The following is a 108,833-nucleotide window of genomic DNA, read 5'->3' as shown; positions in this document are numbered from 1 at the left end:
CAGGCTCTATATGGTGGAGTTGGCCAGGTTTTAGTTACACTTTACCACTGCGCTCCTCCCGATGAAGAAAACTCTGAAAAGAGTCATTTTTTAGTAGTCTGATGTGTCCGAAGAGAACTAGCTTTTTGCTGATGGCCGGGCATTTCACTTAAATTATTATTTAATCACTCTCCTAATTAGTTTTCCTCTGACATCCTTGAAGCCTAGTCTCTCGTAAAGAGTTACGCCGAAGTCTGTTGTTTCTCCCTCTGCTGAGAATCAGACTCACTTCCCTGTGTTCTAGGGAGCCTTTACCATTGCCGGAACACTTACAGACTCTTGAGACTTGAGAGCTGCCCGTTAGTGCTACATGCCCCCTGATATACACAGCGGGACCACTGACCCTTGTCCCCTTGGTAGACGCTGTGGACACTCTCCTCTTCCTCCCACAGCATTAGGAAAAGGCGCACTTAATAAATTTCATAATATAATTGACTCATTAAAATTAGGAACATGCAAGGCCAACCGAACCATGCGTACAAACAACGAGCATAAACCAGAATCGCGCTAGCTCAGACGGTCGCTGGCTTTGTGGTGCCTGATGCTTGCTTCTGTCCACAAATATTCATGCAAATATATAAACTTTTTGTTACTTGCATATTTTGTGGTTATTATGGTCTCTGATCATCAATGAGAGCTCTCTTTATAAGCAATAAATTTATTGCATTATTTTGTACAATTTTGTGGTAGGATAACCCATATCAGTCAGTACGACAGCCCCATTGTAACCTATGTACATATATCAGGCAATACGGCATCCCTGGTATATATAAACAATCTATAAATGAACGGCCTACCAGAGAAATACCGAGTATATCTCCATTTGTGTATGCTCTCGATCTCTTTGGGAACCATCGATACAATACGATTCAGACGAACGGTAGATCTTGTCAACTACAACATATAAAATCTCTATATATTGTATATTTCTGTCTTTTCTTCAGTAACTAATCAACTGACTCCCATTGATCAGTGAGTCCCAGAATTTTACAGATTGAAGGTTGCATCAGAATATATTTTCAAAATACTCTTATATTCAATTTTTTCATTTTTCAGAGTTGCTTAAAGATAACTTTTTCAATAGTGGATGATTTCTCGGGAGTTCTGGATGTAAGTTCCCGCTTAACCTTCGAGCTGGTTGATCACGCGGCGCTGGTTCTGGATCCGGTTGCGGAGCCTCTGGGTCTGGCGCTGCCTCTGGCGCTCACGGCGCTGGCGCTGACGAGCCAGACGACGACGTCTGCGACGCCTGGCCGCTGCCGATCCCGAGGAGGAGGACGACGCCGTGGTCGTGTCCGAGGTCGAGGAGGCCACGGTGGTGGTGGCGGTGGAGGGAGCGACTGTTGTGGTGGCAGTGGACGTCGCGGCGGTGGTGGTGGTGGCCGAGGAGCTGGTGGTGGTGGTGGGGCTGGTGGAGGCCACGGTGGTGGAGGTGCCTGTGGCACCACCCTCCCGGGCCAGCAGGAAGCAACCGAGGACCGCGAGGAGGAGAACGAATGAGAAGCGCATGGTGGGGTGCTGTGCTTGATTCTGTCCCGGCTAGGGCTTTTATACCAAAAATAATCTGCGTTAGTCTTTGTAATTGTTGTAATTAACAGATATTTCCACTGTCTTAATATTAGAATTCGGCAATGTTGACACAGCTTGTCGTTCGACATTGGTTTCATTATATAGCCAAATACAATGCTTTGAATGTTAGCATAGGTGGAGATCACATTGAACAATTGTAACCGTTGAAATAGTTGGAAAAATGTGCTTTGGGAAGAGGAAGAATGCGGCAGCGATCTTTAAGCAGTCTCTTTTCACTAGTCAGCAAAATATGCGCAGCATTGTGGAAAAGTCTTTGACTTCGTGGTTTTCTTTACTTCTATAAAATATATATCTATAGCCTTTGACGATAGACAAATACATCACGAGAAAGGTTTTGACAAAAACTTTATTGCAGATATAAACAGGAGAAAACGCTAGCCTAGTTGTACTTACGGAATTGTATTTTTTTATATCCGGTACTCGAAGACTGGCAGAGTCTGTCTATCCGTCCCGATGAGCACCTAGATCTCAGAGACTTTAAAGGCTAGATCAGCCAAATTCTGTGTCCAGACTCCTGTGATATTGCACTGCTACAAGTGTAAATTTACACTTATGACCTTATGACAGCCAGAAGGATAAAATTAAGTTGCAGTGGCTACGCTGCCCCTTCCATGCGCTTTCTCAATCTCCCTATCACTCTATCTCACTCTTCCTCATGCAATGTGTGAGAAGAGCAACAAAAAATAAAGATCTTAAAAAAACAACGGTCAACGTTGAGAGCTGTACATTTATATCCGATACTCACTCGCTGTTCACAAAAATAAACAAATTGATATTTCAACAAAAAAATAAAAATTTTATAAAAGTCTCTTTAATTGTTTGGAAGATCTATATACATTAGATTTGATCTGTTTCCATTCTTTTTTAGTCTCTCCTCTTTCTATTTTTTTTTTCTGTTCTCACTTTAACATTATCCGCTTTATCTCGCTACCTTCCGCCAGAGGGCGCACACTGCATGAAAAAGAGTGAGATAGAGCGATGGGGACAGTGAGAAAACGCGTGGAAGGGGTATAAGGGGTAAGTTTTTCGAAGCAGATCTTTCACGCTGTTGTGGTGGAGTCGATTTCCCCTTGCAGTGGTTGTGGTAAGATTTTAATCTTTATGGCCAAAAAACAACTCAAGCGACAAATTAGCAATGAAAGTCACAACAAGCTGATGGAAAGGGGAAAGAGAAAATAGGAAGTGTGTAGCACATAGATTACTTGATGGTACTTATGGTGAAATACACTTTTATGTTGGTCATGTATTTATTCAATATGAAAATAATTAATTATCTGCCAGAGAGGGCCTGGTGGAGAGTCAGTATTCAATTCCGCCTCGTGTTGCTCAGCTTTTCAAACAATTTAAGTGCATCATACAGGCATAAACATGTGCACTCATATGGCCATGGTGAATACTGGCAGCTGCTACTCCTTCTAGTCCTCCCACGTCTTCTCCCGCGTTGCACCTCCACAATATGTAATGACTTGAGTCAACTATGTCAATCATTGTTGTCATATTCGTTTAATCAATAATATACACGTGTTTGTATGGCTCTGTCTGTGTGCCTGCCTCTCTCAGTGTGCGTGTGCAGTCTACTGCTTAAGCCATTGCATCTGCTGCTGCTGAAGCTGCTAGAGGCTCAACTCTGACTCGACTGAAAGCATTGTGAACACCGAGCGGTAGAGCGGGAGAAAGCTGGCCCAAGGTCTGGCCTGTCATCCAAGTAAGCCTGAGGACAGCATATCCTATTACATCCCTCCCACGATCAAAGGGGCGCCCTACCGTGTCATTGACGTTCGCATTTGTATGCTCTCCCCGTATTTAAGAGCTAATTAAATACACATCTAATGGAGGCCAAAAAATTCGACATCAATGATTTTTGGACATCAAAAGTCATACTTTAACAAATATACATTCATACTGATGTAAACAAGAGCTAAATATGTTAAGGGAGGAAGTTTATAAGTTTTCCACCGAAAAAAACCGAAGGTACCAGGAAGTTCATTACGCCGACGCAATTCCTATTCAATTCTCGTAGAACATGTCCTGTGAATGCCAAATGTCTGTTCGAAAATAGTCCATTATATTACGCTGCGAACCTTTTGCTAATAGTGTGAATACATAAATCGACAGTAAAGAACCGTCGTCACAAAAACTACTGTGTACCAGCAGCTTAAGAAATATCAAGAGAAAGAGCAGCTGAAAGTCTATGGAAATGAAAAATGCTTGGGCTGTATGCACTCATGCTGGCACAATTCGAGAATAATTAATGTATTGCTCATACGCAGCGTGAGACGTACATTTATTGAAGCTGTTCTGGGTGAGAATAGCGTGGCCGGACCAGGCCAATCCACAGGAGAATACAAGTCAAAGACATAAATCTTCAAACAATAAAGCACACAAAAGTGAGAACCTGAACGAGCAGGGCTTCTATGATTTACGGCTCCTGGGGTTCATCGTAATGCCTCTTAATAGCATCGACCCCCAGATTCGCCTCTGGCTCCGACCGCCCGTATGAAATGTGATCACACATCGACGTCACTTTGGTGTTTGGCCTTTTGCATTTAGGTTCCTTTTGATGGTCCCATCTCCCTTTACAGAACTGTCTCCCCACATCAATTGCCCCTTCGATTTCAGGGCCTAAGCCAACAATTTATCTGGTTAAATATATATGGGGAAATCTAGTTTGGGGAGCGGCGAATGAGAGCCAGGTAAGCGGTTGAATTTATGCATTCTGAATATCACTTTACACAGCCAAATTAGTCGCTAAACATATATTTATTGCCAAATATTTCTGTTGTTAGATTAACAAACAAGTTTGTGCATAAGCGGAAAGTTAGTTTATTGATTTCATTTAAAATCTGCATAAGTATTCGATTTCGTGTCTGTGTACCTTTGTGGCTTTTGTGGACGAACCGAGATTGCAGCTGGTTTTTCGTGAATTATTGCGGGAATTGTGCATTGACAAGAGATATGATGTGTAGTAGACCATTTTATAGTTTGTGGCGAAATATATAAGTGCAGGCAAAGTCTACACAAACAAGTCTTTGGTCCTTAAAGATGGCTAAACATTTCGCACTCGAAGCTGATTTTGATTTAAAAGTTCCGATTTACTTAACGGTCTAGTCCAATTTTATTGTATTTTTCGCTTTCAAGTTACAGCCCCTGTCACAGCTATTTCTCTCTTATTGTTAGAGTCGCCTTTCTCTTACAGTTCTACCACCATCTCTCCTTTGTTTTTATCATTTTCTTAGTTACATTTTTTTCTGCTAAAACCAGATTTTGATTTCCACACGAATAAGCTAAGAAAGTGTTCATAATTAATATTGGGCTGAAAATGAAATTCTCTATTACGTCTCTATTTAGATCAGTGAAGTGATAACAAATCTACGCACTAATAAAGACTGTTGAAGTTCCGTCTAGGGAATCCAATATTCGTTATGTCTGGCCATATACTCGTATAAAAGACGCTCCCTTTAATGGAAGGGCATGGCCGATTGCGAGGCATAGCCAATGCAAAAATATTGCCAACATTCCGCAAAACAACGCAAACTGCCACTGCCGGCTATTTAGTCTACTTCCCGCAGCCGAAGGGAAAAGTAAGTGGAAGTGGAATTGATGAGAACGGTGGTCCGGAGAGGTAAGCTGACTGAGTTATAACTGTTTACGTTTGCTGTCATATTTGGTTTACGTATTCACTTAAAAGAGCGACAGCAGAGTTCCTGATCCGACGACTGTCATGCTTCTGTGGGATATGTGAAGTGTTCTCCTCGAAACAGAATGCCCGTCTGGGGGTGCCTTTGCGTGCATCCCACTGATTGCCAGTACTGCCAGGGGGTTTCTGTTTCTACTAAGGGAATGTTTTTACTGTGCTTCAGAAACGCTAATGTGTATGTGTGTACGCATTTGGAATGCTTTTAAGCAATTAATTTTGAGAGCACACAATAAATCAGAGAGAAATTAGCTCAAGGTGAAGCGGTTCTTACCCTATTGTTGCCATTTTCCACATGAGTTGAGTGATTCTTTTTGTGTTAACATATTTTAAAGACAGTTTCCTTTCAAAAAATCACCATCACCCTGTGTTCAACATGTTCTCAACTCTTAACTTTGCCCTTCAAATGGTGTGATGATTCTGATAACGAAAACTTGACCTTCTCCGCAGTCATACGAGCGAATGCACGAGTCGGGGTCCAGCTCCTTTATGGTGTCGCGCTACATGCTGCATCTGTAAAAACCTTTTTGCCAAAAGAAAAAACAAAAAAGGACTTAGCCACAATTACCCCTCTTTTCAAAATAACAAGGACGAACAGCAAGGTTTTTTATCCTCTCTTTCTCCACTTGTGCCCGCTCAGCTCTCATCCGGCTGTCGCCGACACAAAATCATGTGCACTGCAATCAGTCGTCATATACACATTGCCCCTGCGGCACTTGGTCTCTCTACTCCCAGGGTTCTTGACTCCCGGTTCTGACCCACACGAATGGAGCATTGGGTATGCGGCTAAGGGCGGGGGTAGTTTGCCTAAAGGGTAAAGCTAAACTCTGGAGTCCAACAACTTTGAACTTGCATACAACCAGAGCCGGGGAGAGAGTATGTTCGAGTGGGTGGGTTTCACAGAGAAAACGAAAAACACAATCAAGTAAACTCAGGTCCTTTTTTCGGAGCGTATGTATTTTAGCAGGGAGGAGAGGTGAAGCAGGCTTATTATAGGTAAATGGGGTATAGGATGTATAGAGCCTATACTTTTGAGTGGAAATATGTCTTATGTACTCAGGTGGTACTCTGGACTTCTTTTACAAGGTTATGTTCCATCATTCTATATGTAATGCAATCTAGTGTGAGAATGCCTCTGAATAAAAGTAAGTACAAATATTATTACAGGGTTCAAGCTTGGAGTATATCTTATCTAATATATGAACTACATTGAGAGGTCGGTAAGAACACATAAATCTAAAAAAAAAGTACAACTTTCGGGGAAATATGAGTATGTGGTAGCTTTCATAGGATAGGATTCATAGCTTTCACTGTTGTTGTATCTTTGCCTGTTGGTTTCGTTGTTAAATAGTTGCAATTTCATGTAATACTAACGAGTATCGAGTAGTGAGGGACCGAAGCAACATTCAGTACCACATATAGTGACAGAGGTGAGCGACAGTCCTTCCTGTTATTAGGGGCAGTCGTATTTCCGTTATTCCACTTCACAATACCACCTCTAACACCTGCCACTGACCCCCATAGCTATAGCCTGAATGAGTTTCATGTTTACGTTCCTGTTTTCGCCGTTGCTGTTGTTGTCTTTTGCGGATCTATTGTATTAACTGGACTTTTATTTCATCATTGCAATTGTAGTTGTGGCATTGTTACTGTAAACACCCAGCACAGTCGAGCTCTCTATACAAGTCTTTATTTTTCCCCCTTCCATACCCATTTTAATTGTTGTTTTAGCCCTCGAAGCAATGGATTCGGTACGGGGTCTGGCAATGCGAATATGCTCGAAAGAACGGTTATAGAGGGAACAGGAAAGTAGAGAGTGCCAGTGCCAGGGTTAGACTTATGCTTTTTCCTAGTCCAAGTTTACAATGTTAATTATAATTCCGATTTGTAGCGAGGTGAAGGACTCGATAGCAGAGCCTGGACTGAACATTTCGATTTCGTATTTCCGATAAAACCAAACTGACGACAACAATTTACATTAGACGGGAGTGTGGAGAAATAAGAGAGACCTGAGAACACGGAGAATATGCATACTGCATGAGTGACAGGCAGAGTTCCAGCTACAAGTTTACACTTATGTTTATTGCGCTAGTCACCTTACAAAATCATTAACAGATAATCGATAGGAGACTCCTTCTGTTCGTGAGCAAGGTAGGATACTCGGCGAAGTATTCACAAGTTGAGCCGGAATCTAATTTAAGGCCAACTGGGCTGAGAGGGAGAGAGATATATCAAGTGAGATGGCAAAGGTTGAAGCCTACGCAAAATTCTGAGCTTGAGTTTGACAAACTTGTGAACAAAAAAATTTAAAAAAACTTGTTTTTCTATAAAAATCTCTCTCTTGATTTTGCTTTCTCCATTCGAATTTTGGAACCCTTCTCCAAATTACTTTTGTCAAAAGATGGGAAAAGTATTGATGGTCAAAACCAAAATGTGATAAATTTCTGATTTGGAGGTATATGTCCGAATCCTTTAAGTCCCCACTTAAGTTCTTTTTGGTGACAGATTTAAATTTGGCCTTCTCTAGCTGCGAGAACTTATTATCATTGCCATTTGAACGCTAAGCCTGTGAAAACGTTAGTCCTGACTGGATTTACGTCCTCTACGCTGGGTGGCTGGTTGGCTATATGGCTGACTGGAGGCTTAGGCACTTGAGTTATGCGTGGGTATAGAGCAGGACCCACACACAACCTCGCAGACACACACCATGCTCCTGGCCTCTGGTTTAAGCCCCGTCAGAGAGCAATCCCCAAAATCGAAGCTTACTTTTCTTTTTCTGAGTTCAACATTAATTTGAAAGTTATTGCACATTTCTTCCAATGTTGGTTGTTTTCTCTCATTTTCTGTTTCTTCCGTTGTTTCCCTCTGTTGTGTACCATCCCACCTCAGACCTCACCTTTCAGTCTTTCTACTTTTCTGGTATTTTCATTTCCTATATATGCTGCACCCACGTCTGACGTCCTCTTTTTGGAAATGAGATTCTTGGCACCAATTCAACACTAAATTGATTTTGAACAATGGACCCCACCCTCAATCACCATGATCGGAGGCGAGGGCGTTTTATAGGCGGTACCTCGGCATTGCCTTCCACTCTGCTATCTTTGGCAATTTATCTCGCCATAATTTTTGGAGCGATGCTTCCGCTTTCCCCTCTTTCTAGCTTCACCCGCAAAAAAGTTTTTACATAGAGCAAAATAACAACAGCGAAAATTTGGTAACGAATTTGGTATGTACTACGATTTACATTAAAATTTTCCATCAGCTGTCCCAATGTATTGGTTTCATACACATTCAGTTACTTCACGAGTTTAAAAAGGTCTTTGGATGCTGAAATCGAACACGAAGAGCACACACAGAGTAGTCAAGGGAACCCTAATACCCTTTTCACGGACAAAGGATCGTCGCCTGCAATTAAAGTTGCAAATAAAAGCCATCAAATTCAATTTCCCAGAGCCATTACCACCCATGCACCCATCTCTCGACTGCATGCAAAAATTGTATTTGTGTGCGAAGGCTCGTTTGGATGACACTTTTGGAAGCGCTATCATAATTTTTCCGCTCCTCGCACACACAAAACCATTTTTAGCTGTTCTTCCCCACTCTCAGTAGAGAACCTTCGCCTGGAAACGCATCCCTTCAGTGGCTGCCGACATAATCAATAGTTGTGACTTCCTTTAATGGTTTTCCGGTGATTCAGCACTTCCCGTGAAGCCCCAGACCCCACCCCAACTTACTCCGCCAATCCAGCGTCCCGATTTTCTATTATTTTATTTTCCAATTTTTCGCCTCTTTTGTCACTTGTTGGACTTTGACTCTCTCCTCGTCTCCGACTGCTTTAATTTCTAGTTTGGCTGCCAACAAATTTTAGCTCGTTGGCTTTTTTATTTTTTTAAAGCATATTTTTCCAGCCGTATCAAGTGGTAAATAAAAAGGCTGTCTGGAGCCAGCATTACATTGCTTATGACCTTTAAAAATTATTCATTTTTCCGTGTGAAATTTATCTTATTTTTGTTGGTCACACATGGTGGCGGGCTCGAACGTCTGCTAAAAATGTGGAAGGAGGAGGAGAGGAGTGTGGCTCTCATTTTTCACGCTCCGTAGATTTTAGTCATTTCATTTATGTTGTTTGTTGCGGTCTAACATGCCCTGTAATCGGGGGGCTCGGCCGGGTGTATTGGTCTCCTGGAAGTGATATTAAAATAAACATATATTAGCTGAGGAAGAATCTTAAATATTGAATGAGTCTTTCTCTTTAGTAGAACGTTCTTTCGTTCTCCCATTTATGTCGAAATATTTCGCCGGTATGACTCTTATTTTGTGTTTTCATTTTGCATTTTCTCCCCTATTTTATTATTTCCTTTTCCTGTTTTAAGCTAAAACACATGTTACGTGTTGGCCAAGCACAAAGAAAAAATATTTAAAAAACAGAACAGTATTATGGCAGGACAGAAATTGGACCATTATCATATTTTACAGCGGAAAGTGGGGATAAAAAACTATAAAAGTTGCCCCGGGGCAGCGCAGCGGAGTCATTAATCACTCCAGGATCTTTCTTCTATTTGTGATATATTCCGATATTTGCATGTACATTCTCATGCAATGTCAGATCGTTAAAATTCTGATTGAAAGATTAAACAGATTAGTTTTTCTCTGCCTTTTTGGGCCTTCGTCCACGCCGAGGTTAGGTGTTCCAACATACGCGTTTTATTTAAGCGGAGAGTCGAGGCAGCTTTATGTCAGTGCCTGTTAGTAGTTGGACAAGTTCAAGCTGAACAACTCCAATTTGTATGGCTTTGAATTTTTGAACTTTTGTATAGTTTCGCAAAAAAAACCCAAATGGTGCACCCTAAATACCCTGCTGGAAAGGAGTGTCTGAAAAATGGAATGATTCAAATGTGTAGATAATTCGTTGTGAGTCACATAGGCATACAAATCGAATAAATAATTTGAAAAATATGACGTATAAGACTTCTGGTTTTTCAGGATGGCTTTTTAATTTCCACCCATAGCTGAATCCAACCTTATAAAGTATTATTCAATCCGTTTTTACAGCTGTACAAGATAAAAGGGTTTAAAATTTTAATCTGATAATAATCTCAGCATTGGGCAACAGCTTCTGATCAAGAATCTTTTGCTTCCCCAAGACTCCAAAGGCGACCAATGAACCTATGCATAGCCCCTCTACCATAGCCCCTTTGTGCTCTGCTTTTGCGCTTATTAATAAAGGAATAAAATTTAAATTCACATTTTACATTTTGTCAGCGTCGACCACGTGGCGTATGATGAACGTCTGTGTGGACAGTTAACTATTCTCACCGGGGAAAGGGACTCACGCCATCTTTTTTGGGTGTTTGCTGAAAAATCTTCTGCAATTTATATTCATGAAAGTTGAAAAGTGTTTTGGTAGCAACTCCATCGATAATCTGCGACAAAAATGGTATCGTCGACGGAATACATGTGTGCATATATTTAAATCATCACGGGTAAATTTTTTTGTTAATGAATAAATAAATAAATAATTCATGACAATCATTTGGTACTTACTAACGGGGCTGAGCGAAAAGGATCTGTAAAAGTTTTAATCGAATTTCATTTAAACTTCTTACTGAAATGTGTTTTCTACTCCTCCTCTTTTTGGCGACATTAAATGGTAATTTCAAAGTTTAGTTTATGCGTTTTTCATTCATAAATGAGAGAAGAAAATGTAAAAAATGCACTGCTTTAGGGACTATTTCCCCGCATTACTCGAATTCGTGTAACAAAAATGCACCGAAATTGTTAAAATTGTGGCCAGAAAAAAGTTTATAAGCGGTCTCTGCTTGTCATAGCCAAATTATGTCGAGTATTGTTTGACAATTAACTTGGAGAAGAAGTGGAAAAACAAGATTCGTATATTATGCCAGCAAACAGATATCCAAATGTTCCTCTTCTGCTGATGCCGCTCGATCTTTTAGATAGTTAATATAATCAAAATTAAAGATAAGATAGAGCAAGTAAGAGCAATTTCTTCGATTTTTGCCAGTGGAAGGTATAGAGAAATAGTACAGGCTATACAGAATAGCCCACGAGTAAAAGTAAGTTGCTGATAATAAAGCGCTGAATATTTTCTTCAATGAGTAGGATATTGGAAAATCAAGCCAAAAAAAGGCAAAAGAGACCACGAAATTAGGAACAAATTGCAGTAATGGTGCTGATTCTGAATAAATAACTAGATGAAGACGATGTAGACGAAAATGAAGGAGCTCTTCTGACGAACCGACTATTTTAGTCAAATGAGGGGTGAGGATGTTGAGGTCGTTATTAAGCTTCTCGCCATACGAGAGCGAACGCTAGAGCAAGGCGTTTTTGCCAATTTCCTGCCCCGACAATGATTAAGCTGAAATATATTTTTCAGTGCTTGAAGAGAGATGATTCACAAGTAAATTTGTTACATGAAACAAAACAATCAATCAAAAGAGGTTAAAAAAGAATGAAATAGAGGACTAGAGAGAAAAAACCGCCAATTCCCAGTGAGGATAGGTTTCTTTGTCGCTGTCTAGAGAGTGGAAAAGAGAGTGAGAAAGAGGGAGAGACATTGAGAGCTGGAAATGGAAAAAGCTCGCTTCTTCCGGAACAAACAGCTGATGGATGGGCCCAGCACAATTTTCCTGTGGCCATCCCACCCTTCAGTGGGTCCTTCTTCTTCTAGTTATTTTTACTGGCACGCAGCCAAGCAGCGGAATAGCAGTATCAATCAGAATCAGCCTGGGAAATGGGTCAGCTAATTTCAGGCGCCAGTCCTCAATTATATCGTTTCTATACCAGACAATTGTACTCCTTCATCTGACTCTGCCCCTGATTGTCGTAAATTTACTTCCTCTGTTTTCCACTTGCTTTGCACACAAGGCACAGCTCGGGTCTGTTCACGGTTTTTCACTATTCCGCCTTCCACTTCCCTGTGAAATTGACTTATATTTAAATAAAATTACTTACGAGTACATAAACAATAATTGACTTCAATTGGCTTTTGTGTTTGCATAAAATTCAATTTTCATTTCCGCCATTGAATCGAGTAACGAATAACACTGAATGCGGATGCGCGGACAGGACATTGGATGGTGGGGTGGTGCCGCTGGGTGGGTGAGTGGGTGGTTAAAGCCCTGTCAATGCCATTTGTTCATCCTTTACGAAAAGGCTCTTTGCTTGAACGTAGTACCCGTGCTACTGACAAATCTGGAAATGGTCTTAAAGTCATTTTTGCATTCTGCGGTCTTTTGTGTGCGAACAAAATTGCAGGGAAATGGATTATACTTCGACCACCGCAGTTACCCTGTGCTCCTTAGGATGTGTCTGACTATTCAGGACAAATGATGGAAATACAACAACAAATTCAGTTTCATCTATGTATAGCTGTCTATCTGAGAGTGTATATCTGTATCTTTAATTTGAGAGTGTGTCTGGTCTGGTCCTAAGGCACACATCAAAACAAAACAATTATTGGAAATTACAATTGAAAGTTGTTCCTTTCCGTTCGTGCCGCTTGGCTTGAGCTTTGCCCGGCGTCACGTACACACGAAAAGCAACAGGAAGAATGCCAGACACAAAATGTTTACATTTTGCACTATGTTGGTACTTCCCCTCCCTCTAACCAACTCGCAAATTCCAAATTCCGAGCTCCATCTCCATATTTTGTGTGAATATTTTTTTAATATATACTAGTAGGTATGCAATATTTTTGTGACACGCAAAGCTTCCTGATCCGGAGCTTAAATAAATAACGCTGCACCCAAAAATATAAAAAATATAAAGCAAAACATAAATAATATGCTCAAAAATAATATTATAATATTTATGATGGTTCCAGAGAATGGAGTTGAAAAGAATTCGCACAGAGTTCAGCTCTTGGAAAGTGATTCTTTAAAAAATTACACACGAATTGATTTACTTTTGTTATTATTACTTTGGGGTAGGGCATTTCATGTGTCGGAGTGTTTACTTTTCTCTGTTTGTTGACATCAAATATTGACGACCATCAATTAATTATGTGGCTTTTCGACTGACAATCGCCCTGAAAGGTGAGCGTCCTTTTTGTATGGTATTAGGCTTTGCTTTTGTTTTGTTTTTACTGGCCACGTCGATAAAACATTCAAAACTTAATTTTCATTGCATTGACATATTTGAATAAAAACAATTATCACAAATTACAGAGCCGCCACAATTGTTGACATTTTTTGTTTGCCATCATTGGATGTACTCTGTCTGTCTGTCGCTGGAGTAAGTGCATATAATATTTAAATTAAAACTTCATTGTTAGAGCATACTGTGGTGGATAATGGTATGGGGGTGGCGCTAAAATTGGGAGATCAGGGAAAGGACTGATTTTAGTGGAATTTAAAGAGCGGAGTAGAGTATTGTCGGAAGAGTCGGAAGAGCACGGAGTGTCTGACAGTTTCCGACATTCTCAACTTCTTAAGGTGGTATATCTGTTCTGCAAGAGATACAGTTCAATCTCATAGAAATATCAATTATACTAATTGCGAGCGGAGAAAAGTGAAAATTAAATATAAAAACCAAAAAATTGCGAGCCCGCACAAAGTCTTACAATAAGTTTTTGCCTATGTAAGATATTTCCACTGATAGTTTGACAAGTTCTTCTTAACACACGACAGTTACCAGGATTCCTGAATCGCTGGCGCTTTAAGCAGCTCTTTAAACCTTTCCAGTCAACGTCAATGCTGCCAATTTGGTAATTAGGCCGAAAGCCGTAATGTTAAGAAAGTTGTTCGAGGGTGGTCCTAGAGATGGGTGGCACTGGCCCATATAATAAATGCAGTTTACATAGTTAGTAAGTTTGTATGTGTATCTGAAAGAGCAGCCTGGCATTCAATTGAGGTCAGGTCTTGACGGATAACTACAAACTGCACTCGAGCATACACGAAAAGCAATCAGAGGAGCTCGTTAGGGCCCGGGATTCTAATTGAAAAGCGAAAGCGTTACTAATTTCATTTTCGATTTTAATATTAATGTCAAGTCTTGGCCAAAATATCTTTGCGGGAGGGGAATGGTCCCAGGGACGTCTTACGACTGTGGCAGTGGGCCTATTTCTCAGTTATGGTAGTTCCTGGAGGGAGGTGTTTGGAAAATTATATATAAAGTAGAGTTCTGGATTGGGGGAAAGAGCGTTAAGAATATCTTAAGCATTTCACTACCTGACTAAATGATTGGTGGACTGAGTGAACGTGTATTATTTCCCACTCCTTTTGGTTGCTTTTGGTGCCTGTCGTCTCTCGTATTTTTGTCATTTAGTTTTGATTGTTTGAACGCTTGTCCGGGCCCGTCCCTAACTATGGGTTCCCTGCACTCTGAGCAGTCACTTCCTTGCTTCGTACTGAGCTAGAAACGGAAGCGAAGAAATTCACTTCCGCAGCATGTTCTTCCGCTTGGGTGCTTGTGCGCTTCATTGAGCCGCCACTGCCGCCACCGCCTGGCATCGGAGTAGTAGCTCCCGCCTGGATACAAAGGGCTCTGGCAAGTGCCCATCCTGCTGCACAATGCAATTTTCATGTTTCTGTTCGTTGTTTACTGGGATTCAGCGCCACTTAAAAGTTACTTCCTAAAGCTAATGGTTATGGTCTTAATTTTTTGGGAAGCCCGAAGGAAGAGGGCCAGGAATCCCGAATTGAAGTCTGGAGCCGTTAAATCATCAGCTATCACTGAGCAATACATTTTTGAGCACGGCTCCCGAGGAATCGAATGGAAAGTAGATAAAAGTGTCATAGAAATGAGCAGAAATAATGAAGGATATAGAATTAGGGTTATACAAATGCCATAATCGATGACTTTTTAAACACCATTTTAAAAAAAGAATTTATTCCATTTGGACCATTTATTCTAATGCAGATATAATTCACTTCATGCTATAAACTATAAATAGTGTTTAATTAATATTTTTTTTCACTCTTTTTTCAGGCACTGACAGCGATTATATATTTGAAATTCACGGCAGAATTCGAAAACAGGATCGGAAGAGAAGAAAACACTTCGTGCTACAACGGGATAAGCCGCATACAAAACATATATTTGCAACGACGAGCACATTGCAAGTGAGTACAAAACTAAAGGGCAGGGCCCTTTAGCTAGGGCGACGCTTTAAGGCTTAACTCCGGGGTTGGTATAAGGCTGGACCATGGTGTAGCGGCATATATACAAATATAGTAATACTTTTAAAAGCAGCATGCAGGCTTCTGCTAGTCCGCCCATTCTGCGCTCGGTAAAAATTGCAGAAACTCGTTCACATTACAAACACTTGGGACACGGAAATTACAGTTAAAAGGCAACTAGCGCCATTAAGCAATGGCGCTCCGGGAGCTGACTTCCACAGCTGCTCATATGGGGAGCGGAGCCCTCGACGGCCAGGATGCGGCTAGGGAATGGAATCCCAGAAATGGAGATGAGGAAGCTCTTTGCCTTTTTGCAAGCTAAAAACCGAAGAGCGAGTACGAAAGACGCCGCCTGGCCCATTATTTTATGACTAAAAAAAAAACAAAAAGGCTACCCAGAGAATACGTAAAGAGAAACTGAGAAGAAATTCCAGAAAGCCTAAAATCGGTCGTTTTGGTCATTTTTGAAAATACTCATATGAGCGAACACTCGAAGGGGACAAAACTTAAAGGTTTTCCCAGTAATTCTACTAATCTGGTTTTTGGTTCAGTTGATATTCAAGTATGCAATGAAACTTTAGTCGAACGCAATTTAACTTCAGGGGCCAAAGTACAGACCTCAAAGCCGTAAACCACTCAAGGCATAAGCTGCTACTGAGACTGTCTTAGCATACATTTATATCAGCAGCAATTAACTTTCATTCCAGGATGATGTAGTTGCGAAATGAGATTTAATCAGAGCCAGAAGGCGAAAAAAGGGTTCAGAAAGACTTAACTGCTTACGAGGCCACAAACTAATCAATTATTAAGGGAGCAGCGTTTAAAATTGAAGGTTTTTTCTACTTGTAACTCTGGGAGAACAGAGTCGAGTAAAGAAAAGCCGTTAAGCATAACAATTTCCTGTGTTCCTCTGGTGAAGGAAGCAGGAGAAAAGTTAAAGTAACTTAATGCTGCACCTTAGATGTTGCAGAGGATCCAGCACAGAAGTTTGAGAGTGTGGGAATGTTAGCCCTGCCAATAAACAATAAAAGCCAGAGAGCGAGTTCCTGGAGAAGACCTTGATATTGTATTGTGTGAGGTTTAAACACATAATAACTTAATGAATAACTTATAAGTACTTTCCTTCATCTCAACCTTAAATTATTTAACTAGACGCCTGTGGCATATTAGATAATAACAGCCTTGTAGTGGTGTTTCTCTTTCTCTCAACTGTAGGTGCATAATTCATGGAAGACTAATAAGGCGGCAATTTCGTGGGCTTTGCCCCGTTTTCATGTTTGGCTTCCTTTTTTTCTGATTATTTTTTCGCATTCTCTCAGCCAAATGACCACCTCTTCAGGTCATGTTCTTTGGCCAGATTTAGCTTAAGTGTCACATTTTTCAGAGCTCTGATTATTCTGATTTATTCTATGTATCTAATACTACTTCATTTATTATTATTAAAAATATGTATTTTTAAGAGTGTCTAAAGTTTCGGTCCTAGATTCTATGTACTCTTTCTTTCCTGTTTCCTTGGCTCCTTTTCTCCCCTTTTTGCCTGTTGCGGTTTGGCTTCGACCTTTGCCTGTCTGTGTGCCCCACCATACTCCCCTCTGAAATGTATGTTTTTTTTTTGCTTAGTATTTCATAAAGCAAAGTTCAGCGGCCATTATCATCGTGCCACCATCGAGTCAGACTTTTTTGCCCCGAAAAGTGTGCTTACACTTTTACAGACACTGTGCGAGTGTGGGTTGCCGTTGCCACCTTCGTGTTGCTGCATTCTGTTCTAAATGGTTATTGTTGCTACTCTTCTGTCTGGCTGACAGCTAATTAAATATTCAATTGAATTTAATATATTCGACCGACTGAGTGATTAATCTCTGCTCTGTTCTGAATCGGAGATAGAGTTCCAGTGGCAGTCAACTGCCAGCTGCAACGCCAAGCCACAAATTAAACTCATCAAAGAGTTTTTTGGTCAGCTCGTGAGCTCAATTTACCCCAAAGCTGCTGCTTCCGTTTTCCTTTGCCCTGGTCCTTGGCAGCCGTCTAACAGGTTCGAACGAATGTACCGAAAAATGTCGAGGGTCCAACAAAATTATAGTTCGGAGGCACATAACGAAACCCGCATTAGCCAACATTTGTGCCAGTGAAAGTGGTCAATAGATTTGGACAGAGATGAATCTTCAGTGGCATACACGTAGATGGAGATCTCGTGTGTAGGGGGGGACCCACGACTAACTAATTGCTTTGACCATTAGTGTAGAATTATTCAGGATTGAATGTAGGGCAACCTTTTAATCGATGCCAATTTAAAAGCACTCAACGAACAAGGCCAGAACTACTGCCACTCAAGTGTCTTGCTAGAGAAGGTCAGAGGAAAATACGCACATGTTGAAAATGATTGCGACTAAAAAAAGGGCAAAACAAAGCAGTTCACACACTAACTAATAGAAAGACCGAGGTGCACTGAGAAAAGTTATAGAATTCAGCAGAAATTAGTTCAATAAATTATATATAAGGGTCTACACGTTTATCTATGTATTTGCGAGTCAATTGGGTTATATGGGAAGTTGTAAAATTGTATTTGAAATGTCATTAGCAGCTTTGGTCCATGTTATTCATGAAGAAGCCAATTTCCCTATATAAGAGAGACATATAGTCACGCACATGGTTTCTGCTCTGTCCCCTGAGTGGCCGGTGTGGAACACAATGGAATTGTTTGGAACACATTTTATAGATTATTATTATATTGCTCTTTTGCCACTTGCCTTTCCAAATCGTGGAGTATCAGTATGTGATGCCGAGTGCCATTTTTTTTTAAATCTTGTTCTTGTCACTGTCCTTCATATGTGTTAAACATTTCAATTACCGGTAGGTGGTCGCCCTGCCTCTCTTTAAAGGTTTTTCTGTTATAATTTCCTGGAATTTCAACAATGTGCCGACAACTTTAGACGGCGCTGACAGTCGCCATCCGCCACATGACGTTCCACTTTTGGCGTGTTGCGGGGACCCAGTAACAGTAACAGACTCAAAAGCGAAAAGCGACCAGGCCTGTCCTAAGCGTGCCTAAAAATTAAATATAATTGCTGTTACACCTGTAGGGGGAGAACCTGAAGGCAATTGGTTGAAGGGGCAGGATTGGAACGTTTGGAACCACATATCATAGATGTGGTTTTGTGTTTGGCTGACTACATGTAGGCAAATTGGTCTGGGTCCTTTTTGTTTCGTAGCCTTCTGGTTTGCAGGGCAGTGGCAGAGGAGCTAATGAGGAAGGGTACAGAGAACTACCCGACACCTGACAGTCACCGCAGCTCGACAGTAAAGCAGACAGGAGGAAATATTAAACGGCTTTATGAAAATTGCCACAAAACTGTGCTAAACACGTTGACGCGCTCGACACGCAAAGCGTGGAAAGCTTTGAAATTATATGCGGTTCTGCGGAAAACACACCACATCGTACCACATCCCCTCTGTATAACCCTCCAGATCGTCTGTACAAGCAAGACCACAAAGCAAAGCTTTAATTGTGCAAAACAACGAAACAGGGATAAACACGACAAGGAGGGCAGACTCTAATAGATACCAGGACTGGTGGGGAAACAACATACTCGAAATTAAAAAGATTTTTTGGTTTTATAATCCAAACTCTAATTAAGGATACGTTTTACTTCCACATTTTTTTGAAGGCTGTGCTTTCCTGCACCGCCGCGGCGGTTTATGCATAAATCGTCCCAGCCAATGTATCTGATATCTAATCTTTTGGCCCCGAAGCATGTCTTATATTTTTATTTTCTCTATTTATGGATTCTAGATTTTTGCGACTACCCCCATTGAATTATATTTCTTCCTGCATGTTTATAGTAAATGGACACTTCGAGTAATTTTGTAGTTATTTTGATAGATCGTCTTTCTAAAAATGTTCATCTATATATGCATCTAACTGTGTTAATTTGGGTTGGGGCAGGCTGGGCGGTTGGAATTTGTAGCAAATTTATAACAATTTTCTTTGTTTATAAATGAAGTGATTATTTTTTTAAGAGCTGTGGGGTATTTGTGATTCTGGTTCCTGTCTAAAATTCATAAGCAAAAATAAGTTTTTAATAAGACAAAAAACAAAACAACGGAGAGTAAAATCAAACTGGAAGCAAAAGACAAGAAGAAACAACTTTATTGAATATTCAAAATGCTGTGTGCATTCTTGTTCTCTTCTCTCGGAGAAGAGAAAAAGAACCTTTCACCCCATAGATAAATAGATAGGCTGAATGGCTGTCTAGCCTCTCCCAGACTCCTACTCAACCTTTTCCTTTCTTTTGTTTTCGTATTTTCTTTGTGTACTCTTCGAAAGTGAGGGAGAAAAGGAAATTTGTGGTCGTTTTTGTATAGAAATTTATTACATTTTCTTAGCTCTAGCCTGAGACAAAGATGGGTATAGAGTTTTTCTGCTTTCCTGCGTTCTTACAGAACTTTTTGGTTCTTGTGCAACTTGTCTCTCTATAGTATTTATGTTTGCTTGGCAAAAACTTTTTTAGGGCAGCTCTTATACACATTTTCTAAGAGAGGGAAGTTGTGCCTTTGTTCTGCTGTCGCTGCTGGAGAAGAATGGCGGATAGGGGATATCCTGTTGCAAGGCTAGTGTTAGACAGTGTGCCATCTTGGAACAACTATTTTCCGAGAGGTAATGAGCAAATCGAGAATGACTAAATCAGTAAGATATCGTTCAGCTCAAGGATTTAAAGTCGCCTCTTCCATGCAATCTGAATTTCTACGAGAAAAACAAGCAGAAGCGGGAGCACGAGCATAAGGAATCGTAACTGGAACAGATCCGTAGCTGGAGGATCAGACCAGCGGGAATATTGACCAGGCAATAATTGCATAGGTTTCCATGTCCATCGAACACAAAAGTTGAGCCGGGTGAAAAAAATCTCTGAAAACTAGGTAACCAGATGGAAGGACGGTCGGGAAGGGACAAAGCTATGAATATCGGCTTGGCTATTGATGCTGATCAAGAATATAAATATTTTATAGGCTCGACAACGCTTCCTTCATCTGAATTTACCTCAAAACTAATGTATCCCCAAACTCTACGAATACAAGGTATCAAAAAGGTTTAACCAGAGTTTGAAATTAATCAAGCACGCCCCTTCATGTTGCGCGCTGCGGAATTTGCGGAAATCGAGGAGTGAGAAATGCCTTGCAGTCGACCTAAAAGTAGACCCTAAAGAATGGGATAAAAGCTTAAAGTTTATAATGAATGAAATTTATGATAGGATGAAATATGTTAATATGTTACTAGTCCTTTCAAAGTATGTTTCCCATAAAACATATTTTGAATATTTTGAAATATGTTATGATAACTCATAACTTGCGACATTTTCAGCTGCAGAGTATCTATGAATCCGCTTTCCGATTTCATACCTTTCCAATTGTTTTGTCCGTTGTTTTGTCTTGTTGTGGCGTAGCTAGAAAAAACAAAAATGTTTGGCCATTCTAAAACCAAACCAGACCAGGCCTCAATCGAGGCGGACCGAAGACCGAATTGGCCAATTTATCTGGCCCCATCTGCATTTTTGTATTTTTTGTATTGTGCTGGCAACTGGTCCGCAGTGTATGCTATTGTCCCTTTTTGCATAAAAGCTAACGAACTAGATTTTGCATTGGTCTGGTTTGGGCTCTACATCCATGGTGTGGTCTCTCCCTGTCTGGATGTACATAGGTCTAGGCTTGCAGCTCTCCATCGTGGATCTCGGCATTCGCTTCGTTGGCATATCAATCAAAGGCCAAAAACGGCAAATGAATTCGCTTACTCACACCACACGAAGTAGCAGGGGGAAAGGATTGGTGTGATGCAGAGGAGGACCAGTGTGCAGATGCGGGATTTTTTCTGCTGCCTCGGCCGGATGCCATTTTAATTAAGTGTTGGCGGCGTTGGCATCCGCGGCAAGGACGAAGCCTAGCAGGACTCCATGTCTCCGTGTGTGCCACCGTGTCTTCTGACCAAGAGGAATTTAACATTTAGAAGGGAGAAAATATCTTTGTCCGTACTCGAGCAGGGAGTGACAGCTCGAAACGAGAGAGGAGAGGGAGAGTGTGGCTTGGGGTCGGTTACTGGTATTGCGACTGGTTCATTGCGACTGACAGTTTAATTATTATTTTTGCAAATCTGTTAATTAATTAAGATACCTTAGAACCTTCTGCCAAAATTGGTTCTTTCGGGTGTGGATGAGGAATATAAAAGTTATTTTCCGAGGACAAATAATTAATGAATCCTTAAATCCGACCACATTCCGACCTCACAAATCCATTTTGAGGAACATTATGAGCTTGTACAGCAATAATCTCTATAAGAAGATTAGACTTGTAATGAGTTATATATATGAATATATGCTAAATTCTTTATTTTTTCGGGCTTTGCTAGCAATTAAATCCGCTGGAAAAACCACAAACTGCCAACCAATTGCTCTTTGCGGCTTCATGATTGGAGCAAGAAATATACAAAATCTGTCTATTCTTTTGCAGTTCGGCCTTTTTGGGAATCTCTCCTAAATTCCTTCTGGGATTAACTGCGGCACAGTGTTACCTTCTGTTTAATTTCAAAGTGGTTCCTGTTGCTGTTTCTCTGCATCCTCAGCGTTACATGGGAGGAACAATTAAGCATAGATCGCAAAGATAAAAAGCCAAAGAAAAAGCAAAGCGTAGGCCACAACAAAATTACAGAAAACACGCCGAAAAGGAAGATTAAAAATGCGACGGAGATGAAAGTGGGATGCCCCTAAAAAAGTGGAGTACCCAACCGTTGAAAATGGCTTTTGCAAATAAGATAATGAAATTGATTAATTTGGGAAAAGGCATTCTCTGAAAAATATATATATTTTTTTCACGTCATTCTGTTAGCAAACGGACAACCATTGGCCTCTGCTTTAAGGCACACAAACAGCGAGATGAATATGATTAAATTCGTATTCGTTTATGACCAGAAATGACCAACAATAGAGGAAGGACAATGACAATTCCATTAAAAAGGCAGCTTCAGCCACATAGCCGCGCTTTAGATATTTTATTTAGTAATTTATTGAATTTTTAAATATTTTTTACACGCCCTGTCCGGAATGCACAAAAGACCAAGCTCCGTTTATCGTTTGCGGACGTTTCGCTTTGTGGTTTTTCCATAAAGCTTTTCGCTGTTCTGTTTGACCATTTACACACATTACGAATTTTTTGCAGCGCCTTTTTATACCCGATACTCAAAAAGAGTATTGGGGTATATTAGATTTGTGGTGAAAGTGTATGTGTGTAACGTCCAGAAGGAAGCGTTTCCGACCCCATAAAGAATATATATTCTTGATCAGCATCAATAGCCGAGTCGATTGAGCCCTGTCTGTCTGTCCGTCCCTATGAGCGCCTAGTGCTCAAAGACTATAGGAGCTAGAGCAACGACATTTTGTATTCAGACTTCCGTGATATGTCACTGATACAAGTGTATTTCAAAACTTCGCTTCACTTCCTTCCGCCCCCACAAATGACGAAAATCTGTGGCATCCATGATAGTAAAGAAGAAACCAGTAACGCAGAATTTTTGAAGAATGACCTTATCTTCTAGACTGCAGATTTTTAACCAGATCGTATCATTATTATATCCAGAATGATGACAACAATTTAGTTTTCTCTCGCTCTGTCTCACTCTAACACACACGTTTCATGGTCGGCTTTGCATATCGCAAAAAGAGAGTGCCTAGATCTCAGAGACTATAAAAGCTGAAGTAAACAAATTTGGTATCTACCCTCCTGTGATATCAAACCTGCACAAGTGTATTTTAAAATTTCACCCTACCCCTTTCCACCCACGCAAAGAACGAAAATCTGTGGCATCCACAATATTAAAGATACGAGAAAATTAAAAACGCACAATTATTGAAAATGACCATGCCTACCGTATTGCTGAATCTGAAGCAGATCGGATCATTTTTATAGCCAAAAGAAACAAATCAATTTGCAGTGGCTACGCAGCGCCCGACGACACGTTCAGACGCGTTTCATGTCTCTCCCGCACCCACTATTGGTGCTCGATGTAGCCACACTGACTATGTATCGGGTATTAATGTAGAGTTGCAGTCGCAGCAGCAACTCACAACGTTCCCCCTCGTTTTGGGATGAATTATTTTTTGGAGTCACTCGTCACTTGCCAGTTTCCCATTTTGTTCGTGTTTGAATTTGCCGGTTTTGTTTTTTGTTTGGCATGAAACGGAAATTCCCGTTTATAGAGCGTCCGCTTAAAGAGCAGATGTTTGTTAGGGTTTGGCATGTAATTGTAATATTTTCGTTCATTCATGGCCCATTCCGAACTACGCAAAGTGATTAAAAGTGCCCGTAAAGCAGAGTCGTTCTTTGGGTTTCTGTATGGGTTGCTCTTGGAATAGTAGCCATCTAGATGTATTTTGATCTATCTGTGAAAATTATAACTGCAAGGTGACACCCACAACAGTCAAGTCGTCAAGCTTTATCTAAGGAATGGGTTTTTAAGTTTAGGAATATTAAGTTATTCTGAAATAATTCTCAAAAATCTCAATGAAATCTTAATTTGATAAATGTAGAACATACATATTAACACGAAGCTCTCATTAAATTCTAAACCATTTAAACATAAGTAAGCAACTGTGTTTGATCTTACCAAAAAATGTTTCATGCAGCTTGCGCACACGATGGAATGCAATCATTTAATGGCTTCAGTCGCCTCTTCGCAATCGGCCCAATCTTTGAGCTCATTTCGGTGCTCAGTGGGTGTGTGTGCTCTGCTCTCGTTATCATTTCCATCAAGCTGAATGGCTTTTCAAATGCCAAATTTATGCAAATTTCGTCAGAGCCACGTCGTCTAGAAAAGAGACGAAAGCACACGGCATTTTGTGGACACTGGCCCAGGTTCCTGAGTGCCAGGACACGCACCCACTCCCATACTCACTTTCGCTCTCTCCTTACGTGTAGGAGTATTTTCTGCAGTTCCGAGTTATTGCATTGGAATTTTTCATTTTTGGTGCAGAGCGGGGTACACCTGTACCCCTGTTCACGACCCACACTCGCGATGCCGGTGGCATGCCGTGTGTGACACACGTCGCTTTTTGTATTGCCTTCAATCATCAATCAATTTTTTCAGCACTTTTGTAGTTCTGTGCCGTTATTTTGACATACTTTTTGGCCCGTTGCCGTCACACGTCCCACGTCTGGCCGAGACTGAGAAGACAGGAGCCATATGCCAGGGTGGATGAGGCAGGCGCTTCTACATTAAGCTCGCCTACAGTTAGGCCAGCCAATTTAGCAAAGTTTTCGCTATTCCGTCCATCTGTACTCCTCAATCCACCTCCATGGAGGCATAATTCATGTTTTTCAGTCGCGTTTAAATGCGGATCACGTCCATCACAAGGCCCTGACGTCGTCCTCCCCCTTGAGGTCCGCGTGATTGTTAGTCACCACACACATACTGTGTACCCTTGAAGCGGGAAGGAAAATTTAAATGTTCCCGAGGCTCTGGACATGTCAAACTGCATTCCCTTTAAGTACTTTGGACTCCTCTCTGACTCGTGCTCGTCTTATACTTTCATTTAATGGAGAGAGAAGAAGCAAGGAAAATCCAAGAGCCAAGACAAAAAATTAGCTGAAAGGATAATTTCTCTCCCCAGAATCCTGTCTCTGTACTGCATCCGTGTCCTGTGCAAGTTTCGGGCAAGTTGTTGACTGCAAATTAAAGTTAATTACCAAAACGAGAGTGTCGCCAAAAGGCTGGAGTCGGAACTTGGAATAGTAATAGGAACAGGATCTGATACCCGCCGGAGGCGTTATATCGTATGTTCTACTTTATATATCTCTTATGGTTGGTTTTGAGGATTTAACCTTGATTTCTCTTGGCTTCCCGGTGAACGTTAGCCATGGTCACTGGTCCAAATTAAGCCGGAAAGCTGCTCCATTACCTTTTTTTCATTAAGCTTAATTATAGTTTAATTGCTTTACGTGATGTCAGCGAAGAGACGCGTTCGGCCTTAAATTTTCCAATCTCACATCCTCCTCGTATAACCGTATCCTTGTCCGAGAATCGAGGTGGAGAAAAGTTACTCGGACGACAATTTCAGAGTCCATTAATGAGCCGACCCAGCATTGTCAGCACTTTTAACAGGCAATATGTATTTCGGGAAAATAAATATAGAAATTTAAAGGTTAACTTAAGCAAAGCATTTATCGGTTTTTCAAAAGTGCAGAGTTTATTACAGTCAGATTTAAGATACTTAAGTTATGGGGAAAATTCTCTACCTCTAAGAAAAAAGCTTTAAGAAAGCAATTGGAATAAGCCGGTTTAGTTTGTTAAGTAAAAATTCTATTGCATAGTGTTATGAACTCTCGTAGCTGGGTGCATCTGTTGGTAGACAAATTCAAAATCGCCAGAGTTCAAGTTATAAGAGTGAAGAGGGAGTGGGAGTATAGTATCTGTGTGGAGTGAGAGCATTTGGGTGCAGAGTGTCAGTGTATGAGAGTGAGTGCGTTAATGGCCAAACTTTTGCATATAAATCCTTAATTATGACATTATTTGCATATTATAAAGTTGCCTTCCTTATATGCAACAGTATTGGTAGGTGGCGGGACCACAACCCATTCACGGTCGTACCCTGTCATATTCGATGCCCCAACCACCACACAAAAATTGTGTCCGATGCCACAACGAATTGCACTTTCGACAAATGCTGCTCACGTTCAGAAGTAAGCCTTAAATGGTGGATCAGCTGCAGCCATAAGGGGAGCAGCAGTTTCTATGAGGTTGTATCTACGGCCAGGGAACAGGTCGCCAACAGTCTGGCAGTTGAAAATATTTAGTATTTTGTGCCTACAAAATTCTGCTGGCCAAAAGCCAAGTTTGCCACCAATGCTGCCACACTGCTTTCTCTCTCTCTGCCTCTCTAAGTCTGAGCATCTGCACCAAGGACGTCGTCCTAGCATCCATGAGTGGGAGGCTGTAGACCGACCACAGCATATAGGGACAGAGGCGGAGAGGTGGCATGTCGTTTTTGGGCTTAACACGGTGTCCGGGCGAGGAGTTCAGCTCGTTGGGAAACCATCTCTAAGCCTAAGCAGCATCCCGGCCTGGCATTAAAGAAATGCAAAAATGCTCCGCACGACCCCATGCCAAAAAGGGCGTCTGCATCCGCCTTTGCTCCTTTTTTCGGGGATCCACAGGCGTGGCTGGAAAATTTTTGTGGCTCAACGCCCAAAATCTCATGTGTCGCCCACAGAAACGATGGTATCCAAAGAAGGAACACAAATAAAATAAAGATAAATATCAGCCCGAAATCCCAAATCTGTGCATACTCTTTAAGGATCACCCGGAGCAGACCACCTGATCATATTCATCCTCTATTGCTATCAATATGAGTCAGGAGATAATGGAGCCTCGGGAAACCGATACGGAAACCGGTTAGAACAAGAACCGTGGAATGGGTGCGATATCTCCCTTTAAGAGGATGATAATCTAGAATATTTTAAATTTAAAGACGTGTAAATGCTTCCGGATTCTCCAGTTATAGTATTGTCTCTCAAAAAAATGTAAATACAAAGGGTAAGAAAACGAAATTACTCCAAAAGACGGACAAAAAAAGAAAGGGTGACAACTTAAAGCGAAATTGGTTCAAGGGCTGAACACTTTTTCAATTAATTGCGGAGGCTGGAGGCACTAAGGGTTGAGGCTACATGTGGCATGGGAAAAAAATGTATTTATGCGCTTTCCTTATTGAACCAAAAGGGATATCAACTCGTGCGGCAAATTGAAAACGGTAAAATAATAATTTAAAAGAGACAGTCACGAACAAAATTATTATTATAGCCACGGTGCTCAAATGGAAGCCAAGAGCCAACGAATGAAATCAGCCAAGCTTGAAAATTACTTAACCCTCATGATACCCTGACCCACTCTTTGAGCCTTAGCATGTATCTCTGTCTAGGGAGTGCACCTGTATCTTTGTGTGCCCGCATGACCAATTCAGCTCCCGTTTCTTGATGCCTGCCTGCCATCATGTGTGTGTCGGTTTAGCCAGGTTTGCTTAGTCGCTTAGGCTGGAAAGTTGATCCAAAACTTTTGACCTTGAAAGCCGCACACAGCCGAACATACTCTTCCATTGCGTTGAGTGGTGTTTGGGTGAGGGTCTGTCATACCCTGTAGCCCTGGTACAGCTAGACGAAGGCCTGGTTTGTTATTTTGCAGCATAGACTTTCAGACTTCAAACAAGAAAAATAACTCCTCAATGCAAACACACCCACGAACTAAAGGGATTCCACACACATAGACTCACACACAAAGGAGGGGGGCATACCCACATTTACTGTTGGCTTAAGTCAACAATAGTCGAAATTTGAAATTGTAAATGTTTGCACTCAGTTCTCCAGAAGCCAGACTGGGGGGCAGGCAGGGCTGCACCTTGGACTGGAGCTGCGACAGGTAGAGACCCTTTGGAAAGGGTATCGGGTAGGTTGGGGGTCCTGAAGTCGAGGGCCTTGCGCTATACGCCGCTATGTTTAACTAAAGTTTCGTGCTCTTGTGCAAATAGCAAAAGGATTCGCATTCGGCCTCGGATGCTCGACCTCTTCCTGAGTTTTTGGCCGTCGACAAAAGCGGATTACAATCATAAGCGAAAATTAATTAATTATTTACCAGCAGCTTAGTTAGGCGAACGAACACCACCCTGCGTCAACCCGAAGAACTAAGCCCCAACCCCAACCCCAACCCCAACCCCAACCTCAACACCGAAACAAATGAGTAAGAGCAAATTGTTGCCACCATCCCCGAACCTAGCTTGTGTCTGCCACTGCGGTGTCCCCTACATCAATGTCGTAAGTTTCCCCAAAGTTAAATGCCTACTACTCGTTGGGAAGAATGGGAAGGGTGTGTGATTCACGGGCTCTGTACCTCCCATCTGGTAATTAATTAGGCAAGTCATTTGTCAATATTATCTGCGACTGTTGTAAATTGCAGCAAATTCTACAACATTTTTCGGGCGCAACACCTCAGGCCAATTGCTTTTCTTTATTATTTTGATTTATGTCAAGGATACGCCGGGAACCCATCGAATGGAGTCATTCATCTGAAGCCTCAGGATGCTCAAAAATCTTAAATCTTTTAAGAAAATCTTTCAATACTTTATTAGAACTTCTGAGAAATTTCCATTTCCATATCCAACCTTTTCCTGTGAAGCCTAAACCGCAGGGCTTTCCCGGACACTCCTAGTGTCTTCGCTTACCATCATGTGTAATTGGTAATCAATTTCAAATGTCGACGTTTCAATTAGCATAATTAAATGGCAATTTTTCACAGAACTTCGCCTTAAAGGACAGAAACTTTTGCCGATGCAACGGAAAAAACTGGCACGAAATGCATTAGGAGTTTGGTAAAGATGGATTTTTGGACGAAAAGCAGCTTGCGAAGGCACACCGATGAATATCCTTTTCCGTAAGCAACCACTCAGATATAACCATTGTAGACGTGCGTTTCCACCTCAAGGAAGTTCTGGAATTGCTGCACTGCCGCTGGGACTGAGAGTCAGTAGAGAGTATTGGGGTATAGTAACTATTTTCAAAGCACAGAGTTCAGAAGCTCTTCCTTTGGCAGAACTCGTTGTACACTAGAAAACATCAAAAGTAAGTTCTGGAATTGGAGGAACTGGTGCAGTGGTCTGATCGAAACGGATTGTAAGGCATATACATATATTTGTATGGTATCCAGAACTCGCTCATTGAGATAATTAATATCGATTACAGCTCATTAAAGAACAAAGGGAGACAGTGCATGCTGCATGCTGTGCATTCCAGAATTCGACACCCATACTTTCCATCGTTAAAATGACAAGGTGAGGCTCTGGCCATGTCTTTGCCGCAAGCGGCTTGCAATTGTGGCCAATGCAACAACAGGAGCAGCAGGAACAGCTGGAACAGGAGGAGTAGCAGTAGTCTTTGTGCCTTGGCTACCATCCAAGGGCAAGCAACAGCGAAGCAGCCGCCAAAGATATTATCCTTCCTTTCCCCGGACCAGGGCCGCTTTTTGCTGCTGCCATAATGCCGCGCAAATTGTTTTTTTTACACATGTGCGCCCAACATATTAAATTGTTTATTGGGACAAGCCATAAACAAAGAAGGACGTCAGCTCACGGGAAGAAATACACTGAGAGAGCTTCTGGGAGAAGTAAAATAGCATTCTTCAGGCCTTAGATATTGTTTCTTTCAGTGAAGTGCTCGAGGACGCCTTCGGCACACTTTTGGCATCCACTTCGAAGGGCTGTCATCCACTTCCCGAAAAAAGCGACAATTCGCAACGTGCCAAAAACAATTTCATGATATTTGATGACAATTTGAATAGCATCCCCAGGAAGTAGGGAACTCTGCTCTTTGAGGCTTAGCGAAAGTGTATCCTGTCAAGGGATATTATGCACCGAAATTATTGTAGTTGGCACCAAACAAACAACTTTTTGCCAAAGAAACACACAACACAAACAGGACCCCAGAGACGCTGCCAAAAGTCCTACTAAACCAAGTGGCATGTTTGTCGCGAGGGGGTGCGGCGACACAAGGGGAGCAATGACGACAAATGAGTGGACTATACTAAATGATATTGATTTAAAGCTATGATTTTAACAGACTTTAATCTGGATCCATCTATCCTGGCAAAGGACCACCGCAACGTTCAAGAATTTCGTATTATGCAATGAGAAGCCAAAAGAAAAATCAGCTTTTAATAGTTTTTTTACATTTTGGGGTAAGAGGGAGACAATACGTAAATAAAACTCTGACGCCATTAAACACATTTTTTCTGGTAGAATTGGGTCTCTAAAATTGAATGAATTTCAGTTCAGTTTTTATTTTTATTTTTAAAAAATATTTGTTTTACAATTTTTCTCGGTTTTAAAGTAACTTGATGGAAGTATTTTACTTGTATTTTAAAGTGGCATTAATTAAAAAGATATATACGGTTAGCCCTTTATTAATATTTGTATCTGTTACGGAGCCAACCAGAAATTGGTTTTCATTATTTTAGTTATTTTTTTGCGACAACTCACTCTTAAATCTACAAAATATAACTACTAAGTTTTATTTGCTGCCGCGAGCAGTGTGGCTGTGTAGATATGTATGTGTGTGTGTGTGTGTGAGTGTCTGGGAAGGTGTCTGTTAGTGCCTCTGGGGCGACCTCAAACAGAGAACTATGCAAAATATATAAAATAAACAAAATATATAAGATTTTTCAAGGCTCTAAGCGTGGTGCCAGAGGGCAGTATTGCCGCTTTCAAACGATTATTTGGTCTCATCTTTTTTGTTCTTTTCCGCCTTGGCACTAGCGCGTGTTGCCTTCTTTTCCTCGTACTTCTTAATCAGTTCGTTCTTGGTGGGAATCGGCTTGATGAGGCCCCATTGCACCAGATACCTGATGGACACCGTGGTGCCGCCCAAGGTGAGAGCGTATCGTAAGGGAGTGGCCACTTTATAACACAGAAAAGCGATGGCATAGTGTCCCATATCGGATGACTGGGCCCTTTCAATAATGGTCTCGCTAAGATGCATGTACTGCAGCAGCGATGGCACATCCACTCCGCTAAGACGAGACAAGACACAAACCATCACTGAGAATCCAGAGTTTGGGGAAGTCTTTAAAGCTTACCACTTCGACAGATAGTAAAAGCCGCCGAACCAGCCGACCGAGGTTACGCAATGCACCGGGATCAGCACATACCAATACTGCTTGTACATGTGCTTGAACCTTGCGAACAGCCCCATGTTGGCTGCATCCCCAAAGAAGTCGGTCGCCATTGTGGAAGAAGCCTTGATATCTGAGTTGTTGGTGGCAACTGGTGCTGGGGTCGGCTGAGCGGACTTGTGGCTAAGGCATCTTTTTCTTGTGAACAGCCACGGGCTTGGAAGATATCGTGCGGCTGCCGTTGTCGTCCACTGGGAAGGTGCCAGGTCGCGGTTTCTCCGGCTCCAGATGATACCATCGAAAAGGCATCTTGCGTTGGATTTCGTAGTAAAGCTATGCGACAGAAATCGAGCAACTGGGCGCTGCTGTGCACCATGCCCAATGAGCCTCGTGAGCTGGGACATGGTTGACACGATGGGGCGCTTGTCTTTCGGTCAGGTTTGGAGGCCTAAAGCTAGATGTTGTTCTATTGACTGTTGAGCTGATGAATATTTCTAGTTCGCTTGAACAAGAACGAAGTTTTTGATGTTTTCGACGTTCGCCTGCTGCCTCTATATTTCACACAGACACTTCCATGACCGGCACAATATACTCAAGGAGGTCACTAATTGTATAACCTCTCAGCACTTGCTAATATAATTTGACTTTAGGTCTGCTCAGCTCAAGTTGTATTACCCTCTTTCAGAATAATGGTACTGGGTATTGGTAGGGGTAGGTAGGGGTAAGGCTGGCGGTCTGACAGCCTCAACAATAATGGTAATAGCAGCAAAAATAACCATAACTCTCACAGCAACAGCAAAAACACACTAGCAACAACAAGTTAAATTAACAAAAGCAACAAAAAGCCGACGGGGAAACTTATGTGCAACTTTTTCCACAGACAAACACAAACAAACATGTACTATATGTAGGTATGCGAATATGTATGTGTGCGTGTAAGAATTAAAAATGCCACGTGCTTTGCTATGCCTCTCTTTCGCACTGTTCTTCACTCACTTTTTTCCGGTTTTACGAGCTTCCAATGAATAATTTGGACCTGAATAGGGGAACCTAAAAAATATTATTTCCTTGATTCGGGACTTACTACATTTATTATATACATGTTTCTTGGGGTTAGATGTATTTGCCTTCGCAATGAGTAAAATGAATTGATCATATTAGGTTAGGTTATAGCCTACAATGACGTTCACAGTATAATAGAGTCATGGTCGGTAGAGCCATGTCCGTCTGTATTGCCTATGTCTGACTATTAGTTTGAACAATCGGTATTCAAGTGTCTGCAATTGTATCAACCCCATTGGCCCGCGGTACTCCAGCATCTTTCGTTCTTTCTATATAAGTGGGAAGCTTTCTTCTACTTTTCCTGCTCTTCCTGTGGCAAGTTTCAACAATTTTCACATTGTTAACATTTGTTTGTCATTGTCGCAAACATTTAAATTTTGGGTGTAGGCGGTCATGAAGATATGGAGAGCCCTTCCGAGTTTGCCTTGTTTTATCTTGTAATTATCTCTGGCACTCCAGCAGCCTCTAACAGCGCCTCTATGAACATTTTTGTCATCAGTTTGCGTCGAGTTTCATCAAACAGCTATAGACAACAAAGTTTTTATTTTATGGAATGACAACTGTGTGAGAGGGGTTAAATAAGTGGCGAGGAGAACGGGTGTACAAATTGGGAAATCAACATCCACAAGCTCGGTGTTTCTTTTTCCCACCATCTACCATTTCCTTACATCGCACAACAGCTTGCACCAAAACATTATTGCAATATTCCTACAGATGCGTTCAACCAAATAGGAGCACACTTTGGTTCTTTTGGAAGGTGGGAAGCCCTGTTTCTTCGCACGAAGTAGTCCCAGAAGTTGTCTTTGACTCGATCTTGTTCACAATCCAAAGGCGATCTGGAATCAAAGCTCGGTCCAAGACCCTCCATTATGCCTTCTTTAAATGATAATAGCCTCTACAGAGACCTACACAATTCTATCGCACCTTAACCCTGGAATCCAGAAATCATCCAGAGTAAGTACTATACATTCAGAATGTTCTGCGAGGCCCCACATAAGAGTATATTTTTGTGAGCACAATAGTACACGTTCAAGTCCGTGCATGTCTTAGTTCCCTCTGGATGTGTGGCTATGTGTGCAATTTTGCTATTTATTTATCAAACAATATGCAGCTGTTGCATTTCCCATACGCATTTCCTACGTATTTTGAACTCAATGCTAAACCTAATGGAGTCTCTCTCTGCCCTTCTCTATCTCTCTATATCAAAACGAGTATGCGTGCGTCTGTCTTAAGTAAAAAAAATGGCAGTTCACTCGGCGGCAGAAACTAGGACTTACCTCGTATCGGATAGTTCGAATTGCTGGGGTGCTGATTGTCATTCTCAATCTGGGCTCTGGTTTTCTTTGTTTTCTTTTTTATCTGTGTTTTCTTTTATTTTTGGGATTTGTGAGAATGCATACATAAATCACATGTTATCGACAGCCTCAAGGGAAGCGAGAAACCTTGATTAGAGAGACAATAAAACGACAGTGCGTCCTGTCCATGCCCATATTTATCTTGACCAAGTAAAAATTGGCCAAAAATAATGACCAAGAACACCAGATGCAGCAATGACTTCTGTAAGCGCAGCTGTGATGTGAGATGGGTTGCTACAGCAGCAGCTGTTGCTACCTTCGAAGACTTAAAGCGTCCTCTGGAATACCACCCATGAGTGGGTAATCCTCCGACCCGCACCTAAGCGCATTTGTATTAAATCGAACGTGTTCGCTGTCAGCCGGCGTCTTTGCCTCTTTCAAGAATGTTACACTGAAAAAAATAGGAAATAGGATATATATCCAGAAATTCTAAGCATGATTGTGACGTCATTCAAAAATAATTATAGAAAAGAGTATAAAAGTATTTATAGGCTATGCCTGATACAAAAAAGATACAAATAGTACCATTTCATGAAATTTTTATTGATTTCCGATTGACAGAACGTCAAGAACCGTTTAAGATATTTGGAAACTGGTTGTTGTGAGGTTTCCTCTCAGTGTGAAGACTGTGCTGCTCCTGGAGTTACTGCTCCCTACTGCAAAAACTGTTTTATTTATTGACTGCACGTAGCATATATCCTTATAATTTTTGTATGTGAGCTCTACATATGTCTGAGCAGCCAAGGGAAGGAGCGATTTCCTGCGTCTGTCTTCCTTTCGCTCAACTGCAGGTCCAAATATCTACAACAATTTCTTCGTCAAATGGCATGCCCTCTTCCCTCTGTCTCAGTCTCTTTCTGTGTATGCAATCTACTGAAATTGAAACCTGCAACAAATGGCAATGTTTGACTTTTTGCCGAGTCCAGCTCCGGTGCCGTTCTGGTTCCGTACTCTCCTGGTGCGCCGTACATTTTCAGTACATTTTAACGGCTCTTGAGCAAATAAACGATTTTTGAATTTAAGATTTTAAGCGACATCCGGCGGCAGCCCTGCAACGTATATCGTATATGGTGTTTAGGAAGATACAATTTTATTTTAACCCAACCTCAAATTTGGATCGGAAAAAATTGGCAAGTTTATCTACTCTTTATCTACTACTCTTGATCTACTGCTTTAAACTTTCGATTATTTGTATTTCCAGAGCTAGCTCCCGGATATTCAATGAATTTCTGCTGAAAGTTCCCCCAATTATGAGTCTAATATGAACTCCCAACCTCATGGCATTCAAAGTCAAACTATTTAATTGACTATTTCCTCGGCAATGGCAGATGTAGAAATAGTTTCCTGCTTGCCTCCTCAACCTACTCTACCACCAAAATGGGTTGGAATTTTAGGAACATTTTTCAAATCTTCAGAGACTTTCAGAAGTGGTAGCACAGAGAATGAACATATACATCATATTTCTCTACAGGCTCCAGAGCAGGGAAAACAGACAAATTAAATATACACAGCTTGGCAAGAGGCTGGAAAAATAACTCAGTCAGGTACTTTAGCTTGGCACTAGGAGCGCCCCTCTTCCCCTTTTTCCACTCAGGTCCGCACAAAAGGATAATTTCATATTCGCGTCGCCTAACTTACGTAAATTGCTGAATAATACAATAAATAAAATGCAATGAATGTGCAAAATTTTCCTGAAAGAAAAGTGCAGACCTTGCGGTTTGCCCACCTCTCATTTTCCACCCTTCTCTTATTGTTGGTGCTCGCCATTCTCCGAGCGCAGTAAATAAATTAATGTCAACCGCACAACGTCATCGTCTTTGTCGTTATTATTATTATGTTCCGCGTATGCAGTTGCATGGCACGCATTTTTATGGCCGCCTCTTTTCCAGGACCTCGTCCTTTCCCTATCCCAGGCCCTGGCCCTGCCCCAAGTGCGGGAGAACACCAAGAAAACAAGCGTAAAGACTAAGAGTTACCCGCTAATCAGTTTGACTAAGTATAAAGCATAAAAAGTTCGGGTACCGTTTAAAAAGTGGTATACACCAGGTTGTTCTCGGTTTCCAGAGGGATTTTAAGTCGAATACCATTTAAGAAGATTGTCGTAGGTTTCCAGAGGCAGTAAAAAGCGAACGACCAACAATAACAATTAATTATTGAAATGCAAATGCAAGGCAGGCCGAGCCAAGGAGCAGGTAAAGTGCAGAATCAGAGCCAGAATCGGAATCAGAAAGCCACGTACTTTTCATAAAGAGCCTTACAAAGGACTAGGTCCGCTTGCGGCGGGACGGGACGGAGTGAAGTACAACATTGCACTTTGTAGTCTGCACATTGCAACCTCTTCCAAGGTTGCGTGTCAGAGGCAAATATTACGTGGTTCTGCAGGCGCTGCTATAAATTGATTTGCATTTAACGTAAAACTCTGTATTGTCAAGTACAAATATTGTAAGTGCATAAATGTTCGGGAAAATTGCACACAAATTTCTACGCCGCGGCGTGATAGAAACAACCATTCAAACAAATCAACGATCCTCCTTTCATCAACGAAATGAGAGTTCTGTTTTCTTATCAGCTTTTATCTCTTCTTAAAGAATTATTTTCTCGAGCACCTGTTTAGACTTTCTTTAAGGTCGCTGTTCAAACGAGCTTGTTGATCATTTAGCCCTGAAATGGCATGGTTGTATTGTCACGCGTTTAGAACTACTGATTTCCGGTGATAAGGAGGACCCTATTTCCACCATTTCTACTAGCCAGCGCATTGCGTTGTAGGCATTCGGCTGCCAACAAACTATCGAAACCAATACTGGAGACTTAGTAATTTTTCTGTTCCTTTCCTCAGTCCGTCTTTTGTCCGCTTTTTGTATAAATGATTCCTGCCCAGAAATGGAGTTGTGTGTATCTCTGCCTCGACTTGGCCCCGTGCCAGAAAATGTTCTTATTCTTTTCTATATTTTAGTTTTTCAATAACTTGTTCTGTTCTTCGGTTTTTGTTTTCGTTTGAAAGTTGAGTGGCTATAGAAATAGGTATTGATTTCAATTTAGGCATTTTAGCATATGGTTATGAATTAGTGGACTGTATAATCGTTTATATCTTGAGCTTATTTATTTGATTGATTATTTAATATTGGTGGTTATTTTACAAGTACATATGTTACAAGAACAGCGGGGGGATCGTTTCTGCGGCGGTACAAAGTATGCGTGCGGGCGGTTTCGTCTAGAAATTTCTACTGCATCAACTCCGCGAAAAGAAGTCGAGCAAAAGGGAATTGAAAGATCACGCGATAAGACTCGACGCGACGCTTTCAATGCAAAACAACGGAACGCATCGCTGTGTGCGTGTGCAGCTGCGGGTCTGGCCATGCGTGTGAGAACATTACAGCTATGTTCTGGACCCGAGTAAACAACAACACAGCTATGCGCGTAAAAATAGTTACTTAGGCGGTGTACGACAATCATGAGCGTGTAAATAGGTCAATCGCAATATACATGTAAAAACTACGAGGCTCATTTCTCACCATACCGGCCCCCCTGAACGACTGTTCAGAACAAGGGAAGCACAGCAAGTTTGGTAATAGGCCTCTTGTACACTCCTCGGGCGGTTTTGACGGTGACCACTCGAACCCTCTCGTCTTGGCCAGGATGAACTTCGGTGATTCGCCCAAGCAGCCACTTGCTAGGTGGTTGATTTGGCTCCTTCAGTACCACAAGAGTGTCCACGGTTATGTCGTTGGACTCCTGCTGCCATTTCGTGCGAGGTTGCAAGGAAGTAAGGTATTCCAGATTCCAACGTTTCCAGAATCCTTGAACCTTGGCTTGCAGTTGTCTCCAACGCTGCAGTCTGTTAATGTTGACGTCTAACAAGGACGGCTCCGGCACCGACATGTGAGGTTGACCTGTAAGAAAATGAGCGGGGGTAAGGGGATCCAAGCTGTGATCGCTGGGCGCGCACAGTGGGCGAGAGTTGAGTAACCCTTCAATCTGAGTTAAAATTGTTGAATATTCCTCGAAGGTTAACGCACTGCTACCAATTACTCGGCGAAGGTGGAGTTTGATAGATCGTACGCCTGTTTCCCAAAGACCTCCAAAGTGCGGGGCAGATGGCGGAATGAAGTGCCAGTTGATGTCCTGACTCGTCAGAAAATTAGCAATTTCCTCGTCTTGACTTTGAGATACAGCTATCCGTTGCATCTCCGTTAGTTCCTTTCTGGCTCCATGGAATGTTGTGCCATTGTCCGAGTACAAGTCGGATATAGGGCCACGTCGAGACCAAAAACGTTTGAAAGCGGCGATAAATGCAGGAGTCGTCAAATCACTGACGAGCTCGATATGAATTGCTTTGGTGGACAGACAAATAAAGATGGCAAACCAAGCTTTGCCAAACTTCGGTGTCCGACCTGCTGATGTCTTGATGGTAACTGGTCCAGCGTAATCCAATCCAGAATGTAGAAAGCAGCGGGTGGGCTGAACGCGAAAGGCGGGAAGATCAGCCATGAGTTGTGTACTCGTTCCTTTGCGCTGGAGGAAGCATATCTTGCAGTTGAATACAATTTTGCGGACTATGTTACGGGCTCCCAGGATCCAATACTTCTGTCTCAACGTGTGAAACATAAATTCGACTCCAGCGTGTAACGATGTGACGTGCTGGTGTCTAGCTATTAAAACAGCGACTGGTGATTCCTTTGGAAGAAGTATGGGATGTTTTGCGTCATAGGTTGTCATCGAGTTTCCAATGCGTCCTCCTACGCGCAGAATTCCTTGGTCGTCAACAAATGGAGTGTAGTGAATCAACTTGGATTTTTGAGAAAGGGCTTGTCCAGTGCTCAGCTGTCTGTACTCCACTTGGAAGAACTCCATCTGGACATGTTTGATTACCCTAGAGCGGACATATTGAAGCTCCCATGACGATAAAAATGATGACAGGCGGTCCTTGCAACGAAGACGATGTACGAACCGAAAGCAATAGCTAAGTGTCCGCAAGAGATGTGACCAGGAGGACGCTTTGTTGATCATACAGTTAAGATCATTTCCTTCATTGGAAATGTGTAGATTAACTTGGGGCTTGACCGTTACTTCCATCCGCTCAGCGTCCTCAGTCGACAGTGCGAACTTGGCCTTAGCAGGTGGCCAATTGCGATGTGATTGGGAAAGCCACGGTGGTCCATTCCACCACAGTTGATGTTCCACCAGATCCTTTGGTAGAAGTCCGCGTGATGCACAGTCCGCGGGATTGTCCTCAGTGCGAATGTGGGCAGCTACGTGGCAGCAGCTACGTGGGCAAGCTTCTAGAATCTCAGCCGTGCGATTACAAACATAAGTGTTCCAAGTCCGTGGGGGTGATGAGAGCCAATGTAGTACAATTTCGGAGTCTGACCAACACGAAGTATCGAGCCGTGGGATGGAGATAGGTTTGATGGGTGCCACCCGGGTTTTTGCGGCGATCAGTGTTACAGCGTAATCATTATTGACTCTCACGCGACTGTAGATAACAGCGGCGTATGCATGAGATGACGCATCGGCGAATCCATGCAGCTCCGTTGCTTGAAGTGGCGAGGATAGGTAGCGGGGTATGCGACAGCTTTCCAGTAAATGAACTTCGGCTGCAAACTGTTGCCACCGTGCGCATAGCTGCGCGAGTAGTGGTTCGTTCCAGTCGACCGAGCTCAGCCAACTATAAATGTCCTGTGGCAGTGTGGACCCCATCGGAGGGGCAGATTCCTTGAACGGGTATTGGACGATGTACACGCCATCGTTTCTGCGGGCGTGCGTATGAACGAAGTGTTGCTCAGCGGGATCACTAGCATCAATGGTAGCGTCACTTGGTTGAACTCGTTCCATGTCCATGAACGATCGAACCAAAGTGTCCAGATCCTCGTGCGCGTGATGTGCTAGTGCGTGGTTGTGAGCATCACTACTGAGATGGTAGCTGCCTGTAATGACCCAACCAAAATTAGTATGAAGTGCAATAGGATATTCAGAACCAAACTCTTTGCGTTGTCCAGTGTACAAGTTCCAAAGCTGATCAGCTCCTAAGATCACGTCGATTTCGCCTGGTTTACCAAATGTAGGGTCCGCTAAGGGTAGATCACGAATCCTTTTCCACATCGGTGTGTTAGACTCGATCCTCTGGGCTGGAATCGAGGAGGTTAAAGTGTTCATAATCAGACCTGTTACCACCACTGAGGCCGAGCTTGTGCGGGAGAGCAGCGTGAATGTGGCGCGACCTCTAGTAACCCCAGCAGGATTTGCGCCTAGACCAACCACTGGTATACGAGCGTGGGTGTGCGGCAAACCAATTCGTTGAATAAATGATTCGGCGACCATCGTTATAGTCGAACCAGTATCCAACAGTATCCTGCAGGTGGTCTCGTTGCCCCAGGAGTCGACTATAGTGGCCAAAATCGTTGGCAATATGGCCTGACTCTTGGCCACGAATTTCCTCTCCAATGTATGATGGCTGACCACGGCAGGATCAGCGTCAGCAGGGAAACTGGACGAGCGGAAGGGTGAGTCAGCGGAGTTGTTGACATCAGCGGAAGCCGTGACAGAGCGTATGTCCTCTGGATGAACAAGAGTGTGGTGCCTCAGCTTACACAGACGGCACGTGTTTGTGGAATTACACTTCTTGACTTGATGAGATCGGCTTAGACAATTGAAGCACAAATGACCATCCCTTGCGAACTTGCGGCGGTCCACAACATCCAGAGCCTTGAATTGAGTGCACGCATAAAGACTGTGTTGCTCGTGACAATATACACAATCACGAGCAGACGTATTTGGCACGTCCACATGATGAGAAATTGCACGACGTTTATTCAGCACCGTGTGTGTATCCTGGATTAGCTTTGGATCTTGACAAGACTCAAGTGCATCGCAACGGGCGAAGACAAAGCCGAACAGGTCATTTATGGTCACATTTTCCTTGCACGATTCACTGGAGGTGGCCCACGCTTCCTTGCATTCCGGGTCTAACTTTGAGAGCAAGATATGGATTAGCCACACATCGCGGCTGTCGCAGCTCAGCGCATGTAGACCACGTATACTTTCGTCAGCGGTGTCGACTATCTTACGCAACTCGGCGATGTTTGAACCCTTTGCGGTTGGCAACGAAAGAAAGTTTTGAATGAACGAACGAGCAATCAGTGACTTCTTGTTGTAGCGATTTTCGAGCCTCTCCCATGCGTCCTGGTAATTGGCATCCGATACGGGAATATGTTTTATCAGAGACAACGCTTCACCATCCAGATAGGATTTCAAATAATGAAACTTTTGGCACTTGGACAGACTACTCTTCTTGTCGACTGAGCCTAAGAACAAGTCACTAAACTGACACCAATCCTCGTATCTGCCCGAAAACGTCGGAATGCGTATTTTCTCGAACTGCAGCTCTGTGGTTCCCGATGAGTCCCGAATCCTCTCCAGAAGTTGAGTTTGTCCCTCAAATAAGCGTTCCACAGTGGTCGATAGCAGTAGATTTGAGTTGTCGTGCTCATTCTCGTGACTGCTCCGGTCACGTATGGCTTCAGTGAAGATACTATGCGCACTAAAGAACCTTTTCTCATATTCGGGGATGTCCAAATCCGGATCCACGTATTCCTCTTCATCATTATATTGGACCAGCTCTTCAGACAGCTCCATAAAGCGGTTGAAAGTTGCAACAAGTCGGTCCAACTTGTGCTGTAATGTTTGCACAGAAGTACATGACTGTACAAACTCTTGAGCCTCCGCAGCCACGCGAGTTAATTGGGATTTGCAGGCCCCACGTTGCTGAATTAGACGATGCACTAGGGCCTTCATGGCAAACAGCGGGTAACGGTATCACTCAATATGTATACATATGTATGTATAAATAAACTCAAACGCGGAGATCCGGCTCGAAGGACCAAAATTTGTTATGGTTATGAATTAGTGGACTGTATAATCGTTTATATCTTGAGCTTATTTATTTGATTGATTATTTAATATTGGTGGTTATTTTACAAGTACATATGTTACAAGAACAGCGGGGGGATCGTTTCTGCGGCGGTACAAAGTATGCGTGCGGGCGGTTTCGTCTAGAAATTTCTACTGCATCAACTCCGCGAAAAGAAGTCGAGCAAAAGGGAATTGAAAGATCACGCGATAAGACTCGACGCGACGCTTTCAATGCAAAACAACGGAACGCATCGCTGTGTGCGTGTGCAGCTGCGGGTCTGGCCATGCGTGTGAGAACATTACAGCTATGTTCTGGACCCGAGTAAACAACAACACAGCTATGCGCGTAAAAATAGTTACTTAGGCGGTGTACGACAATCATGAGCGTGTAAATAGGTCAATCGCAATATACATGTAAAAACTACGAGGCTCATTTCTCACCATACCGGCCCCCCTGAACGACTGTTCAGAACAAGGGAAGCACAGCAAGTTTGGTAATAGGCCTCTTGTACACTCCTCGGGCGGTTTTGACGGTGACCACTCGAACCCTCTCGTCTTGGCCAGGATGAACTTCGGTGATTCGCCCAAGCAGCCACTTGCTAGGTGGTTGATTTGGCTCCTTCAGTACCACAAGAGTGTCCACGGTTATGTCGTTGGACTCCTGCTGCCATTTCGTGCGAGGTTGCAAGGAAGTAAGGTATTCCAGATTCCAACGTTTCCAGAATCCTTGAACCTTGGCTTGCAGTTGTCTCCAACGCTGCAGTCTGTTAATGTTGACGTCTAACAAGGACGGCTCCGGCACCGACATGTGAGGTTGACCTGTAAGAAAATGAGCGGGGGTAAGGGGATCCAAGCTGTGATCGCTGGGCGCGCACAGTGGGCGAGAGTTGAGTAACCCTTCAATCTGAGTTAAAATTGTTGAATATTCCTCGAAGGTTAACGCACTGCTACCAATTACTCGGCGAAGGTGGAGTTTGATAGATCGTACGCCTGTTTCCCAAAGACCTCCAAAGTGCGGGGCAGATGGCGGAATGAAGTGCCAGTTGATGTCCTGACTCGTCAGAAAATTAGCAATTTCCTCGTCTTGACTTTGAGATACAGCTATCCGTTGCATCTCCGTTAGTTCCTTTCTGGCTCCATGGAATGTTGTGCCATTGTCCGAGTACAAGTCGGATATAGGGCCACGTCGAGACCAAAAACGTTTGAAAGCGGCGATAAATGCAGGAGTCGTCAAATCACTGACGAGCTCGATATGAAGGTTGTTCTCGGTTTCCAGAGGGATTTTAAGTCGAATACCATTTAAGAAGATTGTCGTAGGTTTCCAGAGGCAGTAAAAAGCGAACGACCAACAATAACAATTAATTATTGAAATGCAAATGCAAGGCAGGCCGAGCCAAGGAGCAGGTAAAGTGCAGAATCAGAGCCAGAATCGGAATCAGAAAGCCACGTACTTTTCATAAAGAGCCTTACAAAGGACTAGGTCCGCTTGCGGCGGGACGGGACGGAGTGAAGTACAACATTGCACTTTGTAGTCTGCACATTGCAACCTCTTCCAAGGTTGCGTGTCAGAGGCAAATATTACGTGGTTCTGCAGGCGCTGCTATAAATTGATTTGCATTTAACGTAAAACTCTGTATTGTCAAGTACAAATATTGTAAGTGCATAAATGTTCGGGAAAATTGCACACAAATTTCTACGCCGCGGCGTGATAGAAACAACCATTCAAACAAATCAACGATCCTCCTTTCATCAACGAAATGAGAGTTCTGTTTTCTTATCAGCTTTTATCTCTTCTTAAAGAATTATTTTCTCGAGCACCTGTTTAGACTTTCTTTAAGGTCGCTGTTCAAACGAGCTTGTTGATCATTTAGCCCTGAAATGGCATGGTTGTATTGTCACGCGTTTAGAACTACTGATTTCCGGTGATAAGGAGGACCCTATTTCCACCATTTCTACTAGCCAGCGCATTGCGTTGTAGGCATTCGGCTGCCAACAAACTATCGAAACCAATACTGGAGACTTAGTAATTTTTCTGTTCCTTTCCTCAGTCCGTCTTTTGTCCGCTTTTTGTATAAATGATTCCTGCCCAGAAATGGAGTTGTGTGTATCTCTGCCTCGACTTGGCCCCGTGCCAGAAAATGTTCTTATTCTTTTCTATATTTTAGTTTTTCAATAACTTGTTCTGTTCTTCGGTTTTTGTTTTCGTTTGAAAGTTGAGTGGCTATAGAAATAGGTATTGATTTCAATTTAGGCATTTTAGCATATGGTTATGAATTAGTGGACTGTATAATCGTTTATATCTTGAGCTTATTTATTTGATTGATTATTTAATATTGGTGGTTATTTTACAAGTACATATGTTACAAGAACAGCGGGGGGATCGTTTCTGCGGCGGTACAAAGTATGCGTGCGGGCGGTTTCGTCTAGAAATTTCTACTGCATCAACTCCGCGAAAAGAAGTCGAGCAAAAGGGAATTGAAAGATCACGCGATAAGACTCGACGCGACGCTTTCAATGCAAAACAACGGAACGCATCGCTGTGTGCGTGTGCAGCTGCGGGTCTGGCCATGCGTGTGAGAACATTACAGCTATGTTCTGGACCCGAGTAAACAACAACACAGCTATGCGCGTAAAAATAGTTACTTAGGCGGTGTACGACAATCATGAGCGTGTAAATAGGTCAATCGCAATATACATGTAAAAACTACGAGGCTCATTTCTCACCAGCATACATATTTTACATTCAAAGGTGGCACTAGTCGGAGTATTCCGTTCCCGAATGGAATATCTTCCGAAAACTTACCTCATGTCCTGTCAATTTATAATAATGTGGGCATGAGGTTTTGGAACAAAGTGATTCAAATCAGGTTGAGGAAAACGAATGATAATGATAGATGTATAAATTTAGTCCTGATTTATATAATTCCATTCTGAAAATACTAATCTTCCCCATCACTGAACTAAAACAATATGAGTAGGATCTGTGGTGGGTTAATTGACAATTCCCTAGTACATTGCTGATTCATTCCAGTATTAATTTAATTTGCAGTTGCCTTTTCAGATCGCAGATCCTCGCTCTATTAAATAGTGCCCCAAAAAATTGGTAAGCTTCAAGCAGCCAATCAGCATATACGACATTGATTTTGTGAAGCTGCAGAGGGACTTCAAGTCAGTAGGTGGATACCCGGAGTCATCGTAATAAATCAATCAATATCCTTCCTGAATATATGTCTGCCAGTCTAGGGCTTCGGCTCGGCCCTCCATATGCCACTGTCACTGCGTCATCATCAACTTAAAGCCGGGGAAATTTCGTTTTCTGGCTTTATTTTTTGACTTGGGGCCTCTGCTTTTGTGTTTACTTATTGTCAAGGACATTGATAAACATACATATGTCCCCAACAACTTTTGCAGTTGTCTTTTGGTTGTGCTGGGGACCTTCATTTGTTGAGCTCCAGGCACTGGTCCTGCTCCTCTCCTATCATTTGGTACTGCACCAGTTCCTGATTCATTTGATCCTTTCAGAATAGATATTATGTGTGTGGAGCTATCCGTCAGGTGCTGTGCAACAATTCGTACTAAATCAAATGTCAGATAAAGTGCATTGGCAGAGACAGAGACAAAAATGCAGGGTATATTGCTTTGGAAGGATTTATTTTTACCAGAGAGAAGTCTTTCCATAAATTGCACGACTGTTCCTGAAATGGCGCTCTGATCTCATTACTGTGACTCTTCCCGTCCAGCTCATCAACATGTTTGCAAAATTATATGGTTATGCCGCAAACGCGTAATTTATTTAAATTGTACACGCACACGAGGGAGAAAAACAATGGTCTCCGGTCCTATTTCCGATTCCAGTGGCGAGATCTGCTGATATGGTGGCAGATAATGCAGTTGTGGGCCATTCGGCCTCTTCCGTCCAACTGTTGATTAGCCCACACATGGCTATGCATGTGACAGGCGCCATAGAAGAAAATACAGACAGGGAAAGGCTATATTTATGCCAGGGAAGTGTTTGGAAATTTTGTATGGAGAAAAAAAAACGAACATAGATATAATGTCAGAGCCATTGGCAACAACTTGGCAAAGAAGGGGCAAATGGCCGATTTTCAGCTTAATGGCTGCCATGCTTTCCACCTCCAGCCTTTCTATCCCTCTCGGCCACGACCGAAACGTCAGCTAAGAAGGCATGCTAAATAGCAAAACGGGAGAATATGCCGCCATCAGTGGCCTGTGGTGCTGAAGACAGCGACTGCCTCGCCTTGTATGCCATATAAATTTTAATTTCCCCCCTGCCTGGCGGCAAGCCAAGACCCAGCCAAACCCTCAACCCAAACAAAACCTTCCTTTTTCAACAATTGTTGCTGAGTTAACACTAAATGCAGGCAATCTCCATTGGCCAAGTCTATTCTGGTTATGACCATGGCTATGGCTAGGGCTGTGGCTCTACTCTGGTGCCTTGGATATTTGTCAATGTCCTCTGGCCAAAACTGTTTGGGCCTTGGCAGTGCCCCTGCCAACAATGGAGAGCGTTTGTCGGTTTCCTTATGAGTTTATTAGTGATTCGGATTCTGAGTCTGCCAGCAAAATGTACATTATATTCCAGCGTATACTTAATGCAGCTCTTGGCTAGGATGGCATAGAGAGTGTCTCTGCTTTCCCAGCGGGTTGTTGTACAGAGTGAGTGTGTCCGACAATATATGAAGTCTATATTTATATGGGGTTTAATTTGGATCGTCATTTCATATGAACACTTTAACTGCTCGACTAAATTTGTTTGCTTGATAAATTTATTTCCAAATAAAAGCTCTAGCTCTCTATTCCTTGATATCTTAATTTCCACCATAGGCAACTTGACGGATGCTTTATATGTTGTTTACGTTGTCTCAGGACAAGACTTTAACCTTTTTTTGCACTCCCAGCTTCGCTATTTTCGTATGTATCCCCACTCCATTTCTCTAAATTTCTCCCCTTTTCTGGCTTGGCTTGTATCCATAGCGCACATTAAACAAACTTTGCGGTCACTTAATGAAGCTGAAAAATTGCATTGGTTTTCCGCATTTTATTTGCACTTGATTTCGCTCTAACTCTTCTTGTTGCAGTTTCCTCGTTTTTTCTTGTACTTGTCCACCTTTTCCCCTGGCTTCGCTTTCTTTTTTACGGATTGTAAACGCTGGTTAGGCTTGGGCTGAGAGTGAGAGAATTAGTAGAAGATCTCCTGCAGTCAACGATTTAGCCTCTTGCCTTTATTTATGTTGAGTGGCTTTCTGGCTGAAACCGGGCTGGGAAGAGCCTTGAGTCCCACCATAAACCCAGCAGGGAAAAACTTAATGCAAGTCTTGCAGCCCAGGCCCCAGAAAATGGAGCCACTTTCACAGACTTTCGCCCAGTCATAACCGCAGTCTTTCTTCTGACTGATATTTTCGACTTCATCATATCCCATTTTCAATGAAATTTACTTGCAACACTTTATTTTTAACTGCTGAACTTTGCATAATATTTCTCGCCAGCAACTTTTTCTGCTTATTAAGTGTCTGTTTTGGCTGGAGTCCTTCCTCCGCTCACTCTCACGCTCCTTAAACTGCCGATGACACACATTCGAGCAATTGTTCATTTCTTATGGAACAAACAGTCCAGAAATTTAAGGGTTCTGATATGCAAAACTTTGGTAAAATCAATTAAAATCATCGCAGGATTGGGTCCAATCCCTGTTCTGTTCTACGCTGCTGCGTCCGGTCGGAGCCTCATAAATAATTACTGATGATTTGTAAATGTCGGCGGCAAGTCGACGCCTCTGAGCTGGACTCTCGGGCCTCGGACTCGCACTCGCACTGACTGTGGCACTGGAGCTGTCCGCCGTGTTTGCCACTTCATTCATCTGTCTTAAGTGCTTACCACGCTGACGTTGTCGTGGTTGTCCCATCGTACTCCTGGCGGCGGCCTGGCGCCATGCAAAGAGCATGTGAACTATTGTGTATGCTTTGCTAATTGGACACCGACCCCGCCACGACTCGACCTCGTAGTACAGGAAGCTCCAATTCCCCATGCCACAACTCCGGTGATTGATTTGTATGGCTTAAGCTACATATATGCGCGCGAAACGCAACGATAAACGGTGTAAAATTAATAAGTCAGCTGAGGGACGTGAATATATAGCCAACTGATCTTCTCGATACCTCCGACTGTCTGTCTAGCGCCAGATATGTGATTTGCGTTTGTGCTACCTACTGTGGCCGATTTTTGAAGCCTCTCAAATGTGGTCTCTTTCGACTCTTTCAGCCACCCGTTCAGAGAATATTTTCCAATAAATGTACAACTTTTCACACGGTAACAATTTATTATGGATCTTCACCAAAAATTCTGTCGTACAAGAACTAGCAAATCCCGATCCCGCATCTATTTCTTGATGGCCTTCCATGCGCTTACCTCCATTTGGAGCACCAGAAGACGTTGCCTCAGGCCGTTTGACACATTCTGGCCCGGGCTCGACCAGGCCTGCAACTGCGGCTGCGGCTGCGACTGCGACTGGATGTGGTGCATCATCATTGGACTGGTGTTTCTTCCCTTCGTGGGGCGCTCGATTGTGGTGATGTGAGGGGCCTTGGGCGGCGGAGACTTCCTGCTGCGGGTCGGATATTTAAGCATAATTTTGCTTTGATTTGCACTAATCAAACGGAACCCAAAGTATAAATCGAATAGAGCAATAGTTTGATCGAGAGAAAGATGATGTTACTTCGATTCAATTTTTGACTGTAACAATAGGAAGAGGGGTCTGTCATGTTTGGGGAAGCACTGTACAGAGCCTTCTGTGATTCCTGTCTACTTTCCTGTAATTTCATTAGCTACACACACAATTCCTGGTCTGTGTCGAGGGCACATTTCCCCAACGCGGCCACAAATGGAATTTTTAATTGTCTGTCTGCTTATAGAATTTATGGACCTGCACATGATTTCTTGAATGCTGCAAAGCCGCTGCTCATCTGGCTGCCAGCACCGTGGACAACCCTTTACAAAAGCTCTCATTGCTCAGCAAGCACTCGAGTCACTTTATTATGTCAGCATCCTTTGTGGTATCCCTCTACAGTGCCTCCGCTCAAGCCGAGGAGCTACTGCTGTTGCTGCTGAACTTTGTCCCTCCGGTGGGGACAACTTAAGTTATGTTTATGCCTCAAAAGGCCTACAACTGACTACCGTCTGCTCAGGGGTGTGGCTCAGTCTGGGTCTCTGTCTGTCTGACAAGCTGTTGAATAAGATCTGAGGATGAACTGTCCTACCCTTGAAGAAACTGTGTGGCACTTGTCACTTCAAAGAGAGTTGCAAGGGCTGCGACACTTGAGATGTTTTTAGGAGTGAGTGAGTGAAGGTGGGATTCGGACCTGCACCAGCTTTAATATTTCCATAGGAATGCAAAGCATCACAATTAAAGGTCAAGTCAAGTCAAGTGTTTAGAAATGTAGCGACATAAATGGAAAAGTTTTGGCTGGTTGTCAGTCTCAAGTTGAGGGGATCTGGAATCCATATCATCGCCTGGCCGCTTCCTGCTCCTGATTTTGGCTCTTTTTACTGTCGGCCTATGAATCCGTTGGCTGCAATTATTTATTTTGTTTTCTCTGAAATGGTCATAGCGGAGCAATATCTTGGCATTCCGTTTTACTCCCTGTCTTAGTATTTTGGTTGTTAGTGGGACCACCTCTCTTCTGCATTGTGCTTTGCTGGAGGAAGTGCATAATCCAGCATTCACAAAAGCACAGTTGTAACAAATTTCTACAAACAAATGGCAATTAAAAGCTGAACCGAAATACCAAAAGAAATTATGAATTTAAATGGGTAATTAACATAAATGACTTTATTTCGAGTGGTTTCAAAATATACTAGACGATTGTTAGCTCTTTATTAAACTAAATTAATAATCATATGCCAAGGCGTACATCCGTATTCCTCCAAAGACCTCTCAAAAATTGACAGCTGGAGCAGTAAATGAAAATGGGCTGTCGAGGAAAGAATCAGAATAGAATAATCGGAATTCCCTGCCTGTAGCTGAATTTTTGCAGCTGCAAGTTTCATTCGGTTCCTTTCCCCATCCCCCTGGCATCTGTCGAATCAGTGAAGCGTGTTTTTGGCATTTAGCAAGCCAGTTGTCAAGCAATAGTTTCAACATCAGCCCAACTCTAAAGCCGACTCTCTGGGAATACCAAGAAGAAATGCCTTTAATTAAAAAATATTTGCACTCAAAGCTGCATAATTTCATCCCGATAGATTTGGTACGCAACTGTTTTTGACAAAGACGTGCACAGACACGGACAGGCCCCAAGGCAGAAGTTGGAGAGATAAAGAGTGAGGATACAGAATTGCCGGATTGCTGGATTGCAGGCGTAGACAGGTGACAACTCATCAGGCCACGCACGCAAGGGGAAAAGCTTTGGTCACCTGCGTGTCTGTATCCATGTGTCCCTGAGAGTGTGTCTGTGCGTCCCAGAGTCACTGGCTGCCGATGTGTGGTGCGAATTAGTGTCCAGCTGTGGGAGAGAGTGTCCTGTTCGGCCATTGTGAAAATTTTGCACGTCCTGCCGCCTGCAGTCCGTTCCTCTGCGATGTGCTAATGGTTTTGGCAAATCAAATGCGAGATGTGCCAATTGGCACCGAAATTGAGTGACAAGATCTCCCCTTCAGCTCTTTTGTATTCCTAGCTGGTTCATAAATTTGATAAGCTGAAGGAAATATACACAGCAAATAAAATGTAGGAATGCTTAGTATAATAAGGTTGGTTTGCCGTACCCAATGACAGAATCTTGTAATAAAATAGATTTCCCTGGTGCTCTGTTGGATCCGTATGCTGCTTCAGCCTATGCCGTTCTTTCTCTGAAACTATCGACTGTAGAGGAAAAAAATCTAACAATTACTGCACTTTGGAATAAAGGGGTGAAAGAAGGACAGACCGAGGGATGTACAGGGAAAAGCATATGCATATTTATGATGCTGAAAAATATTTGCAAATAAATTGCCAATGACAGAGCGGGCAGCAGTTTCAGAGGCAACTCCGAAAACTGGCCAGCAAACGCAGTTGCAATTGCAGTTTGCTAAAACCCTTCACCACACACTGCACCTCCTTCCATCCATCTAGCGAACCCCTGCCGACGCGTCGGCTGGCAGTGACGTAAATCTATTTCAGTTGAGGGATTTGTGCATCAAACATGCCGGACAGTTTAACACTGCAAAGCTCCAGCTCGTCCCCATCTCCCTTTGTAGGGATGCTCCTTCTCAGCTACTGCGCTGTTGGTGGCCTGTCCCCCCACAGAAACAGTGCGTATGAATAATCTTTGTTCCAAAACTTTTCGCTTTTATTTTGTAACCTCCTCCTTTTTGATTCAAACTGTACTGAAAAATTATTATATTTAATTTCACGTTATTTGAATTTTGATTTGCTGTGGCCATATCAAGGGTAGAGCCATTTAGATTCTGACAGTGCCCACTGCAGTTTAGAAAATTCAATTGGTTTTCATTGTCCAGTTGGTTAGTTATTGGCTACTGGGGCAACGATCTGCAGGAATATCAAAATATTCGGTCTCCAAAGAAATCTTTCCTGTTATTAACCATAACATTTCATGTCGCTGCTATTGCTGTTGTTGACTGTTTGCGTTGGCTGCGGTTTTAATCTGGAATAGCTTAAAATATGCAATTAATGGCAATTGTCGCCCTGTATACTCGAGCAATCGTGTGTTTACCTTTGTCAGGGAAAAAAGGAGAAACACGGCGGGAAAGCATCATAACTGTTCCATATAAATATAATTAAATTGTTTAATTTCTCGCGCATCAGGGAGTTGTGATGGAATGCGGCGTTGAGCTGAAAATTTCAGACAAAATTGTTCTGCAGGTATGTTTTAGGTGTGATATCTATAGAAAAAAAATAATAAGCTCACTCACTTAACGTCAGATCCAACGTTTTTTTCCCATCCTGAGGATATTCCCACTAAATTTATTCCCGTTTTACGATTTATGACAGAAAATATTGTTCATTTTAAAGGTCATAGGGGAGATTACTCGTCTCAGATTAAGATAGTTGTATCCCTTTACAGTTTAGAGTTCTCTGTAAGGTATATGTATATTCATACTAACAATCAACTCCTCCAGGGATAGCAGGATTCTTCATCGAATGGAGGGTTTTCAATTAGAGGTCTAGATCCATATATTCAGTGTGTATCCATTTCTGATCTTTATGTATATTTAATGCATTATCGGACCTAACTGTTAACCCTATAAATTGCTTTAGATTCCAACATTCGTCCCCTTTGCTGACGTCACGTACAACAATGCCAGCACAAGAGGACCTGCGAGAGGACATGCCACGCCCCGATCGGCTGCCGTTTAGCAGAGATATAAGAAAAAAACAGTATATTAATGATACGAAAATCCGAATCTTCGGAAAGCTATATCTCAGACAAATAGGGACAGTGCGGAGAAGGACCCACTCTCCCAGGATCGCGAGGATCCAGACTGCCGAGCGGCATCAAAATCTCGACTACGAAAATGAGGCCGATTTTTGCTAACTTTAATGATGTAACCATCATGATTTTTTGCGAAAATCGTGAAAAAGTGGATGTCCCTTTTTCTGGTGCCAATCGGTTGGCAGGACTCTCTCGGTCGCGAGAGAACTTACCACGCCCCGATCGGCTGCCGTTTAGCAGAGATATGAGAAAAAAACAATATCTTAATAATACGCAAATCCGAATCTTCGGAAGGCTATATCTCAGACAGCACTATTACTGAACGCAGTTAGCGGATCAGCTTCCCGAAGTAAGGAAGGAAGGTCCAAAATAGGGGACAGATGAAGAGAATGGGACATCTCCCATACCATGCGGTACCATGTATTCGACTCTCAAGTCCTCTTCCTGCTCCCGATTCCGATGCCAGCCCTTGATAACACTCTCGGTATGGAATGCGCCCGGAATTCTCAATTAATTGTAATTTACAGCCAAAACTTTGACACGACGCAAATGGAGATGTAGGAGCAGCAGGCAGGGAAGATGCAGGATACATTACCTAGGAGAGTGTATATGTCCTTGCATATAATTTTATGTGGTTTCTCTTGGACTGTCACAGCTTTCTCTCTCTCTCTCTCTCTCTCTCTCTTTCGCTCTTAATTCAGCCAAAGTGTCAAAGTCCTTACAGAGAATGCAGTTGGACAAGTCTAGAGCTTAGGGGGAATTTACCTTTCCGGCTACAACGGTACAACTCTCGTACACGTCAACGCCGAAAGCGTCTAGTTGAAAATTTATGTAATACGCGTTTAAGCGAGAATGAACATCATGAATATGGATTTTGCATGGGGCGGATTTTCGGAAATGTTGCTTAATTGGCAGCGAAAACTGAGGGCGAGCGAAGGCGAGCTCCACTGACGAGCGCCTACCTCCTCTTGTCGCAACGATCTTTCCCAATCATATGACTGCAGGGGCCTTAAAGAATGCAAAAGTAAGTGCAGGGAACTTCACACGTGCTGAAAAAATTGATTGATGATTGAAGGCTATACAAAAAAACGACATGTGCCCCCACGCCATGCCACCGCCACTTCCAATAGGAGTCCTGGAGTGGAGTGGGGTCTTGGCTAACGGAAAATAGCAATTCAAAAACTCGGCACAGAAAAATATCCCACAAGGAGTGAGAGAAAAGGGTGCCAGGACCCCAGGATCCTGAGCCAGAGAACTGGCACAGAAATAGTCATGTGCAAAATGGCGTGTGCTCTCGTCTCTCGCCTTCTCGGCTCCGACGGAATTTGCATAAATTTGGCATTTGAAAAGCTATTCAGCCTGATGGAAATGATGAGGAGAGCAGAGCACACAAACCCACACCCCCGCACTGAACACCGAAACGACCCTGATGATGACGACGATGATGAAGAGGCGGCTCTAGCCGATTCCGGCGTGTTGTATGAAGCCATTAAATGCTTGCCCCACACAACTGAGAGCAGAATGACCAATATCGGTGGCGCCTCCACAGAAAAGTGAGCTGCAATCCTCGGCCCAATCCATGTTAATGAAAGCCTAGTGAGACAACTGGTTAAGATAGGGAGTGATTCACACTACGGGTAACTTGTTACATACAGATACAACAGACAAATAGATTTAAATTAGTTGCTAATTGATGATTGCTTGGTTTCCAATTTCAAGAGCTTCGGATTCTATGCCAAATTTCATTGTGCGCCTTGCACTCACTCTATGCAAATGAATTCGAGTTTACTATTTTTTTATTTTACATACATATGTACAAATATATTAGGTGCTGCTTCCTGGGTTTTGAAAACAAACTTGTAAATTGTCTCTATCTGAGTTTATTGAAAAGCTATTTAACAACTGAAACGTGGTTAGATATTATTAGAAGTTTCACGACTATCAACAAAGCAGATATAAAAGTGAGGAACATGAAAAGCATGAAAAATGTCAAAATCCATCTTAAATAGTTATTCTACAAAATTATTTTTCCCAAAGAGTCACGCATCAAATTGGTGCATCATCCAACATCAGACAAGTTTACAGTGAACCATATATATAATCGAAAATATTTATATTAAATACCAACCACTATCGGGAATTTCAGTTTCAAACCAATGAAAGTACAAAATATAAAACCCTCATGGGAAAAATTCAGCTTGAACAAAAGAAAATAGGAAAACGGCAAGTGGCGAATAGAAACTCTAAAACAGAATTGAAATTAAAATGGCATTTGGCCCTGGTTGCGGACCAAAAGCATTTTGAACGAAACCAACAAAAAAGGCGTTAAAAAAAATATGTAATGTGGGTAAATGGAAAAGCACCAAAAATTGTATGACGTTATCAAAGGGAGAGGTCGCCAGCAAAATTGCTCTATACACAACAAATTATACGAATTGCGTAAGCCAGTTGAATTGCTTTCCTTCATAGATTATAATTACCAAGCGAATCATCTGCAAATGTTAACCGGAGAATGGTCAATAAACTACTAAATTAATTTATCCGAAGCGTGGATATGCGTAGAAAATTCATCCCGGTTAAATTTTATTCCTAATATGCAGCACTTCATTAGTTTTACAATTTTAAACTCAATCCAAAGTATTCCTTTCTTTAAATCAGGGTGGTGATTTTTCAACAGCCTCTTATTTCCTCGTATGGGCGGGACATGATAAGGCGTTGTCTGCTCAGCCCTTAAACTCCTTTAGGTGCAACAACAATTAAGTATATTTAATTCTTAGGCACGTTTAGGAGGCATGAATGCTTTCGAGTTCATTCTTGGTGGCCTTTTGTCTGGCAACATACCTCTCACAGGCCACAGCATGCAACACGTCAAAAGTTGAACGACAAGCCTCGGCTGTTGACTGTCAGCGCCGTCTAAAAACACAAAAATTGTCGGCACATTGCTAAAATTCCAGGAAATTATTAGGAGCTCTCTAGCAGGAAAGGCGGAGAAGAGAGGCAGGGCCAGTAATTAAAATTATTAAAACATAAGAGAAACAGTAACCAGAGCAAAAAAGCGTCGAACGTCCGGTCTGGTCTGCCTTATGAGGCTGTTGATTAAAAATCACTCCAATACTCGCACGGAATTTCTCAAGAATGGCACTCGGCGCCACACACTAATTAAAGGTCGCCCAGGTGCAATCCAGGCTTTGGCTTGGCGAAGGGAATAAGCTAAATAATAATGTTACAGGAGAGATGGCATATACGATAGAGTGCATTCACTCTCGATTGGAATTCCTAAATAGGTGTATATACAGTATATACAGGTGTATATAGGTGTATCTATTTGTGAGCCCGCACGTCCATTGCTTTCAGGGGGAGAGCCATAACAGGCCAGCAGCGCTGGTAGCACCCCTGGTTCTTCGTCGACTACGTCTTGAGAGCCACTACCTCAACAAACTGCCAATGACAGTGCCGATTATTAGTAATTTTCATGCATAAGATCATCCAGCATATCGATATAAGCCAAAAGCACTGCATCATATGGAGTGTTTTATATTAAGTACAAATCTTTTATGCATGAAAATCACTATTGTGCCAACTAATATCGTTCGCAATTCATCACTGAGCGCTGATCAACCTGTGCCGTTCAGTGCGACTCTCTTTTTCTGTTACTCTTGTTTTAAAAGCGGCTTATTGTCGCCGAAAAAAGCGTTAATTGGATTCTTATGCCCCCATCATTCATCATTTATCTCTCCCTAGCAATTAAGTTCTACAGCTGACCCACACCTTGCTGTTAATATGTATCTTTTAGACTACTTCTTCTACTTCCCATTCGGTTCCTCTAGAGCTGAGTTCATAAATTTATGGCTCAGTCGATAGCTGCTATGATTTACAGGGTTTCGGGCCTCACAAAAAACGAGGACCATATCCATTAGTTTTGGGATAACTTTAAAGGAAAGGCGAATTCCAGTAAACAATGAAACACAGACACATAAAAGTTGCAATGTGCAGCGGAGGGCGCACTTGGCAGAACCCTTGGCCTCCAGGGGGGAACTACTAGCGGCTCAACGAAGCGTACAAGCAACCAAACGGAAGCCCACGCTGCGGAAGTGAATTTCTTCGTTTCCGCTTCTAGCACCGTACGAAGAGTGGAAGGAGGACGACTGGATGACTAGGTGGAGTCGCGGCACAGACTGCATGAAACAGTTAGATTAGGAGGAGGACAGGCGTTTAACCGATCAAAACTAAATGACAAACATAAACAGTAAATGACAGAAAAATCAATTTAGCCTATCAACCCAGAAGTCCACAAAAACTGCCATAAAAATACATGTACCATTGTAAAAATAAGCAACTCACTTAGCGGAAATTTACTTCACATTCGAGTCTGTCGGACTGCGTAGAACTTCCGATTCCGCAACGGAAGCTATTGAGCGTAGCCAGGAGGCACGCATGGGAGAAAATTACTTGCAACTGCAAGAAAATTCCTCGGTAAATCTTAAATTTAGGACACGAAATTTGGGTTTATCTGTGTTACCTGGCGTTAATGTGACTTTAATTTAAATAAGGTTTTGCTCTGATACCATATTCCAGAAGCTACAATAACTGGGAAATATGCTAGATATTTCTGGCGTTGAAGAAGTTTTTGTAACTGCGAAAGTGCATAGAAGGTCACTGGCAAAGTCATCAGCCGCAGTCCTACCACAAGCTCACGTCCTAGCACCCATTCCCCTCCCAAAAGAATATTTTGGCCAGGACTTGGCATTCAAATTTGAGTCGAAAATTATATTTGGACCACTTTCGCTCTTCAATTAGACGCTGGGTTCCCGACGTCTATTCTGATTGCTTTTCGTGTATGCTTGAGTGCAGTTTGTAGTTATCTGTCAAGGGCAGACCTCAGTTGAGCCTGCCTGTTTTCTCAAAAGTATACTTACTTTATATCTACTGTATACGTTTATATATAGTAAGCAGGCTAGTGCCACCCATATATAATGCCACCCTCGAACAACTTTTTCTACTTTGTGTATTTTGGCTTAATTATCAAATTGACAACATGACGTTGAGTGGAAAGCATTCAGGGGGTGCTATACCCCCACCGATTCAGAAAAACGCGCTCCACGTTTGGGCTGAGAAAAACTTGCCACAAACTATGGGCGGAACTGTGCCCTCACTTCTTAGTCCCCCTTATTGAGGACATCGAAACTTTAACTTTAATGAGACCTAAACGCATTCCATGTGAATATCGATTTTATTTTAAATTGAATTTCTTGCTAATTCTTGCTTCTGTTGCTATTGTTTCCCCTCCTACGTCATCCTCCATTGATACAGACAACACGCATGCAACAATGTGAAGTTGTTCCTTTTCGTTGCACAAGCCAAAAGCACACAACTTTCGGGCTACTCTCCAACCCTTACTCTCACTCCTACGTGGGTGTTTTCTGCAACTTTTCTGACCATTCAACTATAATAGTCCGGAACCTTGTAGCAAAAACAAAGGGCGAGCCACTACGAGGTCTATAAGGAGGAGGAAGATGATGATGACGATGACGATGACGACAGACCACCTGACTTGACGAGTTTCCTGTCACAGCCTGGTGTTTTAGCAGAACGCTACTGGGAGCTCGTAGTGTTTATACAAAACGGTAAGCCCTGAATAAACTTAAACATCGTATTTATTGGGAAACACTAGATCTGAGTTTCTCTGATTTGCGGGATACTTTAAGAATAATTTTGTTTGGAAACGGTACCAGTGGGCAGCATTCTCACTGTATTTGGCTTGTCGTTGGGTTTTTCGCAGCCTCGGTTCTGGGTTTCGCCCTTGCCGTTGCCCAGCTACAAATGATGCTCCCTCGACTGGTGGTCTGGGGATCTGTGGAGATTCATGGGGCAGGGAGTCTAAATATTCTTAAAACCCTTAATGACCAGGACGATGATGAGGAATTTGATGATGCTGTTAAAGGTAGTTTTTCTCCATTCTCCATCCTAACTGGTGTTAAAGGTAGGTTTTCTCCATTCTCCATCCGAACTGGTGTCGACAATGTGATTTTCTTGTTGGCTCTGTTGTTGCCATTGGGCTAACTGCTGTTGACTTATATTACATGAAGTTTTCATTGCTGTGAGTCTGCTTCTGTAACCAGCTACTGCAGATGTGCTGGGTAAGTCGTTAGCCATGGGTTACCATGTTTGGGTCTTGTCTAGCCTTGATATCATACTACCTCCCTCTCTACTTCGGAAAACATAATGGAATTTTCATGTAAGCAATTTGCATGGCTTTTGTTTTTCTTCGCTTTTCAGGCTGGAAAAACCTTTGCGAGAGACATGGCACATGCAATCATATATCATTAATTAACACATCATCCAATCTTTGGCTCTTTCGGCATAGTTTTCTGTTGTAATTGGATGGAGATGTTCTCTCCGGTTGCAGATTAAACCTTTTGGCTTATATATCCCATTCCCTTACTCTTATTAATTCTTGATATGTATATTTAGCATACTAGTTGAGTTGTTGAGGGCGTTTCTAAGTATGAAAATAGGAATTTTATATGTTATATGTTATATGACCCCATCCAAGCGTAGCTACGATAAGAAGAGCTGAGTGTCCACACAGACGTTCCTCGTACAAAACATGTACAAAAAATGTACATTTCAAATAACTTCGCGAGAGCGCCCACAACAGTGCCATAGGAGCAGTGCATAGGGCCACATGAAGCAGAAGGTGTTGTCCATTGCGACGACGACTTTCAAGCGTACCCAGGATTTCGCAAAGGGGAGGCCGGATTTTATGTAATGAATTTGAAGTGAAGATTACAGGGCATGTTAGACCACAACATAACCAAAATCAACGGAGTGCAAAACAATATTGTAAAAGATTACGAAAGCCTTCCTATGTTACACCCCTCTCCTCTCCTCCTCTTTATTTTGATAGAAGTTTAAGCCCACCGACCGGCCAAAAAATCAGATTATAGTGCACACGGAAAAATATATATTTTTTTTAAAAGCCCGAAGGAATGCAAATTTGTCTCTCCGTAGTCTATGCCTATATCCTTCGCTACAATCCCTTGAGTGTATATCAAATTTGCACATTATTCATCTCGGGAGATCTGAAGCATAAAAAACTAATAAGAAGCCAACGGGACCATAAACTTCATCCAAGCAAAACTATAAATTAAATTAAAATTAAAATTAAAGTCTGCCAGAGACGGGTACAAGCCCAAGCTCAAGAACCAAAAGAAAAGCAACAAAATAGTTAGTAAAATGTCGTTCGAGGGAGCCTTGGCAGAAAAAAACAGTGATGCATTTGGTCGACAGATGACCGGTATTGGTGTTTGGAAATTTAGTTTATTGGTTTTTATTTTGAACTTTAATTGCGGGCAACGATCCTTTGAAAGAGAGGAAGCGTATCAGGGTTTTGTCGACTACTCTGAGTGGGTGCTCAAGAGGGTTATATCACATCTCATGTGCAGAATCGTTCAGCTCCTGGATCTTAGCGTTCGATAACAGCACGGGGACCGTCAATGGACTGATTTTATAATGGGGACCAAGCTGTTGCTGTTTTGATATGTGTAAAATCATTTTTTGGGGTGAGGTAAAAAAAGAAGAATAGCATCGCTCCAAAATCATGGGAGATAAATTACTAAAAGTAGCACAATAGAAAGCAATGCCGATGGAACGCCTATGCAATGCCCTCGCCTCCGTCCATGGAGATGGAATTGGGATCCATTGTTCAAAATCAATTTAGTATTGAAATGACTTCAGTCATAGAGTCACTGAAAGGTGAGGGTGTGGAGGTAGACAAAAGAGGGAAACAAAGGGCCAAATACAGAGGGAGAGCCAACATTGGAAAAAACTTTATAATAACTTTCAACTAATGTTGAACTCAAAAAATGAAAAGTAAGCTTAAACTTAGGGGATTGCACCCTCACTGGGCTTAAACCAGAGGCCAGGAGCATGGTGTATGTCTGCGAGGTTGTGTGTGGGTCTTACTCAATTGCCACACATAACTCAAGTGCCTAAGCCTCCAGCCAGCCATTCGGCCAACCAGATCATACCAGCCAGCCAACGAAAAGGACGTAAATTTAGTCAGGAGTCGCGTTTTCACTGGCTTAGCGTTCAAATGGTAGAGAGTATAAGTTGCGCCGCAGGAGGACACCAATTTTAAAGCTGTCACCAAAAAGATCTTAAAGGATTTTCTCCAGTAATTAGGGGACTCGTACGAGTATACCTCCAAACAGTACATCTTTCGGAGAAGTTATTTAATTTGATTGCACTTTTGTTTTACCAAAAAAATTGTACAGACTTTTTCTCACATAACTTTTTTGGTAACATAGAAAACTCAGATTAGGAGAAGGTCAAGTAAAAAGTGCAAGAGTTAGATGAGACTAGAAAAGAAGAAGGGGGAGTGAAATATGTTTGTCTCAGAACACTTTCGTTACAATCTGTTAGTCCACAATTTGAAAAACTCGTATTCAGAACTTAACCTCGTGCTTCTGAGTGGCTTATGAGTAATGCACAATAGGGAAACAAGAAATACATTCTAGGAAGCGGCTTGTCTACAATGTTACATATAATTGTATAGCTTTATATTTTCTCTCTTTTCGGATAAGGAATTCCTTACAAGACACAACAGAAAAATTACATTATATGGAAAATCTTACTTTGATACCAGAGCGTTAGCGGCAGAGACCAGACTGGGATCTAGCGATTCAAAGGAGGGCCAGTCCTGGTTAGCTCCTGGAATCATTAATTCAAAATGCCTTAATTTGCTTTCTGCCCAGCAGCGAGGTAAGGCACCAGACCCGAATACCAGACCAACTCTTTGCAATTTTCCCTTCAAAATAGAAGCAGACAGCAAATGGGGCGGAGTTAGGATAGAATAACGACCATAAGGACCATGTTTTGCTTCTCACAAAAAACCCAAAACACATATATGCGGTTTCCCAGTGAGCCCCGAACTGATGATGGCTGTATGCAAAATTTTCTTGACAGAAGAAGAGAAGCAGAGAAGTGGACAAACTGAAGGCGTCTCCTTTCGATTATCTGTAAATGATTTTGACATAGCACAATGACAAAGCAAAGGATTGTCCCAGCTCGCACTCTCTTACTCTGTGGCTCTGTGGCACAGTTTCTCTGCCTGTCACTCATGTAGTATGCATCTTCTCTTTGTTCTCAGGTCTCTCTTATTTCTCCACACTCCCTTCTAATGTAAATTGTTGTCGTCAGTTTGGTTTTATCGGAGATACGAAACCGAAATGTTCAGTCCAGGCTCTGGTATCGAGTCCTGCACCTCGCTACAAATCGGAATTATAATTAACATTGTAAACTTGGACTAGGAAAAAGCATAAGTCTAACCCTGGCACTGGCACTCTCTACTTTCCTGTTCCCTCCATAACCGTTCTTTCGAGCATATTCGCATTGCCAGACACCATACCGAATCCACTGCTTCGAGGGCTAAAACAACAATTAAAATGGGTATGGAAGGGGGACAAGTAAAGACTTGTATAGAGAGCTCGACTGTGCTGAGTGTTTACAGTAACAATGCCACAACTACAATTGCAATGATGAAATAAAAGTCCAGTTAATACAATAGATCCGCAAAAAACAACAACAGCAACGGCAAAAACAGGAACGTAAACATGAAACTCATTCATGCTATGGTTATGGGGGTCGGTGGCAGGTGTTAGGGGTGGTATTGTGAAGTGGAATAACGGAAATACGACTGCCCCTATTAACAGGAAGGACTGTCGCTCACCTCTGTCACTATAGTGACTACTATGTGACTCACTACTCGATACTCGTTAGTATTACATGAAATTGCAACTATTTAACAACGAAACCAACAGGCAAAGATACAACAACAGTGAAAGCTATGAATCCTATCCTATGAAAGCTACTAACATACTCATATTTCCCCGAAAGTTTTACTTTTTTTTTAGACTATGTGCTCCTACCGACCCTTCGATGTAGTTCATATATTAGATAATATATACTCCCAGCTTGAATCCTGTAATAATATTTGTACTTATTTTTATTCAGAGGCATTCTCACACTAGATTGCATTACATATAGAATGATGGAACATAACCTTGTAAAAGAAGACCACAATACCACCTGAATACTTCTTTAAGACATATTTCCACTCAAAAGTATAGGCTCTATACCTCCTATACCCCATTTACCTATAATAAGCCTGCTTCACCTCTCCTCCCTGCTAAAATAAACACGCTTAGAAAAAAGGACCTGAGTTTACTTGATTGTGTGTTTTCGTTTTCTCTGTGAAACCCACCCACTCGAACATACTCTCTCTCACCGTCTCCGTAGTCCCCGGCTCTGGTTGTATGCAAGTTCAAAGTTGTTGGACTCCAGAGTTTAGCTTTACCCTTAAGGCAAACTACCCCCGCCCTTAGCCGCATACATAATGCTCCATTCGTGTGGGTCAGAGCTGGGAGCCAAGAACCCTGGGAGTAGAGAGACCAAGTGCCGCAGGGGCAATGTGTATATGACGACTGATTGCAGTGCACATGATTTTGTGTCGGCGACAGGCGGATGAGAGCTGAGCGGGGAGAAGAGGAAAAAGAGAGGATAAAAAACCTTGCTGTTCGTCCTTGTTATTTTGAAAAGAGGGGTAATTGTGGCTAAGTCCTTTTTTGTTTTTTCTTTTGGCAAAAAGGTTTTTACAGATGCAGCATGTAGCGCGACACCATAAAGGAGCTGGACCCCGACTCGTGCATTCGCTCGTATGACTGCGGAGAAGGTCAAGTTTTCGTTATCAGAATCATCACACCATTTGAAGGGCAAAGTTAAGAGTTGAGAACATGTTGAACACAGGGTGATGGTGATTTTTTGAAAGGAAACTGTCTTTAAAATATGTTAACACAAAAAGAATCACTCAACTCATGTGGAAAATGGCAACAATAGGGTAAGAACCGCTTCACCTTGAGCTAATTTCTCTCTGATTTATTGTGTGCTCTCAAAATTAATTGCTTAAAAGCATTCCAAATGCGTACACACATACACATTAGCGTTTCTGAAGCACAGTAAAAACATTCCCTTAGTAGAAACAGAAACCCCCTGGCAGTACTGGCAATCAGTGGGATGCACGCAAAGGCACCCCCAGACGGGCATTCTGTTTCGAGGAGAACACTTCACATATCCCACAGAAGCATGACAGTCGTCGGATCAGGAACTCTGCTGTCGCTCTTTTAAGTGAATACGTAAACCAAATATGACAGCAAACGTAAACAGTTATAACTCAGTCAGCTTACCTCTCCGGACCACCGTTCTCATCAATTCCACTTCCACTTACTTTTCCCTTCGGCTGCGGGAAGTAGACTAAATAGCCGGCAGTGGCAGTTTGCGTTGTTTTGCGGAATGTTGGCAATATTTTTGCATTGGCTATGCCTCGCAATCGGCCATGCCCTTCCATTAAAGGGAGCGTCTTTTATACGAGTATATGGCCAGACATAACGAATATTGGATTCCCTAGACGGAACTTCAACAGTCTTTATTAGTGCGTAGATTTGTTATCACTTCACTGATCCAAATAGAGACGTAATAGAGACGAATTTCATTTTCAGCCCAATATTAATTATGAAAAGCAGACAGCAAAGAGGTTTGGCCTAAAGCTTAGGAGCTTCAAAGAGGCATATAGTTAGCTCGACACGTTCGACTTGTTAAAATTAAAATTCAAATTTTTGCAGCCATAGACCAAAAGCCAGGCGAGAACACTTTCCTAGCTTGTTGTGACAGCTGTGACAGGGGCTGTAGCTTGAAAGCGAAAAATACAATAAAATTGGACTATACCGTTAAGTAAATCGGAACTTTTAAATCAAAATCAGCTTCGAGTGCGAAATGTTTAGCCATCTTTAAGGACCAAGGACTTGTTTGTGTGGAGTTTGCCTGCACTTATATATTTCGCCACAAGCTATAAAATGGTCTACTACACATCATATATCCTGGCAATGCACAATTCCCGCAATAATTCACGAAAAACCAGCTGCAATCTCGGTTCGTCCACAAAAGCCACAAAGGTACACAGACATGAAATCGAATACTTATGCAGATTTTAAATGAAATCAATAAACTAACTTTCCGCTTATGCACAAACTTGTTTGTTAATCTAACAACAGAAATATTTGGCAATAAATATATGTTTAGCGACTAATTTGGCTGTGTAAAGTGATTTTCAGAATGCATAAATTCAACCGCTTACCTGGCTCTCATTCGCCGCTCCCCAAACTAGATTTCCCCATATATATTTAACCAGATAAATTGGCTTAGGCCCTGAAATCGAAGGGGCAATTGATGTGGGGAGACAGTTCTGTGAAGGGTGATGGGACCAGCAAACGGAACCTAAATGCAAAAGGCCAAACACCAAAGTGACGTCGATGTGTGATCACATTTCATACGGGCGGTCGGAGCCAGAGGCGAATCTGGGGGTCGATGCTATTAAAAGGCATTACGATGAACCCCAGGAGCCGTAAATCATAGAAGCCCTGCTCGTTCAGGTTCTCACTTTTATGTGCTTTATTGTTTGAAGATTTATGTCTTTGACTTGTATTCTCCTGTGGATTGGCCTGGTCCGGCCACGCTATTCTCACCCAGAACAGCTTCAATAAAAGTACGTCTCACGCTGCGTATGAGCAATACATTAATTATTCTCGAATTGTGCCAGCATGAGTGCATACAGCCCAAGCATTTTTCATTTCCATAGACTTTCAGCTGCTCTTTCTCTTGATATTTCTTAAGCTGCTGGTACACAGTAGTTTTTGTGTCGACGGTATTTTACTGTCGATTTATGTATTCACACTATTAGCAAGAGGTTCGCAGCGAAATATAATGGACTATTTTCGAACAGACATTTGGCATTCACAGGACATGTTCTACGAGAATTTAATAGGAATTGCGTCGGTGTGATGAACTTCCCGGTACCTTCGGGTTTTTCGGTGAAGGTATATTTAGCTCTTGTATTCATCAGTATGAATGTATATTTGTTAAAGTAAGACTTTTAATGTCCAAAAATCATTGATGTCGAATTTTTTGGCCTCCAATAGATGTGTATTTAATTAGCTCTTAAATACGGGGAGAGCTATAACAAATGCACACAGATGCGAACGTCAATGACTCGGTAGGGCGCCCCTTTGATCGTGGGAGGGATGTAATAGGATATGCTGTCCTTAGGCTTACTTGGATGACAGGCCAGACCTTGGGCCAGCTTTCTCCCGCTCTACCGCTCGGTGTTCACAATGCTTTCAGTCGAGTCAGAGTTGAGCCTCTAGCAGCTTCAGCAGCAGCAGATGCAATGGCTTAAGCAGTAGACTGCACACGCACACTGAGAAAGGCAGGCACACAGACAGAGCCATACAAACACGTGTATATTATTGATTAAACGAAGATGACGACAATGATTGACATCGTTGACTCAAGTCATTACATATTGTGGAGGACCAGAAGGAGCAGCAGCTGCCAGTATTCACCATGGTCATATGAGTGCACATGTTTATGCCTGTGTGATGCACTTAAATTTTTTTGAATTGCTCAGCAAGACTAGGCGGAGTTGAATACTGATCTTACATTCGCTAGAATTTCATTGAATTTCTTTAAGAAATATTTAGTAGAATTCAGGTATTTTTTAAATTTTTTCCTTCACTTGATATACATTTTTTTGTTTTTAATATTCAACTATTTGATATATTTTATAAATCGTTTTATCCTTCAGTTCAGACGGTCAGTACGGTCATATGATGTTTTAATAATCTTGAATGTGCATCCGTAAACTGTCCCAAATGGTCAAATGAAGGTCAGTATTAGAAAATCTTTTGAGCTTAAGCTCCCATTGATGATGAGAGACTGTAATGAACACAAAGTACGCAGTTATACAACAATTTGTATATTTCCATGAATATTTGCAGACAGAAGTAGGCAGACCGTTCGAGCGGGCAAGAGTCTCGTTTATACTCGTTAATTGTGAGCATTGTTCGGTTGGCCTTGCATGTTCCTAACTATAATGAGTCAATTATATTATGAAATTTATTAAGAGCGCCTTTTCCTAATGCTGTTGGAGGAAGAGGAGAGTGTCCAAAGCGTCTACCAAGGGGACAAGGGTCAGTGGTCCCGGTGTGTATATCAGGGGGCATGTAGCACTAACGGGCAGCTCTCAAGACTCAAGAGTCTGTAAGTGTTCCGGCAATGGTAAAGGCTCCCTAGAACACAGGGAAGTGAGTCTGATTCTCAGCAGAGGGAGAAACAACAGACTTCGGCGTAACTCTTTACGAGAGACTAGGCTTCAAGGATGTCAGAGGAAAACTAATTAGGAGAGTGATTAAATAATAATTTAAGTGAAATGCCCGGCCATCAGCAAAAAGCTAGTTCTCTTCGGACACATCAGACTACTAAAAAATGACTCTTTTCAGAGTTTTCTTCATCGGGAGGAGCGCAGTGGTAAAGTGTAACTAAAACCTGGCCAACTCCACCATATAGAGCCTGCGTTCGAAATTGCGTTTCAAGAGTAAAATAAGCGAGAGAACGAGGAGCGGGGAACGAAAAAAAAGATACGATGGAAAAGCTGAAAGCGAATAAATGGAGGGAAACAGGGCTTAATTCACAATGCACAATCCAAAAAAATTGCAAATGGAAACGAAATAAAATGACGCACACACACTATCTTCCATCCACACATAGCATCCATTTTTGCACTTTTCGTTTGCTTTTCCGTCACAAGGCAAACTGAAACTGAATTTGAATGTGACATTTGGTTCCTGTGGTTGGGGCTCTCCAGTTTCTTGTGGCAAAGTAGGAAGCTGCGACTCCAGCTACGGAGCTACGGAGGTAATAGAGCAAAAGTTATGTTCTGACAGCGGGGTAAATGAGCCACTGACATGGAAAAGGCTTTCATTTTTTTGACGTAGTTTGTGGAAACTTGTGCAGAGAAAGCGGGTGTGTGGGGTGTGATTGCTGTCCGAATTGTTCTCTAGAGAAAAAAAATGCTAAGATTAAAGAGAAAGAATAATTTATGCTTTCGCAAAAACATGAGTGAGTTATTTGAATTGTCGTTGAAATGCACGAATTAAAAACATTATAAACCGAGCCGAAACCACAAATTTTGCAATTAGCAGCAGCAGCGCAATACATTTTCATTTAAAAATTTCCTATACGGCTTTTTCAACGTGTGCAAAATTGCTCAACACTTTCTTTCCATTTTTCCTCTTCTCTTATAGTCCCTCATATCCCAGGAGTGTTGAAAGTGGACCAGGGGCAGGGCCTTTGGTGAAAAAGGACACTGAAATGTGTAGTAATTGTATAGAAAGAAAAAGAGGAGACCCTGACAAAATGTCAGGCGCAGCCACAGGCAAACAAAGCTGGAAGTCGAGCAGATGATGAGTCCTTACGGAGCAAACAGAAACGTTGCCAAGTGTTGTGGGAAAAAGCCTATATTCTCAGAGCAGACAGCACAAAACAGTGTTATCCCGTCCTTAGTAGGCTGCTAGAGGTGTCGATTGTAAGGTAACCAGGCCTTAGGCGACAGCCAGGGAAATATATGGGACAGCAGAAGGAGCTGAAGATGCTTCAAAGAACGCTACATAGAGAGAATGGCTCATACTAAGAATATTTGAACATCTGTTGTAGATTCCTTGTAGGTGCCCAGATATGCTATCCGGTCACGAAAAGACTTGCCAGACCCCGATCGGCCGCTGTTTAGCCGAGATATAGCGTGCAAAAGAAACCAGTATTTTAATGGTGTGAAAATCAGAATCTTTGGAAGGACCCACTTTCCCAGGATCACGGGGATCCAGACCGTCGTTCGGCACCAAAATCTCGACTACGAAAATGAGGCCGATTTTTTGCAAATTTAATGATGTAACCATCATGATTTTTTGCGAAAATCGTGAGAAAATGGATGTCCTTTTTTCCGATGGCAGTCGGTGGGCAGGACGCTCCCGATTACGAAGAGCCATGCCACGCTCCGATCGGCTGCCGTACACCTGAGATATAGCGTACAGAAAAAACAAATATTCGAATGATTTGCACATCCAAATCGTCGGAAGGCTATATCTCAGATACATGGCGCCAGATCGGTGCAGGACCCACTTTCCCAGGATCGTGGGGCTCCTGACTGTCGTTCGGCACCAAAATCTCGACTACGAAAATGAGGCCGATTTTTTGCAAATTTAATGATGTAACCATCATGATTTTTTGCGAAAATCGTGAGAAAATGGATGTCCTTTTTTCCGATGGCAGTCGGTGGGCAGGACGCTCCCGACTACGAAGAGCCATGCCATGCTCCGATCGGCTGCCGTATAGCTGAGATATAGCGTACAGAAAAAACAAATATTCGAATGATTTGCACATCCAAATCTTCGGAAGGCTATATCTCAGATACATGGCGCCAGATCGGTGCAGGACCCACTTTCCCAGGATCGTGGGGCTCCTGACTGTCGTTCGGCACCAAAATCTCGACTACGAAAATGAGTCCGATTTTTTGCAAATTTAATGATGTAACCATCATGATTTTTTGCGAAAATCGTGAGAAAATGGATGTCCTTGTTTCCCAGGATCGTGGGGCTCCTGACTGTCGTTCGGCACCAAAATCTCGACTACGAAAATGAGGCCGATTTTTTGCAAATTTAATGATGTAACCATCATGATGTTTTGCGAAAATCGTGAGAAAATAGAAGTCCTTTTTTCCGATGGCAGTCGGTGGGCAGGACGCTCCCGATTACGAAGAGCCATGCCACGCTCCGATCGGCTGCCGTACACCTGCGATATAGCGTACAGAAAAAACAAATATTCGAATGATTTGCGCATCGAAATCTTCGGAAGACTATATCTCAGATACATGACGCCAGATCGGAGCAGGACCCACTTTCCCAGGATCGTGGGGCTCCTGACTGTCGTTCGGCACCAAAATCTCGACTACGAAAATGAGGCCGATTTTTTGCAAATTTAATGATGTAACCATCATGATTTTTTGCGAAAATCGTGAGAAAATGGATGTCCTTTTTTCCGATGGCAGTCGGTGGGCAGGACGCTCCCGATTACGAAGAGCCATGCCATGCTCCGATCGGCTGCCGTACACCTGCGATATAGCGTACAGAAAAAACAAATATTCGAATGATTTGCACATCCAAATCTTCGGAAGGCTATATCTCATATACATGGCGCCAGATCGGAGCAGGACCCACTTTCCCAGGATCGTGGGGCTCCTGACTGTCGTTCGGCACCAAAATCTCGACTACGAAAATGAGGCCGATTTTTTGCAAATTTAATGATGTAACCATCATGATTTTTTGCGAAAATCGTGAGAAAATAGAAGTCCTTTTTTCCGATGGCAGTCGGTGGGCAGGACGCTCCCGATTACGAAGAGCCATGCCACGCTCCGATCGGCTGCCGTACACCTGCGATATAGCGTACAGAAAAAACAAATATTCGAATGATTTGCACATCCAAATCTTCGGAAGGCTATATCTCATATACATGGCGCCAGATCGGAGCAGGACCCATTTTCCCAGGATCGTGGGGCTCCTGACTGTCGTTCGGCACCAAAATCTCGACTACGAAAATGAGGCCGATTTTTTGCAAATTTAATGATGTAACCATCATGATTTTTTGCGAAAATCTTGAGAAAATGGATGTCCTTTTTTCCGATGGCAGTCGGTGGGCAGGACGCTCCCGATTACGAAGAGCCATGCCACGCTCCGATCGGCTGCCGTATTGCAGAGATATAGCGTGCAGAAGAGACCAGTATTTTAAAGATACGCAGATTCGGATCTTCGCAAGGCTATATCTCAGACAAATAGGGCCAATCGGCGAACGGTCAGCTGTCCCAGGATCGTAAGGGTCCTGACTGTCGATCGGCATCAAAATCTCGACTACGAAAATGAGGCCGATTTTTTGCAAATTTAATGATGTAACCATCATGATTTTTTGCGAAAATCTTGAGAAAATGGATGTCCTTTTTTCCGATGGCAGTCGGTGGGCAGGACGCTCCCGATTACGAAGAGCCATGCCACGCTCCGATCGGCTGCCGTACACCTGCGATATAGCGTACAGAAAAAACAAATATTCGAATGATTTGCGCATCGAAATCTTCGGAAGGCTATATCTCAGATACATGGCGCCAGATCGGAGCAGGACCCACTTTCCCAGGATCGTGGGGCTCCTGACTGTCGTTCGGCACCAAAATCTCGACTACGAAAATGAGGCCGATTTTTTGCAAATTTAATGATGTAACCATCATGATTTTTTGCGAAAATCTTGAGAAAATGGGTGTTCTTTTTTCCGATGGCGGTCGGTTGGCAGGACGCTCCCGATCACGAAGAGCCATGCCACGCTCCGATCGGCTGCCGTACACCTGAGATATAGCGTACAGAAAAAACAAATATTCGAATGATTTGCACATCCAAATCTTCGGAAGGCTATATCTCATATACATGGCGCCAGATCGGAGCAGGACCCACTTTCCCAGGATCGTGGGGCTCCTGACTGTCGTTCGGCACCAAAATCTCGACTACGAAAATGAGGCCGATTTTTTGCAAATTTAATGATGTAACCATCATGATTTTTTGCGAAAATCGTGAGAAAATGGATGTCCTTTTTTCCGATGGCAGTCGGTGGGCAGGACGCTCCCGATTACGAAGAGCCATGCCACGCTCCGATCGGCTGCCGTATTGCAGAGATATAGCGTGCAGAAGAGACCAGTATTTTAAAGATACGCAGATTCGGATCTTCGCAAGGCTATATCTCAGACAAATAGGGCCAATCGGCGAACGGTCAGCTGTCCCAGGATCGTAAGGGTCCTGACTGTCGATCGGCATCAAAATCTCGACTACGAAAATGAGGCCGATTTTTTGCAAATTTAATGATGTAACCATCATGATTTTTTGCGAAAATCGTGACAAAATAGAAGTCCTTTTTTCCGATGGCAGTCGGTGGGCAGGACGCTCCCGATTACGAAGAGCCATGCCACGCTCCGATCGGCTGCCGTACACCTGCGATATAGCGTACAGAAAAAACAAATATTCGAATGATTTGCGCATCGACATCTTCGGAAGGCTATATCTCAGATACATGGCGCCAGATCGGAGCAGGACCCACTTTCCCAGGATCGTGGGGATCCAGACCGTCGTTCGGCACCAAAATCTCGACTACGAAAATGAGGCCGATTTTTTGCATATTTAATGATGTAACCATCATGATTTTTTGCGAAAATCGTGAGAAAATAGAAGTCCTTTTTTCCGATGGCAGTCGGTGGGCAGGACGCTCCCGATTACGAAGAGCCATGCCACGCTCCGATCGGCTGCCGTACACCTGCGATATAGCGTACAGAAAAAACAAATATTCGAATGATTTGCGCATCGACATCTTCGGAAGGCTATATCTCAGATACATGGCGCCAGATCGGAGCAGGACCCACTTTCCCAGGATCGTGGGGCTCCTGACTGTCGTTCGGCACCAAAATCTCGACTACGAAAATGAGGCCGATTTTTTGCAAATTTAATGATGCCAGATCGGAGCAGGACCCACTTTCCCAGGATCGTGGGGCTCCTGACTGTCGTTCGGCACCAAAATCTCGACTACGAAAATGAGTCCGATTTTTTGTAAATTTAATGATGTAACCATCATGATTTTTTGCGAAAATCGTGAGAAAATGGATGTCCTTGTTTCCGATGGCAGTCGGTGGTCAGGACGCTCCTGATTACGAAGAGCCATGCCACGCTCCGATCGGCTGCCGTACACCTGAGATATAGCGTACAGAAAAAACAAATATTCGAATGATTTGCACATCCAAATCTTCGGAAGACTATATCTCAGATACATGGCGCCAGATGGGTGCAGGACCCACTTTCCCAGGATCGTGGGGATCCAGATCGTCGTTCGGCACCAAAATCTCGACTACGAAAATGAGGCCGATTTTTTGCATATTTAATGATGTAACCATCATGATTTTTTGCGAAAATCGTGAGAAAATAGAAGTCCTTTTTTCCGATGGCAGTCGGTGGGCAGGACGCTCCCGATTACGAAGAGCCATGCCACGCTCCGATCGGCTGCCGTACACCTGCGATATAGCGTACAGAAAAAACAAATATTCGAATGATTTGCGCATCGACATCTTCGGAAGGCTATATCTCAGATACATGGCGCCAGATCGGAGCAGGACCCACTTTCCCAGGATCGTGGGGCTCCTGACTGTCGTTCGGCACCAAAATCTCGACTACGAAAATGAGGCCGATTTTTTGCAAATTTAATGATGTAACCATCATGATTTTTTGCGAAAATCGTGAGAAAATGGATGTCCTTTTTTCCGATGGCAGTCGGTGGGCAGGACGCTCCCGATTACGAAGAGCCATGCCACGCTCCGATCGGCTGCCGTACACCTGAGATATAGCGTACAGAAAAAACAAATATTCGAATGATTTGCACATCCAAATCTTCGGAAGGCTATATCTCAGATACATGGCGCCAGATCGGTGCAGGACCCACTTTCCCAGGATCGTGGGGATCCAGACCGTCGTTCGGCACCAAAATCTCGACTACGAAAATGAGGCCGATTTTTTGCAAATTTAATGATGTAACCATCATGATTTTTTGCGAAAATCGTGAGAAAATAGAAGTCCTTTTTTCCGATGGCAGTCGGTGGGCAGGACGCTCCCGATTACGAAGAGCCATGCCACGCTCCGATCGGCTGCCGTACACCTGCGATATAGCGTACAGAAAAAACAAATATTGGAATGATTTGCGCATCGACATCTTCGGAAGGCTATATCTCAGATACATGGCGCCAGATCGGAGCAGGACCCACTTTCCCAGGATCGTGGGGCTCCTGACTGTCGTTCGGCACCAAAATCTCGACTACGAAAATGAGGCCGATTTTTTGCAAATTTAATGATGTAACCATCATGATTTTTTGCGAAAATCGTGAGAAAATAGAAGTCCTTTTTTCCGATGGCAGTCAGTGGGCAGGACGCTCCCGATTACGAAGAGCCATGCCACGCTCCGATCGGCTGCCGTACACCTGCGATATAGCGTACAGAAAAAACAAATATTCGAATGATTTGCGCATCGAAATCTTCGGAAGGCTATATCTCAGATACATGGCGCCAGATCGGTGCAGGACCCACTTTCCCAGGATCGTGGGGATCCAGACCGTCGTTCGGCACCAAAATCTCGACTACGAAAATGAGGCCGATTTTTTGCAAATTTAATGATGTAACCATCATGATTTTTTGCGAAAATCGTGAGAAAATAGAAGTCCTTTTTTCCGATGGCAGTCGGTGGGCAGGACGCTCCCGATTACGAAGAGCCATGCCATGCTCCGATCGGCTGCCGTATAGCTGAGATATAGCGTACAGAAAAAACAAATATTCGAATGATTTGCACATCCAAATCTTCGCAAGGCTATATCTCAGATACATGGCGCCAGATCGGAGCAGGACCCACTTTCCCAGGATCGTGGGGCTCCTGACTGTCGTTCGGCACCAAAATCTCGACTACGAAAATGAGGCCGATTTTTTGCAAATTTAATGATGTAACCATCATGATTTTTTGCGAAAATCGTGACAAAATAGAAGTCCTTTTTTCCGATGGCAGTCGGTGGGCAGGACGCTCCCGATTACGAAGAGCCATGCCACGCTCCGATCGGCTGCCGTACACCTGCGATATAGCGTACAGAAAAAACAAATATTCGAATGATTTGCGCATCGAAATCTTCGGAAGGCTATATCTCAGATACATGGCGCCAGATCGGAGCAGGACCCACTTTCCCAGGATCGTGGGGCTCCTGACTGTCGTTCGGCACCAAAATCTCGACTACGAAAATGAGGCCGATTTTTTGCAAATTTAATGATGTAACCATCATGATTTTTTGCGAAAATCGTGAGAAAATAGAAGTCCTTTTTTCCGATGGCAGTCGGTGGGCAGGACGCTCCCGATTACGAAGAGCCATGCCATGCTCCGATCGGCTGCCGTATAGCTGAGATATAGCGTACAGAAAAAACAAATATTCGAATGATTTGCACATCCAAATCTTCGGAAGGCTATATCTCAGATACATGGCGCCAGATCGGAGCAGGACCCACTTTCCCAGGATCGTGGGGCTCCTGACTGTCGTTCGGCACCAAAATCTCGACTACGAAAATGAGGCCGATTTTTTGCAAATTTAATGATGTAACCATCATGATTTTTTGCGAAAATCGTGACAAAATAGAAGTCCTTTTTTCCGATGGCAGTCGGTGGGCAGGACGCTCCCGATTACGAAGAGCCATGCCACGCTCCGATCGGCTGCCGTACACCTGCGATATAGCGTACAGAAAAAACAAATATTCGAATGATTTGCGCATCGAAATCTTCGGAAGGCTATATCTCAGATACATGGCGCCAGATCGGAGCAGGACCCACTTTCCCAGGATCGTGGGGCTCCTGACTGTCGTTCGGCACCAAAATCTCGACTACGAAAATGAGGCCGATTTTTTGCAAATTTAATGATGTAACCATCATGATTTTTTGCGAAAATCGTGAGAAAATAGAAGTCCTTTTTTCCGATGGCAGTCGGTGGGCAGGACGCTCCCGATTACGAAGAGCCATGCCATGCTCCGATCGGCTGCCGTATAGCTGAGATATAGCGTACAGAAAAAACAAATATTCGAATGATTTGCACATCCAAATCTTCGGAAGGCTATATCTCAGATACATGGCGCCAGATCGGAGCAGGACCCACTTTCCCAGGATCGTGGGGCTCCTGACTGTCGTTCGGCACCAAAATCTCGACTACGAAAATGAGGCCGATTTTTTGCAAATTTAATGATGTAACCATCATGATTTTTTGCGAAAATCGTGACAAAATAGAAGTCCTTTTTTCCGATGGCAGTCGGTGGGCAGGACGCTCCCGATTACGAAGAGCCATGCCACGCTCCGATCGGCTGCCGTACACCTGCGATATAGCGTACAGAAAAAACAAATATTCGAATGATTTGCGCATCGAAATCTTCGGAAGGCTATATCTCAGATACATGGCGCCAGATCGGAGCAGGACCCACTTTCCCAGGATCGTGGGGCTCCTGACTGTCGTTCGGCACCAAAATCTCGACTACGAAAATGAGGCCGATTTTTTGCAAATTTAATGATGTAACCATCATGATTTTTTGCGAAAATCTTGAGAAAATGGGTGTCCTTTTTTCCGATGGCGGTCGGTTGGCAGGACGCTCCCGATCACGAAGAGCCATGCCAGGCTCCGATCGGCTGCCGTACACCTGAGATATAGCGTACAGAAAAAACAAATATTCGAATGATTTGCACATCCAAATCTTCGGAAGGCTATATCTCAGATACATGGCGCCAGATCGGTGCAGGACCCACTTTCCCAGGATCGTGGGGATCCAGACCGTCGTTTGGCACCAAAATCTCGACTACGAAAATGAGGCCGATTTTTTGCAAATTTAATGATGTAACCATCATGATTTTTTGCGAAAATCGTGAGAAAATGGATGTCCTTTTTTCCGATGGCAGTCGGTGGGCAGGACGCTCCCGATTACGAAGAGCCATGCCATGCTCCGATCGGCTGCCGTATAGCTGAGATATAGCGTACAGAAAAAACAAATATTCGAATGATTTGCACATCAAAATATTCGGAAGGCTATATCTCAGATACATGGCGCCAGATCGGAGCAGGACCCACGTTCCCAGGATCGTGGGGCTCCTGACTGTCGTTCGGCACCAAAATCTCGACTACGAAAATGAGGCCGATTTTTTGCAAATTTAATGATGTAACCATCATGATTTTTTGCGAAAATCGTGAGAAAATGGATGTCCTTTTTTCCGATGGCAGTCGGTGGGCAGGACGCTCCCGACTACGAAGAGCCATGCCATGCTCCGATCGGCTGCCGTATAGCTGAGATATAGCGTACAGAAAAAACAAATATTCGAATGATTTGCACATCCAAATCTTCGGAAGGCTATATCTCAGATACATGGCGCCAGATCGGTGCAGGACCCACTTTCCCAGGATCGTGGGGATCCAGACCGTCGTTCGGCACCAAAATCTCGACTACGAAAATGAGGCCGATTTTTTGCAAATTTAATGATGTAACCATCATGATTTTTTGCGAAAATCGTGACAAAATAGAAGTCCTTTTTTCCGATGGCAGTCGGTGGGCAGGACGCTCCCGATTACGAAGAGCCATGCCACGCTCCGATCGGCTGCCGTATAGCTGAGATATAGCGTACAGAAAAAACAAATATTCGAATGATTTGCACATCCAAATCTTCGGAAGGCTATATCTCAGATACATGGCGCCAGATCGGTGCAGGACCCACTTTCCCAGGATCGTGGGGATCCAGACCGTCGTTCGGCACCAAAATCTCGACTACGAAAATGAGGCCGATTTTTTGCAAATTTAATGATGTAACCATCATGATTTTTTGCGAAAATCGTGAGGAAATGGATGTCCTTTTTTCCGATGGCAGTCGGTGGGCAGGACGCTCCCGATTACGAAGAGCCATGCCACGCTCCGATCGGCTGCCGTATAGCTGAGATATAGCGTACAGAAAAAACAAATATTCGAATGATTTGCACATCCAAATCTTCGGAAGGCTATATCTCAGATACATGGCGCCAGATCGGAGCAGGACCCACGTTCCCAGGATCGTGGGGCTCCTGACTGTCGTTCGGCACCAAAATCTCGACTACGAAAATGAGGCCGATTTTTTGCAAATTTAATGATGTAACCATCATGATTTTTTGCGAAAATCGTGAGAAAATGGATGTCCTTTTTTCCGATGGCAGTCGGTGGGCAGGACGCTCCCGATTACGAAGAGCCATGCCATGCTCCGATCGGCTGCCGTATAGCTGAGATATAGCGTACAGAAAAAACAAATATTCGAATGATTTGCACATCCAAATCTTCGGAAGGCTATATCTCAGATACATGGCGCCAGATCGGAGCAGGACCCACGTTCCCAGGATCGTGGGGCTCCTGACTGTCGTTCGGCACCAAAATCTCGACTACGAAAATGAGGCCGATTTTTTGCAAATTTAATGATGTAACCATCATGATTTTTTGCGAAAATCGTGAGAAAATGGATGTCCTTTTTTCCGATGGCAGTCGGTGGGCAGGACGCTCCCGATTACGAAGAGCCATGCCATGCTCCGATCGGCTGCCGTATAGCTGAGATATAGCGTACAGAAAAAACAAATATTCGAATGATTTGCACATCCAAATCTTCGGAAGGCTATATCTCAGATACATGGCGCCAGATCGGTGCAGGACCCACTTTCCCAGGATCGTGGGGATCCAGACCGTCGTTCGGCACCAAAATCTCGACTACGAAAATGAGGCCGATTTTTTGCAAATTTAATGATGTAACCATCATGATTTTTGCGAAAATCGTGAGAAAATGGATGTCCTTTTTTCCGATGGCAGTCGGTGGGCAGGACGCTCCCGATTACGAAGAGCCATGCCATGCTCCGATCGGCTGCCGTATAGCTGAGATATAGCGTACAGAAAAAACAAATATTCGAATGATTTGCACATCCAAATCTTCGGAAGGCTATATCTCATATTCATGGCGCCGGATCGGAGCAGGACCCACTTTCCCAGGATCGTTGGGGTCCAGACCGTCGTTCGGCACCAAATTCTCGACTACGAAAATGAGGCCGATTTTTTGCAAATTTAATGATGTAACCATCATGATTTTTTGCGAAAATCTTGAGAAAATGGGTGTCCTTTTTTCCGATGGCAGTCGGTTGGCAGGACTCTCCTGATCACGAAAAGACATGCCGCACCCCGATCGGCTGCCGTATTGCAGAGATATAGCGTGCAGAAGAGACCAGTATTTTAAAGATACGCAAATTCGAATCTTCGGAAGGCTATATCTCATATACATGGCGCCAGATCGGAGCAGGACCCACTTTCCTAGGATCGTGGGGCTCCTGACTGTCGTTCGGCACCAAAATCTCGACTACGAAAATGAGGCCGATTTTTTGCAAATTTAATGATTTGTTGCGAATATCGTGACAAAATAGATGTCCTTTTTTCCGATGACAGTCGGTTGGCAGGACGCTCCCGATCACGAAGAGCCATGCCACGCTCCGATCGGCTGCCGTATAGCTGAGATATAGCGTACAGAAAAAACAAATATTCGAATGATTTGCACATCCAAATCTTCGGAAGGCTATATCTCAGATACATGGCGCCAGATGGGTGCAGGACCCACTTTCCCAGGATTATGGGGATCCAGACCGTCGTTCGGCACCAAAATCTCGACTACGAAAATGAGGCCGATTTTTTGCAAATTTAATGATTTAAAGATTTTGCGAAAATCTTGAGAAAATAGAAGTCCTTTTTTCCGATGGCAGTCGGTTGGCAGGACGCTCCCGATCACGAAGAGCCATGCCACGCTCCGATCGGCTGCCGTACACCTGAGATATAGCGTACAGAAAAAACAAATATTCGAATGATTTGCACATCCAAATCTTCGGAAGGCTATATCTCAGATACATGGCGCCAGATCGGAGCAGGACCCACTTTCCCAGGATCGTGGGGCTCCTGACTGTCGTTCGGCACCAAAATCTCGACTACGAAAATGAGGCCGATTTTTTGCAAATTTAATGATGTAACCATCATGATTTTTTGCGAAAATCGTGACAAAATAGAAGTCCTTTTTTCCGATGGCAGTCGGTTGGCAGGACGCTCCCGATCACGAAGAGCCATGCCACGCTCCGATCGGCTGCCGTACACCTGAGATATAGCGTACAGAAAAAACAAATATTCGAATGATTTGCACATCCAAATCTTCGGAAGGCTATATCTCAGATACATGGCGCCAGATCGGAGCAGGACCCACTTTCCCAGGATCGTGGGGCTCCTGACTGTCGTTCGGCACCAAAATCTCGACTACGAAAATGAGGCCGATTTTTTGCAAATTTAATGATGTAACCATCATGATTTTTTGCGAAAATCGTGAAAAAATGGATGTCCTTTTTTCCGATCGCAATCGATTGGCAGGACTCTCCTGATCATATATGCCGCACGCCGATCGGCTGCCGTATTGCAGAGATATAGCGTGCAGAAGACACCAGTATTTTAAAGATACGCAAATTCGAATCTTCGCAAGGCTATATCTCAGACAAATAGGGCCAGATCGGTGGAGGACCTACTCTCCCAGGATAGTAAGGGTGCAGACTGTCGTTCGGCATGATGATTGATCATGAATTTTTGCGAAAATCGTGATGAAATGGATGTCAGGGCAATCGATGTTACCCATTGTGGCGTTCGGCTATCGTCGTGGCTATCATACGCCGCCGAATCAAGCGATGGGCTACAGCTTCAAAACGCGTAAGTGAATCAGTATATAATTGTGGACATATTTTAAAATATCTTGTATCTTGCTTCACAGAGGACTTATGTACCCTACGCCTTACCTTAAACCGAGTCGTGTCCGATTTCCCCCCGCCAGACGGAGACCTATCCAAGCATTAGCGAGGCGTTTGGGAGACAGACCGAGTCCTTTCCCAGCCAGACAGAATCGTATCCCAGCAGGATAGAAGTGCACAACTACAAGATCCGAGCCTAGCAAGCCATCGTCATCCTTCGACCTGGCCATCGACAACAAGGACTCTGACTCTGGCAAGCAATGGAGGGGCTACACGGGCAACTAGACTCTAGACAGATCTCTTTGTTGTTAGGTTTAGGGATATATAGTAGTATAGTATACGGATATATAGTAGATAAAATTGTCTATTTGTACTAAGCTAAGTTTTTAAGAATAAAACTATTGAAAAATCATCCTTGCTGTATTCTGTATCGGGGGAGACTATTCACATTACAAACAGGCGTGGGACGCCCAGATCGGTACACAAATGGCGGAATAAACGCATTTTTTTTAATGGGGAAAAGGTCCTTGATCCTTAATAAGGACTCCATTAATTTAGGGACATTTTTTCGATCACAGAGAGCCATCGCACGCACAGATCGGCCCACAAATAGCCCATAAAACTAAATATGCATGGTAGGGGCTGTTGGAGTCCTTACCGAAGGATCAAGGATATTTTTCTGATCACGGCGGACCATGGACAAATAAGAGAGAAAACAAGATATACATGTCTAGAGCAAATATCCTTGATCCTTGGTCCTTGATAAAGAATGCATTAGATCAAGGAAGCTATTCCGAACCCAGGAAGGCGTCGCACGTCGCGATCGGGCCTTAAATAACGGAGAAAACAACAAAAGTTCTTGTTGTCAATTGTTGTACAACAACAACAACTTTCAAATTGCGTCCGCTCAAATGGAGAAAAACGATAATTTCAGATCTGGGATACCAGGCGAACAGAAATCAGCAGAAGGTCGCTGGTTTTTTTTAAAAATTCTTTTAATTTTCTTTTCACCTTCTGCTGATTTCTGTTCGCCTGGTATCCCAGATCTGAAAATCGAAAAAACTCGGTTTTGAGTGCCCAAATGGGAAAGCTGTTGTTGTTGTAATTTGTTGTTCATGGCATAAGTCCGCCATTTCTCGTCCGATCGGGACGAGCGATGGCTTCCTGTGTTCGGAACAACATCCTTGATCTAAGGCAGTCCATATCAAGGACCAAGGATAAAGGATATTTTCTCCAGACATGTATATCTTGTTTTCTTGCTTAGTAGTGGCCCGATTGGGGCATTTCACGTCCCGCCGTGATCAGAAAAATCTCCTTGATCCTTCGGTAAGGATTATTACAGCCCCAACCATACAAGTCTAATTTTCTCGGCTATTTGTGGGCCGATCTGGGCGTGCGATAGCTTCCTGGGATCCAAAATGACCCTGATTAGATGGAGTCCTTATTAAGGATCAAGGACATTTTCCCCAAAAGAAAATATTTAGTTTTCTTCGTTAATTGTGAGCCGATCTGGGCGTGATCCACCTTTTTGTAATCATCCCGATTTCCCCGATACAAAAAACAGCAAGGATGATTTTTCAATAGTTTTATTCATAATAACCTAGCTTAGTATAAATAAATAAACAAGTGGAAAACATTTGTATCTACAATCTATATTAATGGACGCGTATATCCTTAAACCTAACGTATATCCTTAACCCTTTAGCTCTTGCCTTGGCTGTCATATCCAGAGTCCTTGTTGTCGATGGACAGGTCGAGGGATGACGATGGCTTCTTATAGGACTCCGTCTGTCTCTAACACGATTCGGTAATGCCTGGAATGGAGCGCTGTCTTTTGGGAGGAAAACGGATACGACTCGTTTTGTGGCCCAGGGTAGGATACATAGAGGACCTATTTGGAGAAAGATATATTTTAAAATATAGCCACACTTACATATATACTGATTCACTTACGCGTCTCGAAACTGAAGCCCAGCGTTTGATTGCTGACATTATTTCCTTTCGGCGTGAAATAAAAATTCCAAGTCTTCCGAAGGCTATATCTCAGCCAGATCGGTGAGGGACCTACCTTCCCAGGATCGTGAGGGTCCTGACTGTCGATCGGCATCAAAATCTCGACTACGAAAATGAGGCCGATTTTTTGAAAATTTAATAATGTAACCATCATGATTTTTTGCGAAAATTGTGAGAAAATAGAAGTCCTTTTTTCCGATGGCAGTCGGTGGGCAGGACTCTCCTGATCACGAAAAGACATGCCGCACCCCGATCGGCTGCCGTATTGCAGAGATATAGCGTGCAGAAGAGACCAGTATTTTAAAGATACGCAAATTCGAATTTTCGCAAGGCCATATCTCAGACAAATAGGGCCAGATCGGCGAACGGTCAGCTGCCCCAGGATCGTGAGGGTCCTGACTGTCGATCGGCATCAAAATCCCGACTACGAAAATGAGGCCGATTTTTTGAAAATTTAATAATGTAACCATCATGATTTTTTGCGAAAATCGTGAGAAAATGGTTGTCCTTTTTTCCGATGGCAGTCGGTTGGCAGGACGCTCCCGATCACGAAGAGCCATGCCACGCTCCGATCGGCTGCCGTACACCTGAGATATAGCGTACAGAAAAAAAAAAAAATATTCGAATGATTTGCACATCCAAATCTTCGGAAGGCTATATCTCAGACACATGGACCCAGATCGGAGCAGGACCCACTTTCCCAGGATCGTGGGGCTCCTGACTGTCGTTCGGCACCAAAATCTCGACTACGAAAATGAGGCCGATTTTTTGCAAATTTAATGATGTAACCATCATGATTTTTTGCGAAAATCGTGAGAAAATGGTTGTCCTTTTTTCCGATGGCAGTCGGTTGGCAGGACGCTCCCGATCACGAAGAGCCATGCCACGCTCCGATCGGCTGCCGTACACCTGAGATGTAGCGTACAGAAAAAACAAATATTCGAATGAATTGCACATCCAAATCTTCGGAAGGCTATATCTCATATACATGGCGCCAGCTCGGAGCAGGACCCACTTTCCCAGGATCGTGGGGCTCCTGACTGTCGTTCGGCACCAAAATCTCGACTACGAAAATGAGGCCGATTTTTTGCAAGTTTAATGATGTAACCATCATGATTTTTTGCGAAAATCGTGACAAAATAGAAGTCCTTTTTTCCGATGGCAGTCGGTGGGCAGGACGCTCCCGATTACGAAGAGCCATGCCACGCTCCGATCGGCTGCCGTACACCTGCGATATAGCGTACAGAAAAAACAAATATTCGAATGATTTGCACATCGAAATCTTCGGAAGGCTATATCTCAGATACATGGCGCCAGATCGGAGCAGGACCCACTTTCCCAGGATCGTGGGGCTCCTGACTGTCGTTCGGCACCAAAATCTCGACTACGAAAATGAGGCCGATTTTTTGCAAATTTAATGATTTGTTGCGAATATCGTGACAAAATAGATGTCCTTTTTTCCGATGACAGTCGGTTGGCAGGACGCTCCCGATCACGAGACCCATGCCACGCTCCGATCGGCTGCCGTACACCTGAGATATAGCGTACAGAAAAAACAAATATTCGAATGATTTGCACATCCAAATCTTCGGAAGGCTATATCTCAGATACATGGCGCCAGATCGGAGCAGGACCCACTTTCCCAGGATCGTGGGGCTCCTGACTGTCGTTCGGCACCAAAATCTCGACTACGAAAATGAGGCCGATTTTTTGCAAATTTAATGATTTGTTGCGAATATCGTGACAAAATAGATGTCCTTTTTTCCGATGACAGTCGGTTGGCAGGACGCTCCCGATCACGAGACCCATGCCACGCTCCGATCGGCTGCCGTACACCTGAGATATAGCGTACAGAAAAAACAAATATTCGAATGATTTGCACATCCAAATCTTCGGAAGGCTATATCTCAGATACATGGCGCCAGATCGGAGCAGGACCCACTTTCCCAGGATCGTGGGGCTCCTGACTGTCGTTCGGCACCAAAATCTCGACTACGAAAATGAGGCCGATTTTTTGCAAGTTTAATGATGTAACCATCATGATTTTTTGCGAAAATCGTGAGAAAATGGATGTCCTTTTTTCCGATGGCAGTCGGTTGGCAGGACGCTCCCGATCACGAAGAGCCATGCCACGCTCCGATCGGCTGCCGTACACCTGAAATATAGCGTACAGAAAAAACAAATATTCGAATGATTTGCACATCCAAATCTTCGGAAGGCTATATCTCAGATACATGGCGCCAGATCGGAGCAGGACCCACTTTCCCAGGATCGTGGGGCTCCTGACTGTCGTTCGGCACCAAAATCTCGACTACGAAAATGAGGCCGATTTTTTGCAAATTTAATGATTTGTTGCGAATATCGTGACAAAATAGATGTCCTTTTTTCCGATGACAGTCGGTTGGCAGGACGCTCCCGATCACGAGACCCATGCCACGCTCCGATCGGCTGCCGTACACCTGAGATATAGCGTACAGAAAAAACAAATATTCGAATGATTTGCACATCCAAATCTTCGGAAGGCTATATCTCAGATACATGGCGCCAGATCGGAGCAGGACCCACTTTCCCAGGATCGTGGGGCTCCTGACTGTCGTTCGGCACCAAAATCTCGACTACGAAAATGAGGCCGATTTTTTGCAAGTTTAATGATGTAACCATCATGATTTTTTGCGAAAATCGTGAGAAAATGGATGTCCTTTTTTCCGATGGCAGTCGGTTGGCAGGACGCTCCCGATCACGAAGAGCCATGCCACGCTCCGATCGGCTGCCGTACACCTGAAATATAGCGTACAGAAAAAACAAATATTCGAATGATTTGCACATCCAAATCTTCGGAAGGCTATATCTCATATACATGGCGCCAGCTCGGAGCAGGACCCACTTTCCCAGGATCGTGGGGCTCCTGACTGTCGTTCGGCACCAAAATCTCGACTACGAAAATTAGGCCGATTTTTTGCAAGTTTAATGATTTGTTGCGAATATCGTGACAAAATAGATGTCCTTTTTTCCGATGACAGTCGGTTGGCAGGACGCTCCCGATCACGAGACCCATGCCACGCTCCGATCGGCTGCCGTACACCTGAGATATAGCGTACAGAAAAAACAAATATTCGAATGATTTGCACATCCAAATCTTCGGAAGGCTATATCTCAGATACATGGCGCCAGATCGGAGCAGGACCCACTTTCCCAGGATCGTGGGGCTCCTGACCGTCGTTCGGCACCAAAATCTCGACTACGAAAATGAGGCCGATTTTTTGCAAATTTAATGATGTAACCATCATGATTTTTTGCGAAAATCGTGAGAAAATAGAAGTCCTTTTTTCCGATGGCAGTCGGTGGGCAGGACGCTCCCGATCACGAAGAGCCATGCCACGCTCCGATCGGCTGCCGTACACCTGAGATATAGCGTACAGAAAAAACAAATATTCGAATGATTTGCACATCCAAATCTTCGGAAGGCTATATCTCAGATACATGGCGCCAGATCGGTGCAGGACCCACTTTCCCAGGATCGTGGGGATCCAGACCGTCGTTCGGCACCAAAATCTCGACTACGAAAATGAGGCCGATTTTTTGCAAATTTAATGATGTAACCATCATGATTTTTTGCGAAAATCGTGAGAAAATAGAAGTCCTTTTTTCCGATGGCAGTCGGTGGGCAGGACGCTCCCGATTACGAAGAGCCATGCCACGCTCCGATCGGCTGCCGTACACCTGCGATATAGCGTACAGAAAAAACAAATATTCGAATGATTTGCGCATCGACATCTTCGGAAGGCTATATCTCAGATACATGGCGCCAGATCGGAGCAGGACCCACTTTCCCAGGATCGTGGAGCTCCTGACTGTCGTTCGGCACCAAAATCTCGACTACGAAAATGAGGCCGATTTTTTGCAAATTTAATGATTTGTTGCGAATATCGTGACAAAATAGATGTCCTTTTTTCCGATGACAGTCGGTTGGCAGGACGCTCCCGATCACGAGACCCATGCCACGCTCCGATCGGCTGCCGTACACCTGAGATATAGCGTACAGAAAAAACAAATATTCGAATGATTTGCACATCCAAATCTTCGGAAGGCTATATCTCAGATACATGGCGCCAGATCGGAGCAGGACCCACTTTCCCAGGATCGTGGGGCTCCTGACTGTCGTTCGGCACCAAAATCTCGACTACGAAAATGAGGCCGATTTTTTGCAAATTTAATGATTTGTTGCGAATATCGTGACAAAATAGATGTCCTTTTTTCCGATGACAGTCGGTTGGCAGGACGCTCCCGATCACGAAGAGCCATGCCACGCTCCGATCGGCCGCCGTACACCTGAGATATAGCGTACAGAATTCTCGACTTCTAATATGAGGCCGATTTTTTGCAAGTTTAATGATGTAATCATCATGAGTTTTTGCGAAAATTGTGACAAAAAGAAATATTGTATTGTATGTATGTATTGTGCAGTACACTATATCTTTTAAAGTTCAACAGCGGAAGTCCTCCACTCTCTCGGCATATGCCCTGAATTTCTCATATTCGGACCGTGCGCACAGGCTGAGAAGAGAGGAGCTTCAATGGGTTGCCAGCTAACTCGCCGAGATTTGTATTCCCTTTCTTTGAAGGATTGAGATGTGAGAGACTGGAGCAATGGACGTCTGTGTCCGTCCGCTTATGTAGTCGACGGATTCACCGAGCTGCTGAACCAACCAAAGATATTAACCAAAAACCAATCAACCTCCATCAGTCAATCAATCAAATTGTAGTCAGAATATTTAAATCAACTGAACTTTCCACCTTTTCCCGCGATATTCAATTCTATAGACTTCATTTTATTTTAAGATATAATTCTGTTAATAGTTTTTTGATATTATTAAATCTCAGTAGACTGGTAAGAGTAAGAACAATTAGTCTTAACTTTACGGCTTGCTTCGGCTTGATACCGGAGAGTTACCAATCTTAGCTAGATGAATATTCCAGTCAGAGAGCGTTCAACCATTTATTTTTGTGGAGTTTCTCTCTCCCATGCTCCGCTTTCCAACCTTTAATTCCCTTCCAAGTACTAGAATTAGTAGTCTGAACTTTTGTACCCCCATTCCTTTAAAGAGTATTCATAACAAGTAGTCGGCTGCTGTTGCTGCAAGCAAACCCTAAGAAGTATCTCTGTGTGAATGCGCTGTGGGTGTCAACAACAAATCCACAGCTGGTCACACACGCACAGATACAGGTCCAAGGAGAAGAAAAATGAGGACAGACAGAGTAAAAAAATTACAGGGATACTGGGGAAGCCAAGTTCGTTGGCGGCCAACTTAAAAAAAATGCGCTGAAATAAGGTCAACACGAGCCAAAAGAGGAGGCGGAGGAGGAAGTCAATGCTTAAAATGAAATAAACTTGTTACCTAGTGATGTATATTTTTTTGTACATGTATGTATATTCCTCGAACTCTACACATTAATCCACGCGACAACAGTCAGGATCCACAGTGCGTATGAGTAACAGGTGAAGGGTAAGATAGAAGGCGACGGAGCATTCGGATAGTTTTCGTGATTTGTTCATGTCTTAATTGAGCAATTTCAATTATAAACCATTTTCAATACAAAGCAAATGGTAACTTAAGTGGTTTTCTATGTAAATTTCCAGTACTTGTAAATGATTTAATGGGGAACTTAATTTAATAATTTGCGGCAAAGAAAGTCTGAACTTCAAACAAGTCCACAACAATTATTTGAGGTTTTTTAAATAAAATAAAACCACTATTCAGTTTACCCAAAACTTTATGCACTTCTAGGTGAAATTTCAAAACTAAAATCCAATAAAAAAGAGTCTGGAGATATAGTTAAAAATATTATCATTAAATTTTATTTTACATGATGTTTGTCATTACATTTTCTGGGTTTTTTATATTAAAAATATGTTTTTGTCTATTTTCGAAGGTGTTTCATTCAAATCATAGATATGTACCGGGGAACTGATAAGGTGTCGAAAGCTCTTCTCATAGCATTGACACTTGCTTGCTTCTTTCTGGATGGAAAACAAAGGTCACAGGTTGAACGCAATGTGAACGTAACGGCGACAACGACAACAATGATCCACAGGAGTCGAAGAACAGAAATACGCGCAGGATGAGCCCCGAGTAATGTGTACAAAGCAACTGCTGCCGCACAACTGAGGCGGCAGGATGCCGTGGCAGCGGTTTCAAACAGACGGCTGCGGAACAAAATGGGATTCGGAACAGGCCAAAGCACGACTTCGGTTCCAGAGTCAGAATCGTCACACAACATCTGTTCGAGAGTGAGATAGCTATACAAAGAATGCAAGGGAAGGGGCTTTCCGAGTGGCAGTGGGCCTGGGAATAGGCAAAGGTAAGGGTATGCAGCATGCCAACCATTTATCCACATTAATGGCTGGCTAAAGCGAACACTAACCTGCCCCAAAATACACGCAGAAGACTCTGGGCTTACTTTTGGGAGTCAGTTTCATAGCCATTCGAGGGAGTTTGAAGGAGGTTTTGGTCTGGATCTGAGACGAACTTGAATTGAAACCCTAAACTTTATAAATAGTCATCTTTTAGTCCTGTTCCTTTTGACGCCTGCGCCGCAGTCGAAAAGTGTGCTTAAACGGTTTCCTTCGCCTTGGCTTGGAAAAAGGCCCAAGCGAATCAAAGTGGTAGGCAAAAGTGCAGCAAACAATCGTTATGGAACAATTGCCAAAAACACGAGACACGAAGACGTCGCTAGAGGGTAGATGTGATGTGGGAAAGAGGGTGCCATTGTGGTTGGAAATCACTGAGGCAGCAGCGAGCGAGAATTTAGCGAACAAAACGGAATATGAAAAAAGTCAAAAACAAGAAGTTAAAAACGAAAAGCGCTTTTTCTCTCTGTCTCTGTCTTTAGGAATGTCTGAGAGCGAGAGTTTCTCTGCCGGTAATATATGTGATCATTTGTGTGTGGGTAAAATTTGAACTTTACGAATGGAGGAAATGGAATTGCGGAACCTTTTGAGAAATAACCTCAGAAGTCAGTAGGTTTTTAAACTTCTACCTGGATTTTACAGAGATAGCCTGTAATATTTTATAATAATTTTCACATAAAATCCAACCCAATGAACACTTTGTTCCTATCCGTTTTTTTTTAAGTATCATATATTATGTTAATTGAATTTTGAGGAACTTTTTATGACACATCTTTCATATATGTATGTACACAGGACACAGGAACACAGGAAATTTGGAGAGCGGCTGGAAATATGTTAGAATGGGAGTAAGGCGGGTCCTTGAAGCCCAACCTGAACATCGTAAGGTGAATAACTATATTATCCAACACTTTGGCAGAAACATAAAGGGAAGGAGGAGAAAGTCATAGCTGATTTGAATATTTTTCTTTTTCACGGCCACTTAATCATCTCAAAGTTAAATTCAACTCTATTCCAAAATGTATCCCATATGACACCATTCTTCTTCTTCCCCTTATTCTTATTCTTTATCCTATCTTCCTTCTACTCTTTTCCATCCGCAACCATTCTTCCTGTTCATTTCATATTTCTACTGATCTTCCACCAATGGAAAACGGAGATAGGACAATGCCTCAACATTTGAATCGGAAAACAAATGGCACATGGTTCGAATGCTCCTCCCTGTAGTAGTACTCCTGTTTCGGGCGAAGTAAGCGGACACAAACAAGCATAATGACAAACAGAAGCCGGGAAGGAGACAAGGAGTGCGTAAAGTAAGACGTTCTAGGTATAATCGCACAGGATAGCATGTTGAAAGTGACGAGAATGGCTCACATGGTTTGTTCAGCTATAAACAACGTCTCTCACACACATGCACACACGCTCACACACACATTCACGAAATGACAGCAAATGTCAGGCAGAGTGAGAGTTTCCAGAAAATTCGCTAATGAAGAACACGGTCTGCTACTCTCTGCTTCTGTTGGTGTTAACCGAAAAATGTCAGTCGAAAAAGGTCGGGCACTTTTTTTATTACCTTTGTACGCTCCCCATCCACAGCTACTGCTACAGTTTCCTTCCCATTTCTTCTTTGCTTTCACTTTTCACGACTTTATTTTCCTTGTTGTCGATGTCTCTTTCTCGTTTTCTTCATAAAAATAACAGGGCTCAAAGCCACTGAAGAAAAGGAACGAAAAGTAGAGGCCGATAGATGTAGAAGAAAAACAGAGGAAAGCGAACGTCACATGGAAAAATGAAAAGTGGCTGGGAAAGGATTGCAAAAGACAAAATGCGTCTAAGCTTACGAATCCCTCCACCCATCTCCTCGTATTCTCGTTCTCCCTCAAAATGTAAATAATTTTTCATTGCGTTTACGTAGCGTGCGACGAGGCAGAGCGAAAGCGAGAGAGATGTAGAGAGTGAGAGTTATTGCTCTCAAAAGCACAGCACCAAAATGAAAGCGAAAATTTGGCGAGGAAGAGAGCAAGGCACACAGTTTCCGTTAGCTTCCTTATTTCCGGTTTGGTATGCATACAAATAGACATATACGAACTATAAATACGTATGTACGCCGCTAAAAAGTAGTGAAATTTAGTGTGTAAAGGTGACCAAAAAATAACAACGAGAAATAGTAGATCGTTAGCTGTCAGATACGCTTTCTCTTGCGTGTGGCTGGGAATTGCTTTAATATTTGTTAAATAGTCGCAACTTTAGGAACTCTTTGAACGCTTGGAATATATTAAGAACGAGCGGCCCGGTACTCAGTCGATATATACTTAAGATTATATACAAGGCACTGATATCTATATCAATCTCCAGCATTTTCTATGATTTTCGGTTCTCTGCATCTTCAAAACTGTGGATGACACAGATTTTCGACTTTTGGGTGGTCGGATGGTGGCAGAAGGGGGTGAGGGGTAATTTTGCAAAAATATGATATTGCAGAGGTCTGGATAGACGTCTCACTAAGACGGACGGACGGACAAACATGAAAATACCGTATGTAATAGTATTTTTTATTTCTGCTGCCATCGTAAAGTAGCCAGAAACAAAAACAATATTACTGTGGGTTCCCCGCTTGATTGCGCACCATCTGATAGAAATGTAAGGCTGCCATATGTCACACTAGTATACCTGATCAAAATCAACAGCAAAAACTACGAGAACAAGCCGCAACCAGGACGGCTGGAAATGACAAGAATGAAAAGTGCATACAAATATTATCACAGAAATTTATTCAAAAAGCAATATAAGGTGGGGGGATACCGTTCATTGTGGCTGCATTTTTTCTACAAAACTATGACTACTCGTTTTATCATGATGTGTCAAATGACAGCGAGTGTCTCTTTATCAGTGGTCGGTAGTGTCAATGTCCAGGTATGGCGGCCCATGACATGTGGTGGAGCCTTGGTTTCTGCGCATGTGTCTAATCTTTGTCTGCCAACTCGAAGAAGACTCCGAGGAATGCGACGAGAAAAACAAGAACGCATAAATAAAATTCCTCTGAAGGAAATCTCGAAGAAATAGGAATAATACATAATGTAGGGCTTCATTTAGAATTGGACGTATCAGTAGAATGCTGAATGCAGGTTTCGCGTAAGAGGCTGAGGACACTTAGACTTTGAATCAGTTTCAGGCTCAAGCTCAGTATAACAAGAATTAGAATAAGTGAATTAAGAACTGCAAGTTGCTGGTGCACACCTTGGTATGAACCATCGAAAAAAAATTACGGCCGGAAATGCTTAGAGTGAAAGCCCAAAAATTGCAGCATACTTTTTTGGGCCAACACCCGCGTCTCGTGACTGTACAAAGGCGGGGTGATGTTGCAGACTTCCTCCTATCTGCCTACCCCCCTTACCGAGAACTGCCGCTGACACTGACTATGCCCCGAAGCTGTCTCTTGCCTTCGGTCCTTTCGGGCCTATTAGTCTTAATGGGACTTTTGCATGCTTCACTACAACAACTCGCGCTCTCTGGCTGCTGAATATTCCGACTTCTCCACTGCCAGTCCTGAGTTCCAGGCTTGCTCTTTTTATAAGCTCAATCGCGCGTACTGGACTTTGTTGGGTCACTTTTTGCACGTCTCTCCTGTTTTAAATTATTTATGGGTTGTGTACGCTCTTGCATTAAAACTTCCCAAATATTTCCCAAGAAAAACACGTTCATGCTGGGCTCAAAATTGGGCAGGCAATCGAGGTGGCCTTCCACTGCATATGAGTCCATTTCCTGACCAGCCCCGGCTCCGGCTCCGCCTCCTTCTCTGGCTCTGCCAAAATTACGACTGCGACTCCTTTTTTCAGCGGCGTACTATCTATTTATGTAAAACGCGCCCCAAATTGCTTAACTGGAGAAGAGTGCACAAAAACCCAACAAAAAAAACGACCCAATATTAAAATTAAAATTAAATACTTTCGAGCTATTTTTAGTCTTCGCGCTTCAGGCTATGTATGCGCATAAAACGTCTGAATGTCTAAATAACAATGTAAATATTTGGTGAATTAGACCCTCGAGTTTATTTATGGAGAGTCCCGGAGGAAGATTAATAACGGAAAGAAGGCTCCGGTGCTTATCTGTCTGCTAGAAACATGACTTTATTTTACTAAACACAGTCTACTTGGGTTCCGCCTCCTAATAAAAAACAATAGTGCATAATATCGCCACAGCAAACAGGGTAACTGTAAATAAACCAACATCGAATATTGGTTAATAAAAAGGATCTGAGCTCTTCAAATATACATATACATTTGTAAGAAATCTCGTTTAGACACGAGATTTAGATTTTCTAGACAGACACTATAAATGTTGGAGAGACATGCGATGTTCGCATTAAAATTTCCACAAGCAGAGCCATGGGGTAGCGGATCCATTATAGTAGTGGATACCTCTTGTCCTAGTGGCAAGATTCAACTTTTTTTCTGAAATATATATGTTTTGTGCACAGCAAACCTGGGCCTTCTTCACGTTTCACGGATCCCACAATATTCCATTTTTACAATGCTTAGTCACTTCTAAATGAAACAACTAAGGTTTACAAGTATAATACTTTTAATTTCAAAATAAAGTAAACTTGTTGCTGGGGTATGGGCATGGGCATTTCAATTTCTTCATTTATTTCGCACAATAGATTGGACCCACTTCAGGAGGGGCCTCTCACGTTAATTTACTGAGATAACAATCCATAGTGCACAATTGTGTAATAAAACTCGTTTCAGATACGGCCAGCTATACGAATCACACCGAAAACAAAATCAAACAAAACGTACAAAGCGAACGGAAATTAAGGGAATGTAGAAGGTAAGGAAGGGTGCTGGAAAGGCATTCAGCCAACATCAGCAGCCAGGCACCGAAATATTCATGAACACAACAGCCTTATAAATAAATTGGAGCCCCAAACAGCTTCTCAGCCATACCCCATGCTCTGCTCTGCTCTGCATCTACTAGTAGTGATGATGGTGCCACCAAAGTGACACCCAAGTGGCTTTGGAGCGCCGTGAAAAACTTGAAAATATGCTAACAAAATGCAAGAGAGCTACCCACACTGCAGCTGTCCCCGATTGGGAGGCATTAGGGTTTGATGATTCTTCGATTTCGTGGAATTAGCAATGAGGCAAGAACTACAACAAGAGTGAAAACGGCAAATGGAGCTCTGTCTCCTCCTTTTAATGCTTATTTGCAAAGAACGAACTTTTAACATCATCGGCGGAGCTCAGGTCTGGGTATATATGGTGAAGGTGCAGGTCAAAGATGAGTACCGAGTGCATCATGCAGGAGCCGTTAGAGTGCAGCTCCTGAATTATTTTCCAGCAGGAGCAGGAGCAGCACTTGAAACAACGGCAAATGGAGGAGGATTGGAATACTCGTAAATATGTCAGAATAAAACAGAAGAGATGCTGATGAGGAATGATTTTCCTTTCACTTGTACTTCTCCCCACAAAACCTGGTGAAAATTGTGGCAGATTTCCATGAAAAATATATTACAATCTTATGCTATGTACCCATACTCTTGCCTCAAATTGAATCAGGACTAAAGTTTTAAATCTAATTTTATTAATCTGAGCAGTGGAGACATTTAAATACCTCTGCTGAAATCAGGAATAAATGTATTTTGCTTAACTTGCACGTTATATCCTCCAGCATAAGGTGGATCGGGGACAGAGGATAGAGTTGGCGACAAAAAGCCATGAAATAAATTATTTCATGAATCAATTACAACTAATTGCATAGACCACTTTGGATTCAATTGAATTCACTTGAAAGCCTAGACTCCGACGGCACACAGTCGGCCCACAAGGGATCCAGCCCTCCGTTCAGGCATTCGTCCGTGTGTGTTCCCAGAAGCGTTTGTCGTACATATATTTACATTCATATGTATGTATGTTCTCGCATATGTGACGATTTAAGCTAATGCATAATTGATTTTAATGCCTCGACAAGCCGATTCCAGTTTTGGTAACTTATGCTTATGCCAAGCATCGTAGAGAAGTCTAATACAGGCTTCCTCGCACCATGGGCGAATTACGCCTTTAATACTCGCAGTAATGCTCGTAGTAAGATCTTAAAGTGGGAAGGCTTTCACTAAAATGTTACCAATAGCTAAAAGAGACGACGGTATATTCAAACTCCCTTTCACAGCTTTCCACAAAGCATTCATACTATACTCTACTGTTCATATTTGCATTTGTGCATGTGAAGTTGATGTTATTGATTTTTGCGTACTCACTTAGAATTCTAAAAAATATGGTATCTTTCTAGGGTCTGTTGCCCAAACATAGTCCAGTTTGTCATTTTACTTTCATGATTGGTTTTCATACCTACTTTCATTTGGGAGTCACAGGGAGAGATGTGAATGTGATTGGCATTGTATTCCTGCTGCTATAAAAAGCTTCCCTAAAGAGTTTCATGAACTTCAGTGATTGTAAAGCGAGGCGGGCAGTAAACAACGGCCATGACAAGATTTCCATTACCCGAAAGTACCTGTACAGATCTATATTGAAAATAGTTTGTTGCAAACCTTCTTTGATTTTTGATGCGGTTTCTAATTAAAAAGTCTGTTCCACCGTGTGCTTAACCATCCGAATGGTCTGTACCGCAAAACAAATAACCACTTATTTTAAAGTTGTATTTGCTTGTATGGTGCGTCTATGAGAGAAGCATTCCGTCGATGTATTTTTCGCACAGGAATTGGGTTAGTTCAAGTTTACGCTGAGAAACGCCATTGTCATTCCACCGGGATATTCTTAGGGAAGCCATTGATTATATGGACTGTTGAGATGCAAGCATCTAAATCACTGCATTTTGCATGAGATTTTGCATAGTTTTTCTCTTGGATGACAGAAAGTCCATAATTCCCTATTGCCAAGTAAATATCATAGCTCCATGGGCTGCCAAGAGTTAACTATATTAGGCTGGGGCGGCTTTTCTAGTCCTGGTTTTAAAGCACTGCAGTGCACTGGCAGAAGGGAGTCTCTTCTTTTATGTTGTTAGCGGAACCTCAGGTTTGATTTGGGACGTTACAAATTTGTTGGGTGTATTATGTGAGCATTCCGTTTGTAATCGATAGATACAGTTTTCAACTCTTTTTAAACAGTACAGCCTCTATAGTGCGCTGTGTGGTTTCCTCTGTAGTTTACGTGGGCTTTTCCCATTAAAAGAAAACAAATTAATCATACGCAGCACCAACTACGCTTATAAATGCAATTTTATTTGTTTTTTTTATCTTTGTAAATGACAATGTAAAAATATTTTGCTTAACGCCTGTCTGCCTTTGCATCTCCCTGCTGTGCTTGAAATTAAACAATTTAATTATATTCATATGGAAAAGTTATGATGCTTTCCGTTCGTGCTTCGCCTGTTGTCCCTGGCAAAAGTAAACACAGACAATGGCCGCGTAGTGCCGGGCGACAATTGCAATTAATAGCATATTTTAAGCGATTCCTGATTAAAACCGCAGACAACCCAAACAACAGCAACAGAAAGCGCTATTTCCATAATAATGATATTAAAAATAAGACGCGATGGCTTACTTTATGGACCAAATTTTCTGATATTCTTGCTGATCGATCGGTCCCAATATGTTCATCCAATTAAGGTTGGAAACCCAATGGAACGGAATGTAAAGCAGGTTTTTCACAGGCCTTATTTCAAAAAAGATTATCATTATGGGAGACTATGATATATTTTTTTTTATTTGCAATCTGTCCTATGGACAATCAACAAATTACATTGATTAACAATTGATTGGGGTGTGTACTTCTTTGTGGCTTAATCATTCGATAATATGAGCCCAACTTGTGCAGAAAGACCTACAAAAGAAAATTACTGCTGAAATTAAGTGATGATTTGGCATTGGAACCAATCCAATTCTTACTCGTATTGATTCGACTGTAGATGATTAACATTAACATTAACAGATATGAATATGAATCAGGGATGCATTACAAACATTTGGTGAGAATCATATGACCCTCTGCGAGGGAGAACAGAACAGTAGTATTTTCTTTTTGTGGTGCGGTCAGGCTGTGCCGTGGAAGGGAGTAGAGTATTAAAGAGAACAAATTAATTGCTCTTTATGACAACAAAATAGCAATTATAAAAATAAAATATTTTTGTTTTTATTTTGTTCGTCATATTATAATTATGCACTATGAAAGTCCATGAAGATCATTTAATTGGAATTTAATGAGGGTGGTTAAGCGTGTCGCTCCTTTTGTTTGTTGTCCATTTTTCCCGCAATTCCTCTACCAAGTAACATGCTAAAAAATGCAAGGATTGGCCAGGCTGCAAGGACTCGTAACCATGTACGATGGAGTGTATGTGTATTTGGAAGTCGCTTTTGCTGGCTTCTTATCACGTATGCTAAACAAGCAGAAGACAGCACAGGACAAGCATATACTATTTGAATTTTGATATTTATATACATATATACATATGTATATATTTGACTTTTGGTGGTGCACTGGAGCGTCTTTCCATGGACATGCCATCTCCTGCTCCCACTATCTCCGTGGGTCTCTCTACATCTCCCATTTCTTGTTGATCCTTTACATGACATTCATAGATATTTTGTGCAAGCGTAGCGTAAATTCAATTTAAATTTTGTGTAAATTGGCTGCAAATGCAATTTACAGGTCCAGGAAAGTCCCAGACTTCAGCTGCATCAAAAAAGCATACGTGAGCTGGAGTAATTTCTCTCCTCGTCTTGTTGTGTAGGAGCTTTCCGTGCCTGGAGATGGAGCTAGAGATTCGCTCTTCTGTTTATTTTGGAGTTTGGTGTTTGATGATAAGTTTTGGGTCCCATAACTTTGGGAACTTCTGCTAAACAAATTCAGTTTCAATTTAAATAAATATTTCAGTTGGCTGCTGCTGCACAATAGTTAGTAGTTTCCCCACTAATCCAAGGTCTGATCTTCCACAAAATACTTGCTTAGTGGTAGCTCTAAAGTTTCAAGTCCGCCCACAATGACAACTTTTAGCCCATGCACAGCAATCTATCACGGGGCTGGCAAGTAAAATGCAGTCGCAGCGCCACACACCAGGAACTACTATTCCGAACCACCCAAAACTACCGCAAATGCGTGTGGGAAAAAAACGAATTGGGTTTTATACTGTGCTGTACTGTATGGCCTCTCCAGTGATTTATGCCAATCACTCGGCAACACTATCCCCTGACCTCTTACTTTTAAGTGTTGTGAGTGTATCGCAGTTTTGGAGTACGAAAACTTTTTATTAGACTGCAAAGTTGCAGGTGCAAGTCCACACTCCATCATCGCAAGCGATGGTGTTAGTGTGTTTGCATCAGGGCGAATACTCGTAGTGTTAGTGCGGTCCACGAAAACACAAATATATTCAAGCACGCAGCGTTTTGTTAGAATAATGTAAACATTTATTAAAGAGCCGAAGTGTCTATTACTATAATTTGTAAAGTCTCGAACCAAAGCTGAAAGAAATTTTAGTAATCCACATCAAGAGTGGCATTCTTTAAAGCCTTTAAACATAGTACTTGCGATAATTCCTTGAAAAAATCACTTCGCTTGCTGCAAACGCAAACCGATACAGATAACCAGGACAAATATCCTTTTAAGTCCTTCAATGTCAATGTGGGATGAAACATATTTAAAGATATCGTCAGTCCGTAGTCCGTAGAAGTGGAGATGCGATATAGAAAATAGAGAACGGTCGGGACAGCTTTTTAGGGTTTTTGCTTTTATTTTCTTCTTTGGCAGTGTATTCTTTATACCATACCCCATGTGGAAAGCACACACAGGGCCAGACTTCTTGATATCAGGCGAAACGCATAGGATAATTCTCTTCCCGAAAGGAATATATATCGGAAATCATTATCATGTGCTATAAATTGTTGATGATGTGGGAACTTGGTTCTTGATAAGTTGGCTCCAATCAGGTTAGGGGAAAATGGTATTGCCCATCTCGTTCTTTCTCTCGTTTTATGTCAGTTTAAAAGATTTAAAATTCCCACTTAAATGAAAGAATCTGAATATGGAGGGTTCTTTGACAGTTTACCTAACACATTCCTTAAAGTGATTTACAGCCTGCTGCATTCGTTGGATCCCATTGCATCGTTGGATTGCCCTATTGTGTGAAGCTGCCGGGGGACTTCAAGTGAGTCGGTGGGTACGGAAACCCAGAGGAGTCGCAATAAATCAATCAATATCCTGTCTAGAAATGTGGTCGCCAGTCTGCGGCTTCGGGTCTGCCTTCTTAATGCCACTGTCACTGCGGTGACATCAACAGAAAGCCGAGGAAAGCCTGCAGCTATTACATTCCCCTGATCCTCTTCCAACTCCTGTAATAAAGCTAAATTTTGTATCTGTGACCTCTCATTTTTGGTTTAGAAATGGAAGAAATGGTCTGGTGAATAAATTGACGGAATTGCCTTTATATAATCATTATTGTGGTTCCTCCCGTTCAGGTCATTGTCCACCTACTCTCCATCGACATGTTTGTATGCATAATTATATGGCTTATGCCCAAAACGCTGAATAGATCTAAATTTCAGTCGCACACTGAGTAGAAAAACAATGTCTGCTTCCCAGGACTCGCCCGTGGCCATATTTGCTAGTATCCCGTCATATAATACAGCCGTAATAGGCCAATCCTCCTCTTCCGCCAACTATTGATTAGCCAAATGGATTTGGCCCGCTCCGCACCACAAGGCGAACTCCTATATGCCATTTGGCATGGAAGAACAAACAGCCAGGGCAAGGCTATAATTATTGCAGGTATGGTTGGGGTTGTGTTTGGGAGTGCAGAGAAAAACTAGCATTGATTGAATGCCAAATCACTTAAGCCAATTCAAAGCCATTCGCAACCACTTGGCAGAGAAGTGGGAAACCGACAAAAGACAGAAAGCATTCTTCTCTGGCGGCTTCTCTTTTTGTGCGATCAAAGCTGACAAATGGCCGATTGGCAGCTTAATGGCAGCTACGCTCTTCCCCTTCAACCTTCACCACCATTTCTGGCACGGCAAAGACGGTGGCTATGAAGGCATGCTAAATAGAACAGCCCCTGAATACCTCCATCTGTGCTCCATGAAGCTGCAGTCAGCATCTGCTGCTCAGCTTTATATGGTACATAAATTTTAATTCCCTCCCTGCCTGGCCGCATGCCAAAGCCGAAACCGGAGCGAGCGCCAGAGATGAAGCCCAGCAAAACCCAACCAAACCGAATAGTCCGCAAAGTGATTCTTCCGATTCCAAAAAATGTTGCTGATTTAACACAAAAACATCCAGACTTCTTTGCCCAATTCTATTCTGGCTATGGCTTGGTTATTTGTCAATGTCCTTGGGCCTTGGCAGGGCCCCTGCCAACAATGGAGAGTATTCGTCAGTTTCCTTATGAGTTTATTAGTGATTGAGATTCCGAGTGTGCCAGCAGTTTTGCATATCATAGCCAACATGGCATTGATAGTCTCTCTACTTGCCCGGTGGGCTGTTGAACAGAGCAAAGAGACAGTGAGTGTGTCCGTCAATAGACGAAGTCTCTATTTATGTGGGGCTTAATTTGGATCGCCTATCCACATTAACTCTTTTTCTGCTCGACTAAATGTGTTTTTCTTGATAAATTTATTTCCAAATAAAAGCTCCATCTCTCTACTTCTTGATCTATTAATTTGGCTTGACGTATGCTTAATATTTTGTTTACCTTATCTAATGACCAGACAGCCCATACTTCGCCATTTCTCTGACTTCCTCCCCTTGTTTGGGTTGTATCCCAGCCGCACATAAAACAAACTTACATATAATTTCCCTATTTTATTTGCACGTGCTTTCGCTCTAACCCTTCTTGTTGAATTTTACTCGATTTTTTTTAATTGTCTATTTTTTTCTCAGTTTCGTCTACTTATTTACTTATTGAAACCGCTGATTAGGCCTGGCCGACAGTGAGAGAAGTAGTAGGAGATCTCCTGCAGGGTGTCTGGCCTGAGCCATGCTTAGAAGGGGCCAGGTACTGTTATTAAGCAGCCTCCCTGCTAAAAACATAAAAATTTTACCTTATAATCTGCTGATGACACTCATGCGAGCAATTGCTTACTTATGGAACAAACGCTTTGCAGATTAAAGGTTTCGATATGCAAACTTGGGACCATTCCCTTTTCTGTTGTGCTCGCTCGGACCGCTCAATGACTGCTGATTTTTAAATGTCGGCGGTCGCTCGACGCCTTTGAGACACAGGCTCGCAGTGTCAGTGGCACTGGAGCTGTCCGCGTGTTTGCCACTTCATTCATCTGTCTTATGTGCTTACCACGCTGACGTTGTCGTGGTTGTGCCGTCGTACTCCTGGCGGCGGCCTGGCGCAAAGAGTATGTGTACTATTGTGTATGCTTTGCTAATTGGCCACCGACGCCGACCCCGCCCTGATCCGACATCGTGGAACAGGGAACTCGAATTCCCCATGCCACCACTCTCCGGTGATTGATTTGTATGGCTTAAGCTATATGCCCGCGAAACGCAACGATAAACGGTGTAAAATTAATTAGCCAGCCGAGGGACGTGAATATAAAGCCAAACGATATACTCGATTCCTCATACTGTCTGTCTACCGATTGTTCTGGCACTAATGAGTCAAGTTTATGCCTCTTTCAATTGCTGCGCCATAAGGTGGAACCCGGCATACATTTAGACGATAAAATTATTGTCTGTACCCGTAAAAAAGAACTCAAGAGAGCGATAAACATTTTATTTTTGGCACCGCACTAGACACAAATTGTAGTCGTTTGGCGGTCAACAGCCACCCGTTCAGAGATAACTTTCCGACTACGAGTATTCGCCGTCTTTCAACTGTAAAATTGCACTAACAATTGCCTCCTACTACTCCTTCACACACAAAGTTTTCCTCCTTCTTCTTGTTGCTTATCTGTCGAAAGTGTTGAAGAAACTGTTTATAATGGCTGAATTTCAAGAAACAAGTAACAATTTTGTGGTGGATCTTCACTTAAACTGTTTTGTCTAAGAACTAGAAAATACCGATCCTGCACTTAATTTTTGATGTCTTTTGCAGCCCTAGAAGACGATGATTCACGTTGCACCGCATCACTGGAAAGGAATGAAGAAGTACCTTTGGACAAGTGAAAATAATATAAACAATATAAACTAACATTTTCCAAGCAAATTTCCAACTTAGTAAACAAGAAAATAGACATGGTTGGGTAAAAAAAGAGGTAGTCAATGTGGTTTGACAGCTTTATATCAAAGACTCTCTATATTGTTCGCTGGTTAGGCCAATTTTAGACATTACCCGCTAAACAACTTTCCTTAAATATTTATTTCATTAAAATTAGTCTTACTTCTATACTTTGATATGTACCTTTACGCAGAGTCTGACTCTCTCTCTCTCTCTCTCTCTCTCTGAACACCAAGGAGCAATGCTTTAGGTAAAAAATATTTGCAGCCAAACTTTGCTTAATTTTACTCGATGGATTTTCAACCAACTGTTTTTGGCACAAGTGCATGGGCACATAGGTGGAGATCTGAGATTCAAAGTGTGAGGACTAGCAGGTTTGCAGCATTGCAGGATTTCTGGATTGCAGCGACGACAATCCCTGAGGACGCAAAATGGCAAAGATTTGGGTACCTGCATCCATGTGCCTTACGCCAGTGTTTCGCAAAGCGTGTGCCGCGGCACACTGGTATACAGATATTTTTTAAACAGTTAAACAGGACCACACTTCTCACTTAGCATTGTTTAATTTTAGGTACATTGCTATTAGTAATAAATACAATTGGCATTGCTTTTTTTTTTGGTGCAACTATGTATTGTATACATTTTCTTGTTTTTATAAGTTTTAAAAGTGTGCGGAACACCAGAGCCGCTGTGTGTCCATGTGTGGTGTTCTGTCTAGCCAGTGTAATATTTTGCAGCCGTCCTTCAGCCTGCAGCTTTTCCTTCTTAATATGCTAATGGCTCGGAAAATCAAAGGTCTCCACCATTGATTAGCAAGATAAGTTCGCATCAGCACTACTCCACTCTACCTTTGCTCGCCTTGCGCAGCCTTCTCCTTGTCCATCAAACGCTCCGAACAATTTTCCATTGCAGAGCTGCTGCTGCTCTGCTATGGCCACACAGGGCGTATGATTAATTTGCATTCCTATGAATTAAAAACATGCATTGTTATTTCCAGCTATATTATAGCACCCTCTTTTTGATTAGATCTAAAAATGTATTTATATTAATTTAACGCTCCACTTGTTTGTCCAGAACATGCAAAAATATTTGAGTTTTTTTTTGCTTGACCATGTAGAGCATAGAGCCCGATAAGAAGGTGAGATGTTGGAAAACTATAGTACGCTCCATCGTCAGTGTTATTTGGAAGCTTGTACATTGCTTTTCGTTGTCCGTTTGGTTAGTTGTTGGCTGTTGGGGATTTTTTGGAAATAAATGTTTTTTATTTAGTTAAGCGGCGATAGCGGGAATCAAAATCCAAATTGACCAAATTGAATTAGATCTGGGGCACGGTTCTAAAGAACCCAAAAACGAGCCGGTCGAGGTTTATTTGGTATATTTTTAAGTGAATGAATAAATAACTCATAAAGTACTCAGCTAGTATATATGTAATCTTATGATTTATGTGACTTATACCATATATTCTATACATAATTATGAGTAAACGTTAAGATAATCCAATCCAGTACGGTAAACTTAGTGTATGTTTGAAATATGAAAAGAACGTCCAGGAGACAAGTAAGAAATAATTGGAACAAATTCAAATACCAAATAAATGGTTGACTGCCACGGAATTGAGAGCTCTCAAAGCATAGAACGTAACTATATATACTCGTATGTAGATAGTGGAATGATAAGTAATAAGATGGGTGAAGAGATGTGATTAAATTACGAGAAGGTATTAGAGAGAAGACACAAAATTCCCTTATCAAATTGTCTCTTTACTTAAGAAGTGCTCTATTGCATCGTTCTGAATCTTCCCCCGACTTTAATGGGTATCCTATATTCTGTCTGTTATAGAAAAATTAATTTTAAGCAGGAAATCAGAATCAAGCTGGCAAACACTGAGAGAGAGTATCCAATCGACTTGAACTTTTCCGCCATAGGTAGTGGGGTTACGTCAGATGCCGCTTAAAAATCTAAAATGCAAAAATCGTTTATTTGCTCAAGAGCCGTTAAAATGTACTACAAATGGACGACGAACCATAAGAGTACGGAATAGAAGGGGGAGAGAACTGGACTCGACCATGCTGCAAAAAGTCAAACATGGCCATTTGTTGCCGGTTTCAATTTCAATTGATTGCATACACAAAAAGAGACTGAGACAGAGGGAAGAGGGCATGCCATTTGACGAAGAAATTGTTGTTGATTTTTGGACCTTCAGTTGAGCGAAAGGAAGACAGACGTAGGGAATCGCTCATTCCCTTGGCTGCTCAGACATATATAGAGCTCACATACAAAAATTATAAGGATATACGCTACGCTGCACTCCTGGCCCAGAATAAAAGGGTGGAAGTATTAGACGGAAAATAAATTTTCACACTGAGAGCGAAATCCTGCTTAGAAATAGCTGGAGATGGGTGTTTGGTTCTTAAATGCAGTCTGGCTATCACGCATCAATCAAATATTTGCATTCCATATTCGAAATTGTCAACGGTTGAATTATTTTTAAGATAAGTGATAAACTGTGTAATGATCGTGCCATTTTTATAGCTACTGAAAGGTTCTTATAAAATAAATGATGTGTACCAAAAAACCTTTTAAAAATGGCTAATGTAGATTTGTTAGGTTTTGGTAATTTTACTCAATTTTACTCAGGAAGGTCGCCAGCACATAGTATATTTTATTATTTAATAATTTTTGAATGATTATGATATGCTATATCTATTATATTATATATTTTTTAGAGCTATTCTTCCAGTGTAGCTTTCTTGGAAAAGGCAGAGATGACGGCTGGGAACGAACACGTTCGATTTAATACAAATGCGCCCAGGTGCGGGAAGAACTATAGCCCGTTCCTGTTCCCGGGCGGTATTTATTCCAAGCGACTCTTTTAGTCTTCGTCGACAGCAACAGCTGCTGCAACGGCGCCTGCAACTGAACTTACAAATGCGCATCCATAAGTTCATTGATGCACCTGCTCTTCTTGGCAAGTCTTTTTGCCATAATTCTCTGCTGAATCATCTGGTATTCTCATTTTCGTTACGTAAAAATAAAATTTCCATAAAATTCTGATTGCAGTGCTCTCGAAATTCCTTGCATACTTTCACAGCTGTACCAAAGACCAAGAAACAAATCCAAAGCGCAATATGACAATGAGTATTGGAACCACAGCAATTCGAAAGATGCGATGTGAGGAAATTTCTAGCTTCTGCCGAATTATTTGCCATTCATGAACTTAGGACAGACACGCAGCAGAGCGAGAAAGATGGAAAATGAGAGGGCGAGACACCATTTGGTCTGGCATGAATTCAAAATACGAGGGAAAATCAAACAGCTAGAAAAAATATCCACACAGCCTCATATCCAGATTGAACTAAGACGCGCACCGACATTAACACTCTAACACTCTTCTGTCGGGAGCACAAATATACTCTTATATTTGGTATATATGCACAACTTGCTGATGTAGGTGTATGCCCAAGCGCCTAAGACCATTTGTCTAGCTAAGCCGACACACACATGTTGGCAGGTGGATAGAGGTGAAGTAAATTTCTTACGCAGGTGGAATAAGATCCACACACACAGATGCAAAAAAAAGGATTCCCCAAAAAAGGATATATCAACGAATAGTCTTCAAAAATCCAGCCACGCCTGGAAAAACGCTGTTTGGTGCTGTTTTGGGCATCCTACACAGTATATTTGCATTTTTTTAATGCCAGGACTCGCGCTTGGGCGCTGCCTAGGCTTAGACTAGTGGTTTTTCAACGAGCCTAAAATCGACAAGTAACCTTCGCGTCTGTCCCTAGGCTGTGGTCGCTCCATAGTCTCCCACTCATGAAAGCTGGATGACGTCCAGTCTGCTGATGCTCAGTCTAAAAGCGAGCAGTAGAGAGCTGTATAGCAGCATTGGAGGCACTTGGCCAGAAGGATTTTACAGGAATAAATTACGAAATATTTCCAAAGGCCAAAGTGTTTGGCGAGCTGTCTCCTGTCCTTGTCTGCCTGGAGCATGCGTCTCCTTCTTATCTTGGTGCTTATTTCTTCACAAGCGGCCCAATTGGTCGTAAGGGCCATTCGTTGTGGCTTCGGACTAGATTGCTATTGTTGTGTTTGGCGTTTGGGTATCGGCCACTGTATCTGTGGCAACCCCAATTTTGAAGATAGGAGAAAATTAAAAACGCACAATCATAGAGAATGGCAATATCTACCAGATTGCCGAATCTTGCCGAATCCGAATCAGATCGGATTATTATTATAGCCAAAAAAAAACAAATCAATTTGCAGTTTCTACACAGCGCCCGTCGACACGTTCTGATTGATTTTCTGTCTCTCTCGCACGCACTCTTTGTTTTTTAATGTAGTCATACTGACTATGTATCGGGTATAAGTGTAGAGTTGCGGTAGCATCAGCAACTCACAACGCTCCCCCTCGATTTACTTTCGATACTCCGGCATCGCTTATAACGCTGCTGTCGGTGCCAGCGCTCACGTTGCAAAATATTAGGTTGCACAGCATTTTTTTCACTATCCAGCTGTCTCTTTCACAACTTACCGTAGGCAATAACCCGCTCTGACGGCATCAGCAATGCAAGAAAAAGAAAGTTGGGTTGAGCTTATTTTGTGGTTCCAGGAAAGGGGCATGCAAAAATCCTATCCTAATCCTATTCCCTTTCATGATTGATCATTAAATTACTTCCAACTTAGTGGTTATCTAAGATTCGTGGGATAATTTTAAAATTGTGAATCCCCTCAACCGAATGTCCAGCCTAGTCTGAGAGCTTTTTCACTCGCACTTGCCACTAGACATTCCTTAACTATTGTACGACAAGGCGGCCCCCATCGGCCGTTGCATCTAAAGCCCTTTCTCTGGCCAGCAAACTGCGGAGATCCAGAGACAGAATCTAGAGTCCTACAGCTGGGAGATGTTCTCGGCGGCTCACGACTTAGAGGCAGGCGGAGGCAGCGGACTCTGCGGCATGATGATGATGCTGTAGTGTATACTCAGACTTGCTCATTAGGCATTCAATTTAAAACAAAGCTAATACAAAAATTAGATGGCCACGCTTAGCCCCTTTGAATTCAACTCCCTATGCTCGTAATTTTCCTGCTAACAATTTTCTGTTTTTGTGTGGATAAATTGTCACATTCCTGTCTATATGAGTGTGTGTGTGTCTGTCCTCCTCGTACGTGTGTTTTTGCATGCGTTTAGTCAAATTGCAACTAGTTGACATTTGCACATTTCTGTCTGCCATTCAAATGGCCCTCATGCCTTTTTCGCCTGTCACAGACCCAAACTCCATTCAAGCTCTTGCCTCTCTTCGTTGTTTGCCCAGCAGCCGAAAACATTTTTATACCCGGAGCATGGCAGAATTTAAGCAGGGATAGGCTACATTTATAGGAAGGAAAAATATAACTGGAAAATGTAACTAAAACGAGGGATACGTTGTGAGTTGCTGCTGCGACCGCAACTCTACTATTATACTATATACAACTATTATATTATTATATTATACTATACTACTATTATATTTTAATATTATAATATAGTTAGCGAAAAAAAGTGTGTGCGAGAGAGGCAGAAAATCAGTCTGAGTGTGTCGTCGGACGCTGCTTAGTGGCCGAAAATTGATTTCTTACTTTTGGCTATAATAATAATCCGATCTGATCAAAATTCGGCAATCTGGTACATGTGGTCATTCTCTTTGATTGTGACATAGGGACGGACAAACGGAAACGCTTCCTTCTGGACGTTACACCTTCACCACAAATCTAATATACCCCTATACTCATGTTGAGTATCGGGTATAAAAATAATATTTACTATCCACAATTGGAAATTATTTGTGTGGTTTGCGTTCAAAATGACAATTCTTTAATCGCCATTAAAACTTTTTCAGATTAGGGATATTGCCTTATTCGTTTTTCTAGCCTAAATCACTTATTCCATGCTTTGGTTTCTTCTGTAACGCTCTATATGCTCTCCATTCCGCAGGTCCCACAATCCACAACAAATCCAGTGACGAGAGGTCTATGCATTGGGGTTGCGTGAGCGGGCAGAAAGGGATTGGGAGCTGGAGAGTTATATAAAAATGTACTCAGGTGATCTGTGTACGGGAATATGCAATCATCATCACTGTTGTCGAAATTACTGAGGACAGCACTACCAGTTCCCATTCCCGCTCTAAGCATCACAAGGACCATTGGCTGGCTAATTTGGCAAAGATGGGAGGAAGGCTACGAAAGACTGCTGTGCTCTCTGGTCTACTTGGCCTTGTGCTTATTCAATCCGAAATCGGCTTGGCGAGGCATTACAATCAATTATGCAAATCGTCACATATGAAATGGATACATATATAGAAGGACTTACAGGTATGTATGACAAATAAATCAGAGAACACAATTGATGCTTGAACGCATGCATCTGGATGAATGGATCCCTTTGCCCCCCAGTGCGGATTGTTGGTTACTGGCATTCAAGTGAATTAATTTCCAAGTGCTATTTCGATATGCTATTAGTTATAATTGATTCTTAGATCTGGATAATTCCACGTGCAAGCTTATCAAATATGCTTCAGCACTACGACTTAATTAGAGAAAACATTTAAGTCTTGATTAAATTTGATGTAGGAACAGGGCTACAGAGCAGAGATGTAATCAATTTTTAATGGAAATCTGCCACCATTCTCACTATACACAAAAGCGATAGGAAAATCATTCTCATCAGTATATTGTTTATTCTGACTTATTTACTATTATTCCTTCCCAATCGATCTATGGTCTTGGCTATAATGTTATCTTGCTCCTTAGATGGCAAACAATTCAGTTGCTGCCCTCTGTTGGCAGGTGCATCATGCAGTTGGCACTCACCTTTAGCTTGCACCTTCATCTCGCACCCCTATACCTGACCTCGCCAGGGGATATTACAAGTGCTCTCCTGTCTAAAAAATATCGATTAGAGGATGGAGAAGGAGGAGGAAGGAGCAGAAGCACAGTCTATCCTGTTTCACTTTCTGTTGCATTTCTTGGTTCATTGTTAATTCCACGAAATCGAAACATCATAAAACCATACTGCCAAGCTTTTGTGGCCCCATCACCTCTAGCATATACAGGAGCAGAGCTGCATCAGCATAATCGGACTTCATCCAGGATGACGAGAATGCTGGCGCAAGCATGAAGCTATTTGGGGATGCAATTTATTTATGAGGCTGCTGTGCTCATAAATATTTTTGCTGATTTTCACTTCAACTCTATTCTAGTCTATCCCTTATTTCCATCCATTCCTTGGAGTTTAGTAGTTTCGACTCATTTGGGTTTGATTGCGTTCGTGTCGGTAGGCTGCTTACTTCAATCTTGTTTGATCTACAAAATGGCGAGCAGTTGTTTGTTACCTCAAATCTCTTGTAACAGGCGAGCTGCGAGATATACAGGACCATAGTTGAGGGACAAAAAACGGACAGAGGCTTTAATATCGATTACTTACGGATCTACTTGAAATGTCAGATTGGATACGATCTTCTGAAAAAGTTTTGAAAAGATTAAATAATCAACCGTAAGTACCTAAATGGTTGAATAGATAATTGCTCTGATGTGTAGCTGATCTATTCAGCTATGAAAAAAAATAGTCTTTATAAATAAAATAATTAATTTTCCACTAGGTCTAAATACCCCTTTACCCTTAGCTTGCTTCTTAGCTTTGCTTTTCCAGTGTCCTTCCCATACATAAAAATGAGAGCTATATTAAAAAAATATTTGCACTGTAATTTAGTCATTATGGTTCATGTTCGCCATTAGCGTGAAGCGAGGAAAGGACCCAGGGCAGAGGCACTAAGCTTTTATTTTGGGAACCCCCTTTCGTGGCTTCTCGTTCCACAATGGCCGTTTTACATAAACAGAGCGTCGCAGGTGGAAGTAGTTGGAGTCAGTGCCAGTGTCGAGGTCTGAAAAGGAGACTGACTCATATGCTGTGGGGTCTGCCAAGTCCGAGCCCAGCCTCAAC

The 108,833-nt window shown here is 42.6% G+C and overlaps 3 protein-coding genes and 2 long non-coding RNA genes across 8 annotated transcripts in view; 2 read left to right on the top strand and 3 right to left on the bottom strand.

The window, feature by feature from the left end:
- Positions 1-1,038: 1,038 nt before the first annotated feature.
- Positions 1,039-1,581, bottom strand: LOC6900219 (protein new-glue 3-like). Its single transcript, XM_002135513.3, has one exon. The coding sequence runs from the start codon at positions 1,546-1,548 to the stop codon at positions 1,162-1,164; it is 387 nt and encodes a 128-aa protein (XP_002135549.1). The 5' UTR covers positions 1,549-1,581; the 3' UTR covers positions 1,039-1,161.
- A 3,421-nt stretch (positions 1,582-5,002) lies between these two features.
- On the top strand, positions 5,003-57,570 carry LOC26533215 (uncharacterized). Of its 3 annotated transcripts, XR_001453355.2 has the most exons (5): positions 5,013-5,251; positions 15,272-15,405; positions 28,516-28,721; positions 28,781-29,154; positions 29,224-30,258. XR_001453355.2 is itself a non-coding variant. In XM_033383677.1 (3 exons), exons 1-3 carry the CDS (start codon positions 5,230-5,232, stop codon positions 57,544-57,546), a joined length of 324 nt encoding a protein of 107 aa, XP_033239568.1. In that variant the 5' UTR covers positions 5,003-5,229; the 3' UTR covers positions 57,547-57,570. The 3 variants fall into 3 exon arrangements, 1 of the variants encoding a protein (XP_033239568.1); XR_001453354.2 differs by having other exon boundaries at positions 5,019-5,251; positions 28,781-30,258; XM_033383677.1 differs by lacking the exons at positions 28,516-28,721; positions 28,781-29,154; positions 29,224-30,258 and adding an exon at positions 57,379-57,570 and having other exon boundaries at positions 5,003-5,251.
- LOC6900220 (uncharacterized protein C18orf19 homolog A-like) lies at positions 30,411-31,716 on the bottom strand. The gene is made up of 2 exons (XM_002135514.3): positions 31,112-31,716; positions 30,411-31,045 (listed from the first exon to the last, which is right to left on the bottom strand). The coding sequence occupies exons 1-2, from the start codon at positions 31,549-31,551 to the stop codon at positions 30,748-30,750; spliced, it is 738 nt and encodes a 245-aa protein (XP_002135550.2). The 5' UTR covers positions 31,552-31,716; the 3' UTR covers positions 30,411-30,747.
- On the bottom strand, positions 50,816-63,413 carry LOC117184794 (uncharacterized). 2 transcript variants are annotated; one of them, XR_004470266.1, is made up of 3 exons: positions 63,155-63,413; positions 51,192-51,310; positions 50,816-51,131 (listed from the first exon to the last, which is right to left on the bottom strand). It is a non-coding gene; the product is annotated as an uncharacterized lncRNA (long non-coding RNA). The 2 variants fall into 2 exon arrangements; XR_004470267.1 differs by having other exon boundaries at positions 50,816-51,122.
- A 23,753-nt stretch (positions 63,414-87,166) lies between these two features.
- Positions 87,167-108,833, top strand: part of LOC6900224 (uncharacterized) — a 65,174-nt gene continuing 43,507 nt past the window's right edge. Inside the window, exons 1-2 of the long non-coding RNA XR_004470166.1 lie at positions 87,167-87,627; positions 106,830-107,206. This is a non-coding gene — a long non-coding RNA (uncharacterized lncRNA). The remainder of the gene's footprint in view (positions 87,628-106,829; positions 107,207-108,833) is intronic.

Source organism: Drosophila pseudoobscura, chromosome X (genome assembly GCF_009870125.1).
Source record: "Drosophila pseudoobscura strain MV-25-SWS-2005 chromosome X, UCI_Dpse_MV25, whole genome shotgun sequence".
Lineage (NCBI taxonomy): Eukaryota > Metazoa > Arthropoda > Insecta > Diptera > Drosophilidae > Drosophila > Drosophila pseudoobscura.
This window is presented reverse-complemented; position numbering and strand designations above follow the sequence as displayed.

Bases quoted from the DNA above. Each gene is read 5' to 3' on its own strand.
- LOC6900219 (XM_002135513.3), bottom strand. From the start codon at position 1,548: ATGCGCTTCTCATTCGTTCTCCTCCTCGCGGTCCTCGGTTGCTTCCTG.
- LOC26533215 (XM_033383677.1), top strand. From the start codon at position 5,230: ATGAGAACGGTGGTCCGGAGAG. The intron at 5,252-15,271 runs GTAAGCTGACTG...CTCTTTTTTCAG, and splicing joins GAGAACGGTGGTCCGGAGAG to GCACTGACAGCGATTATATA. The intron at 15,406-57,378 runs GTGAGTACAAAA...GGAACCTTGTAG, and splicing joins CAACGACGAGCACATTGCAA to CAAAAACAAAGGGCGAGCCA.
- LOC6900220 (XM_002135514.3), bottom strand. From the start codon at position 31,551: ATGTCCCAGCTCACGAGGCTCATTGGGCATGGTGCACAGCAGCGCCCA. The intron at 31,046-31,111 runs GTAAGCTTTAAA...GTCTCGTCTTAG, and splicing joins TTTTACTATCTGTCGAAGTG to CGGAGTGGATGTGCCATCGC.